Source organism: Falco rusticolus, chromosome 5, assembly GCF_015220075.1.
Source record: "Falco rusticolus isolate bFalRus1 chromosome 5, bFalRus1.pri, whole genome shotgun sequence".
NCBI lineage: Eukaryota > Metazoa > Chordata > Aves > Falconiformes > Falconidae > Falco > Falco rusticolus.
The window spans coordinates 57736199-57878770 of record NC_051191.1 but is presented as its reverse complement, the minus strand read 5'-3'; the positions used below and the strand labels follow the sequence as shown (position 1 = coordinate 57878770).

Here is a 142572-nt window from a genome sequence, read left to right as displayed (position 1 = left end):
TTCATCTGCTACCTGATAGCTGCCCCAGATAACAGTCTGGCCAGCTCCTAGCTGGGAAATGAATTAACCTACTCCATGCCAAACATGGATTTTCCTCCCCTCCCTCCCCTGCATCTACTCATCCTACAGCACGAGAAGAGGCCCTGTCCACCCCACCTCTCCCACCCCTAGCACTACTGACTGCTTCGGTTACTGATGGCTTAGATCATGCTAATTCCAGGGATCACAGGACATGGGCAGTGATGTCATCATGCTGTGAAGGCAAGGTTGTGTTACCTCCCACTTGCAAAGTGGCACATGCTTGTGCCTGTCCCAGTGAAAAGTGCTCCTCCTCCTTGTGCCCACAGAAACACTTTGCCAAACAGTCTCCCCCTCACCTTGATACAGAGATAACGTGCCGAAAAAAGCTGAATGCAGAGATACTGGCAGATGTCTCATCAGGACCATAGTGCCATGCCCTCTCCCAGTCAGTCCCAGTGAGCAGATGGCTTTCAAGGAGCCATTCACCTGCAGGACAACACTTAAACCTCTCAGGTTTTAAATCTGACTCCTGCCTACAGGTTGAATCTGGCAGCAACGCCACCGCCTCCCCTGTGTGGGACAGACCTGCTCCACTTTCCATGCTCCTTCTGCAGATGCCCTTCAACATGCCCTCTTCCACACCCTCTCCAGAGGAAGGTCCCTTGCCCTGGGGAGTGAAGACCAAGTGGGAGAGGGAATGCAGTCTGCAGGAGGTCATAAGCAAAGCTAGGGAAGTGTCACCAAGCAGCCACCTTCTTTCTTGCCCCTTGTCACCACCCCTCCTTCCCTGCATTCACAGCAAATCAGCAGAGTACCTACCCGTCTCCCACCACGACACACTTGATGGCTTGCATGTCTCTGGACCCGTGGCAAAGGACAGCACCTGGGGCAAAGGAAAGTCAAGCTGAGGCAAACAGTGGGGAGACACGGGCAAATCTGGGTGTCAGTCCTTGTGCTGCAGTGAGCGGCAGGTTGCAGGGAGGAGGAAGTGGAAGAGGGAACTTTACTTGACAGTCACCCTCCGGTCTCTCCTCCCCTCCTACCACAGCAGCAGTTCTGCGGCCAAAGCCGTTAGCTGAAGGCGGGGCGTGTATGACTTCATGGTTGGGATGATGACTGCTGTATTTTATTTTTTTCTCCCTGCATGTCTCACCCACTCCCTTCCCACTCCATCCTAGTGGATGGCTGGGGGAACCAAAAACTGCTTTTACAGGGGAACTGGACAAGGGTTAGAAGCAAGGTGAGAAATGGAGGGGCAGATTTCTTCCTTCTTTATCATCCGAACTTTGGAGGAGATGTAAGCAGGGAAGGCAATCTGAAGTGGGAGTAGTAGGGTGATGTGGGGCAATGAAGATTTTTCAGGTCTTCCCAGTGCCCGAGTGTCAATGGTGAAACATCACAAGCAACTATGCTTTCTGTGAAGGCTGCACAAGGAAGTTAAGCAGCCTCTAGGAAGCAGCAGCTTCCAAGGCTGCTCTACGCCCCCTCTCCTGTGGTGCTGCACTTGCCCACCTTCCCAGATTACTAGTGCAAAGAAATACTGTGTGAACCTGTGTGTTCACTATGAAGTGGAGCAAATGTATCAAGGGATGCAATTTCTCTCGCCTGCCAGTACTGTGAAAGCCAAGACTGGTGGACGAGAGGAGCTCCAGCACACCAGCTTCTCCCTATCTATCCTCTTCCCTACTTCTGTGCAAAAGCAGCCAGTGGGAGCTGCTGCCAGATCTCTTCCATCTTGTCATAGAACCATAAAATCACAGAATGGTTTGAGTTGGAATTGACCTTTAAAGGTCACCTAGTCCAAACCCTGTGCAATGAGCAGGGATGTCTTCAACTAGATGGTTGCTCAGAGCCCCATCCAACCTGACCTTGAATGTTTCCAGGGATGAGGCATCTACCACCTCTCTGGGTAATCTCTTCCAGTGTTTCACCACCCTCATTGTAAAAAATTTCTTCCTCATATCTAGTCTGAATCTACCTTTTTAGTTTAAAACCATAACCCATTGTCCTGTTGCTACAGGCCCTATTAAAAAAATCTCTCCTCATCTTTCTTGTAAGCCCCCTTTATGTATTGAAAGGCCACAATAAGGCATCCCCAGATCCTTCTCTTCTCTAGGCTGAACAACCCCAGCTCTCTCAGCCTGTACTCATTGTGCTCAGAAGATAAAAGAATTATAGAGCTAAGCAGCAAGGACAAGAAGAAAGCAATCACCCTAAGAAAGAAGAGACAAGGATCAGAAAGATCTCAGGAGATTCTGCTCCTTCCTTTTTCTTCTTGAAATGAGGGTCTGCCTCCTCTTCCTTCCTTCTCCTCCCATGCAACACTAAGCCTGAAAAAGTGCATTATGTGTGCACAACTGTGTGCTCCAGCCTGAACTGATGAGTGGATGAGCAGGAGATGCATTTTATAGAAGGAGGGATGTGGTGATGCAGAATTAATTAGAATTTCCAGGCTTTGTCAGAAGGCCAGTTAGACCAAGAACAGTGGGGTTTCAGCTGGGTTGTTCCTGAAGGAGGGAAGTCTGAGGGAAAGCATTTCTCCAAAGGTTGGTGACTGTTGTGCTGCTGCAGCCATGGGAGGCTGCTGCAACTGACCTGCTTGGGAGAAGAGCTCTCCCATCCACCACTCAGTGCTGGCCGTGACCCAGAAACCCTCAACTGTGGAACGTTTCCAAGTCCTGAGGCTATGTCAGAAGCACTAAGCGACCAGCTGTACTAGGTGTTCCCTCTGTGGGTGGTAGGGAAGCGGGAGAAAGGAAACCCACTGACTCCTCTGCAGGCAAGAGCAGGAACAGGCCATAGGAGTACAGGTCAGAGGAGGACAGAAGAGAGAGTCACAAAGGCTGTTACAGGGAGGAGCTGGAAAGGGCAGGCAGGTGCAGAATATGGTGTGCCAGGAGACAGGGATTCAGTCAGAAGAGAAGGCAGGTATATCTGGCTCTAGAGAGTGCTACTGGTGGATGGAGAAAAAACACTGCAGCTTCCTGGGCAATCAGACACATTGAGAGGACTCTGTGGGAGACATCTGGGTGAAAGTGAGGGCCCAGGGAGCTGGTGCTGGTGGAGTCCTTAGGGATTCAGGGAGCTCTAGGTTGGGCAGGCAGACTGGGACAATGAAGCAGGAAATTAACCGCTTTCTGGTCACTGTTGAAATGGCATTTGGAATCAACTTCTCCAAAGGAACATTTCCATTTTTACCAGGTCTTTCCAATAACCCTTATGTGCCTGGGGAGAAGCAGGGTGAGAAAAACAGAGTGGACACCCTGGGGTAGAAAACATGGGGACTGAAAGGAAAAGAGCTGTGGAGAGCTGGAGAATACATTGAGTCTCACCTGGGACAGTAACAGTCATGTGAGGATAATGAGGCTAGGGATGGGATTCAGTCTAAGGGAGACTAGATGGAAAACTGGTTGGTGCCACAGCAGGACCTGGTGGCAGGGACAAACAAGGACCTGCTGAATGCCAGTGTGCACTTTTGTCCTTGTAGTATGGCTTATGGGCTTGGGGGACCGGCAGCATGGAAGGGACTGGGGAAGAAAACAGGTTAAAATTGATCAGGGAGGAGGGACTGTTGTGAAGACCTCATGTCCCAGTGAGCCCCATGTCAAAGACACTGTAGTTCTGTACAGCCAACAATGAGCTGTGGAAGCCCTGGCAAGAAGATATATCTCCAACCCACTTCTGGGCAAATTGCTTTTGGAAGATAATTGCCTGCTGCTGCTATGGATGGTCAGTTCCCATCTGAGTCAGAGATCTGTGCTGTGAATCTATAAACACCCCTCCTCCACCCGCGCCTCTGTAAAGTGATGATAAGGATCTACACAAACGCTTTAGGGTGGTTTTTTCCATCATATTTAAATTATTAAAAATGGGATATTGCGTTCACATAACACATATATTGTAATCACTCTGAGAACAGCTGGCGCCTGCTACATTAAAACCTCTCGGTTGTTACATACTGCAGTAACGGGAAAGCAACTACAGGAAACTGACCCATAACCCTTAACTGAGCACATAAAGATCTGTTGCTGCTTTGATGTCCTCTCACACCACCAAGAGGTGCTCTTGGCATGAATTTCCTCCTGCATGTGCAGCAAGGCTGAGGGAAGGCAAGCACCCATCTGGGGTCTCTTGTTCCCTTTGCTGAGTTTGAGGAAGATGCTGATGGAAAAGAATTGCTCAGCGAGACAGTTTTGCTGTGAGAGACTTCCAGGGCCCTGGGCTGGGTCATCTCTGAGTGACCCATCTGTGCTGGTTTTGCATGGCACCCATGAGAGATGGCAGGCAAGGGAGGAAATGCATGATACCATTTTTCCCCCCACAAGGATCCAAAGCAGCGAGAACCACTCCATCTCCCCCTCTCTTTCTGTGGGTTTCTGATCCCTTAGGGAGGGTGGGAAAAAGGTGAGGGGGCTCTTGCAGAAATGATGTTTGCACTTCACAGCCCTGCACAGGAGGGCAGGAGCTGAGCATGAGGCTTGTCCTTCAGCATAGAGTAGCAGGAACAATCCTTCATTTCCTGGGGGAACACAAGGCTCATTTTTTTGCACACACACGGCACAGCCAAGTGGGTATTCTTATTACCCTGGGCCCTAATAGGATTTATTTTCTGTAAGCTATCATTCACGCAATCCCGAGTGGCTGTGAGACCTCTTCTGTGTGTGCTGGGCAGGAAAAAGAATAATTTACTTCAGCCTGGCTGGGCTGCAAACTGTCCCTACTTGCTATATTCCTCTTTTGCGTCTTCCCACTTCCCCATTCACGCATACCACCTGCCTCCCGCTTTTAGTTCTTGCTTTGCTGTTTCTCCAAAACTCCCACCCCCTGATGGTTGCTGCCCCCCTCTCCCCTCACTGCTGTGGTTTCTCACTGACTGCCAGGCTGGTTTGGAAAGCCTGCCCTGAATTCAAAGCTCAGGTTGTAACTGAAGTGGGGCAATGCAGCTCAGGCCATGATGTTTTGCAGTCCCTGTTAGAGATGTTGTGGAGATGCTTCATACAGGGTCTGTTTTCCAACACAGCCATACCAAGGGCTTCTCTAGCCTAAGTTTACCCTGTCAACCAAAAGTTTAGGAAAAAAGGTTTCTAATCCAGCCTCACTGAACACAAGCTACCGACATGTACAATGTAACTCATAAGCAACTAACTTGCAAATGGGGTTTACCGAGTCTTGGACCTGTCTTACTCGGGGCCTTTACTGGAGACCAGTCCTGCTGCAGTCAGGGACAGGTGGTCCGTTCCTGGTGCATTATGTTATGGAAACTCCTCTATTTGCAAAGTGTGACTGTTCTCAGCCTTCCCAGTTTAGGGCAAAATAGCAGGGCCACTGCCATCCTCCGACCTGGAGCACTGAGAGAGGTTCACCTCCACCTCTTCTTCATCTGTACCTGGGTAAGCAAAATACCATGGAACAGACCTTTGGGCATCAGGTTCTTTGTGATGGCTGTTTCGCACTTGCACTTCCCTCAGTGAGAAGTTGTTCACAGACTCTAAATCATACTGGGTTTTTATGGCTTGGTCTTATCTGGTTCTCTGAACTTTTGCAAGTTCCCAGTGATTCTGATATGGGTTTCCATTCTTACAGACATTTTATTCTCAGCCAGTGACAACCCCCATCTTGCTGATTCCACTCTGTTACTTAACGGTGATAAGTACAGATCAATATCTGACTGTGCATCCTTTCCCACGAGGTGCCCAGATAGTTCAACAATATTTTTCACCTGCCTGTTGTAGAGGGGAGGTAACAGGGGCTAGAGATTACGTGTAAATTCTTGAGTGTCAACTACTTGACTTGACTCCCCGGCCTGCTAGCACTCTTCATACATTATCAGATGTTAGATATACTATGTTTTATAAAACCAGATCTAATATATATCTTTACTGGTAAGCTATGATATCTTCTGGGAAGGCTGCATCAAGGAAGTGAAAGGAGCTGTTTAGAGTACTAAGGAAAACTATAGCTACTCTGTTTTGCAAGACTAGTATTTCCTGAACTACCGAAGTAAAATCTTTTGCTTGACCTCTACCGTTTTGTTGTTGTTTTTTTTTAAAGGCATAAAGCTTCAGTCTTGCTGCCCTTCAGAGTCCAACAAAAAAATCCCTCTGGCTCTTCATTCAAGTTTATCAGACTCTAAGTGATCCTCCTGTAATCTTAGAAAAGGGTAGATTGTTTTTTTTCCTGTGGCCTTTTATAATCACCATCTTTCTACCTTTAAAATAGATCCAGTGCCTTGAATTAGTAAAAGCAGTTGAGGGCAAGCTATTCCAGGTACTCTGCACTAGTAGCTTTACTTAACTGTCCGCACATTTACATCCTGAGCTACTGCTCAGGCTGTCACTGTGTTGCTCCTTACACTGAACAAGGATTATTTTATTCCAGTTGTTCTATGAAAAATCCTGTTATTGTCTTTGCTCCAGTGCTGTTTTACTTTGCATCAAAATACTGCCTGTGCAGTTCATAATTCCCACAATACTGTGTAAAAAGTGCTACACTATCTCCTGACATACTGCAATCCCTAAGCCCAACCTGAATGGCAAGCTAAACTTCCTGAAGGGGCTATTGAATTTGTACAGATGTGTACTTTGTCTCTGTGTGGATAGTCGTGGGAATACAGTTGACATGTTCAGCACAGAAAGATATATAGTACATTGTCACGGTCTTTATTTGCTTGAAAATAGTAGGAAATATTTGTATTTCCTTTTTAATTGCACAATCATTTGAAGAGTATACGAGGTAGCAAGAAAGTGCACCCACACTGTTGGTTTGATATTTTCCTTTGTGACCACCAGAACAACAGGTATTTCCAACTGCATTTTAAGTCTCTGTGTACAGTCAGGGAGCATCCTGGGAGAAAAAATGGCTCGTGGCATAGGAGGCACAAGGAACAGCCTGGAGTACTGATCTGCAGCAGTCTGCCTAACCTGCCCGTGCCTGATGAGGTGAGAAGTGCTGGACTAGCCTGGAGGCCCCCATTACACATGCTGCCACCTCTTGCCTGCACAGCCCCAGCCTGGGAGAACCGCAGCTGGGAAGGATGTGCACTGGCAGAAGCAATCACTGGATCTAACCCCAGTCCTGTATCAGAAGCGCTGATTTCCAGGGATCTGGCTCTTCCTGTCCCTGCTCCTAACAGCCAGCTCTGGAGGCACAGGAGAAGCACTGTATTACCTGTGGGGTGGTGGATGTGAACGTGAGTGATAGGAGGGGACCAAAAGAGCCAAATCCCACCTTAATCCAACCCAAGACATATCTGACCTGGCCCAGTCCCCTTCACTTACCCTGATATTATGCAGGCTCCTCAACACCCCCTCTCATGCCCTTGACATCTCTTCTTGCACAGTTAAGAGAACTTCATTTGCACCTCTGAGCCAGGTATGTCTTGGAGCAAGGAGCGTCCATTTCCAGCTCCACTCCTTGCCTTGTTGAATCTCTGTCACCTGAAAAATGTTGTTTGGTTCTTTCTCCAATATCCTGCTTTTCCAAGGAGTGCATTCCTTGATCTCATCCACATTGATCTTTTCCCAGATGTTGCTGCAGTCATCATAGTTGGGTTTTTTTTAATGTATAGGTTACAGCTTTCTCTGGAAGAAGGAAGATGCCAGAATCAGTGCCCAGTGTAAGAGTGAATCCCTTGGATGTGGGTATCTTTCAGCTTAAGTAAATTTTTGCTGCATGTCAAATTCTGTTTTCTTAGTCTGTATTTGAGCTAGGCTGTATCTACATTGGCCTTGTTGATAGCACCAGTGGGAGAATCCATGTACTCTGAGCTGCTGGCTATGGACTAGCTCTGACCACACTGTAGAGCATTTAAATCTCACCTGCCCTAGGATCCATTGGATGTTTCTATGCCCCTGAGGCATAATTAATATTTATGTGTTCTTGCTGGTGTGCTTTCATGCTTGTTAGGTTTCCTGCTTTCTTCCTCTCCTTCCTTCCTTACTCTCATTCTCCCTTGTTCTTCCTCATTCTCTCTGTCTTTGCTTTTCCCTTTGGTTCTCTGCTGCCTTTTTCTCTTGAAATCATGGGAGGGTTGTGTTGTAGCCCTTTCACGCCATGACCGCAGAACACACATTACTTACCTTAAGGGCATTTTTGGACACATTGCTCGCTGGGGTAGTGTAGGTATCCACATGAGTTCACTACAGATCCATATTATGTGTCTGGGATGATCAAGAAAACTCAGCTTCCACCTGGTTCTAGGTTTCCTCAAGAGAGGAACTGGTTGTTTTTCCCCAGGGCAAGCCTGGGACCAAACTAGTTTGTGCACCATGTGAATGAATGGGGGACTATGTACCTGGAGAGGGACACATACTTACCCCGCACTTGGGAAAGAATGGGAGATGCTCTGGGCTTAGTTTAGTTGCATGATCCTGTTTCACTTCTTGTGTACCCTCATAAGAAAACATTTTCACATGAAACAGGTGCTTCATTTTTACATGAAATAGACTTACGCAGTTTTTTAGTGGTACATTTCCCATTCAGACACCTCTGGCTGAAAGAAATGAAAGCATTTAAAGTGCATCAAGGCCAACCACTGTTAAAAGCAAGGCTACCAGAACCAGGAGAATAAAAGTAGTGGAAGTGATCATTGAACTGAATTAGTAAGTAAGGTCTCAAAACAGGGCAGTCAGGGTTTCCAACAGACAGGCAGGAAAAGCTGTGAGAAGAAGGAAGCATCAAGGAGTTGAGAAATGAAGCAAGTATGGATTAGAGACACAGGTACAGATTTTCCATTGCTCTCTGTTTTGGAGTGACTAAGAGTGCTTCTGCAGTGCACAGAGGCATCCATTTTGGTGTTTGCAGGGTGTTTGTGGTTTGACCTGGCCACAGACACATAAACAAGAACAAGAACAGCCCTGATGAAGCTGTCTATATATATGTCACCTACCTTTGAGGCAGGCAAGATCAGGTCTTTCAAGGAAGTGTTTTAGGCTGGCCTGTCTGCTTGATGTCATCTGCAATATTGCTGAAACAATTTTTTTTGTAGAAAACAATGATGGAAGGACTGGAGGTGATACACTGGACCCAGTCCCAGTACAGGAACTGGGGACACTGGGCCAGACTGTGGTGCAGTGAATTCTCCTCTGATGTGGCCCAGAACCTCAAGACAGAAATTGAGTTTACAAGGGGTGGGCTTTTGGCAATTTGTGACCCAAAGGCAGATTCTGATAAATTTTAAGCATGGACATTGGATATAATGAGGGTCAGGGCAGACATGGGTGTAACGGTTTGAAAGCAGGTTGCATTAATAAAGTTTGCTCCCTTCTTCCTTTTACCCCTCCCAAATAAGCTCCTAGCTGGTTCTTTGAAAATATTGACACTAACAATGGAAAGCAGGTGCTAAATGTTTACCACTGACTCTTCCTAAAGATTGTAGGTTATTTTTAACCCTGCCTACACTGCCTGTGTGCATTCATTCTGGATTTCTGCTACCCCTTGACATCTTTAAGGTTGGGATATCTCCCACTCTTCACTGGGGGTTCATTAGAGTGCTTGTCATCTTCAGTAACAGCACTGAACCTATAGCATAACCACAGGTTAGAGCAAATGGAAGAGGCTGATAGGAAAGGAGGGCAATCTGTGTCTTTCATTGTGAGGGTGAATGGCCCTAGATCAATGGACTTTAGCCAGACTGTTCAGGCAGATCCTACCTTTTGCATCAAACCTTTTAAAAGGCCAGTTACTCCCTCCAGAGGATCTCAGTCCAGACTCAGCTAATGGGAATGTGGGAAGGTAATAGCTCTTCCTTTCCTACTGAGTCAAGGATGTTCAACCTGTTCTAAATGGTGGCAAGTGTACATAGATGCTAGCTCCCACTGCATACCAAGTCTGAGGGTCTTTTTTTTTTTTTTCTACACATGCAATGCTCTTGCAAACTCTACCTTGTGCTGTCATGGAAAGATGTCATTGAAAGATGGTAGGCAGAAGCCTGGACCTGTTTTGCTGTCCTGCTCAAGGCCTTCTGTGTAAGGACAGCAACAGGTCAGGAGGTAAGGATATAGAGTGCTTCAGAGGTAAGTGTTTGTGCATGGAGACGAGCCATTTGTCTACAGTTTCAGTCCTGCTAGAGGAGGCACAAGCCCTGTTTGGGCATCACACCTGGTTTGAATTTTAGCTTGACCTATTTATTCAATCTGACATGGTGCTCTCCTGCATGCTTCTTTTTTCCCATATTGCCTACATCAGAGATCTACCACATAAATCACATGGCAACTCAATACAAGTCAAGGGGAAGTGTACAGCCTTCTGGGGCTGTGTGCAGGGGATGGAGGAAGAGCATTCCTCTGCCTTGCAAGTGGACAGAGCAGCAGAAGTCCCTTCAAAACTGTCCTGCTAATGCCAGCTCCCCCACCAGCTGAGAAATGACTCCATTCCTCCTCAGTTTACTCCATCCTTACAAGGCTTTTCAAGAAAAAGAGTTTGTTACTGGAAAAAAAAGGAACAAGACTGAAAGTACAAGCCACTTAGTGGGCAGTGTGGGAGGGAAGAAAAGAAAAAGACCCTCTTCTCCCCTCCAATAACAATCCTTCAATTTTGGAGCATTCATCCCTCCACCACCTGCTGCAGAATTAACACAGGAAGAATCTTTCCTTTAAAATGAAACCACTTCCCGAAACAGATGGGGTTTCTGAATAAAGAAGTTCCTCTCCCCCTCCACCACCGAGTACCTCAAACAAAAACCCAGAGTACTACCAGCCTCTCACTGCTCATTTCAAACTGCTCCCTCAAACAGAGGTATGTGCTCAGAGATTCCCCCAAAAGCTGCAGGGACGGAAATGCACTTGTGGATTTGCATTTCAGAAGTAGCCAAGAAGCCCCTGTTAGCTCACAGCGGTATGCATATACAGTTTCCTTCACTGATGCAAGCTCAAGAGATGTGGTCGAGGGACGAGGTGAGGAAGGGCGGAGTCACGGGGCAACCCGCCCCCCCTAATGCTGCTACAGTCTTGGTCACTGGCTCCAAGTTGTTTCAGTTCTGTGAAGGATCTGAATGAGCAGAAGAAGGCAAGGAGGAACAACACTTTTGTTGAAAAGTATTGCACTCTTCAGGATGGACTTTTGTCCTGCTGGTAAGCCTTGACCATCTTTTGCCTTGTTTTCTGTGAGGGCTGTGCGCTCAGTTTGACAGGGCAGAGCACACCATGAGATCCCAGCAGCTAGTGTGGATGCTGCGGCTGGTGGCTGCAGGAATGAGATGGTGAAAGATCCCTGGTGGTGCAGTTAATTGCTTGTCAGCCTTCAGCATTAGGCATGGGTTTCTTTTTGCTTGCTCTCCCGTAAGCCACTCCTTTCACATTGGGAGACATTTTCCCACTGATCTGAAAGGTCTTTGTGCTGAGAATGTCTGCTGCTGTGATCCCTTGTGCTGGTGATCCTAAGCTGAGCTGGGGACTGCCTCGGGAGTATCAGGAGTATATGTGACACGTGGGATGAGCACCTATAGGCTTTGGCTTCTCTTCATGCAACTCTGGCATGGCTTGCAAGCTCCTTAGTGGTGTTTCCATACAGCCCCCAGGAGCCGGCTTGACTTTGCAGCGCCTCTCATGCAGCTGGGTAACCCAGTGCAATATGCTTGCAAGGTTTTTGGTACTGGGGCCTCTCTTTTTTATGTCCATGTTAAAGGTAAATTACTGTATTAGGGTCCTGCAAACTCCAAGTGACATGCAGGTAGGCCTGCCTGATCCTGAAATAATTGCAAAAGGCAGATGTGGGTGGGGGCAGATAAGCCACATCTGAGGAGCTGAGAGAAATCTCAGGTTTTATTTACTACTTTGGCAGGTGATGGAAAAAGTAGTTGGGATTCAGCAGGGAAAGGCACACTGCCAGACTGAATGTTTCTAGCCTCTGGCTGAGGAAGTGTGTGTCTGTGCAAAGGCAGCAGATAGGGAGAGCTGAACGGGAATAGGCTGAACAAGGGCCAGGAAGAAAAGGGATCATCATGCAATGGCCCTGCTGTGTCTGACTGTCTTCACAAGCTTCTGCGTATAGGAAATGAAGCACAGAGTGAAGGGAAAGAACAATGCCAAGTTTCAACTGTTCTGCACCTTTTAGCTCCTAGGTGGGTAGCCAAGGAAAGGGCATGCTCAAACCACATACCAGCCTTGCTTGTCAGGGAAATTGGTGGCATGTATGTCAGCTGAGCTCTTGTCAGCCTCTGGCTATGAATGTTGGTGAAGATAGGTCTTTTCAGATCACCCAGACCTTAAAGCAGCTGTGGGCAAAGCTTCTGCAGGACAAGCTGCATGGGATGAGGCAGGTAGCCTTGTAGTGTGCCTTCCACAGAAACTGAGGCTCTTAGAACTGATGGTCTGACACAGTCATTCACTCAAGTTATGTGTTACGGAGTTAATTATGTTTTAAAAGTTATGCACTGCAACAGCACAAAGAGGTCCTGCTCAGGAACAATGCAAGTTTGCTCAGCTTTGGCTAGAGGCAGAGCTTGGAGGCAAGCAATGCCTGAAGAGATGTTCTGGTTCTAACTGATGTCTGCTCAGCCCCAACCTGTTACTACACAGCTATGTGGGAAAGTGGTCTTGTTTGACGCTGGTCTACCTTGGGAGCAAAGGTTGCCGCCAGATGCAGTTTCCCCGTGAGCTTTAGAGCACCGGATGAGTTCAAAGTTGCTTGGTTGTGACATGATTTTCTTGAAGGTCAGAGGTGCACATACAGATTTTCTGGGAGCCACTCCTACCTGGAGATGCAATGGTCCTGGCAGGCACCTCTCTGCCACAGCTGCATGCAGATGAGACCTGTGTCAGGGCTGTGCGTGTGTGTGTGTAACATGTGTGTGTGTGTAACATGCAAACCTGATTACTTTAAGTTGTCATATGGGATAAGGGGACCAGAAGGTGACATATATACTTCTTCACACCTTTCCCCTCGTAGCTGGAATGTGCAAATTAAACCTGTGTGAGGTCCATGTTGAACTTCTTCTGACACGAGCTGGAAGAGAACTGTGGAGTGGCTACATGACAGAGACAGATTGGGCTGAAAAGAATTGAGGAACTAGTACCAGCCTGGTACCTGGCTAGGGAGGTGGTGCTCTGTGCTGGAGATGGCACAGCAGCCATATAAAAAAAGAAAAGGATTTCAGGTGAAATTCTTCCACCAGACAGCCTCATCCAGGCAGAAGTTGCCCATCAGGCTTCTCTGCTTGTGTGTTGCCATGGGTGGAGGTGCCCAGACCTTTTAGCAGGCACACTCACAACCCTACATTGCCTTGCAAATGGGCCAGATGAACCTCTGCTGTTATACTGTGGGTGGGTAACACGTGGATGATCTGTCACAGTGCCACAGATGCAGTCCTTCTTCATAACCTTGCCCTACTGTTTTTGCAGTCCATCCTTCCAGCTTTCCTGGGCAGTCACTTCCCACTTACCTCTGTGCTCCAAAGTATCTTCTTATTTGTATACTTCTGCTTGGCGTTGAAAGCTTCACTTAGCACCTGTGCAGCTCTGCACAGCCCGTTGTGATGGGAAATGGGAAAAGCAAACACAGTACTCTGCTGGCCACTGCACCCAGACTTTTGGGTAACTTTGACCTGGCCTCCAGGTGGAGAGGCTGAGGGCATAAGTCACCACAACTGAAATTGAAGTCTGTGTTCTGTTTTGGGTGACAGCACTGAAAATACAAGCCTGGGCAATTCATGAAGAACTGGCAGGTCTTTCTATCTGTGTCTGCCCTGAGAGTGGGAAAAGAACTTCAAGAGCAAGTGTAAGCCCTACAAATGTGATGCTGATGTGCTTCCCTTTCAACATTTTCTCTCTGAAAATAAACATCAAGCAGGAACTTCATGTCCTCTCTGGAGAGGACGCCAGCCAGTTTTTTATGCCTTGTGTCTGAACTGGAAGACTTCAGCGTTGGTTTGGCTGACAGGCATCCCCCTGAAACCTGTGGGTGTTTTCATGGCATGTTCTTCATCGGGGTGAAATTTCCCCCTATGCAGAGAACCCTGACTAGGGCTATGCTTCATCTGTGTCTGACCTAGCCCTAGAGGGAAGTGGAACTTGATTATACTGAGGACTTTGAAGAAGCTGAAGCCATTCCTCAGTCCCTGGTGCAGGGATGAAGTCCCTCTGCCATTCCAAGTGTCTGGAGCGAGCCAGGCAGCTCTTCACTTGGAGTGTCCTTCTCCTGCTGGTTCAGCTTGTTCTCAACATGGAGAGGGAAGGAAAGGCAAAGCAGCCTACTCTAATTATCTCATCTGCTGCTTGCCCAGCTGCCTCTGCTGTCTGTGCTGCCTTTCTGTGGACAGTTCCCCAAACAAGACTTTTGGGTTCACTTCCCCTAACTGTAGACCCCAGTGTGTGCTGTAACATTGATGAAAGGCCTCAAAACAGCCTTTAGCAGACCATTAGGCCTTCTGTTTGGGAAGTGGAGTAATGTGCAGGCACTGACCTTGGAATTATTTGCCAAGGCAATCAGGGACTTAAGCTGTTTAGGAAAACTTAGGAGACCTTCCAAGGACCCTCCCTGCAGCTCAGTCTAAATTGCTCTAAAAGTTTGATCCCTTAATTTTTCTCCTTACTATGTCACTCTTACCTGTTCTTTTATCCCTTGATTCCCTCCCCTTCTCCATGATTCATATGCTTTTTCTCCCCTGCCCTCCCCACACACGCAGTCCTCCCCACACATGCAGTCCTCCCCACACACGCAGTCCTTCCCACACTTTTCTTGTTCTGACAAACTGGACAGGTAAATCACTTGGGAGCTGGGGTTTTCAGATGTTCAGAAGGAAGGGAGACTAAGTTATTTACAGTCTTGGTTGGGGTCGTGTGGGTGGGATGGTGTCCTCTGGGAGCTTCATGTCTCTTTGAGATGCTTTAGACTGCTTCAGCAGACACAAAACAACTGAAGCAAAGCAATCAGCCACACTACAGACTTTGCTGGGGGGTGGGGGAAGAGGAGGTTCATCATGTATGTCCTACAGAGCTTTTGTAGAAAGAGAGGACAAAGGGTCTTAGTAGTAATTTGTGCAGGAATCACCCCAGTGATTCCACAATTACCAGCCCCTGTAGAGGTGAAAGAGATAAAGCTGGGGAGGCTGAGAGGCTGGCCTCATCTCCTGCAGACATCAGAATGGTGGGAGACATAAAGTAAACTGAAAGACACAGGCACCACTCACAGGCACAGAGCTGACATTCAAGGGGAAGTCAGCCACCCACCTAACAAGCAGCAAAGCCACTGCATGGGTTTTTTTGTTGTTGTTGTTGTTTCTTTTTGTTTGTTTTCTTGCTTGCTTACTTGTTTGTTTGTTTTCCCCTCATACAGATTTGACTGCTGCAAGCTGCTGGATGCCACAGGTTTTCCTCTCAACCAGCTCCAGCAGCCAGCTTCTTTCAGCTCTTAGTGAGGGCTGCTTGCAGAGTGTGGAGGGGATGCGGGTCCTTCCCAGTCCTGGCTTCGTGCTGGTTCCTTGCCCAGTGCTTTCCTCCCAGAGGCTCAGCAGCCTCTCCTCAGGGAATGCAATGCTTGAAAAGAGGGGGAGAAGTGATGGGAGAGAGGCTGCAGCCTCAGAAAATTAATAGGACAGACTTAGCACATGGAAACACAACCAGCCAGGAAGATGAGGGAAAGATTAGGATCAGGGAAGGAAGGTTTCTCTGAGCTGTTATGGCCGTGACAAGAAAGAAGTATGAGATGAATGCCCTTGTCCCCGTTGTCCCCTTTTCCTTCTGTCTGTCTTGGCTGGTTCCTTCCCCTTTTATCCCCAGTCATATTTATAGCAGTTGTTTTGCATGTGAGATCCACACTAAGAGAATTTCCAAGGCAGCTGGTGCCACTTCCCCTTTTTCCAGGAAGACAGAAGGCCCAGGGGATTTTGGCTTATGAAACAAAGGAGCAGGGCATCCAGTTACCTGACCTGGCTTCCTGGAGAAGCTTTGTCTTGCAGTGTTTAGATGCAGCAAGGTCCCTGTCTGCAAGTTCTGCAGTGACCTTATAGGAGCTCCAGTGCTCTCAGCCTTGTGTGAGTCCCATTTTTGTCCTGGGGCTCACCATCTGTTTTGCCTCTCTAGGCCTGCAGCCTTCTCTTTCTCCTTGCTGAAGAGGTTGTGCTTCACCTGGATTATATTTAGCAGCAGTGCTGTCACCCCAATTCTTCTAAGTCCTTTATGAATCATTTTGTGGTCGCTTTGGCTCTGCTGGTATCTGTTTAACTTCCTGTACATTACAAGGAAGCCTGCTTGTGTTTCTGTATTGTCTGTAGTCCACAGAACAATGCCACCCACAGATGCTTCTTCTTCAGCAAGGCTTTCATCCCCCTGGATCCTGCCCTCGGACCTGAAAAACCTTGATTCTGTCTCTTAAGCCATTTCTGACTCTAGCTGTGGTGGATCAGTCCATGAAGCCAGTGGCTCTTCATGGGAGGTTTGGATGTAGATGAAGTATTAGATCACCACTTTTCCATATATAAAGATGACAGACATAAAAACCGCCAAAGAGGTAAGACCTCTTCATTGTGCTTACAGTGAGCAAAACCATTGAGTAGGTGGGGTGGGTTGCTGCAGACTTAGATCAGAGAGCTACCAGTGCAGTGGCTGGCTGCTAGGAGGGTTATATGGGTCTGTGCTGCTTGCTGTGGACTGAGAAACATTTGCAGGGCAAAGCTGAGGTGCAGTGGCTGCAACAGCAGGTAACATAGATGCTGAAACACAGAAATCAGAGTTGCTGTGGCATGACCCTATGAGAGGATAGGGGCTGAGAGGCTAAGGCAGCTTTTCCTGTGATATGTTGGCCCCAGTAATATTCTCATGGGCAACTCTGTTCTTTCAGGGTCAACTGACTTGAGTGAGGCTGAAGAGGCTGAAATAGAGACAATCAGGCAGCACAGACAGGAGCTTTTGGAGGACATTAAGGTAAGGACCATCCTCTTCCTCTTGTCTCCCTAGCTTTCTCAAAACTGTCTTCATCAAAAAGTGTTTTCATGTAATAGTCCAGGTCATGCAGAAGTGCTTCTGCACAGGAGACATTTGCTCTGGCATGATCCAGCTTGAATTCTGAACTTCAGGTGGCCTTGGCGTATTTGCTACCAGGCTACATCCAACCTGTGGTACCCTCTGCTGCAGGAGTCATCAACTACCCTAATGGGATATTTGAGAAAGGTTGGTCAGCTCATTAGCAATGATGAGCTGGGATTGCATATTTAGGATTAAGGAAATAAGTATGACTTTACTAAGTCATACTGGCAGGGATCTGGTTCAGCATTTATGATGATTTTTAATTACTGATTACCTGCTAATAACATATCAGTCCTAGTTACCTGCTGCATCTCGCTGTGTTTATTGAACTTTTGTTTGGTTTGTGGACCTCTAACAAGTCCTCCATGATGGATCCTGTCTCTTTCAGAGGTGTGTGATGGCAGGACCATCCACACAAGTTTCTGTGGTTGAATTTGTTTTTCCTTTTCTTTTAGGAGACCCAAACATTTCTCCAGAGACTCCAAAAATGTCTGAAAGTGACAGATTCAAAATCAGTCAGTAATATCATGTTGTGGTCATGCATAGTGCTGTACACTTTCTATTCTGTTCTGCCTCCACCACCATGGAATGGGGTCTCCTACTTGAGAGAGCTTATTGCACTGAATCATTGGATTTGCACTGTTTTTCCCACAACATAAAGATATCCAGATGCCTGGGGAATAGGTGCAATATCTCCTTGTGTAGAGTAAAGGATTAAGTAAAACTACCTATTACTTCTTAGGCTTCCAGAGTCACCATCTCTGCTGCAAATCAGAGTAGTGTCTTGTCCCTTCTTGCAAAACAGGTTGTGAATGTATGTGCGTGTGGTTTGCCTGTGTGGTTCTTATCTCTTCAGTTTTCAGCATAGGCAACGTGCACTGTAGGAGGCAGGATATTTGAATAGGAATACCATGTTTTTTATCCACTGTGGACAGAGAAAAGCTACTAGACTGCACAGACCCCTACTCTAAATCCCAAAGCCATTAACCAATGGGGTATGCATTGTCCAATGGAGCAAGATGAGCTTAGGTGAGAGTGTTTGGAACTAGAGACATTTTCCCAGGTGGATTTCTACAGAGAGCATCTAGCAAACCCTTTAACACAATGAGTTGGGGGGATGTCTGGTGGGAGAGTAGGGAGGAGGGGAGAGCTTGGGTCAAGACTTCCCAGTTGCACTGCCAAAAGACAGCAGCGAATAAAATAACAAAATTGATAATAATTTGAAATTCAGGAGCTAAGGTCACAGCTTTGTTACATTTGCACAATAACTAAAGCTTAGTAAGGAACACTCCCAGCTCTGGAGACTGATGAGGCACAACAGAATGAAGGCCAGAGCAGAAATCCAGAAGCCCTTTTAAATTATGGGATACTGGAGAGCTTCAGTTTCTCTATCTGGGTGCATACTTTGGCCACATCCTTACTCCTTGTTGAGGCAAGATCTGTCATAAAATAATGCTTCCTCCCCTGCTTATTCTGGTTTGCATGAGGAAGAATTTGGGTGATTCCTGCAAGAGAGCTGTGATGCACTGTGGCTCTGAGGAGGGCCATAACTACAGGATGGAAGCAAGGAGATATAGACATCTTCATTTCCTTGGCAACACAGAATATCCAGCCAAGAAGGCCAAGGTCTGTCATGGACCTAAAGGGAACTGAATTCTACAATTGATGATTTAAAATTTGACAGTGATTACTCTTCTTTTGCTCCTCCTCCTTTCTTTCTCCACTTAAAGACAGGCATCTGCTTAATGGTATTTCAATGATAGCTACGTTAAAACCTCCGTGTTTCACAATGTGGCCACTTCAGGTTCATATTGACCTCACAGTTACTGGTTCCACTTCCTCTTTCGTGGACGTGTACCAAGGCTATGCAAAGTAAAAGCTAGAAGGAAATGGGCACAATGGAAGGAGCCTCACATCTGACATTGTTTGAGGAACTGAAATCAACACCATTCTGAGTTCTCTGATATTCTCCATGCTGGCTAAGCTTAGTTTTCCAGTCTTGATTGACAACAGATATAGGAACATCTTTCTGCCCCACTGTCCCATTGTTTTCATCTGGAATCCGTCAGGGTGACCCTAGAGCAGTGTCCATTTCATAGACATCCTTGGCTAGTTGTGACCATCTGACCTGTCCTTTTCCTATGACTGAGGGAAGAACTAAGACTTGCTCTGTATGCGTCTGCTGTTTTCCACTCCATCCCCTTCATCCTCATATTTCTTTTGCAGAAGCTGAAAGAAGAGATTGCTGAAGTGTTTGCGGAGATTGAGTGCTTCCAAAATGCAAAGGAGAGGCAAGAGGCAGACAGTAATCCTGGGGAGCAGACCAGGCAAGTGGGACAAGATGAGTATTCATTTGTTTACAAAGTCTCTCTCTTGATGTTGAGAAAACAAAAACATCTATGGAATTTGCATCACACCAAGGACAGGGAAATGAGAACAGGAATACCCTTCCCTCCTCTAAGATTTCTCTTTATTCCTGAATAGTCAGACAACTGTTCTTGAGACATGTAAGTTACCTTGTGAGTGAATTGAAACATGGACCTTTTTTCTAAGCTTGACTTTCCTCCTTCTTTGTGTTTGCAGCAAACTATCACAGAAGGATAAACTTCTGTCCCTGGGCCGGAAGAAATTCAACGTGGACCCTGCGAAGGTAGGATTTGCTCATTCCACTTACGAGGAGAAAGATCTCCTGTTGGCTACTGGTCCACTTGCAGTCACCAATGTCAAAGGGACTACATATGGCATGGTACTGTGGGGCTAGTTTTCTACCTCACTAAGGCTCCAATTAGTAGCACCCTCCACCCTGTCCCTGAATAAGGTCCCCTGATATGATCAAGCTGTGTTGCATCTCCCCATCACGTGCCTATAGGCCACCCCATCAGGTACAACCCAAAACTAAGGGAAATAAAGGGAGAACAGTTTAACACTGCCAATGTGTCAGAAGAGCCAAATCTCCTCCAGCCCAGATCTTCTTGCCTGTGAGAGGCTAAGAATTGGCCATAGTGTAAAGGAGGAGGATGAAGTAAGAAGGTGAGAAGTTTTGAATGTCAAATTGCTTAGCTAATTCAGAACAGAAGACAAAGTGCTTCTGTACTTTTGGAAGTAGTTTTTGTTTTGATAGTATTGGTTGGACTGTGGTGTGAATCCAAGTTTTCTACTTTCTGGGGCTCTGACCAGTGTGCTCCAAACTCCATAGCTTTCAGCCCTCTGCAGAAAGCTCTAAAATCATTATGATTAAGCAGAGAAGATGTGAGAAAGACAGCTTTGTCTTGCTTCCTCCTCACTGGTGCACCATTTTTTGAGCTCTGTAAGGAAAACCACAAGCTTCAATGATTGCTTGCCAGCTACCCACCACAGCTAGTATCGTGGGTGGCTGCTGGTCTGAGTGACAACATCTCATGTCTCCTCCTCTGCCCTCCTGAGACCCTCAGGATGCCTTCCCCAGTGCCCACACCACAGCTGGAGTGCTTGCCAGTCCCCTGGACATCCCTCTGCCAGTGGAAGCTGTCTCAGAACAGTAATATCAGTACTTACAGCCTGCGTGAGAGCAGGCTTCATTTTGTGGTTTTGTCTGACCTTTTTTTTGAGACCCCAGAGGCTTTTCTGTCTGTGGCACTGTGCCATGCTGTGTGGATATACATATTATGTATATCTACATATATAATATATATGTTCTGTGGAAATACCTGAGCTCGTTCTGACTCCAAACCAGTTTAGCTTTAGTAGTTCAATGCTGATCAACCTGGTTGAAATGTTATACTACGTGCATATATTATGCAGATCTCTGTTTATTGCTTCCCTTTTGCTACATGCCATAGGCTGAGTGGTGTTGCAATGCAAGGAACTTTCTTCGCACCTCATTGCTAAGGTTGCACTTCATCCATGCAATGCTGATACTTTAAATGAGTTCCTACCTCCAAGATCTCAGGGCAAGTTCCTGAGGCTAGAGGAGGTAAGCATTAGGAATCTGGCTGAATGAAACCTTTAGGGAGAAACGTTTTCTTCTGGAAAATGGAGCTACATCATCACTGCAATGCTTTGCAAAATTAAATTGATCTTCCAATTCCATCTGGGGATAAAGAAAAGAAAATAGTGGGGAAAAATCTCACAAACATTTCAATTTCTTCTTTTGAAACTGCTTTTTCTTTGGGGCATTTTAGAAATAGTTTCTTATATATTACAAGGCAAAGTGAATTGGTTCTGCTGAAGTAGAACATTTTGATGGATCTAAACCAATTTTCATTTCTTTATTGTATTTTGTGAGGAGACTTGCAATGTGGTCTGGAAACTTGCAGTGGTTTTAGATATTATTAAGAATCTTAAAAAACCCTTAACTTTCTGTGACTTTGAAAATCATGGAATTCCCTCTAAAATAGGATGTTGACTCTTTGTGCAGCCCAACTCAGACCCTTTATATTTCTTACAAAATGTATTCCATCCTTACTGGCAGAGCAGGATGGATCTGAGGAGATTGCAGACTTCTCTGTTCTGTGGCATAGAAGAAAACTTAGGAAAAAGTAATTTTATCTCAAGGCCATATTTCTGTCCAAGTACATTTTTTTTACTATGTCTCCTTTTAAACAAACATTTATTTTTTTTAAGTCAAGTTAATTCAGAAAAAAAATGACATTTAGGAGAACAGTAAGATATTTTGACTGAAAATGTTAACATGACCTATTTTGACTTTGCCTTTTTGGACTTTTAGCCTACATTGCCTTTTTTTGTTTGGTTGATTTTTCCATCCCAGTGAAACATTTATCCAAATCTAGGGCTAAAATGGAAGTGGGACTGACCCACCATGGTGAATGAAGAGGAATACAGGTGGGAACATGGCTGGGTTCTTCCATAAAAGATCTGGGGAGTAACAGAGAAGGCAACATCATCAAAGCCAAGGAAGGCTGATACCAGGGTGTTTGAGTCCTACTTTCTCATCAGCCCACAGAGCTGTCTTACTTCACTGTCTCACTTCTCCTCCCCCAGGGGATCCAGTACCTGATTGAGCACAAGGTATTGTCCTCAAACCTGCAGGAGATTGCCAAATTCCTCCACAATGGTGAAGGCCTGAACAAGACAGCCATTGGGGACTACCTGGGTGGGAGGTGAGCAACTCAGCCTGGATGAGGAGGCCCTTTGGAGGCCCTGTCCTGCCTGGGCCCTCTCAACTACCATTTTAGATGATCCCTGGCAGACTTCAGTCAGGTGCCAAGACTGAAGATACCTCAAACTGCAGTGGGCTAGGTGGTCAGTACACCTGGGGCGGGGGGCCTTTGGAGTGGCTAAGGCTGGCTGTATGGGCTACTTTTCCTCCTGCCCGTAATGGAGTCAGTATTCCCAGACTAGAATGTACATCTTGGCTTCTTCTTGGTCACATAGGAAGTGGAGGCTGGGATGGACTCAGGTTGCATGTTGTCACACGAAAGGGCATCCAAACTGAGTAGGGTAAAGGTTCTTTTCTGACTTTTTTTCCTTCTACCCTCTCCCAGGGACCCCACAAACATTCAGATCCTCCAAGCTTTTGTGGCGTGTCACCAGTTTGCCAACCTCAACCTGGTGCAGGCGCTGAGGTGAGTAAGCATGCAGGACACAGGTGATGGAGCAGAAGCCGGCTCAGTCTTTGGGTCTTACCACCCAGGAAGGTTGTGTAGCCCTGCTGGGCTGAGATGGGGCTTCCCAAGGCCCTGCTGCATGTGTTGGCTCCAAGACTGTTGCTCTGTGAGATGTTAACATCTCTTCCTGGGGGAACTCTTCCGTGGTCCCTTGACTGGACTGGCCACATGCAGAGAGAAAAGACGGGAAAAGCAAAGTGGGCTTCAATGACTGGGGAGTGGGGCAAGTTATTTTTGCACCAAAAAACATGTCTGTCCACAGTGCCTGTTATGTCAGAGACAAAGTGAGTCTTAGTCTTAGGGCACTCTGTTTTCTTATAGTCCAGCCTTCTGGCAGGGCTCTTTCTCTTGAGGTCTCTGCTGCTTTTCAGGGCACTCATTAGGGAAGAGGAGCCATGGTTTCCATGTCGCTCAGTTATGCTTTCTGGGTTTAGGGTGTTTGAGGTTTATGAACCCAGGCAATTTTTTGAGAGAGGAGCAGAGCTCCTGCTTCATGCGCTGAGTTGTCTCTCCAGTGTGATGGGATGACTTTTATTTTCATGGTGTCCCATGGTTTGAGGGAAAGGATAAATGTCCCTTGCACTCAATCTGACTAACTCTCTGGCATGCTGGTCCTGATAGGCAGTTCCTATGGAGCTTCCGCCTGCCTGGAGAAGCGCAGAAGATTGACCGGATGATGGAGGCCTTTGCCAGCTGGTACTGCAAGTGTAATCCAGGAGTGTTCCAGTCCACAGGTAGTTACAGGGAGAAGACAGGCTTTCAAGCTGAGCACTGCTGTTTGCTAGGGAGAGGAGCCTTCCTTTTCCATTCACAAAGCACAGAGGACATCACTTGGAAGTGCAGATGTTTCCCCTTAAGCTGAAGGAGGCAGCCGAGCTCCTGTGAAGCTTTTGTGAAGCTTTTGAATAGTCTGAGGGTCTTCAGCTCTCCTTTTGCTACTATGCTGCAGTCCATCCCCACAGGCAATGGACTTGAGAAGTGCTGCCAGCCCCTATACCTCATTGCAGCAAGGATGGCACTGGCAGACATAGGTCATAGAAACTTTCCTGCTGGCAGAGCCATTATCAGACCAGGTCTACCTAACTTGCCCCATTACCCTGAGAGGATGGCATCACCTCCATCACAGGAGATCAACCCTTGTCCCTCTTTCTCCTAGCAGAGAGAATATCTCCCTTTCCCTCCTACAGCTGAGAGGATGACACTGTTCTCTGCTGCCTGGAAACCAAGCCACCTGTAAGGATATGGATTGATCTGCCCTCTAACACGTCACTTACCCTGGTTTTCTTTCTCATTGCCAGATACCTGTTATATACTCTCCTTCTCTATCATCATGCTCAACACCAGTCTGCACAACCCCAATGTGAAAGACAAACCCCCCTTTGAAACATTTGTATCCATCAACAGAGGCATTGACAATGGGGGGGACCTGCCAGAAGAGCTCTTAAAGGTAAGAAGACCTGCCATTTTCTCATCAGTCCCTCTTTTTCTCTCTGGCTTGGGGTCCACCAAGAAGCAAAGGTCCACAGGTCTCAGTGTAATACAGGTCTGTTGACCTTCTGCCATACAAGGGGAAGGGCTACACGAGGAAAGAGGGCAGTATGTAGAAAAGCAAAGCTGGAAAATGTGGAAACTGCTTTGGAGAGGTGCTGCATATGTGCTTGTTGGTGAGGACATGGACCAAGAGAGACGGGGCTGGAGGCTTTTAGGGAATAGTAGTATTGGTTTAAGAAAGTTTGTGCTTTTAAGTGTGTCCGTGTGAGACAGGGACAGGTATTATAACTGTGTGAGAGAGGAAGACATGAGCTGTGGGTGTCTGTGTGTCACATAGGTTGTGTGAACGGGGCACCCACATCTGTGGGAGGTTGTTGGGTGCCTGACTCTTTTGGCCAGCTTTGAAAGTCCTAGCCCTCAGGAGGACTGTCTTGTTTCTTGTGTGTCTCTCTGTGTGTCAGGCAATGTCACCCTGGCCCAGATTATGAATTCCTTTCCGTTGTTCATACCTAAATGTCTCAGCTGACCCCAGTGTTCATTCACATCAGTCAGGACACCAGTGCCTGACCTCTCTTACACCAAGATATGCCTTTGAGTGAGTAGAACTAACAAGCACCAAACGAGTGTCAGGATCTCTTCCAGCATCCGTGAAGCTCTCAGCAGGTTCATGTGTCTCTGATCCCAGAGTATGAAGATTCAGAGCAGGGGAGACAGAGTCAGGGGATGCATCCATCAACAAAGCTGAAGCTATCGTTTTCCCAAAGGCTCAGCAGGCATCAGACCTGCCCTATGAAGCCAGGTAGAGGTGGGCAGCCTGCCTACATGTGTTTAATTTTACCCAACCAACCTGGGGAAAACAGCTTGTGTCTTGTGTCGAAGAGGCTGCCTACATCCCACACTTGGGTTTGCTGAGCAGCATCCCCTCAGGGTAAAGGCTTTAGATTTTTCTCCAGTGTGTCATTTCTTTCCCGCAATTTGAGGGAACTTTCAGGAGCCTGTAGGTTTGGTTTTTTTCTTGGCTTGGAATTTGTGTAATAAATGATGGCAAGTCCAATGATGTGAGCAACATTTTTGTATCCCTTGAAAGCTAGTAACCTGCCTCCCTGTCACTCTGCTGTTATGAATGTCAGCCACCCTTTGTGTGCCTCAGTGCAAAAGCCTTTGTTCTATGAAATGTGCCTCCTTGTGGACATGTAAGTGTGTGTGTTGGTCTCTACATACAAGTTCTCAACAGTGTTTGGCACCACCAGTCCAGAGCCTAAATGGGGCTGCAGTCTCTGTCATGTTGTGTCGTGTGTCCCCCAGTGCCACAGTACTACCCACAGTGGCACTTGTGTGACACGCTGGGTTTAGTCACTGAGACCTCTCTTGGTAAGGATGCACACTTTTGTGCCTGTGACTTCCCAAACTGGGTGCCTTTTTTTTTGACACAGGATGCAGAAAAGAGCTGGTGAGCCCCCTTGAGATGCTGTGAGATGTAGACTGAGGACTGTCGTAGCCCCAGTGCTCCCCTCCCCATTCACCTGCCCTCCCCTGTGGGGACAGAGTGATGAACCAGATGGACTTAGGAAAGTTGTGTACTAGCTTTGTCAGAAATCTTTCTTTCTCTTTCCCTCTCTCTTTCCGCTTCCAACGTTCTGGGGCAGAATCTGTTTGAGAGCATAAAGAATGAGCCATTCTCCATTCCAGAGGATGACGGGAATGACCTCACACATACTTTCTTCAACCCTAGCCGTGAGGGCTGGCTCCTGAAACTAGGTAAGGGTGAGGATTCCTCTAGCTCCTCCGAATTCCCCACCTGCCTGCCTCCCACCACACATCTCCCTCGGGAGCGCACCAGCATCTCTGCGGTCCTTCCCTCCCCTCTGCTGCGGTGGGGTGAGGCTGACACCTGCTGTTGAAAGCAGCTGCCTGCCCTCTCCTCCCAGCTCCTGGCAGGCTCTGTCTGCTCGAAACGGGTCGCGGAAAGATAGCCCTCACCCTCCCCATTCCCAGCCCCATCAGAGCAAAACTGGCTCCCTGTGTCTGCGTGTCCACCCTATGGCATCACATCAGCAGTGAGCACCACGGTTGCCTCCCTGGGGCTGATCTACAGGGAGAGCTGGGAGGGTATGGCTGTGTGTGCAGGACTGGAGCTTGGAGGGGTGCGGTGGGGAGGACGGCAAGATGTGTGACTAAGGGCCTTTGACTTACTGCCTTTAGGAGGACGTGTGAAAACCTGGAAACGCCGTTGGTTCATTCTGACTGATAATTGCCTGTACTACTTTGAGTATACCACGGTAAAGGCTTAACTCCCAGTGGGGAAATTGTGTGGTGGGTGGTTATGAGCCTCTGAGGGGCCAGGAAGAAGCAGAGGGTGGGGGGCAACTCTTCCCTTCTACCCTGTGCTGCCAGCCAGACCTCTCTTCTCTGCTATGCTGTTTCCTTACCTCTGGTCTTGAGGAGGAGAGAGGCTGGACACTGCAGCTGTTGCTGTGATCTCCTGTAAACTAAGCTTCTTATTGTGTAAATGGAGGGGGTTTCCCCAGGCACACACTGCACTTGTCACCCCCACTAAGGTACATGTCTGGGAAATCAGAGAGGCTCTAAATAGTGTAGCTGTGGGGAGCATGTTGGGTGTTAATTCATGTTTCCTTGCCTTCAGGACAAAGAGCCTCTGGGCATTATCCCCCTGGAGAATCTATCAGTCCGGAAGGTGGATGATCCTAAAAAGCCAGTAAGCATCCATTGCTTGATACTCTGTCAGTGCAGGTTCTCAGATGGTCAGAGGGAAGAAAGGGTGCCCATCTCCTACTTTTACCATGCTTTTCAGAGGGCAGCTGCCATTCCAAATTGCCTTGTGCCCCCATCTAAACATGACAGTCTCTAAACATGATTGTATTTTACCAGGGAAGATCTGGTGTGAACAGAGAGCTGTCCTTTGGCTGGCTGTATTGTATGTTTTCATGTGTGTGTGTGTGTGTGTGTGTGTGTTTAGGGGGGCACACAGCTGACTCCCTCCTCATTTTGCACCAGGAGATGTGGGTTCAGTTTCTCTCCCCGGGATTCTCCATAATGAGTTACAGAACATACAGACCAGACAGTGCTGTGGTGCTAGGAAACTATCCCAGGAAGTGACACTCTTTGTCTGTGCATCTTTTGTTCATACCCACTCTTTTATGTGTCATGTATGGCTCTGGGAAAAGTGCCTTCTGTCTGTGTGCTGGCAGGCAGAAGAGAGGACGCATCTACTTAAAAGGGGGAGAAATTTTCATTATGGAGCAGAGTGACAGATCCCAAAAAGTGTTTTCTGATAACTGTTGATGGTCTATCTATAAAGCCTGTTTTAGTGTCCAGCCCTCCACAGGAGGGGTGTATTTACCTAAGAGGGGTGGCCTGGAGATCTAACTTATAGGGGGGTTCTTGGGGTGGGGAAGGAAAGGCTCTTCTGCACTTCAGAGACAGAACGCTCTCCTCCCCTTTGGAAGGTCTCTGAGCCTGTCAACCATAGTTGAAGGCAGCATAGTCTCCTTGGTCCACCTGCCCTCCCCTACTGCTCCATTTCATTCCCTTTCTCACAGAACTGCTTTGAGCTCTTCAATCCTAACTGCAAAGGGCAGAAGATCAAAGCCTGCAAAACAGATGCGGATGGGAAAGTGGTTGAAGGCAAGCATCAGTCCTATAAGATCTCAGCAGTCACACCAGCAGAACGTGATGAATGGATTGAGGCAATAAGGTGAGAAAACCAGAACTGGAGGCCTGAGCTTGCCTTTGATCAGTCCCGGGGACAAATTGTTGTGCAGTTTATTCAGCCACCACAGCTTGAAAAAGGGGGTGGAAGAAAATGTTTGCAGTCTACCAACTGTAGTACCTCTTGATTTCAGAGTTTCAGGGTCTTTTCTGGAGAATCTCTAGCCACAGCTAAATTCTCTGCTGTGGGTATGCAGATCTCCAGTCCTATATTTTGGTGAGAGGTATCTCTGTGCAAGTTCAGTTAAGTTGCCTTTGCTGTTCTCCAGCATTAAATCTCTTACTTTTGTTCCCATTTCCTCAGTTAAGTTGCCTTTGCTGTTCTCCAGCATTAAATCTCTTACTTTTGTTCCCATTTCCTCTTATTTCCAGGACCAGTATCACACAGGATCCTTTCTATGATCTGGTCTCTGCCCGTAAGAAAAAGATTGCCAGCAAAAACTGAGCCCTGACCTGGGCACTGGCAGCAGGAAGATGTAGTTGTTGGACAGCTTCCCTCCCACACTGGGCTCTTCCAGTGAAGAAATTTGGGAGCATTGGTTCCCTCTGCCTCCCACTTGGCAGGAAGATGACTGACAGGACAACTTGCCAGATTTGCTTCTTCCCTTTCCAAACTGAAGGCAGAGGCACAGTGTGCAATCCACTGAGAACTGTCAGAACCATGGGCATGGCGTTTCTTATGTCCAAACTTAAAGGCTCAACAGCAACTGGCCTTTGGATTTTCCCATATAGCCCCAGGCATGTAAGACAGGATGTGAGAGGAGACAAGAATGTCTCCAGAATGCCTCTCCTGCCATCAAACCAGGCCTGGGTATTTTGCTGTGAGGAACCCTGTAGATGCTCTCAGAGCATGGTTCAGTCAGTTGCAGAGCAGAAAAAGCACCAATGGTTTCTCTTCCATGAACAGAGATGTGTAGTGGTTGTGGAGACGGGGCCACTGATACTAAGATCTCACTGTGAAACCAGAGGCCAAGGGAAGATAAGAAGCCCCCTGTCTGGAAGAGAGCCTTCCCTACCTCTTCCTATAGCTGAGAGGGCTGTAATCCTGGGAGGTCCCTGCTCTGTAACTGAGTCATAGGTTTTAAAACATTAAAGATGTTGGATAGAGAGATAAGGGGTAAATGAGTGTAGAGAGGCTGTGGGACCAGGGAAGTAGCTCTGAGTCTTTTGTCTCTCTGTTTTGAGACCCAGGGACCACCACAGGTCTCCCTAGGGAAGTAATACAAACACTAGCTCTCCTCCTGGCTGATGGCTCCCCAACAGAGGTTGCTTCCTTGTGCTGCCCCAGAGGCCTGGGCTGTGTATCTGAAAAGCCTGCAGCCAGAAGACATGAAAAACTGGAGGTGCATACACACCACACACACAAGTGCAAGTGCATACACACACACACACAGAGACATTCCCACCTTCAGACTGGTCATCTGGAGTCTGGGGTTTTTTTTGTCTCTTGTGTAAAGAAAGAAATAAAAGTGCCTGAAATAAACCAAAACTCAGCGTAACATGATGGTTTTAGTGATAAAAGCAGAGGAAGTGAGATAAGTGTCATGTTCCTGTGCCTAGCCAAGCAGCCTGGGCACCACCGCAGCTCTGCACTGCACCCGAAATGCAGGCGGGCTGAGTGCTGGCACAAGCTGGGCAGTGCGGGACAGAGGAGTAAAGGTGCAGGGAGCTGCAGCCCTGCAAACTGGGAACAGCACGGAGGCCAATGCCGGGGGCTCCAGAGGCAATTACACCTGCAGGGTTAAAGGACGTGGTAAGCTATTGCTATTTCCTCTGTCACCTTTTGGATCTCTTCTAGTAAGCACTGGTGCTGCCTCAGTCTCTTGCATTTTTCCTTCCTGCAGAGGGCTGTATCTACCCGGCAATCTGCAGCAGGGCCAGCACAGCCTAATTATTCATTCTAGTTATTTTTGCCCAAGCCACAGGAATGCTGAATTAATTTCAAGAGGCAGGGAGTGTATCTCAGAGTTGAAGCACGTGCTTACCCTGGAGAAGAAACATGAAGGTTTTCTTCTGCTTGTGTCTGCAAATGTCTCCTGTGTTGAATCTTTTTGTTGCTGGTGTGATACAGGGTGAGTTTGCTGCCTGCTGCTGTAGAGTACATATGCTCACACACACATTCACTCTTGCTTTGGGTTCAATGCAAGGAGGCAGGGTTGTGTCCAGAGGCAGGAGGAGAAGTCAGAATATGGTCCCTTGTCTTGTCAGTATCTCCAATATATGTAAGAGAAATATAAATATGCACTTGGTTGGTGAAAGGCGTCCCAGAAAGAGCCTAGGATTTGGGTGAGAAATATCTGTTCTAGTGCCTCTCAGGCTCATGCTCTGTGTGACACAAGCTAACAAAATGTAGCCTGGAGTCTCTCTTCTACACACAGTCTGATCTTGGGTGAGAAAATCCAGGCTAAGCCCTCCCTTGAGTTTACCTGGATCATTCCTATGACAGCAGGGTTTGTCCAACTCTTCTCAGTCCTTGCTCATCCCAAATCCTTGCAATTCTTTTCAGGCTGCCTATGTCCTTTCCCCTCCCTCTTTCCCTCAGATACCCATGCACTGCAGAGTAGATCTATTCCTAGCAGGGACATGGTAGGAAGGACAACTTCTGAGAGGCAAAACAATGCACAGAGACAGGCAATTTTGTAATTTCCATCCATCAAACTAACTACAAGAGTCAGGAGGAGATGGACCCTTTCCCTGACTCCAGTACAGAAAATTCACTTCCAAACTCCTTGCTATACCATGCCCCGATATCCTCAATGCCACAAACATAATGGTACCTGATGTTCCCCACCAGCAATGCAACATGTGCGCTCTCCAAGCAGTAGCCTTGACCTCATGCCTGCTGAATACCAATGTGTTTGGCATTGGCCAGGGTGTCTCAGGACAGGTCTATAAAACTTGACCGTCCAGCCATATTCATGTGCTTTAATAGCTGTGCTTGGAGCCCTTGCAAATTTATGATGGGAACAACTTCTGCAACTAGAATGGCACCACCAGGGAATGTGTTTCTGGCCACCGTCACACATTGCGTTTGCTGAGGGCAACTGCAGCACCACACACATGAATGCATACACACATGAATGCATACACACAGACAACCCTTCAGGTAATAAATCTGACGGATTGCTATCTATCTGGTAGATGTGTCCCTCTTTCTCATCATAGGCAGTGTATGTGGCTCACACAGACATACATGTAGAAGACTGACACTTATTCCCTGCCTGCCTAAGGACTCCTGCACACACCCAGTAATTCGTTTTCATAATAAATGTCTGTCTATTTTCATAAAAGGGCTGGGAGGAGAATACCACAGATGTGTGGAACAGACCACATCACTGCATCCTGCCTCCTCCACGCTTCTTCCCTTCCTTCTGTCCCCTGTTTATCAGCTCCTTTTTGGAAGGCTAATACATTTTAAAAAGGCATTCTAGAAATTGTTTGCAGTGACAGAGATGGAGCAGCTGTGAGGAGAGCCAGCAGCCTCATTTAGTACAGCTTAGATATCTAGCAAAAGGTAGAGAAAATCTCTGGGAGGTGGAGGGGAAACACAGTGTATGAATGGAGACAGACTGGGCTGAATTATGGATTCAAAGCCGATCAGGTGGTATGAATTGAACTTGTCTTTTTCCAGGGGGTGAATGCCCTTGGTGATAGGAGCTCATGAACAAATGGAAGCCTGTAGGAAGGCAAGACTCTGCAAGCAAGTTGGCTGGGAGTGATGTTCGGTGGCAGGGTGGGAGCACCCATCTGATATACTGTCCATTCCTGGCAAGCCTGAAACTGTTCAGCTGGTTATCACACACCTTTCAGCGCAAAGGGAAAATCAAGCAGCTCTTTTCTGCTAGCTAAACGGGGTTATCTGGAGTGGGACTGCTAGCCTTTAACTCTCTCTGTGGTACACACCTCAGCCCTCCACAGCAGTGCAGGGATTGCCACCAAGCGGGGTTGACAAGTTTGCCAGTTTGTACCATACATAAATCTGGAAGACTAGAAGGCTATCACAAGGGCCACAGAGGGATGGGAGCCAGCCTTCATACCCTCTGAGACTGGTCATTTGCGTGGAAAGAAGCACAGTCCTGCTGTATTGGAGCTGGTTTGAATGGTGCAGTCAGATTTGTGGGTCCAACAGGAGCAGTTCCTCCTGTCTCCCATCCCTTATGTAAGTTTGGTGGCTGAAAAGCAGCTCATTTCCTGCGGGGGGTGGGGGTGGGGGTGGGGGTGGCGGGGTGGGGTAGGAGTGGGGGGAGCCACTGTGGTACTTGCTCCCTCTTAAAACTTTCTTTGAATATGCATTTCACGCAGAAAGTCCATTGCACAAAGCCAGAGGGCACAATGGCTCTCAAAGACACCATGGTCCCTCTGCTGAGCCTTTTCTGGCTCATTTCTGTCTCCAGCCTGACAGAAGGCCAGGCTGGGAGGCTGGGGGAAGCCCAGGCAGACTGGGTTTGAGATCTGACCAGGCTTTCTTGGAGTGTGTGTCACATCTGCAGAGGCTCTGCTCTAAGTGCCTGCGACAGAGGCATGCAGCAGTCTCATCTTGCCATGCCATTTCCAATCCTGCCGCCTCCCTGCAATGAAGATGAATGTGGCCTGTCCCAAGTTACCACATTCTTGTGTATGCGAGCCTGTATACAGACAGTTTGCTCCTGAAGGCTGATGTTGTTGGGCTAACTGCAAGGAGGTTGTGTATAGCTGGACAGAGAGGACTACAAGGGAAGAGTCACGGAGGGTGGAGGACTCTGGGTCTTGTGTGTGTTGTTGATGAAGAAGGATTTTTGGTGACAAGGACAGGGTTTTCACCTCAGCTCCAGAGCAGGAGCAGCACAAATGCTAGGAACAAGTGAGGTATCATCATGGTTTAACCCCAACTGGCAGCTAAGCACCACACAGCTGCTTGCTCACTCCCCCCCAGTGGGATGGGGGAGAGAATCAGAAGGGTAAAAGTGAGAAAACATGTGGGTTGAGATAAAGACAGTTTAATAGCTAAAGCAAAATCTGCGCATGCAAGCAAAGCAAAACAAGGAATTAATTCACCACGTTCCCATCAGCAGGCAGGTGTTCAGCCATCTCCAGGAAAGCAGGGCTTCAGCATGCGTAACAGTTACTTGGGAAGACAAACACAGTAAGTCCAAACGCCCCCCCCCCGCCCCCACCCCCACCCCTTCCTTCTTCTTCCCCCAGGTCTTTATGCTGAGCAAGAAGTCATATGGTATGGAATATCCCTTTGGTCACTTGGGGTCACCTGTCCCAACTCATGTTCCCTCCCAACTTCTTGTGCATCCCCAGCCTGCTGGCTGGTGGAGCAGGGTGAGGGGCAGAAAAGGGTTGACTCGGTGTGCGTAAATAAATAAAATTAACACTATCCTAGCCAAAACCAGCACAGGTGCAACATCCCTTGAACAGCCTGCAACCTTTACTGCAGTCACCGTGTCACACCACCAAGGGGCACTCCATGCCACCACAGCTCTCCTCTTTCTGTGGGGCTGAAGAGTATTTGTCACTAGACACACCAGCCCAACACTTTAGGGAGAGAGTGGAGATGGTGTAAGGTGGCCATTACATCTGGGCCTTCAAGGCCACAGCAAGTGCAGGAAGAGGACCCTATACCCTGCTAGCACAGCATGTCTTTGCTCCTCTGCCTTGCTGAATAAGTGGGGTTACATGCTCCTTTCTGCATGTCACACATACCTAAGCACATCTGCACATACACAGGTGCACACAGAGTCCACATGCTTCCCAGCCCACTGCCTCTCCTTGCCTTCTTGCAGATGGGCCCTGGCAAAATGGTCTGTAAGGGAAGAAAGGAGATTGCAGAAGACCAGAGAAGGGCAGTCCCTGTAGGGCTGGACAGCAATCAGTGTGCAGGGAGAAGGAGGCATGACAGACTGCAGTGAGGTCCACTCCTGCCCCATGGGGGCTACACTAGTGGAAACACAGCCCTTCACCTGGGACAGAATTTGAGGAAGGGCTGTGGTGGCTATGTTAAGGGACATTGCAAGGTGAGGCATTTAACAGTCCCCTCTTCCTTCCGAGGTACTAGGCTGACCTTAAGGGACCTACAGAAAAGACATTTTGTGCTGCCTCTTTAACTATGGTGGGTGACAGCAAGGTTCCTGGGGTTGGCTGAAGAGGTGGTGATTTGTGCAATTAATGTCTAATCAGTTCTATGAATATTTATTGCTAGTCAGCAAGCTCCTGAGTGACAGTGAAGCCCCATCTGATTTGAATCCCATTCACAGGTAAACCAGAGCCTCCTTTGGGGTTCACGGACTTTCCACTGGGGCAAAAGTATAACTGTCCTGGTGCACATGGGAGGCACATGTGTAATGTGCACGCAGAAAATTGTATTCAATCCTTCTTGGGGGGAGAAAAAACTGAGGTTTTAAAATTTATGTGTTCAGAAGAGACACCTTGAAATAGTCTGATACATTAACAAGCTTAACCCATGGCTGAGTTTGAGCTTGTTTCTTTGTTGGATTTTTTGTGTGTGTGTGTGCTCTTTCGTTTATCTTCTATTGCAAGATGGGAGAGAAAATAAAAGGGAGAGGAATATAAACTCCTGAAACTGTTTGAAAAGTTACATAACAGTCAGGAATTTCTTGAAGCTTGTAATTGACCCTTCCCCCAACGTGGCATAAAGTGTGCATAAAGCTAGTATCTCATTTCCTCAAGAAATAGTATTTTGGGGACTCTCTGTCATCATCAGAAATGTGACGCTTCTCAACTTTGCCCAAATTCATGCTCCTTTCCAAAATCCCCCATTCACACCCTTTACTTCACTCCTGCTCTAATCCTTTCACCTCACATCTGTCTCTGGCTTCTCTTTCCCATCCTTCTGCCCTCTGTGCTTTGCTCATTCCTCTCCACAAACTTGCCATTGTCATCTCACCTGCAACAAATCCCCCTTTTCTTTTTCCTGATGGGGGATGCTGCCTTTCCTGCCCTCCTGCTCCCTGGACAGACTCAGTCTGCTTTGGCAGAGCTCTGGGAAAACACCCTATTATTGGTGGAAAGTGAGTTGTTAAACCTCTCTTCAGCTCCTGCTGCTCACCTGCAGCTTAAGTTTGTGCTGGCAATGCTCCCAAAAGCCTGTTATTACCTAAATGAAAAAGATACACAGCCCTCCCTGAGAACGAAGAGACACAGATAACAGTGATTTGCCAGTTGCCTGCTGCCTTTTGACTGGTAAAAACACCCCAAATTCCAGCAGGGCTTCCAGGACCAGCCCTCAGTGGAGGGAGAGGGACAGAGACAGCTTTGCATGTTTTCATTTTCTGCACAGAAAGGATCCTGTGGCTTTTGGTGGCAGGGTGAGGTAAGATCTTCTGAATTTGCACCACATATATCCCTTTCCTCTCATGTGATTATGCTTGGCCTTGAGAAGATACAGGACTGGGAAAATACAAAATGGGGAGCCAATAATAGACCCAGAATAAACAGCAAGCTATCAGGGGAAGGAAGAGAAGGGAGGGTTGGCAAGCCTGAAATCATGATCATGGTGTACAAGGGCTCTGTTGTGCAGAGCTCTGTTTTCCATGCTGCAGCCCTTGACTTTCCTCACCAGCTGCGCTACCGTGCTCTGGAGCTGTGATTTCAATATCCAGGAGCTAATGGGCTGCTTGGCCTCCACGCCAGAGGGCATTCAGCAGGAGAAAGTGCTTCACACACAAAGAGGCTAGAGGGACTTTCAGGGAAGCAGTGGAAAGGGAGAGGGGGGAGCAAGCAGCTCAGAGCCATGTGCTATGGGGAAGAAGTGCACTGAGAGGTTCCTGGAAATGCCAGCTGGCCCTAAACCCCAGACATGCACAGCTTTACCTCTCATGGCTTTGTGTCCCTATAGCGATGCCTTTACTCTGATGCAGTTCATGTAATGGTAGACAACACATTGGTGTGTGTAGACAGCCAGAAGTTAACCAATGGTAGACAACCAGTAATGAGTGGTGTCCCTATCCTGGTACCAATATTCTTTAATATCTTCATTAATGTCATAGACAGTGGGATTGAGTACACCTGCAGCAAGTTGCTGGATGACAACAAGCTGAGTGGTGCAGCTGACATGCTAGTGGGAAGGGATGCCATCCAGCGGGACCTTGACAGGCTTGAGAAGTGGCCCCATGTAAGCATCATGAATTTCAGCAAGGCCAAGTGCAAGGTCTTGTACCTGGGTTGCAGCAAACCCAAATAACAATACAGACTGGGTAAATGGTTTAAGAACCACACTGCAGAGAAGGACTTGGTGATACTGGTGGATGAAAAGTTGAACATGAGCTGGCAATGTGACCTTGCAGCCCAGGAAGCCAATCGTATCCTGGGCTGCATAAAAAGAAGAGTGGCCAGCAGGCTGGGGGAGCTGATTCTGCCTCTCTGCTCTTGTGAGACCTCACCTGCAGTGTCCAGCTCTGTGGCCCTGAGCACAAGAAGGACACGGACCCATTCAAGTGGGTCCAGAGGAGGCCCACAAAAATGGTCAAAGGGCTGGAACACCTCTGCTATGAAGAAAGGTTGAGAGAGTTGTGGCTGCTCAGCCTGGAGAAGGCTCTGGGGAGACCTAATTGCAGCCTTTCAATACTTAAAGGGGGTTTATAAGAAAGACCGAGAAAGACTTTTTACCAAGGCCTGCAGTGACAGGACAAGGGGCAGTAGTTTTACACTGAAAGAGGGTAGATTCAGATTGGACATAAGGAAGAAGGTTTTTTACAATGAGGGTGGTGAGACATTGGCACAGGTTGCCCAAAGAAATTGTGAAGAGTCCATCACTAGAAGTGTTCAAGATCAGGTTGGACAGGGCTTTGAGCAACCTGAACTAGTGAAAGATGTCCCTGTGCATGGCAGGGAGGGTGGACCAGATGATCTTTAAAGGTCACTCCCAATCCAAACCATTCTATGATTCTCTGAATACATGCATATACATACACAGTCTTTCCACTACAGCACCTTCTTATATCCATTTACCATTCAACCACATCTCACCTTTCCCAAGCTAGACCAAAATATCACCAATTTCCCTAAACATAAGACTGGAATTCAAAAAAATCACAAGATTTTTTTTGAATGTCCAAGAGACACTTGCCTAGTTGTATTTTGAGGATATTTTGTCCCTCTGGAGAAAAGAAAGAAATTTGCTTCCCTCCTTCCTTTTTGTGTTTGATATGAGAATTGAAATTGTCTTTTGATTCCCCTGACTCTAGGTGCTGAGGCTTTCAGGAAATTACTAAGTATCATGATGCTTAGGACAAAATGGTGAGAATCTGCATAATTTCCATGCACTCCTTTCATCAGGCTGTAAGGTGTGCTCTTACACTCCATCTCCTCCTAAATGCTTGCCCTCCTGTGTTCCCCAGCACCTGAGCAAAACATCTATGTACCCCCTGCAACTCTGCTTAGTCCTTTTCAATCACACACAGAAAATACCTTTTTGTTTTATTTTTTTAAGGAAGGCAGATATTCATCTTGCCACAGGGAAAGATACAGAGCCTCTTCCCAGCTTTCCCACAGACACCTCCATGATTCCCAGCTTTGCTCCAGACTCCTCCATGATGCCTTCTCATGCCTGTTTCCCAAATTCATCAAGGAAGCAGATGTAGCATGTACCCTTAGGACAACCAAGAACTCAGAAAGTATTAAAAAGTGTTCACCATGCTGTTAAAAGACCCTGTGTCATTCAGTCTGATCAGGAGAAAGCAAGGCTACCATTTTCACAACAAATCCCTGCACTTCTGCAGCCCACAGCTCAACCTGCTTCTGAAAACCCTCCAGCCCTTCAGCTGTGGGATACTGTCCAGCTACGCTGTTATGCTCCGGGCAGCTCCCCTCCTTCCAGAGCCAGGCTTGTTGGCCTGAGCAGCCAACACCCAAAGCTGTAGGTGAAACCACAAGATTCCGGTAACCTTCAGCAAACCCATGGGGTCTTTGCTGTAGAGGAGGAAGGAGAGGAAGAAAACCTTTGTCTTCTAGGCAGGTTTGGGAGCTACTGCATATTTCCTCTCCCCTTCCCAGAGCAGGCAGACTGCCTCTGTGAGCTGGGAATTGCTAAGAGATTGAAAACCTGTTGCTGTGAATTTCAGAGATGCCTGGCAGGGGCAGCTGGAGCAACGAAGGGATCAGTGTATTAAACGCACCATAGAAAAGCCATAATGGGATTTTACATGCTGCTGCGACCAGAATACCCAAACCAGCTCAGCATCTTGCCTCATCGGGCATGTTTTCAATACCTCTTTCTTGCTCCAGTCCCTCTCCCTCTACCTGTAGTTCATGTCCCAGCCCTAAGGCTTCAAAAGAATGTCTATTTGTAGAGGAGGAAGGGAGGCTTTACCCCTCAGACCCACCCAAGTCTCATAGCCTTGTTGGCTTCTTCCTCTGTTCCTTTTAGGAATGTGATAAACATCATTTATAGGCGGGAATATGTCAGCAGCGAAGGGGAGAGAGCAGAATTGCTCCCTAGGAAGAAAGAGGAAGAAAGTGAGCTTCTGGGGAGGTGGGTCATGTATGTGGAAAGGAGGCTTGGGAAGAGACAGGTCAAATGACAAATGTGACATGAACGAAGAGCACAGAGGAAAACTGGGAGGATGGGTGCTCAGGGAAAAAGCTGGGAAGGGTTTGGGGGAGGAATGCCTTCCGAATAAGGAGAGTGTGGAAAGGGGTCCAGGAGGAAGTACGTAGGGGATGGAGCTGTGACAGGGCAGGCACTGGGTCTGAACAGAGGTTTGCAGTCTGTGGCCAGGGGAGTGCAGGGGTGTGTGTATGCATTTAGAGGGGGATATCTGCAAAACAGTCTGGGTAAATTTCTCTTACAAAAAGCCACTTTGTAATCAGGAAGCTGGGATTTGCTCTGCTGGTTCTGCCTCCCCTCTGCAAACCATTTAAGAGAGTTCATCTTGTTAAATCCTCTGCCCTGGAGGAGATGAGGAGGTCAGGTGCCTTCTGGGGGATAGACACTTAGCAAAACTGTTTCCCTACTGCACAGAGAGACCCTAATCCCCGTGCCTCCTTCCCCTGTTCAGTCTGTAATACCTAGAAGGAAGAAAACAAGATGAGAAATAAGGGCTGATGTAAGAGTGAACCCTCCTTCCATCTTGCATGACACTCCAAGGCTGTGTGCATTCACCCTAGACTGACTATGCCACCTGACCAGCTCTGCAGCTGCCCAGAAGAGATGAGGTCTAGGAAGACCTGGGGCTCCCTCCCAAAGCCTGTGGCCTGGTTAGCTCACAGGCACCCAAATCTGTTTGTGAGACCCAGACTTTGCAGCAGGGGGAACATAGAGGGCAAATGCCCAAGATCCCTATGCATCAGGGAGACAAGAAGTAGTGGCAGGGCTTGCACAACTGAGGACAAGCCTGATTAATACATCTCTTTCTGTCTTACTCTCTCAGTGTGTCTTGGTTCAGGAGACGTCAGGCACTGCAGGTGTATCTGTCCCACAGAGCTGACTTTGGGGTGCAGCTCAGGGGTTGGGGAGCATGCTTAGACCTGGAGTATGGGTCTGCTTAGAGCCCAGGATGGAAAAGAGGAATGCAGACAAGAGTAGAACCAAAAGAGATTAGCAAGGATAAACAAATGAAGGAAAAAGTGAAAAGAAAGCAGGTAGTTCCTCAGAGAGAGGCACCAGGGCAGCCTGTGTTCACATTTATCCAGTGGTGTTGCTGTGGACTCTCCCCTTGCCTGATCATTTTAGCCTGAACATGTAGTGGCCATTCATCAGAGCATAGAGTATGAGGCAGGAGGAAATCACTTCATTATCGAGAGGTTTTGACTGCCAGGAGGAACTAGGGCCCAACAGCCCCTTCAGAAACACTCTTAAAAGAGAAAAGGATTTTTCACTCCTTTACCTCTTGAGCACCTGAAGGCCAAGACTTCACCTTGAATTAGAGGCAATGAATTCACCTGTGAAGAGCTGAGCTTCAAACCTCCCGGTGTTGCTGGGGGTTAGCTATTTCAACTTTACCTTTTCCTTATGTTGCCTTTATAAAGTGGGACATTATACTGGAGTAACCCTTTCATTTCTCCCTGGGTTGCCTCATCTACTGAGCTGCAGGCTCTTTGGGGTAAGGCAGGTGCTACAGCCGCAGTGCCTGCGTGCAATGACCCTGCTATTCTTGTTGGGGCTACTGGGGATAACCCTAATACACATACCTGAGAGGGTGGACTGCAGACTCACATATATCTTCTTTATCATAATGACAGTCACAATTTGATTCATTTTCTGGAGAACCTGACTCCTACTCATAAGTACTTTCCTTCCTATTTCCCCCTTGTGTTTCCACTCTTCCGAGATTTTGCCCACTCCCTCTTTCTGTGATTACTCCTTACCTCTCTCCTAAGTGTGTGCTTGTGCTTGGCTGGCTCCTGGCCAGTGTGGCTCTCCTTCACTGCGATGAGAAGGTAGGCAGGGACAGTAGGAAGGAACTGTCAGGCTGCCTCTGGGGACCCTCTCTGCCACACTGATTTGGTTTATCTGACATCAAGATGTATGCCCCAAAGCCCATCTGACCCCAGGGCCTGGCCATTGTGACAGAGTTGGAACTAGCCTCCATCCCTCTCCAGCCCCCTCAACCCAACATACAAGCCTGAGTGGAAGTGAAAGAGATGTGAATAAGGGATGATTTGTTGGTGTCAACAACTTAGTAATTTGGAGTATTTAGGGTGGCCACCTCTGACACAGTGGGCATTAGCACAAGGCAGGTGTGAAACATTTCTGTGCACACTGTTCCTTTCTAGCCCAGCAGAAGCCAGGAAGGTACCTGAAGGTTTGCTCTTCAGCTGTGAGTAAGCTTGCAAGGAAAACCGCATTGCTTGGGTCACTGACAACTTGGCTGGCCAGAGCCCCAGGGCCAATGCTCCCCAGCTGGCTGGGTAACAAGATCATCCATCTCCAGTGCTGGCAGCGTGGAAGCCAGCCACTTGGCAAAAACATGGATCAAATCATAACACAGCCAAGGAAAACCTGGGAGGGAGGTAACTCTGTCAAGCCAGGCTGTGGTTGCTTAGCAGTAGAAGGACAAATCTCAGTTGGATCTCTTCTTTGGCACCCTGGAGGGTAACACCTGGGTATGAATAGATGAGGGTGAAACCTAGTGTCACTAAGAGCAGGAGAGCATTGGGGCATCATACTTACACCTTCATTAACCTTCCCTCCCAGCACCCAAATCAGACATCAGTTGTCCCCACCTCTATGCCAAAAAACCCTACCACATATACAAGGGGAGGGCAGAGCAGATTAAGGGGAGTGGATGGAACTAGTAAAGGGTACATTGCTCCACTTCTCCCTAAATGCTCTTTTCTTTCCCTTTTTCCTTTTGGTACCCCATGTGCAGTGGTCTCCCATCTGCTTAGTGAGGAAAGGCAGGTGAATCCCTTCCTTTCACCATCTCTTCCAGAAGGTCTCTAAGGGCTGGGGAAAGACAGTATCTCATTTGCCAGTACTCTGCCGCAGAGCAGAGAGGCAAGTCATACCTGGCTGAGGATGGTACTGCCACCAGAACAGGCTGGAAAGACCCAAACCCCAGGACTCCAGCCAGCAGTCAGCCACTCCTGCCATGTCTCCACCTCACTCCACTCCATGGGGAAGTGGGATATCCCTCTTTTCCTTTGAGGGATGAACATGTCCCCCTTTGTGCTTCTCGAGGAAAAGGCACCATTGGGCACAGAGGAGGAGAGCAGATCTGTATGGGTGTTAGAGAATGGCTTCTCACCTGGAAATATGCCTGCTGTTAGCAAGGAGCACTGCATAGGATTGTCATCATGAGATGTGGAGTCACAGGAGTAAGGTCCCTGACAAGAGAAAAGGGCAACCCCGTACTCAGCACGTACATTCTGTTGGCCCTAATTTCTCCTCTGCTCTGGGCTCTGTGTGCCAGGATGAGATGCATCAGGAGAGGTACCATTTTGCTAAATCTTGAAGCTGACACTTCTAATATCCATTAGTGTTGCTACTCTGCCAGAGAGCATTAGCTGAGATACACGGACTGTTCCCTTCCTGATCTCTAGCCTCAGCCCCTACCATCCCTCCTTTTGTCACCTCAGCTCAGCCTGACTGCTGTTCCCTGTACTGGCAACAGCACCTATCTCAGGGTCAACTTCCCTGTTCAACAAATCTGTCACGGCCATCTTTCACTCTGCCCCTTTTCAAGGATTTTTGTATCTTGAGGAATGGGTCTCTCCACACAGTGCACATGGACCCACACCCAGATACGTACCTAGCAAAGGACAGAAGGCAAGACTTTCTTCTGCCTCCAACAAGCACTAAATGGAGCAAAGGAATGAGGAAGTTTGAAATACAGACTCTGGCGTTCCCTCTTGGCTGCATTGCACGGGTCAGCAGAATCCTCTGCCAAGATTTGTTTTTGAGGCACTGTGCAAATGAGTTATCAAAGCCATCCCTGCCATCCTTCCACTAGCTTGGACTACTGAGCATCCGAAAGCAGGACGGCCGGTGCTCCTCTGCAGGGCATGAACAGAGGTGAAGAGAGGGAGTAGGATTTGCCCTGGACGTCTGTGAGCAGGTTAGAAGGTGGGGCTGGCCCTCTATGCATTGGTCAAGCTGCCGTAGACTCAACGTGTTAATTACCAAACCTAAGTGGCCTGAAGAAGCTTATACTCAAAAAGTTAAATTCTACTTTCATTTACCCTAACAGGGGGGGATATAATGACCCTTGGCATTGGCTCTCCCTCAAACCAGGCATGAACCTCATACAGCAGATTACTGATTTGCACAAGCCACAGCCACGCTCAGGAGTGGGCTAACAATTAAAGTGTGGACAGCCTGAGAACAGTGCTCAGACTGTCCTGGATGTGTTTGATATAGATGTAACCCCAAAGGGCTGTGTTTACGGGCCTTCAGTCTTCTAAGCATTGAAGAGTCTTTGGGGAAAAAGGAAGGGAAGAGAAGGACAAGCAAGAGATGTGCTTTCTGCAAAAGACTTTCTGGGGAGATGATTTTAAATGACTCAGGCAAAGAAAGAGAATTATTTTAGGAGCACTGCAGTTTGTTCTGCACTGTTTGACTGTGCAGCTGTCAAACATCAGAGACAGGAGGAAGATTATATCAGAATTCCCATTTTGGCTGGGTGACTATGAGCAGCAATGCATGTGTGTAACCAAGAAATGTCAAAAGCTACCACAGACCCATGTGCCTTCACCCACAATCATTTTGATCTACTTCCTAATCTTGATATCAGGATCCATCTTTTTCCCTCCCACCCACAGAGGTTTAGAGAAAAGGAAAAACAAGGCAATAGTTACCCAGTACACGTAGCAAGTCAAGATCAGCACAGTACACTACAATCGTTATGTTAACTCAGTGGGAAAGTATTGGGGAACACGTTTGTGAGCATGTGCTTAATGATGAAGAAAGGATTTGGTGGGAGTAAAATAAGGTGTACTTATGTTTGTTTGTGTTCATAAAGAATAAATAGCCACCTGTTTGCAGTAAACCAAGCATAAACATGTTTCTGGTCACCCTGTAACTGACAGTTTTTTCTCCTCTTATTTTCAGGTGATACTGTCTTCATCAAACAGGTAAGAGGGGCATATATGGGTTTGTTATGGCTGGAGAGAAAGATGAATACCAATTGTCAGGGAGCAACAAGAGCAGGACTGCTCCATGAAAAAAACAAGGGTAACATAAGCATGTACAAGGCACTAACCCCACAGGCTGGGGTGAGATACCACACTACCTGAGCAGGGTTAGTGATAGCAACAAGATCTTGGGTAAACCAAGATGATGAAACAGATCTCAGATCCATTCAGGAGCAACACAACTACAATACACCAACAGTAGGTGCCTTGGCCTGAGCTCCAAGAGACCTCCGAGGCTGTAGGCAGAAGATGTGGGGAAAGCCACAGGTGAGACTGATCAGGCAGTTAAGGGTCGTTAGTGCACTCAGGGCCCTGACACTAATTAATACCACTCAATGTCATACTGTGAACATGTTTGTTACTGTAGTTGTGACTAGGATGGGTGGGTGTATATATATATAGTTATATTCTAGGGTGTGTTTATGATTAAGTTTGTATATGTACAATCTACCAGCATACTGGTATTAAGTTGTATGGCTACTGAATCCAAAGGGGAAAAAAAAAAAAATGTAGCTGACAGAGCTGCTTCTGTCTATTCACCCACTAACCTGGTTTGGTCTCAAAAGTATGGGTGAGTTATTTTTACTTTTGCTATTGCTTCCAGTTCAGGTAAACTAATGATGGGAAAATCTTTTCAGAAAGACAAGTCTTAGCCTGAAGTTTGTTTAATTTCTTTGTCTCTGAACTGCTGTATTTGACTGAGTTTGAATCCAAGTGGCTGTCAATCATTTTACCTGGAGAAGTAGCAGAATGTGCATTTATGCTTGAGTTACCACTGTTTAGAAGGTCACTGGACAGCTTGTTAAAGAGTTTGTAGCTATACTAGAAAGTGGGAAAACCAGACTGGGTTTTCTTGCAGATAGTGAGATACTGTCTGTCTGGGAACCACTTTAATGGGATATACTAAGGAGCCCCTCACAGTGAGAAGGAGAGGAAATAAAAATTTCCTCTCTGTAGGTAAATGATACTGTTTTGTATCACATTGTCCCTGTGCAGATCAGAGGTAAAAGAAAGATGCAAAACCCAAAGAAAATAAATCAATAGGTGTTAAGGTACAGAGGCACGTGCAGAAGTCTGAAAGGACCATAGACACAGATGGAGAATTGATTGGAAGCTCAAATAAAGGAAATAAGTGTTGCTCAAAGCACCTAGACAGACAAAGTCTTTAAAAGGTGTTACTATGTAAAAATAATTCCATAGCAAAGCATGTGTGTGAAAACTCATTATTTCACACAGATCTCTTGGCATAACAATTGCTTTGGCAACTCCATCCCAGCCCCAATACAATGGCACCTCGAGGCTCTCTCTTGTGATGAGCCTTGCTTTCTGGCTCAGGCTGGGCCTAAGACCCCACGGCTGACTCGCACCACAAGCTTTCTTTCAGCATAGATCTCTTAGCAGCATACGTTTTGTTTTGGCTTCCCTGTTTTAGACCCACTCCAACCATATCCCTAGCTATTATCTTTATACCTTCTTTAATGGTTTTTATCCTCTTTATAGGATGTAACGGATTCTCACAGACAAGACTTTCAGCTGTGGTCTAAGTTAATCTTGAATCTTCTGATAGTTTGTTTTGGTTTTTGTTTTGAACATCTGAAACTGCAATTTGAGATCTCCATTTTCACCCTGTCTATTTTTTTTCAAGGCAGAAGCCAGCTATTGATCTTAGCAGAATGAGATAGTATTTGCAATGTCTCCTATCAACATAGTGTTCAGGCACCAGGCAGAAAAATCCCTGGGACTGCAAAAAAGCCTGGAACTGCTTCTGCTGCATATGGATATGCTAAAGTCCCCTGGGACAGGCCAGAAATTTTCCTCTCCCAAGCCACAGCCTGCTCAAGAACAGCATGTAAGTTCAGACCTGGAGTACAGAGGATGATGAGTAGAGTGAGAACTGTTGCTGTCTTGCCTCTTTGTCCTCTGGTTTTGTCCTTAGTACTGAGATTGTTGCAAGACCATCTCATTGTCTCTGTCCTCTTCCCTCACTCCACTCCTTACAACAGCACTCTTCTGACAGATTTTGATGGTGAGGTTGGAAGGAAAGACAGTTGGGTCTGGATTGCTTAAGGGTACTTGAGAGTGGCAGGACTTCATGCCCTATTGCCTACAAGCCAAGATCAGTGTTGGGGTACAAAGTGACACGTGAGAGATGTCTGGATACAGTGATGCAAAGAGAATGAGCAGATGACACAACAAGGAGGAGGCAGGAAGAGCTGTGGAGTCCTGCTAGCTCCCTGTGATGGTACTGGGTCAGGGTGTCACAACGGAGCCAGGCAGGAGCAAATGGGCAAAGCAGGATCTAGGCCTTTCTCTGAGAAAACCAAAGAAGAGCAAAATCACCAGACTGCAAGGCCTTTTCAGCAGATATGCCAGGCAAATCTCAGGACAAGGATGAGCTGCAGAACCAGGCATACCACTAAGAGCCTGATGCCTACTTAGGCACCTAAATTCCCATTGCATTGGAAGGGACTGTAACAGTGAATACTAGGGCCATTTGTCACTCCCTCACCCTGGTTTCTATGGGCTGGATTAGCACAGAGACAGACAGACAGAGCGAATGAAGCAGCTCTGAATTAATCTCCAGTTTAGCAACATGTTCTTTTTATCCTCGGGAAGGATTAGATAGTGCCTTGGTGCTGACCTCTAAGCTCTACCTGCTGCTCCTCCAGGCAGCCCAAGGTTGATTTGCCTTGGATTTGAGGCAACTGCTGTCAAGAATATAAAGCTCAAGAGGTGAGTAACAGGCCTTCTCCTGAGATATTTTTTTCTCCCAGCTACCCTGTCAGCTTCTGCAGCTTTAAACCCAATGAAGGAATGAGTAATTTTTTTCTAATGATTGAGAGAAGGTAGATAAGAGGTAGGTCTTCAAATTAAGAATCCAAGACTTGATTGCAGCTCTTATCATATTTTTCCATTTTTTCCCCCTTCTTCCGAATAGAAAATAAATTGCTTCAATAAATTACATCTTTAATCTGCATAGGGGACCAGCAGGCTGGGCTCTCCTTTTAATATGTTCTATTGCAAGATAATCAACCCCTTCCTCTCACTGCATGGAGCAAACTAATAGATTTTAAACAATTCCATTATTTGATGATTTCTCCCATTATTAATACAAATTGCCTCCACTCACTTTCAATTAGAGCATTTTCATTTTCTAATAAATCCCAATCAGGTTTTCTCAAACACCACCTAAACATGGGGAGATTACTGCACTTCCCATTTAAACCAAGAACCCATCAAACTCACATGCCTGCCTCCCTCTGTTCCTCATGACCTCCCTTCTTCCAAACTCTTCTTCCATTTTCCCCTCCTCTCTGTTCATTTTCTTATTTTCTTCCCATACTGCTTTCTCCTAAATCTAATTCTATGTCCCTGTCTCTGGTGGTGAAGTCAGTAAGGCCACCTACTAACACTATCGATTTGTGTTCTCCCCTGTTTCTCTGCCTGCATTCTCAAGAATAACACTGCTCACGACTGGTACAGATCCCCCCTCCACAAGGCCTCCTTTCTCTGTCCTAATGTATGAAAATGAGGAACTCTACTAACCTTCAGGTGAGGGTTGCCTCTGTCCCAATGGCAGCTCTGCCTGCAACATCGGCTGCAGTTCCATGCCTGAATGTTTGTGATGCAACCGTGCAAAGGCACCTGCTGTCTGAAAGCAGAACTTCTGTGGTCATTCAAAATGGAAGGAGTATCTAATCTGAGGCTAGTTGCAAAAAGGGCTGCAGGAGATTCTCTTGCCACTGTAACCATGACTCTGTTGATCGTGCCCAGCTGCCTGCTCTCCTGCATGGGCTTTTGGCCAGACACCTTGGCTCTGGAGGTTTTCACTCACCTTTTTGAGTTGCTAACCACAGAGGTTAGCCCAGCCTTGAACACTGATGTGCTGTTGCTAGACACCACGCTTATTTCTTTGTTGGCTGTCTCCAGCAGCACCAAGAGACCACCATTCAAAGGAGGCAGGGAGGAGCTCAGTGCATGCAATAGCACCCCATCCACAAGGCTGGGACCCTGGGGGTAGTGGAGGGAGAGGCAGCATCACCACCATGGTCTTAAAGCTGAAAAGCTAAAGGAGAAGCATGTGGTTTGCCCTACAGGTCTATGACAGAGCCAAGATCTCCCAAATCCCACAGGGCTGTGATGCTGCTTAATGGGAAGATCTTTTGTTGTTGGTGTTGTTGGAGGTGAGGATTGTGGTGTTTGAGGTTTTCAGGGTGCAGTGGGGGTGTGCTGTGTAAAGGCCCTGAGACAAACATAAAGGACACTAAGTGTCTGTGTGAAAGAGGCTTGAGAGGGTGCACCAAGACATAACGACACAGTAAAAATATAAGAATGGCTGTCTCAGGGTGGATCATGCTTAAAAATATATAAATATAAAATATTATCCCTAAAATGGAGCACCATCTTTTCAGAGGACACCAACTGTCGTAAAAAGCAACACCAGCTCTCTTATTGCTATCAGTCCAAGTACATTCACTAAATGCTTAGAGCAGACAGGAATGGCATTCATCTCATTTTTTAATGTACCTGCTTCTGGGGTGCAACCTGATGCTTTATTTGCTTCTGCAGTGCCACAGCATGTCTGTGTGATAGGGAGAGAGATGAAGGAGGATTCTTGAAAAGGTACGATTGATTCAGTGTGGAGGATGTTTGCGCTGCAAGCTAGGGGTGGTCTGGAGACCCCTTCTTTATTTAATGCTGTTGTAGCACAGTTACGCTTTCAGATGGGGCCACAACTGAATCCAACCCAGCAGCTGGACAAGACTGGGTGAGGAACAATGTGCACACCCAGTACGCTAGCAGTTCTCCCTCAGTATAACACCTGGATGCTCTTAGGTGATTACCGCCAGCTTCAGAAAGTTACCAAAGGAGTCCCAGCTGCTTACCCCAAGAGACAAGGACACAAACAGGCCATAGGTGTCTTCCTTTGACCCATCTTTTTTACTGCTGCTGCCTGTCCTCCTAAGAGTTAGGACAGTGGAAATTGTCAGCTGCTATGGCAACACTGCCTTGTCTGGCAAGGAGCAAGGAAGGATGAGAGTGAGGGCAGGGACGGGAAAGGGTGTGGGGATAGATGATCTTCACAGCCTGGTTCAAGGTAATAAATATGCAGAGGTCATTAACCTTCACCATCCTTCCTCACTGCAGGCCCTGCATGGAGGAGGAGGGACTGCTGTGGGGTGAACAGGTGTAAGGATGGGAAAGCTGGGTTCCTACACATCGTTGGGCTGGCCATAAAGTGACATGCATGGGCTTCATCTCCTTCTGCACTCTGGCCACATTGCTTGCAGTGTGTGCCACACAGCATCCCCCTCCCACTGGCTCACACCTCCATATTACCTCTCAGCCTGCTGGGCAACACACTGCTGTTGGCCACCTACAGACATTCTCCAGGAGTGTCATTTTCCCTGCTCCTCCTTGACATGCACAGACACATCTCTGCTCCCACTCGGAGGCAGGTTTGCAATGCACTGACCCATCCTGCAGCTGCAGAGCTGTGCTTCCTTATCCTGATGTAAACTCCACCTGTGCCTGTGATCCTAGACACGTGCACACACACCTTACGTGCACACAGAAAGCACAGCCATGCACACACACTCCCAGGCTTGGCCTCAGCCATGTAGGTTTGCATACACTGCCGCAGCAAACTTTCCTCCTCTACTCCCAAGCAAATTTGCTCAAAGCATCTGAGTTTCCCAGCATACACACATCCTCCTCTCCGCCCTGATACTCCCTCCTGCCACGCCAGCCAGCACCAGCCACCCACGCAAAAACACACGCATGCACATCGAGAGCAACGGCAGAGCCCTCAGTGAGCTGCTGGAGCAGAACAGATGGCTTAGCAACCAAAAAAACAGTCATTCGCTCCACAAGTTTCTTCCTCAATGTTCTGTTTGTTTTCAGAACACGTTCATCACCAGAATAAAATCCAGGCAAGATGGGCTGATATAAACACCCCAGCCTCGATTCCATGAGGTGTGAAGTCCCACCTGCTTTTTGCACCCTTTTTTTCACTGATCCCAACTAGCTCATCCTGCGGCATACTCCATATACACCCCTACACCCCCCTTTCCCCACCTGCAGATCCCCTCACCCCTTGTTGGCATACAGATTAACTTCATCTTCCCTGGGAGATAATACCCCCACAACTTGTCTCATCCTTGTCCTTAGCTGGCAGGCATCCTCCATACTTTCCAATACATGTTTTTCCATTTCATGTGTGCAGTTGACCCAGATGAGCACTTTGTCTCTCTCATCTTGTGCTGGAGTCGTCTCCCTGAAAAGTGTTTGCTAAAGGTTTGAGGAAGCTGCATGGTGGATGGGGAAACTGCCAGGTCTGAGGCACTGGACATAGGACCCGTCGGGTAGCACGTGCTGCTAAAAAGAAGGGTTGGGGGTATGTTGCAGCTCCTTCTCTTCTACAGTGAATTCCTGACTGGGATTTGGGATAGCAGATAAAGAAGGATTCATATGAGTGAGGGGAAACTGTCTGTCACAGGCAGGAAGGAAGCTGGCATAACCTTGTGATCCAGGGCATCACAGCCAAGTGGGAGCTATATCCATTCCTGTACACACAGGTCAATTATCAGAGCTGTCTTTATCCAGGACCTATGGCAAGGGAAGGGGGAGTCTTAAACCCTGCCCCGCCACAGGTCTCTGCCCTCTGTGGGAGTTGGAGGTTCCCTGTACTTGCCATTCATTAGCAACAGAGCAATCCTGTCCAGAGGGTTCTGGGTCAAGCTGAGCTGCAGCAGAAGGCAGGTCTTTGACTCCCTCTAGTGATACAACTGGAACAGGGCCTCACAGACCCACTTTCCCCCCCCCATATTTCACCAAAATCCAGGGTTGGGTGCTCTAGATGCAGCATCCAACCTCCCCTGCCAGCTGAAACCAGGCTATTTATACGAGCAAGCCAATTAATAGCTCTTATGTTTATTCCCACATTGACACTTAATGATGATGCCTCCTGGGAGAGCTCACCAGATGCATGGGGCGGGAGAGGAAAAGCCCCAGGAAGGCAAACAGCTGGCTCCAGCGCAGTAGGAAGAGAGGAGAGCTGGGTTTGGTTGGGGTCACTCTATGCCTTCTGGAGAACTTGTCTCAAACCTTGCTTCCCCCCTGACCTTAAATGGGACTGTCTGTCCTCACAATGTTCTCCACTGTGAAGGAACTGCACATCTCTGTTTCATCACTGAGGACAGGCCCACAGTCCCAGAGAGCTGCCAATTAAGAGCCATGCCATGCACAAGCTGCCTTTGTATTTCTAGCAGTGGCTGAGGTAGTGCCCTCCCTGCACGCTGTCTCTCCCTACTCCCCTCCCCAGGAAGAAAAGAAAACATGAAAAGCTTCTGCAAGATGAAAAAGAATTTTTTAAAAGAAAGGCTAGATGAAGAGGTAATTGACAAACACAGTCAGTGTGAGGAGAGGCAGGGAGAGGGGTGGGGAGCCCATGGCTATGGAAAGGCAAAGGGTTGTGTCAATAATTTATGAGGAGGAAGTGCTCCTGTGCTCTGGAGGCTGGTGTTCTCCGCCAGTGATAAACAGCTATCAGGCCAGGGCAGCAGGCAGGGGAGGGTCTCAGAGCATAGCTTGCTTCATATCAAAAACATGGTCCAGGCAGGCAGGGAGCATGATGAGATGTGGAACTGGGCAAAGACGGGATGGAAAAGTTGAAAAGAGAAACTGGTCCTTTCTGGCAGATGAACGGGGGCTAAGGAGTGCAAAAGACACAAGGTAGGGTCTCCTAACCCTAAAGAAAAGTTGTGCTCCCACATAATTATGCTAGGTCATGCTTAGCTCTAAGCCATCTTTGTTATACTTAGGGGATCATCTTACTGTCCCACTTGCACTAAATTAAGGTATCCATGCTGTGTCCCACTTATAGAACAGAAGTTTTAGTATGAAGGCAGGGGACAGGGCCCCTCCTGTCTGCAAACGTGCTCGATGTGTTTGTGCATTACCAGCCTCTGCTGAAGGCTCAAGCTTGTCTCTTCTATGAGACTCAGTTGTGCTCCTGCAAAGGCTCCATCTAGACTGGGCTGCAAAGACAGGCTGCAGCATACCTTGGTATTCTCAACCTGTTCTGATGAAACCCGGGAGACTGCAGCATGCCATGGCTCCCTGCCCACCTGCATCCCTGCACTGCCACATCAGGCAGGCAAGATAATGTGGTCTTACTGCACATGGGCTTAGCACAGGACAGGGGTACCTGGCAGAGCAGTGACCATAGGTAGCTGAGAAGTGTTCTGGAGTGCTGAAGCTCAAATGTAGCCTAAAGGAGCTTTTTCTTTGTCCCCAAGGGCTCTTCCAGGGGAGGAAGGCACAAGCGCCAGCCTTGTCACCACCATGAAATTGTGAGCAGTTGTGCTACGCAGCACAGCAACAACTGTGAATTCCCAAGGGGAGTCACAGATTCATTGTACTGTAATGTATCTGGGTCAAAACAGGGCAGGCAAGGAAAAGTGACAGGACAAGGAGAGCTAAATCCTTCCTCCCAGACTGCCTCCCCTGTGAGCAAGAACAAGCACCCACAATGTCAAGCAGGCTAATGTCATGACCTGATGCTGGACTCATCCGTGGCTTTTGCTAAAGATGAGATGTGTTGCCCTTGCCCCAGCACTTGCTGAGTAGACAGGGTCCCACTGGGCTGCTGCTGCACCAGCACTGCAGTAGCTCTGCCTGTCTCCTCCTTTGAGTTGCAGCAGCCCTTGTGGGTCTGCAGCTGAGACCAGGGCAGGGAGGGAAGGCCACAGCCCAGGGAGCCTCTTGTGGATCACTGCCAGCTCTGCCATGCCAGGGTAGGGCAGGGCAGCCAGAGACCATGGAATTGCACAGCAACAGATAGGCTTGGCCCAGGCGCCAAGAACAGGAGAAGAGAAAAAAGACAGCCTCATTTCATGTGCAGGGCATTGCTTCCTTCCCTCTGCCTCCCATGCTTTTAGCTGACATGCCTTGAGACCTCCTTCCTTCCTTCCTTCCTTCCTTCCTTCCTTCCTTCCTTCCCTCCCCTCCAGTTCCAGCATCCCTTCTCATACTTCCAGGAGATGACTGTCTCCTCTGGTTTTTTTTCTCAGCTTCTTGTTTCTCTCAAAGCACTGACAAGGGGCTGTTTCTCCACACTGGATAACCCTTTTCCAAAAAAATGGTACTGGCCATGTGTTATTGCCCCTACAGTCCCCAGACACTAACCACAATGTCACCATGTTGCTGAGTATCCTCACCAGCTGCCAGGCTGAAAGACCAGGGGAGAAGCAGGCGTTCCCTTGCAAAGTCAGTAGGTGCCCAAGATGCCAGAAAAGGCTCCTGATCCTTTCACGTCTGGTCCCTGCACAATCCACCATACATCCCTCTCATCTAGAAACAACCGAAATTTCCCCTTGCCTCCTGCTTACCCCCAGCATTCTCCCCCGGCCTCCCAACCCTGCTTGTTCCCACCAGTGCAGCATGGTCACCTCCCTCCTCCATCACTGTGGAAGATGCCAGCAGGCTGTGAGAGCAGGTCTGGGGAAAGAAGGTTTCATTTCCTGGTGAAGCCGGTCAAGGTTTGACACAGCAGATCAACCTTGGGCCTTCTGTGTGTTTCACCCACCCTTACTCTCATGCTTTTCCTCTTTACAGGCTTGACTACAGACATCACCTGCTGTGGTACACAGCTGGTATTTCTACTGCTACCAGGCCATCTTCATTTTTGTTACCTTTTCCTCCTCAATGTCCCCATAAGCAAAAATTTATTATCGCAGGAGGCCATTATGGATAAATGATGTCCTGGCAGCTCTGTTTACCGGGGGATGGGGAAGAAGCAGGAGCCTGTGTTTGTGGAGGTGGGGGAGGCTGGATCTATGCTCCAGCTGACAGCGACATTCATCCACGGAACTGTGCAGGGCCTAATTAACATGCAATGATGCTGGCCATGGCAGGTAGTGCCATGGCAGGACGTCAGCAGGGAGGCAAACAGACCAGGAATGGAAAGAGGAGAGAGCAGAGAGCTAAGTGGAAGAAGAGGGAGGGCAGGAGAGGAGGGAACAGGGAAGGAAGGCAGTGCGGTAAGGGCAGCCCACTGCTTCTCAATCACCCTGCGGGTGCTGCATCCCCCTGGATTAGCTAACAACTTCCTAATTGCAGCGACTTTTTGTTTTTCACCTGGCTGCTTGAAATGGCAGCCCTTTCAGCAATGTTAATAATGTCTTCAAAGCCCACAGCAGCAGCCAGACCCCATGAGGGGTGGTTAGAGATGCAGGGGCATGGGGTGGGGAGCGGAGTGGAGCACACAAGGATTTTTTATTCTTTCAGATGAATTCAGGACTCAGGTTTTTGGTTGACACAAAATAAACAACGCCGTTCCAGGTCTGGGGAGGCAGGCCTTGGCATCCATGGGCACATGCATGGCTGAAGGTGAAAGGATGGGGACGAGGAGTGTGGAAGGGGAATGGAGCCATGTACATGGGCTTACAGAGGTGGCAGGAGGTTTTGGTGTGAGAAGGCCAATCAGCCCATTTCATACAGTTGAGTGAGTAGGTGACAAAAAGCATGATGTAGCAGAGGGAGATGCAATGTCATACAACAGAAAACAAGCTTACTTCCAGTGACTGGATGGTGGGGTGGAAAAGACTTTGTGATGTGCCTATGCATGTTGGTTCCCTGTGTGCACCCTGTTTTGTGCTCACATGCCATGTGCCCCTACACATACAGATCTGTCATTGTCCACGTGCTCAGGCGAAGTGTGTGTGTGTGTGTGTGTGTGTGTGCATGTCCTCCCACCCTGTGTGCCCAGTTGCTCAGTGTGAACCTATGAAAGTCGAAGTGTCAGCTTGGATTTGTGCCTGCAAGGTGCTAGCCCAGGCTGCCATTGCACAGTTGTGCAGCTAAGTATGCGTGTGTGTGTGTGTGTGTGTGTGTGTGTATGCCGTTTCCCTTCTGTACCAGCTGAGTGCCCAAGGAGCTGCAGGGCATATGATGTCTGGACAGCAGCTTGGTGCTCATGGATGCTGTGAATGATACAGGCTAGCTGCGGCAGTTCTCAGCAGCTCAGGAGAAGGCTCTTAACACGCACAGACAGCTGGTGCTGGGGGCAGCTGGCAAGGGGCTGAAAGCCAATCCATTGTGACAGCTGCTCTGCCAGGGGTGGTTGGGGGCTTCTCTCTTCTTGTTTTTACCACAAACTGGTTACCTAGTGTGAGGCTAACAGGGCCACTGCTAAATCTGACAGAAACGGGATCTAAGGGGACAAGCACAGAGTGCATTAAGCAGAAGAGCATCAGGAAAGCAAAGCATTCAAGAGCTGCATGCTTCTTGGTTCATGTGCTACTGATACACACTCCTCTCATGCTTGCTGCTTTTTTCAGAGTGCCTCTTCCTTTCTGTTCCATTGCTCCTCCTCTTCCTCCCCACGTCTACCACATCCTTCTTGCCTTTTCCCAAGCATCTTCCCTCCATGGCACCATTGAGCACCCAGTCAGGATACTGTGAAAGTTGAAGCTTCTGGTGTGGCTGGGACTGGCCCTTTGGATATCTTTTGGCAAAGAAATCTGAGAGGTAATTACAGTCAACCCCTACTGTTGCCACACTTTGTTCAGCATCCTTGGCCTTAGCCACTCTGGGAGCCCCGGAGCCAGGCAGGTTGCCAGCTATCACAGAAAACTGCTGGGTTTCTGCTTCCCCACAGGCTCCTGACAGCACTGGTGAGCCTCATGCTATGAGTAAGGGAAAAAACAGTAACAGCTCTGAGCCTATTGAAGAAATCCAAAGGGGCTGTGATGCTTCAGTATAAAGTTTGCCCTTGTGGATAGGTACAGGTAATAGGGAGGAGGGGTTGAGAGCAAGCACAGAAAACCTAGTGCTCTGGATTACTCTTGAAAACCATTCTAAGTCTACTCTGAGTCTTTCCAGCCCCTTCATGCCCCATGCTGATCCCTTCTCTGCAGCTTCCCTCTTTTCTTTCAGTCCACTGCAGGAATGTTGGTCCTTTGTCCAGTCTCACAAACCAGCTGGAAAGCTAGTATGGATCAAATTTTCTAGTGCCATAAAGATTGGGAAGAAAAGAAAAAGAGCACAAAACCTGACTTGGCAGAGAAAGCAGCTTTGTTGCACATCACCCCATAAATCTCATGCCTGACAGAGTTTCTAATGCTGGAGTCACTTAAAACCATGGCATCGTATTGGGTTAAATTGATGAATGGCACAGAGAGAGGGGACAGCCTAAAGCACTGAACAAGGACCCTGTTGATGGCAGGTGTCCCACTCTTGCTCACATTCTGCTCCCTCTCTCCACTAATGCATCCTCATCTCTTTAAACAGAAAGTAAGTGTTCTCCAGGTTACTGCCTGAAATGTTCAGAGACACTCTTCAGGGAGACTTGGAAGCAGCAACACTTGGCTTGGAAACTCTTCAGTCAGAAGAAGACAAAAGAAGGGAAAGGACAATGAGGTTCAGAGCATTCACACATGAAGGGTTGTGCTTCCTCCATTGTCAGTGGCACTAACAACAGCCTATCAAGTTGTTGGAGAAGCTCAATGCCAAGCCAGACTTGGCCAGAAGAATAATGAGTATAGCAGTTCTCAGAAAAGGCCACCTTTAAAATGAATGAAGATAAGTCCAGGGCAAGAACCTTCTCTCCTCCAGGAGAGAGGAGGGGACTCCTGGGGCAGCACAGTGGAGACCAGGGGAGATCCTTCCAAGGTAGAGCTCTGACCTCACTGCAGCTAGTGCTGGAGGTCACATCACTGGGTTCAGGCTAACGCTTTCTTAGAGCCTTTCTTTGGCTCCATGGTTTCATCTTTTCTCATCCCTGTTTGCTGATGTAAAAGAGAAAGGGTTTCTGAAGTTATCTGCCTGGATTGGTCTTATTTCCTATTCTGTAGTGATCTAAGTACAAAGCAATGGCAGAACATCCCATAGTCTTGTGATAATACATTTTTTACTTCCATTCTGGAATCATATCCTTTGACATTCAGTGTCTATCCTGTTACCTGTGTCTGCACGATACTAAGCATGAGAAGTGTGAGTTGCCTCACCCCCACTGTTACTTTGACCCTATCTCTTCCACTCCTTCCCCCTGCCTCATCCTCCTTTCCTTGGAACCCCAGAACCCTGTCCCCTGCTCTACCACTGCTCCTCAATGGCTGTCTTCCCCCTTTATCTTCCATTCCCAACCTTCTCAGGTTCCCCTGCCAGACACTGTAGTTTTCCCAGTTTGTTCTCACTGTTGTTTTTTTTTTCCTCTTGATGTTCCCCGGGGAAATCTCCTTTTGTTCTTTGCACTGGTTTTCCTGCAGGTGCAGGACTTATTAAGTACCAAGTTTACTCGTTGTCAAGTTTTCTTCCTTACCTCTTCTGGGCATGTGTTGGCTGGGGACACAGGCTCCTTGGGGGCACCCAGCTGTGGGGTGAGTATATCCAGCCCCTGCAGATCTCAGCCCAAGCAGTCAGGAAGAACATAGGGATAGCAGCCAGGCCAAGCTTTAACTGAGGATTGAGTCAAAGTACATCTACCCAAGAACTGCTGGAAAAGCCGCATGCCTAGTTTAGATAGCTGTGACCTGCATAGGTGAACACACCTTTGGCATTCTGTACTTCTGCAGTAAGCAGGTGCAAGTTCTTTTGTGTAAGAGTAGCCTTGGAGCGTGGGAGCACAGGGAGTCTAGAGGTTTTGGAGCCCTGCTTGATAATTGCCATGCTTTTCAAGTTAATTGTGGTTCACCAGTTTTGGTGTGTGCAGATGGAATCCCTCATCACCCCTCAGCCTCCAGTGCCCCAGTATGTGTGATGCAGTCACCTGCTCTTCAGTTTGCATCATGATAACACTCTGCGTCTTTCATATTTTTCAGGTATAACCTTCTCTCGAGTATCAGGGAGTTGGGGTAAGGATGCAGGGTGACAGGTGAACTTCGTATGTGGAATTAAAAAAAAATTCATGTTGCTACCATGTAAAATCTTTGGAAATGAGGTGATCAAGGAGAAACCTGTAAATCAAATGCCCCCTTCAGAGTTACAGAGGGAAGCCCGCTGTGATTTAGGTATCCAGGTCCCAACATGGCCACCAGTCCTCTCTCCTTTAGTTTCCAGCCTCCTACTAAGCCTTGTCCTGTGCAACAGAAGCTCTGGGTGGCCAATCCTGCTTCCTCTTATGCTCTCTGGGGACAACACAAAGTCAGAGTTCAGCATCTTTACCATGTAGATCCCACAACTGCTGCTCTGCACAGCCACTGGGATGCAAACACGAGGGTGGTAGGGAGACCCCTAATGTGTTGGGGGGGGGGGAGCACTGGAATATAACTTGCACCGCAGGTGCCTCAAGGGAGGTCTGCTGAAATAAAGGCAACAGGGAACATCTAAGACTCCTAGAGAGCTCACAATAGGTAGGCTAAATAGAGCACAGAGGTGTGCTAGATACCAAAAGGCAGAGCGAGGAGAACTGGAGCAGTGAGGGAGGTAGAAGGGGTGTCTGGGGAGGGCACCTTCCCTGCTTGGCTGCTGGAAGATGCAGTGATGTCAGCCCTCCTACAAAGGGACCTGATGACAGGGTAATTTCATCTGTGTCATTTTCTAAATGCTGGTTGTGCTGATGAGCAGGGCTGCTGCAATGATCTTACCCTCTGGAGAGAGTGCACGTGGGGCCAGGCAGGGGAAAGGCAGGTAGGAGCATGGTTTGGGACAGGAGGAAGAGAAAGTGAGTTTGAAATGTTGCTAACTTCAATCTCCTCTGCTTGGGTGGCGGCTTTGAGGGGTGGAGGAACAGGCAGAGGCAGAGCCACGATGCCATGCATGGTCCCTGCAGGTAGTGAGATCAGCAGATCTGTTGTCAACCAAATGTCTCCCTCTCAGAGCTGGGACTGCTTCCTGAGGCAAAGGAAGCCTTCCCATACAGGGATAAACCATCTGTGACAAATGTCTGCCACTATGCCATGTTCCATCTTCTCTGAAAGCTTCCAAGCTCCCCAGCTTTCCTATGTTGTTGGTCCCCAGTGTCATCCCTTTTGCTCTGTTTTTGCTGGATATTCTCCCTCCCTCATGCATCAGCATGAGCCCCACCTGATCCTTAAGTAGAAAGGGACTCCTAGAGTCTCCTGATGCATCGTTTGCACTGCCCAAGGGCTCCTTAGATGGCTTTCCGCTTCCTGATGTGCAGAGAGCAGGGTGGGAACACTGCCTCAGTGTGTGCATCAGGGAGTTGCTGTAAGGGACAGGCCAGGAGCCCTAGCTTGCAGGGGTCATGTGGGAATGCTACCTGAGAGGGGTGGATGGGGAGAGACTGCAAGCGGTTGGCCCCATGCAGGGCCCCGCCCCAGCTCCCCACAGCTGCCACATTTGACCTACACGTACTGCAGTGTGTGGGACTCAGTCCTTCCAAGTCGGTGCCTCCCCACCCCCTTTGGCTGTGTGTAATCGGCGCTGTGTTCAGATGGCACAACCTTTTTCATTCCTCTTCGTCTCAAGGCTCTGCCTGCCTCTACCATTCACCATCCCAATTCTGACGAAGAGAGAGGCAGGGCAGGAAGACACCACCCCCCTTCCCAGAACCAAGATCATTTTCCCTGTCGACTGCAAGCACATTTGGCTTCCACCTCTCTTGCCCTCTCTCTCCTCCACTCCTTTTCTGTGTGCTACATTTTCCCTTCTAATGAGGGCAACACCTGCTTCCCAGCCTCATTTGAATCCCTGAGCATCTTCCTTAGCGAGTGCAGCAGGAGCTTGGTGAAGGGATGGAAGGGCAGGTAGCCACAGTGAAGGATGGGTTGCCCATCCAGATGTTGAGTACGAAGGGTGAACCACTGCAACAGCTCCTTTGGCTACGGGTGGGACTAGGGCTGCTTGTGCAGAAAACTTGCAGAATTCTGGCCCCAAATCCCTGGGTGTTTGGAATCTAATGCTCAGGTTGTCATATTAACCCTCCAGAGGTTATTTCATAGTCTGTGCACTTCAAAAGCCCACAGAAGCATAGGCCTGCCCAGCCTATTTAATGTGGGCAACACAGATTTAGTACACATGCCCCATCTGCACTTCTTAAGGCTTCTCTGGGGGATCCTTTGCTCCTCCAATTACCTAGACAGCCAGCCCAAGCAAGGGACACCCAATGTGTCAGCTTCTAGCTGTGTAGGGCAGGCTTTTTTGGGGGAGCTGTGAACAAGAATGTGGGGAGCCACTCCTGCCTGTTGGCGATCCCTGGGAGCCTAGCCTATGACTTCTTCACTGCAAGGCAAGGCAAAAGGCTGAGCATTTGTGAAAGTGGGCCCTTGTACCAGAAAGCCTGGACATAGACAGCTTTGCTCTGAAGCAGAAACCCCATCTTTTCACTGCGCAGACTTGGATGTTCCAGCAGCCTGGCTAAACCTGGTGACTTGCTAATTGGGAGCACAGGGAGAGGGGCTGAGATGTGTCAGGGAAAGATGGAGTGACTGAGAGAGCAGACATCAGCAGCAGCATGGGGGGACGGTCGTAGGGGGAGAGGAAGATTGCATGGGAAGGGTGAAGAATGGCAGAGGCTGAGGAGGAGGAGGGGCTGAGTGAAGCAGAGCATTTGGGAGAGCGGATGAGCACACGTCAGAGCTGCAGGGACTCAGGGATGGTGTCACAGGCAAGGCTGAAATATAAATGGAAATTCTCACTGAGCTGGATCGATGCCATATTGGTGAATGAAAAAAGGGAGGCTGAAGGAGTGAAGGAAAACAACACAGCCAGGGCAGCCCATCCAGCACCTTCCCAGGCACCCTCAGCCGTGTTGTCTCACCCCAGCAGCGGAGGCTGCCAAGCAGAGGGCTAGGCAGTCAACAAACTGGACTGGGAGAGGGGCACTAAGTCATTAGTTTGTCATTAGTAAACCAATAAGGAAAATGAGCAAAGACACACAGCCTTTTTTTTGTTTGTTTCTGTCTTGCCTCTTCCCCTATCCCACCTCCCCAGCTTCCTCCCTGGTCCCTGTGTGGACAGCTCTGGTACCCATGGCAATCAGCTAGTTCTCCTTTCCCCAGCTACCCCCCAGCCTCTGCCTCCTATAGGGTCTGCTTTGTGCACTGGCACTTCTCATTAGGACTCCAGGAATCCATCAGACTTGGGGTTCTTACAGCCCCAGGTGCTAATGCACAAATGTATTCCTTAACAACATAGCTCGTCACTCCTTCCATCTGGTCCTAGAGTGGCGGGAGAGACTTGCCCTGATTAAGTGTGCTGCTCTTGGAAAAGCTGAGCAGTACCTGTCTAGCAGCTACAGGCAGTCAGGCTAGGCTAAGGTGAGAGGGAGGTAGGGGAGCAAAGGGCATGATCTCTTAAATCAAGGGAACTATGGTCTCCCTTGCAGGACAGGCTGGTCTCTAACTCCCCTAGCTTTTGCCCCTGATGCTTCCTCATGGCTATGTTTCATTTAATTCTATTTTCTGCTTGGCCACAGCTCCACACACTGCACGCCAGCCCAAGTCCCAGTTACCTCTAGCTCAAATCAGATCTGCCTTCATCTACCTCCTTTAGCCATGCTGCTTTCTTCTCTCAAATTCTTCTTTCTCTTTACCTGACACCTTTCTTCTTCTCCCACCTCTCTGTACACTGAATTTCATGGCACTGGAGAGGAGCCTTAGAAAAGTCAAGGTGGAGCAGTGCAAATTAGCCCCAAGGTCTGCCCTTTCCTACCATCTGTCTTTACCCACTCCTTATTCCCCTGTGTACCAGGAAGAAAGCTTCCTCCAGAGTACAGGGGAATGTCTTCTCAGACAGAAATAAAAGTACTGAGATATAAGTGCTGCCATGCCATTGTGGCCTGCAGGTTGGAGACCCCAGGGACTGATCTACCAAGAACAATAAGACAGATGGGTGGATCAGTGGCCCCTTTCAATCTGGATCTGCTGTGGTCTCTTAATGCCACAGTCCTGACTCTTCTTGTTCACCAACAGCAAGATGGTGAATCTCTGGCTTTGAAAGCCCCAGAGCCTAAAAGCAAAAGGGATGCCCCTATGGGAGGAAGAAGAGCACTTTACTGCAGCAAATTTATTCACACTGAGAACTTTGTGCCTTTCTGGGCTACACGGATAGAGAAGCAAGCAGAAGTATTTCCATTTGATGATGTTGAGGCTTGCTGTGGTATACCACCAAACCTAGATCCCCTGTCTGACACTGATGCCTGACAGAAGTTCTCTCTAGGGAGGGAGGAGCATCAGAGAGTCCCTGTGTCACCAACTTGACTGCTTTTGTGAGCATCACTGTGCCATGAGACACAGAGGGTTCCCACTTTGTGTAAACAGCACTGACTCAGCTCCTGCAATGTAGAAGGAAGGATCATGCTACATAAAGCCTTTCCTTAGAGAGAGCGATCATGAGCTCTGTGGAAGGGTAACCCTGACAAAGTCTGTCCAACGAACACAAACCAGACTCACTTACTGTCCATATCAGAACTACTCAAGCAAGTACTAAAAGGTTGCTGGTGCTCTGTAGAAGGGATGTCACCTGCATGGTGACATCTTAGCAGGCCCATGGTCACACAGTCTGCATGGAGCAAGGCCTGTCCGAATGCTTGCTTCAACGTGGTGTACCAGCAACACCAAAGCGGGGCTCTGCCTAAGCACATTGTGGGTACGTTAAGTTAGAGCCAGCAATATGGACAGACATGGCCTGCTCTGCACCTTGCAGTGCAGTCAAACCTCTATGTGGCTCTACCAGTAAAACTTCTTTCCCCCTCAACTTGAAGGTCAAACCCGTTTTCCCCAGGAGGCCAGAGCTCAGGAAACACTTTGATCGTTTGGACCAAATCTGCCCCGAGGAAAAGATTTCTCATTTGCCACAAAACTGTTCAGCATCTTTGTCATCCCCCTTTCACCCTCCCATCCTGTGAAGTGAAAGAACATCTCCCTACCCTGCAAGGCACCCTCCCACCCCTCATCCTGCCTGCCATCGGTCCTCATGAACATCACAGCCAGTTTCTGTGCCACTGGAGCAGTTTGTTTCTCTCTTGATTTTTCACAAGTGATTATCAAAGTCAGAATGTGTCACCCACAGAATGAAAGGAAAATTAACCTTCAATCACAGATGCAGATCTACCTGCTGAGAAAGAAGAGGGTAGGAGGGAAGAGAGAGACAGGCAAGGGCAGGGAAAAGCAAGGAGAAAAAGGACATGTGAAACAATGAGAAGAAACCACGAACAAAGTGAGCAAGAATGAAGACAGGAAACATGGCAGGGCACAGAGAGTAAAGAGGCTGCGATAAGGAGACTAAGTGAGGCAGAGCAACTAAACCCCACAAGGTAAAAGATAAAAAATGAAGAAAAGAAAAGATAAAAAGATGAAAAATGAAGGGGCAGGGTAGGTGAGATCACTGCATCTGGAGATGGAGCAGTGAGATTTCCTCATTCTCCTTCCCATCCCATCTCCTACCTAATCCAAACCCACTACCCTAATCTTTTCTGACTCCCAGCAGGACTGGTCCCTCTTTGGTGCTGTGAGGTGATTCTGCCTGCCCTTGAGCATGTGCAGGGGCAAGGTAGCCACTGCTGTCTGGCTCTTCACAATGCCTTGTCCCCATCACTGCCTTAAAGCGTGCCCACACACACACACTTGCACACAGTTATTCATGTCTCTCAGATGGGAAGGTGGTTATCACACATCCTCTTAGTCATCACTTAGCAAAGCTAAACAAATTTAGTGCTTAATCTTCCCTCATCAGTCAGGCCTTCCTTTGCCCCTCTATCTGCTGCTCGGCCCTGAATCTTCTCCATTTTCTCTCCATTTCAGTTAATAAGCTGCCCAGCCAAGCCGAGCCCTCCAGAGAGGGGGTCAGCAGCTCCCTATTCCATGACTTGATGCTTCCTTAAGGACAACCCTTTCCCTCTCTATTCTCCCTACTCCACTCCACCTCCTCCAAATAACAGCTATGGATATTTTTTTTTGTAATCTTCTTTACCCTTCCCTTATCTACCACCCTTGCTAAGCCTAGCAATTTGCTTCCGGATCTCTCAATGGCTATTCTCCTTTAAAGAATATGTTATCGGTGTCAGATGAAGAGGGGACAATTTTGAGTTCTTGAGACATGTATAAAAGTATATATGCTTCTCTAAAATAAAAGGAAAATAGTGATTGAGAAAAGTTTGACAATAAGAAGCCCATATACAAACACAGCTCAAAGAAAAAAAACCATCAAGTATTCCAATTATCATTTAAAATTCATTGTGATAACCATATCTCAGTTGCATGAACCCGAAGACCTTCCATTATACCACATTATTTGTGGTGTCACATGCTTCCTAAGATGATTATCCATCTATGCCTTCCAGTAGCTTCCACAGATCTGGGTTATTTTTAGAGCAGTGCTACCAAACCCCTCCAAGTGGTCCAGGCTGCAGCCCTGAAGCACCAAACCCCAGCAGTGCCTTCCCTGTTGATTGACTGACCACGTACCCACAACATAGTCAGATCTGGCTTTCTTACAGCCTGTATGGCTTTCTTACAGCCTGTATGTGCCCAAAGTGAGCTGACAGACAGCGGCAGCAGGATGAGGCAGCTCCCTGTACACCTTGCCTCCAAAGCTGTAATGGGACCAGGGTTTGTCAGGTATCCCAGAGAAACAGTGAAAGATGTGGAAAGAATCTACTCACTCATTCTGCTGCATTAGCAATATAAGTCACTTCAGAGAGCTCCAGCACACAAGCACAGAGAGATGCTGGACTGTACAGTCATACACACATCCCCACTGAAAAGGCAGAGGGGAATCCAGGACAGGGCTGTACGTGTCTGACAGGGATGAATAAAAAAGATGCTGCAGGTTTAAGGATTGCTAGGGAGTCTGTATTTGCTTGTGGATAAGGATGGAGGATCTGACTGAATTTTGAAGAAGTTCTGCTACAAACTGATCGAATGTCCTTTAATCAGGTGGATTTAGCTGCCGCCTTTCTTTAAGAAGGTTCCAGGACAGAGTTAACCTCCTCTATGCAGCATTAGTGGTCATCACCTACACATAGGTATACACCACAGAGGTATGTGAGAGAAGAGCTGTATTTGAGAGAGGGCTAAAGAAAGCAGTGCAGTCTGATAAACGGATGAGATAACAGACAGGAAGTAAAAAAAAAAAAACAACAAAACTAACAGCCTAAAGAAAGGTTTTTGGGCAGCAAAGAAATTGCCTTCTAGTTTTTGTCTTATCAAAGTAGGGCTTTATACTTCCCTAGGAAACAGAGAGTATCCCCAGAGAACTTCCTAGATCAATCATTAATTTGTCTCCTTAAAAGAAAATGATATACAGTAGCTTGAACTTCAGCTAACAACTTGAATCAAAAACATGAAACACATTCTCTGGGCAAAAGTCTAGAGCAGGGATCCTGTAATGTATGCCTTCTCACCCCACGGTACATCTCCCATTAGGTTCACCTCTTCTCATTCTCAGCACTTAGCCCCAAGTGAATGGCGGGGGGGGGGGGGGGGGGGGGGGGGGGGGGGGGCTCTACTCTTTCTCCCCAGTAGCAGCATGTGTGTGCACAACAGGTCAGCAGTAGCCAGGGAGAAGACACAAGGCTGCCTATGTATCCATCCCTGTCTTTGGATGAGCAGAGGAAAGAAAAGAAGATTAATATTTGGACAGGATGGGAAGGAACTCACCTTGCCATTTGTCTGTACACTGACTTTCCCATCCTCTACCTCCTGCTTCACTGCAGCCAGAGGGATGTTTTCCCTGTTGACTTCAGAGGCAGCAGAAGCCAGCCACTAATTAGGATCCAGTATGACAAAGCACAGAGTAGCTTGACACTGCTAGACCACAGGTGCCTAGAGGCAAAGGAGGCAGCGCCTGCCCGAGGATCAGTTTCATTAAGATGAAGAACATCAAACAGCTTTCCCTGAACTGACATCCATCTGTCAAAGGAGCCTGCAAAGAAAGGCAGAGCTGACAGGGGCCCTAAGGAGAATCTCATTAGGATGGTTTTAGAAGGGTCTGTTGATGAGAGGGCTGTGGGGACTATCTTCTCCCTCCCATCAGGAATGGCTCGTGCCTGTCAGTTTGTTGTCTCCATTCTCAGAGGCTGATGGGGATGGACAGGTAATACTGGTGGAGGTCACGGGCATGGGAATGTGACCAAGGAGGAGGCACTGGACTGAGGAAGTAGTGGAGCAGGGAACCACAGAGCAAGTGCACAGAGGGAACATTTGAGGCACACATCGCTTTTTGACTCTGAAGAGAGAGAGCTGCTGAGAAGGGCAGACTACTGCAGCAAGCCCCCCAGGCAGTGCTGGGCTGCCCAAGGGGAATCTGGTGGGAGTGAGAATAGCATCTCACCTTGTGTAAACGTGCACACTATGCAGAATTGAATACAGACAGCTATCCTGCTTTTTGTTCATAAGATTTGGGCATAGCTTTCACTCCAGACACATTTGCACATCCCTAGAGGCTCATCAAGATCTCAACCCAGCTGAATTAACCCACAGCCCAGCCTTACAGGTAGGGATATGCTTCCTCTCTCGCGGGAGCAGTGATGAGGAAAGACTCCTTCACTCCACAGACAACAGCAATATGCACATTTGGATGCAAGAGGCATAACCCCAGGGACATATGGATCTCTGGGTCTGAGCTACAGCCACATGGCTCTAACACAGAACAGTGATTTCTGCAAGGCATAAAATCAGGCATTTATCTAGCACCATAACTCTCTCCTGAGGCACTCCTGCTGGTAAGTGTATTCAGATGCTTGCCCTACAGTACAATGAGAAGGCATGTGCTCAAATTCCCCAGCCAGCTCTGATTCAGTAATCACAACAAGTGTTCATTAGTGCCTGCAGGGACATCCTACTCATTAGGAGTGGTCAGCTGGGCATTACACTGTGCTCAAGTAGTTCACCAGTGTTTAGCCTCTAGAACTGACCTTGCAATTGATTGCTACACATGTTAGTGACATCATTCAGTGTCTCTAGAGGCTCACATGGGTGATATCATTGCCTTTTGTTAAAAGTTGTTACTCACAGTCTGTCGTTGTAGGATGAAAGCATAATGTTTTCATTTCCTTAGAAAGCTCATGCTGATGGTCTGTCTTCATGGTCATCCTCAGGGCTGCCACACATGACCTCTGCTTTGTCTAAAGCAAGAGTAAGAGATCTAAAGCCCATGGAATGGATATAGCCTGCAAGAGCTTGTGGGCCTGGGACGTATCACAGATGCTTGGTATGCCCAAAAGACCTGCACCTGGGCAACACAAGAGATATCCCTGGCACAGGCCAGTGTCTCTGCATATGTCATCACAATCTCAAATCAAAGATACAGCTCACAAACCATATTCCCAACCAGCACTGAAAGCCACATGATGTTCTCACTTTGTGTTATTGCTGTGCAGTGTTAAGGTATGTGTGAATTTGCAACTAGTTAAAAGGTGTTGGAAAGACCTGCTCTCTCCCCAGGAAAGAACAGGCTTATCAGTCCTGCACCAGGACTTTGCAGTGATGACATCACCCAGGCTTTGAAGTGCTCTGTCAGATGATGTCACATGGTACCTCTGAAAATCTGCAGTGCTGATACTGTCCCTGATTTTAAGGGTTAGCACAAATGATGTCAGTCAGAAGTGAGTCAGAGGCTCAAATACTGGTGTTCGGTGCAAGGTCACACACCTGTCTTCAGCTCCAGAACATCTCCTGCAGGTCCTGTGCGGTATTTGCCAGCACTGAGCAAATGTTTAGGGTAACCCAGGGCACCAAAAATTACTCTGAAAACCAGAATCTCACCCTTTAGGTCTCTGAGTGCCTGCAGCAACGGTGTCATCCCCCATCTCCAGAGCCTTACTGGGATGCCTTTCTTCCAGATTTTCCTCTCTTCTGAGGACAGCCACTCAAAGGTGAAGGGATGTTCCCAGCACCTGGTTCACGCTGCTGTCCCTTCAGCTGCCAGAGTAGAGCTGCATTTCATGGTGCATGAGCACTGCAGAAACCCTTGTTTTGCCACCACACTTACACTTTGCTCACCCTTGCAGGACTTGGAAAGGATCTGTCAGTGAGCCCTGACCAAAACTAAGGGGTCTCTGAGTACCAGATGACAGTCAATCCCCTCTGTAGAGGAAGCAGGAGCAGGATAGCTAATGCATTCAGGCCAAGCAGGTGCTGGGAAGGGGCACAATGTTCCCATCTCCCCAAGACTGAGAGTTTGTGGTGAGACAGGACTGGGTCCGGCCAGCTGCAGAATCTGGCTATGCTGCACTGGCCATTGGCTCTGCAGAGGGGCCTCCCACAAGCCAGAGGAAGGCCGTCTGCCTCCTGCTCCAGTTACAGGCAGCACAAACACAGCGGCAGCTGGATGGGCTGTGTGAGCAGGACAGCAGCTTCTGTCTGTCAGGTCTTTGGACTAGTCCTCTTCAGCTTCCCTGTGTACGTGGAAGGGAAGAGGCTTATTCGACCAGTCTCCCTTGCTTCCATCTTCACTGCCACAGACCAGCCAGGTGGTATTTCAGGCTTGGTGGGGATGGAGGACAAGCACCGTAACAGGGAAGGCATGTGTACAGACAGGAGGTTGGTGCAACTTCCCAGCTCCCCCTGGCATCATTGACTAGAGCCAGAAGGGTCGGTGCACAGTTCTTAGGACTCCCCATCCCTACCTGAATTGTGCTAACCCACCGCAACTCCAAGTCCCCAAAGTGGCCTCCCAGGCAGAAAGGAGGTTGGAGAGGCTCCACTTCAGCTCACCCCTCTCTTTCTGCAGGGCTCTTATGCTCCCGCTTGCATGCACACTGTAGCTGGCTTGGGCTCTCTCACACAGTCTGTCTCTCACACATACAAGCTCAAACACAAACACACAGGCTATAGAATATGTGTGTCTCACGCATTGTATAGGATCCCTCTTCCTCACACAGTGTCTGTTTCACACAGCCTGTCTCTCTCCCTCACACTCGTGCTTGCACACACTTCTTCTGTCTCTTTCTCCTTTTGGCATTGGTGGGAGTTTCAGGGAACAAGGCTCTGTCTTATTCACTCTGTTCACAGTATCTTGCTCCCTGCTAGTCTGTACGACTTGTTTTGCTGTATTACTACTATTTTATTTTCTCAGGGCTCAGTTCCTTCCCCTCAAGGAGGAGCTCAAACCCTTATGGCTTAGCAAGAAACATGTCCTGGTTCCTAGGATTCATCAGACATGCCTTCGTTGTCAAGTCCATGAGGGTTTTTCTTTAGACCCTGCTTTGTTTGGCTGTATTACCTCTCAGAAAGTGATGCTTCCAGCATGTGGCAGGTTCACATGAGTCAACCTGAACACCAGGTGAGCTTAATGTGAAAACAACCCATAGAGTAGCAAAGATCAGCTCCGAAAGACTAACTTTTGAACTGCAGTTCAACTACCTGGAAGAACAGCTGATCCTCTTCTTCCTTATTGCAAGCATGGATTATCACAGTGGGTATCCATATGCAAATGGATCATCAAACAATTCCTTAATCTTCTGCTTCCTTTTCTTCTCAGCTCACCGATCAGTATAGGGTATGTTGTTTTTATAGCTGGGTCTTTGTGAAAATAAGAATTCATATTTTAACAGCAGTGCTGTTCTAAGTGTGATATCTGAAGTCTGTAAGAGTGGCAAGTTTTGCAGAGAAGCAAAGAAGTGGACAGGGTGTCAGGCACACATATAGGTCTGGAGGAGATAAATGCAGCAGGCTTGAAGAAGAGCTTGTCCATTTTTATTTCTAATTTGGCTTGTCCAGAAAATGACATTGGTCTCCTTCTATAAAACTTGCCTCACCAACATTGTTCTGACTTGGCAGGAATCAGAAATATGTGGATTCCTTACGGCAGCATCACCCCTCTTAGAGATGCATGTCTCTAAGAAGACAGAGGAATTTCAGTGCCATCCTTCCTAGGCAGCATGAACCTTCCATTGACTTCATATAGACTTAGACCTTCCACAGTGACATTTACGTTCCTCCAGTCCTCAGACACTTGTCTCAGTCACCATGAGTGTTCAAAGATTATTTAGAGTGACCTTGAAATGACATCAGCCAGCTTCCTTAGGACTGCTGTGTGCACCCCATCAGGGCCCATGGACTTACATATGACCAGTTTGCTTAAGTATTCTCTGATCCTCTTCGACCAAGGTTAGGTTCTCTGTATTTTCCCCTGGTCTTTGGGGCCTGGCATTTCTGAAGACCAGTCTTGCTAGTAAAGACTAAGCTGAGGAAGGCATTCAATACCTCAGTCTTTTCCATGTCCTGTCTCACCAAGTCACCTGCCCCATTGAGTAGTGGGCCCACATTTTTCCAAGTCTTCCATTTGCCACTTACATACTTCTGTATTTTTGTCAGTTTAAAGGTTCTGGATGGTCATGGGGAACTCACTTGGAGGCTTACTTAGAGACACTCAGTACTGTGTCCCACAGGCAAGTAGTGCAGAGCGTACCTACCATCTGCTCAAGAGAGGATGTGAAGCTGACTGCAAACAAGGTCATTAGCACATCTAGCATAGACCTACATCTCCCAGGATCAATCCTGCAGGGACTTTCCTGTCTCAGGACCTATCCTGATTCAGAAGGGGCTTTACATTATGAAACCATATGTTTCAGCTTCTTCCTTGTTTATTTTCACCAATAAAATCCTGATTTCTTCTGTCTTACCCCTCCCCACATATACTCCTGTGTCAGGAATTGCTGACATCAGCATTCTTGTCATGAGGTAAATTTTGCTGCAAGGATTCCACTGCCCTGGTACCATGACTCTCCCTCTCCCATGTCATCTGATGCGCCTGGCCTTGGTCCCAACACCTGCCAAGGTGCTGACCAGAGTAATTGTAGAGACTCTGGTGCCCAAGGCAAGCATGTCTCCAGGGCTGTCCTGACTCATATGGTTTTATTTGATGAGAAGCCCGAGATAAATGTAGTTTTTTCTCCTGTTCATTTGTCTGATTGCTGCTGTGTACATTTAAGCTTTTTTGTACCTGCGCATCCCACTTGCCCTTTCAGCCCATGCCAAATAGTTACAAGGCCTGAATTTTATGCCAGCACTTGCTGCGTGCTGGGAGAACCATCAACAGCAGCTGCAGAAACTCTGTTCTGAAACTGTAAGTCTCAATGCTGCAATGCTGAGAAACTTCAGATGCAGCTATTTTCCCATCAGGTCTGTCAGATGATCTTAGCATCAGGCTGAGTTATCTGGCAGTTCAGACCACTGCAGCAGCCTTGCTGGGTAGACTTTGGTGCAAGGCTGACACAGGCTGAGCAAGACGTGCAAAAATGCAGAATGGATGTACTGGATCAGCATGAAGGTCCATCTGTCCCAGTGTTCTGCCTCTGATGATGTCCAGAGCTGGATGGCTGGGCAAGAACAAGGCATGAGTTTTCCCCATTTTCTCTTTCCTGATACTGGCCATCAGCCATTTAGAGACTTACAGAGATTTGATTTAAACACTTGGGCAAGGAGTTTCACAAGTTATTTCTGTACCATGATATGGATATGAATATGACTTGGATTTTCTTAAACCTGACACCTGATCACTTCAAGGATACTCATTGTTCTCACATTGCGAGAAATAGCTGATATTTTTGCCCTGCTTGCCTTCTTCAGAACATTTGTCATTTCAGGATCCCCAGTGGAGAAGATGGAGACAGCTTTGATTCATGCTGATATGGCAATTTTTCTGCTGCTGTTCCACCAAATATTTCCTTCATTTGGAAGGAAGGTCATGTTTCATGAGCAGATAAATTGGCCCCATCTGCCTGGTGGTCACCTGGTGATGATCATACAGAGACCAAAAAACATACGCCTTCTTCCACTGGGCCTTTTTCTTGCCTGTGACCCTAGCAACGGAGCAGTTAGCTATGAGGGTTGCCCCATCTGGAGCATGAGAAACCCTGACATCATGGCTTTCTGCAGGGAATGTTTCTGGCAAAAGCCTCCTCTGTGTGTGCTGTCCAAGGAACTTTGGTGCAGATCCAAGGAATCTCTTCTGTCCAGACTGTTTCAGGTGGTGTCAGCAGAAGCTGGGAGAAGGAGCTGACCCATAAGGGGAATCCCTTCCCACCCACTAACCCTCTTCTTTTATATGAGCAGGTGGGGAACACACACTCCCCATCACACACCAAAGGAACCCTGCTGCAGCTACAGAGCCTGGTCATAGTAGGATCTGACTCCAGAACATCACAAGCTGGCAGCACCATCACAGCCTCTATAGCTTCTACATTGCTTGGAGAGTATGTCCCAGACCATACCACTCAGCTTGGCCTGTGATATCCTGGTAAAGAAGAGCGATCTGTTGCACTGCAGAGCAAGACCACACACTCACAAGGTCTTGCTAGAAGGCACACTCCATTGCTACCACTCTGCCATTGTCCCTTCCCCAACTTCTCACCTGTGTGCAGCTTCACTCTGCGTCAAGGCCCAACACTGCCCCACCACCATTACACGATGTGCTGTCTCAAGCACTGACAAAGCAGATGCCTGCCTCTCTACCCTCTGTTCAGCTTGATGGATCCCAAGAGAGGCACACAGTGAATTAGCCTAAGACCCAGCTGTAGAACAGCTGGTTCAGCTAGATCTGAAGACATTTTTCTTTTAATCAGACACCTTATGTCTCTCACTGCTGCACTCAGAGACCCTGACTTTCACCCAAAATCTTCCTGTTTACTAGGAATCTTTGGAGTCTGGCTTCAGGGCTCCTGTAAGTGAAGCAAGAAAAAGTCCCAGTTACCCTATCCATGAACAAACTGCTAAAAATACCAGAATCACATGGGATTAAGCCTATGCTTGCTGTACATAAGGGTATGGTTTGTTTAACGGATTGCTGCCACACAGAGGTCTGAGGGGTTCATTGATACTTTCTTTCTCTGCCCACCAAAGCTGCTGATTGAGCTATTATGTGTTGGGTGAAATTCTTCTTTGCCCTGCTTAGAATCTATAACGATGCAGGGTCTGTCCCCTGCTTGCAAGAACAGCGTGTTACTTTCTCTGCTTCAGTCATTTCTGAGGTGATGCCCCTGCCCAAATCTATTGGACTTCCTCTGTAGTATGGTCTTTGTTAAGAAATTCCAGCTTGTGGGTGATGTCGAGACACTGCAGTAGGTCATCTCTGGGATCTCGGTGTGGAAGAAGTTGGTTACAGTTGAAAGCATTCAATATGGAATCACGAGGGACCTGAGGATCTGGCAGGACCATCTGTAGTCTGTAGGGGAAGGTGTCTGATCCCTCATGGAAGTAGTTCCCAGGGATGCTGTGAGTCTTCACCATGTTCTTATTTCTGATGGTATAGCACCATGTTAGAATGGGCCTACCCCTGCCCTTGCTACTCCACAATCAAGGCCATTTCTTGAAACATCACAGCTGGAGTAATTTGGGCAGGGGTATCACCTCTAAAACGACTGAAGTCGAGAATACCCAGCTGCTTGGTAGGCTGCATTTCCCTTTTCATTTCCTCCTTTCCTTTTGAAGGGCTGTACTTTCACTTTATTCCAGCTCCTGTTCAATATAAAACGAGTCCGTGTCCAGAGATACATCCAAAGTTTGTTTCACCCACTGGCAGTATCTCAGCTGCATCCCAGATTCCACTTTCTGTCAACCCCAGTGCAGGCTAGGTTGGGCCCACTGCAGTGCATGTCTAGTTAAGAACCTTAACAGGACTTTCAGCAGCACACTGATGCAGAAATGCTCAAAACCCAGTGGTGAATACTTGCTCAGACAAGTTTTGCCTTTCTTCATCCCTTTCTGAGCAATCAGCTAGCAATTTTTTGCCTAGTTTGTTAGGTTTTTTCCACCCCATATGGTCAATATTTGATTTTTGGTGAGCAAAGACATTTTCCCTGCGGGAAACCACTTCTTTGCAGGTTTAAATGACTCAAGATGTGAGGAATTACATTAGATATTATATGGGAGAGGAAAATATGTGGACATGGGAGGAGACAGAAGAGGTTGAATGGAAGGAAAGAAATGGAGAAATGGAAGAAGGACAACAGATGGAAGGTGGTGAGTGAAAGCATCAGGGAAGTGAAGGAGAGGTGGAGGAATTCATGATTCCCTAAAGAATAAGAGATGAAGGACAGTGAAGGAAGGTGAAAAACAGAGAAAACAGGAAAAAATAAAGTGTGAAGGGAGTGGGAATTGTGAGGAAAACACAGCATGCAGGAAAGGAAGAGAGGGGTGATGGCCTAGAAGATAAGGTAGAGGTGAGAGGAGAACCTGTGTCCTGTTCTGACAGTGCTTCAGGTGACTGAGTGCTTCTCACAGGTAAGCAGCCACGCAGAAGAGGCCCAGAGGACTGGTTGCCATCACATGTTGCAAGTTGTCACTCCCTACATCTGCCACATGGATTAGACTTGGGACTTGGTGATATGGAGAGAAAGTGAAGGAGACAAATGTCTTCCATTTCCCAAAGACACTTCATTAAGTCTATCTAGGGAATAAGGGATGTGACTTTCCAAGAGACTCAGAGAAGTCCATTACTCCCTGGGAGCCAGAATGAAGTTCTTCAGTTCGTTCAGACTGGAGGAGGCCTGTAACTGTAAATTCAGATGTAGCAACCTTGTACTTTATACTCTTCTGTAGAAAGATCCTGTAACGTCCTGGAGTGTTGTTCACTCCGAGGCCCTCCAGCAACAAGATGTTTCTTATTCCTTTAGGACGGTATGAGGGTGTAGAAAGTCTGTGCTGGCAAAGGCGACCTCTTCAGAGCGTCCCTACATAGCAACAATTGCAAGTAGGAAGGACAGCTGTCGTATAAACCTCCCTCACAGACTGGGTCACCTGCCTCAGGCAGTTTCACCTTCAGGCACACTGGCTGCACAACATGGCTGGAGAAATTAGTGCCCCCTTCTCCGTTAAAGATCTGGGTGGGGGTGAGGAAGCAGTGTCTCCTCATCACCCCCAGAGCCAAACAATTCAGCACTGGCAGAGTGGAGACAGGTGCAGACAGAGCAGCTGTGGGACAACGGGAACAACAAAACCTGGAGAATCATCTCTCTCCCTCTCACACTCCACCACCGGACTAGTGCTCTCTTCCACTGCACACTCAGTCACAGGCAGACCGACCTTCTTAAAGAAGCAGGAAGGGCCCATGATGTCTTCTTACAGAAGCAGCGTACATATGCCAGATCAGAGTTGTCATCTGGTGGTTGTGGGTGCCCAAGTGCCTTTCAGAGGTCACTTAAGCCTCAGGTTCTATGGATGTTGCCCTGGCAAGTTCTACCTTGCAACTCAGCTCCCTGCAGCAGTGGAGAGAGGAATGAGGACCAGTGAGGGACCTGCCACCCAGCTACCCCCCCAACATCAGACCACAGCTCCACAGAAGTTAAAAAACCCTCCACTTCCACCACGTCAGTCATTAAACTTCAGGAGCAGCTTAGTCTGACCTGCCTCCTCAGGGCCTCTTTTTACCTGCTGGGTTTTTGAGAGGCACTGCTTTTGCTGCAGAAAAAGCTGAACTTCCATCAGCTGGTGCTGAGAACTGGCTCTCTGCCCTCAGTTGCATTTTCTCCACCATCATGTCCCCCCACCGCAGTCTGTGTCCAACCTTGTTTCTCATTGTTCTGAGATGTTTGCTCCACCCCAGCACCATCAGTGCCACTGAGTAGCCAGAACACCCTTTTCCTGGGCACCACAACCACCATCAATGTCATCAGCAACTCCTTACTCCTCTCCCCTAAAGACACCATTCTCTACAATGGCCCTGAAAAGAGGGCACCGTCCTCATGGTGTATGGTAACAGCCCTGAAAAGACTCTAATTAACCCTAATTATTTAATATAGAGCTTAATCCTGGCAGCTTCTGCCACAAAGTGCTCAACAGATAGTGTCAAAAATACCAATTATCTCCCTGGCTGCCACTTGAGCAGCAGAGAGAAAGAGAAATGGGTGTCACAGGCAGGAAGCCTGGTAGATGATGGTGACACAAGACAGAGACAGAAAATGTATGGCAGAGAAACAGAGGCAACAGCTCTCTTCCCATCTTATCAGGAAGGGATGAGAAGCTGGGATCTCGTGTGTCTTCTGGCCCAATGTCTAATCTGAGCAAAGCCCAGAGTGAAACTCCTTTTCCTCCTCCAGGCGAGCAGATATCATGACACTAAGCAGCCACCCTACTTCAACTGAAGGCACTCATACACAATAGGTACAGCCACTTCAGCCTTTATAGATTTAACCTGCTAGGCCTAGCACCTTCTTGCCCTGATGAATCTGCCCTATGACATGGTTTGCCTTGGCTTGGCCATTTTGGTCAGCCATATCACTGTCCTGCAGCTCAGGAACTTGGTCCAACAGCACACAAGCCACTTTTGGCTGTTAGGAAACCCCAGTCTTCCCCACCCTGAAACTCACCCCTGGGTAAATGCCAGATGTTCAAGAAGGGAAAAAACAGAGTAGAAGGAAATCCCCAGGCCTGTGTGAGCATGTAACAGCAGGCAGCTGGTGCAGGCTTGTGCTTATTTGCTCACAAGTCTGCATGCAAGCCTGACTCTTCCTCATGCTCCCTCCCTGGCTGTGCTTCTCCCTCCTTCAGCCACTTCATGCCAGAGGTTCTCAGCACCCCCAGCCTTTCTTCAAGTTCCATCTTGTTATTCAGGTCCTGTTTGTCCCTCGATACTCATGGCAGAGCCTCCACTGTCTTTGGAGCTGGAGCAAGACAAGCGGGACAAGGCACTGGGCTGGAAAATTGGGTGCAGAAGTTGCAATGAATTCTTAATGATGTCCTTTCTGGCAATATATACAAAGAGATGGAGCTGAATGCTTTTCTTTTTTAAAATGTTTCTTATTTAAAAAGTGATGAAGCTTTTGATCCATTTTCCACAGTAGCATTGGCTGCCCCCCTGCTTACTTCTGCCTTGCTTAGCAGCAGTCACCAATACAGCTCCTCAGATTCACTTTCAATGCTGTTACCTCACCCTTCAAGGATGCATGTTAACTATCAGTCCCTGAGTAGACTGGCAATGCTGCTACCAGAAGTATCATATAACACTGTTTTGAGAGAGAGACCCTGTCCCAGGGAGCCTGATGAGGTAAGGGAAGACACAGATCCCTGTTGGATACTTGGGAAGCCAAGGAATGGAGCTGTTCTGCACCCTACCATAGTCCCACCAAGCCTTTGGCAGAACCTTGAATTTGGCTCTATATTGCAGCACCAGTGATACTAATCCATCCATCATCTTAACTATGTATGTGAACCTGTTCCTTGTGTTTTCAAGTCCTCATTCCATCTCCCTTATCCTTTCTCTCCTAAATATTTCACACTCGGGCTGTTCAGGTTTGCCTACTTTCATTTTGTGTTTCCTCCAAGGATGAGAAGGGAGATGTATGGGTTGTGTACATGTACACATGTGTACAATTGTGTACACATACAGATGTACAGTGACATCCTCTTACTCCCTGCTAATGATGGGCATGGTCTGTGCACTTACACTCCCAAATCCCCCTGGGCTCTGTGTAGATCTGAGCCTGCCCTCCAGCTCTGCATGACAGACACCTCTGCATTTTAATTGAGAGTGCATCCAAGACCTGGGGAAAGATGTTGGCCTGACCATTCCCTAGCGTGCACTGCTCTCCTCCCCTTGAAGGACAACCCTTGGGACAAATGTCAGCAGTGTGACCCTCACAACCCCATCCATTTGCTCATTGCCCTTCAGAGCTGTTGGTTACCAGTTCCATTGAAGCCAACATTATCTGCAGGAGAGAAATTCCTCACTCTGCTCTCTTGGGCTTGGCCTGACCCTGAGGAGTCATGATTGCTCAAGGTTCCCAGGCACTGGAGATGCAGAGAGCAGTAGCATCCGCTAATATGACGTGGGTATGGTAAAAGTCACCAGGATTTGGATAGGAAATCAAGGCTCAGAAAGGATGTTACCTTTGCAGTGAAAACAGGATTCATGTGCCAGGCTGCAGTTCCGCCAGAGATGCTTTTCCAGTCCTGACAGTCAGTCCAGAAGAGGGCAATGTTGCCCACTTGCCTGTCCCTTTCACAACACATACGCACATGCACACACACACACAAAGAGATCTCAACTGCCTGGTATGACTTCCAGCAAAAAGCTCTGCGGCTGTCAGTTCTTCCTGTGCTGCTGCAACAACTGATGGCTTGGATAAGTTACTGAACTTCATGGCGGTGAAAAAGAACCGTGTCAGCATCAAGCAAGCACAAGACAACACAAAGTGGTCTTCCTGAGTCTGCACCCAGCCTAAAACATGAGGTTATGCAAAGCTGCACTTTTCTTCTCCATGATGGGTTTGCTTAGCAGGCCAGCTCATGCCAACCACCCTGGTAACTGTCCCTCACACTATGCTGCAGCCACTTCACTCTTTGTAACACAGTGCTGGGCCTTTCTCCCACTACATGACCACCATCATGGTCTACCAAGCAGGTTCTGGAGGCAGAGGTCAGTGTGATTTGCTGCAGGGACTGCGTCCATTGGACAGTTATATCCAGAGGTGCTTGAGAGAACAACACAGATTTCCAGATGCAGCTCACACCTCATCCCTTCTCTGGACACACACTGGCTCACACAATCCTGTGCAGAACAGAGGATTCCCAAGGTCTCTGACCGGAATCAGCCAAAGGCTGCTTAAATACAAGCACAGCTTAACTCTTTCATCACAGATCATTTTGGCCCAGAGGGCTGACTACAGTGCCTCCATGTGCCCCCAGCCCAACAGTCCTCACCTTCAGGATATCTGTGATTACTTCAGCCCTGACAGTCTTCCCTGTCCAAAGCTTTCTGCTCCCCCTAGAGAGCATTTGCAAATACATCTTGTCCTTTCTTATCCCTGTGGAAGAGCAACCATATGAAATGCAGGGACTGTGGAGACAAAATCAAATTTTGCAACAAAATAAACAGCATGGGGGCACTCTACTGATTAGATTATGCCTCTTTATAATGTACGCATTAATTCCTCATAAGGTTTGAGATTCTCTGTTACAGAAGGCCCATATCCCTGCACTGCGGAGATGCAGACGCCAGGAACATCACCTTGACCCAAAGATCCAGCTTTACACCAAGCACACGAAGCTCTGATTTACCCAGCAGAGCTCCTCTTTATTACACACCATTGTCCATCCCCCAGAGATGCACAGCCCAGCACCATTCCTCCCCACACTCAATCATTCTTCCCAAGTCCAATGAAGAATGTGTCAGACTATGAACCATCTGCCTGTGGTAACATCTGCCCCCAAGGCTGCTCTAAAATCAATTCAAGCATTAATAAGAGTCATCAGCTACTGCAGCACATATATCCAGGAGCTGAAAGTCACTGTTGTGTCCACAATCACAACCCCCTAGGACCTTATTCCTTCCCCTCCCTACAGTAGGAGCAGAAGCTGTCTGCTCAGCACACCCAAGAACACAGCTCAAAAACCATGGTTAGACCTGTCTGATCAAAGCTGGATGTGCAAGGGCAAAAGAAGAAACCCTCTGAGCCAAGCAGCAGTACCACTCTTGGGAAAAACTAGAAATGAGAAAAAACCGGAGGTGGAAAAGAGGCAAGACATACAAGGGAATGGCTTCTATGTCACCTTACACAAATTGGCCTGATTATGTGCATAACGCACCAATAGCCATGGATTTTTGCTGGCTGCATTCTCGATTTTAAATATTGATGGTTAGGAAGAGCTGAGATCAGGATATCTGCTGGTGGATTAGGCTACAGATTGCTCAGTCATTACCCACAGCCGAATCACCTGGCTTGGACTGCCTTCCTCCAGAGAGCTCTGGAGCTTGGGCAGAGGATGCCTCTCACCGCCAGCCAAGGATTTGTTGTGTAGGTGATGGGCGAGGGAATGCTGCCCTACACCCAGGCAGTGCTGTGTGCCTGCCCAGAATGGAGCATGAACTGGAGGCTGGTCAGTGCAGGCAAGGACTTGTATCATGGCAGAACTGAGGACTTAGTGAAAATGAGGATGTGTCCAAACAAGGCAATATCCAAGGGCAGAGAAACAGTGTGTTTGGGGACAGTAGATGGCCACTGGGTGCCTGGGAGAATCCCAAATACTTCTCCCGTGCCCTGGCCTAGCTTTCTTAGTTTCTCCCATACCCTGTTCCCTCCCATCCCGCCTCCTCTACAAGACAAGGCTGCGACAAATGGACTCAGAAGCAGCTTTTCATACTTTTTGTTTGTTGTTTTTTAGGTTTTTTTGTTGTTTTTTTTTTTAAATAAGAAATTTATTGCAAATATAGAAATTGATTTTCTCCATACAGGAATCTCCGAGTTGAGGAAAAAACGATTTCGTGCCATTCAGTTTTAAAACAGGAAAAGAAAGAAAAAAATAAATAAAAGAAAGAGAAAGAAATAAAACTCTAGAAGAAGAAAGAAAGCAAGAAAGAAAGAAAAGAAAAAAAAGAAGAAAAGAACACAATTCCAACTCAAATTTGTCCATACACAACCAGGGGGGGTCACAGGGTTGTTACGGAAGGAGGAACACCAAAGAGGCCACAAGGAGCCAGTCCCAGCAGCTGCCTCCCAGGCCCTTCCTTACATTCAAGGGCTGATAACCCGGGCTCTGTGCCCGGCAGCTGCTCGCCCCTTCTCACCCCCTCGCCCCAGGCGCTGTGCTTGTGGATGGACCAGCCGTACCAGCCCTGGAGGGTCTGGCCTGACCCGGCCTGCCTCTTCCTCTTCCCCCCAGGGAAGGTGGAGAGCAGGTGGTGGGGGCAGGCCACCCAAGAGCAAGGCCTCACAGTGGCGATGGTAGTTATGGGGGAGGCAAAGGCCAAGCCAAACGTGCGAGGATGGGACAGACGGAGCGGGGACCATAAGGGGGAGAAAGAGAGGGTGATTTACCTCCTGGCAGGGCAAGAAGGAGAGGAGGTGCCCACCCAGTGGGAGAAGGAGAAGCTGGGCATATTGCCCTCTCTCCACCCGGGGACAGGGGGTGTGTGGGGGCGGCCCTGCAGAGAGCTGCCCTGGTGGGACTGCGCACGGAGTGGTATGGAGACGTCTCCCTACAGTGCGTGGCAGGGGAAGATGAGGGGAGGCAGACTGAGAACACCCCTCACAGTACAAGGCCAAAGCGGCTGGAGGGACAGGGTGTGGGAGTGCGTGCGTGTGTAGGGGGATGCAACAGATGCCCCCCTTTGCCCCTTCTTCAGGGAAAGACCCAAAATCACCTGCCAGGGTGAGCAGGGGGCAGCTGAGGTGGGACAGGCTCCGGCCAGCCCTACAAGAGACCCCCATAGCCCAGCGTCCATCCCACACCAAGCCACCCTGAAGATGCTCCCTCCTGCTCAGATGGTGGGACAGCAGCAGGCTGGTTCCAGCAAGAGGATGCGGCTCCATGAGGCGCTTCTTGTGGGCAAGCTTGTGCTGTAGGAGGTGGTGGCAGTGGAAGGGGCATTCTTCAGGCTCCCGGAGGCGGTGTCCTTCCAGATGCAGCTGAGCTTTCTGGTCAGCAGCAAGCATGACAAGTGTGCTTTCAGGGCCCTGGGTCCAACTCCTGCTCACGTGGCAGCTGCGCACTCTGTAGTGCTGAGCTTTGCCCTACAGAGAGGGGCCACAGCTCATGATGAAGTCTGCCCAGCTCTTTTTTTTCCAGCTGTTGCTAACTTACTATCCACCTCCTCTCAGAAAGCCTCCACCCCTGCACTCAACCCTTTCTCTGCCTGATCCCATTCTCCCTTGACCGTCCCATTCATTTCACTGTGGCCATCTCCTCTCCTGGTCTTTCCTGCCTGTCCCTCTTCTCCACCCTCTCTGTCTCCCTCTACCTGTCCCCTTCTTGCCTCCCCATTCCTTGTTCCCACAACACCTTCCTCACCCCTGCTGTGTGTGCCACTCTCTCTTCCGCAACTCCTTTTCCCCCTTCTCTACTGCATCTCCCCCTCCTTCCCGCAAGCCTGCCGGGTGGAGCCTCCTCCAGGAAGGCAGGCTGATTAGCATTGCAAACACACAAAGGCCTCCTCAGCCCAACATAAATCTTCATTTGTCAGTCATGAATATTTCACACCTGCCTCGAGAGGGATTTATTCAGCATGGAAGACTGGGGAAGGGGAGAGGGGAACGTAGCACTGCAGCATAAGCTGGGGCAGCACTGGCAGGGATGGGGAAGAGCTTTGCCCCACAGGATCAGCACAGCTAGGGTCTAACCTTCACTCTTCTGGCTGTAGGAACACAGCTCAGGTTCCCCCTACCTCGAGTCTGTTCCTGGGGAAACAGGGCAGGTTGGCACCCAACCTTATTCCTCACCCTCCACACTTTCCAGTGAGGTCAACTATACCAATTTTCCCTTCCAAGAGTCACCAACCCAGAAATAAAGTGTGAAAGGGGCTGGTCCTAGTTCCGCCCCATGGATCCACTTTGCCCTGAGAGAAGGCAGCGGTGGGGGACTCTTGCCAAAGCCAAGACATACAGGGCTTAGAAACTTCAGGCAGTCTCTCCACATTTGCTCCCACCACAGAGGCCTTAAATGTTTCATCATGCCCTGCCCTCTGCCAGGGCCACTCATGGGAGAGGAGGGGTAGATCAGACCTAATCCAGAGCTCTGTTCAGTCAATGAGAGGAAGGTGTTGGGAGCTCCTCTAAGTGATTGCAGCAAGCTCCACATCAAGCTTTCACTGTATCAAAGGTTTCCCTGCAGCTGAAGCACTCATTGTTCCTCCAAGAATAGCCTTGCTCGTAGATTTGGGAAAGAGCAACCAGGGCAAGGGGATGGTAGTGACCATTTCTCTTATCAGATCGATCTTGATGGGCCTCACTCTTGTTTCTAAATAATTAGGAGAAACAATGACCACTAGAAAGAACAGGCCTTTGGTATATAACACGTTCCCCTTCACACACACAACCCGGAAAAGCAGCTGAGAGACAGCATTTGGGGCAAGGGGCAGGGGACACTGGAAAGAGGAAGGAATATTATTTTATGAGGGTGATTGGGTTGGGTTCTCTTTGGGGTGTGTTCCCTCCCAAACTGGTAGAAGTCTCTCATAAATCACATCAGGGATGAATGAAAGGGCTAGGGAAAACAGGAACAAGGACAGGAGAGACTTTGAGGGAGGAGGTTAAATTCCAACAAACTGGCACATACACAACAGGTGTTTGCTCAGAAAAATACAGTAAAATCATCATGCAAATAGAACGTTAAATCTGCTTTCCTCCAACAGGGCTGGCGTCACTTTGTGAGCCCTCATCCCTGGGGAGGGAGCAGGACAAGGAAGAAGGGAGGAGGAAGGAAGGTGAGACACTTAGTTCCCCTTCCTTGCCCTCTTCCTCCCACAGAACAGTCCATCTTGTGCAAACTTCACCCAGTGTTTTGGAGTGGGGGGCTACAGTTGGGAGAGAAATGGCTTATCCCTCCTACCCAGCCTTACCCCTACCACAAGCAAAAGAAGGGCCTGATGATAACTATCCCTGACCTTTCTTTTCTGCCTTGTTGGGGTGAAGGGGGAAGGGAGCAGAAACCATTACAGGTTAATGCTCCCCCAGAAAGTATAGGCTGAGTGGAACCTATTACAAGACTATGCAGCAGAGAAGCACAGGGAGGGAAGAGGTGGGGAGAGGAACAGGACTCTATCCCCTGTGCCTGTCATCCCCCTTTTCCTGTCCAGTTCTGTGCCCCAGTCATTAGCCTTTCCTGCTTGGATGGTTGCCATGCTGGAAGATGGCTGGGTATGCTCCATGTGGTAGCTGGAGAGGTGTCTGCTACACTAAGCATTTCTCACAGCATTTACCTGTCTTGATTTGCTGCATTGCCCCAACATGGAGGGACACCTGGCAGCAGTGATGTGACTTCCCTTCATCCTCCTGCACATACACACACATGCGCAGACACACGTGTGCACACACACACACCTCTTCCTCTGGGTTAGACTGGCTCCTACCGTGTGGAGTCAGTCCCATGAATACCTCTGGACTCAAGGCAAAACAATACTTTGACTGTGGACAAGCAGGCTGACAGTGAAGGAGGCTGAGGCAGTAGGATCAGGACCTGGCTTAGGATTGTTACCATCAGCTTTCCTACAAGGAAGGAACCCCATGGATCTTCACAGGTTTAGACCCTGGGGATTTCTCTAGTTTTCACACACCAGGCTCTGCCTACTGCTGCTCCTCACTTACAGAGGGTGAAGTCATGTCACCTGTGGCGTAGAAAGGAGCTCTCACAGCTGGCAGCGCTACCTGACAGATAAGGTTGTCTGCAGGCAGCATGTAAATCCCTTCCAGAGAGGCTCCTACACCCTCATCCTTCTCCCAGGGCCCCCAGAAACACTGCGGCTTCTGAGGAGCACCTCAAAAGGAAACAGCCGCTTAGGAAAGGCCAACACAACACAGGCTCTCACCCTCATCCTGATAAAGTTGAATGATTGTCAAGAATAGGGGTGTGCAGCTCATGGAAAGGAGACCCACTGTGCTGCATAAAGATGCACTCAGCAGGCAGCACCCCTGTCTGACAGAAAACTTTGGGGGAGACAGTGCCAAGATTGTGCTTTGTTGGGCTGCTCAGAAATGGGATGAAGTGGAGAGGGTAGTAGGCTCATTCCCAACTCTGCACTAGATCTTCTGTCCAAGGGACAGAGGTTGGGACCTAGCGAGTGAAACCAGGTTTTTGCCAAGACATTAAAGGAACCCTAAGAAAAGTTTGTCACAACTAACTGCGAGGAGGTGGAGGATTTAGGAGGTGGTATGTTGCTCTGACTCTCATGAGGGCCTCTAAGTATTCAAAGGCACACTGCCATCCAGAGGCTGGTATCTTCTTCTATCCCAGCATACACAGTGTGACCGCACACTCAAAGGGACCTTCTTCTGGAGCCATCCCTTCTGGCCTACTCCCAGGATCCATGCTCACATCCCTTTTGTTTCCTGTGTTCCTGCCCTCCCCCTAGGCTGTCTCCTATCCATGCCAGAATGTCCATGGCCTATCCAAGAGGAAGCCACTTCTTGGCTTTTCTGTCAACTCAGTGAGACGAGCAACTGAAATCCTATTCTTCACATCCACTTTCAAGTGAGGAGGTTGAGTGATGCTCTTCTCACGCACACCCACCCACCACCACACCCAATGGTGCAAATCAATTGGGAAGAGCTGCAGAAGCTAGCTTGGTGTAGAACTCATTCTGCCGTGTTCCTCTCCAGGTCCCTTCCTCATAGTAAGGGAGACATGAACAGAGTATCAAACCCACTGCACAAGGGCAGCCTGAGCATAGGTGTGTGTGGTGGGGGGCATCTCTGACCTGTAGCACTCATGGAGAGATGGGAACCCTTTACACCTCTGACAGACCAGACCTTCCTGCCTTTTCCTCCACCACTCCTTGAGGACCTGGCTTGCCATGCCAAAGAGCACATTCATACCCCCTCTACCAACTGGCAGATGCCTGTCACTCCAGAATTGCTGGTGTTCATCAGCAACAACATGGCAGGAGAAGAGAAGGAGGAAGAGCAGCAAGGGCACAGAGCCTGTTGTACAGCAGGTCCTACCTCCCTTAGTCCTCTACACCTCCTCTCCTTCTGAGGACGGAGGTTCATGAAGTATCTAGACAAAAAGTGCAAGCCTAGGGAGCCTTAACATAGAAAGGTAGGGAAAGGCAAAGGAAAAGAAGCAAGAGAACTTCTTCCAACAAATCCCACCTATCTTTGAAGGGGATAGGAGAGAGGCAAAAGCCCCCACTGCCAAAGGAAATGAGAGGAAAATTAGTGATGGAAGATTTGGAAAAGCAGGCATATCAGGTGGGCAGAGAAGCTTTCTAAACCAAAGTCCTCCCTTCCCACCCAAAAGAAAATTCAGCCCTCAACAGGAACAGAAAGAGCAACAGTTCAGAGCTGAGTTTCATGCCCAGTGAGTGTCCATCCCTGCCCTTCCCCTGCCACCGCTGCCACCCCCTCCTGGGCCATTCCCACCCACCAACACTCCAGTGTTGTTACCACAGTGTCAGAGCGTGACGCTACTCCCAATCATCTGCAGGCAGAACAATGGTCCCCATAACACAGTAGAGACAATTCGGCATGTGTGTGTGCCTGTATGTGTCTGTGTGAGAGTTTTCTGTTGTTGTAAACTTTAAGAAACAATTTTGTCAGTTTTGTATTTGTCGAGAGTATTTTGATGTTGGTTTATTTTTCACAGTCAAGTGGCATATTTTTTTTCTGGTTGTTGGGGAGAGGGGGGGGTCTTGTTTTGTATTGTTTCCTTGGAAAGAGTGAGGGAGAGTCACAGCTTCTGCTGAGCAGAGACTCCTTTCCAGTAATCCAGGATGTCATGCAGATCCTCATCCTTGGCAAACTGAACTTTCTTCCGCAGGGCATGCCCAGCTGCCATGTACACCTCCTCCCTGTGGTGCTTCTTGTAAGGCCGGAATCGTTCCCAGATCTTGTGGGTGCTCTCTGATGAGTACTCAGGGCTGGAGGAGTAGCCCGAGAAGTAGTGTCTGGGGGAGAGCTGGGAGTACGTGGAGTCTCGCTTGGACCGGGAAAGTGGCTTAAGAAATGACACCCGCTGGCTCAAGGTGTCAGCACTTTCCTCATAGTACAGGGCCGGGAAGGAGTGACGGTGCTCACTGCAATGGTAAGAAGGCTTGACCTCCAAGTGGTGGATGGCGCCCGGGGACACCAAGGGAAGACGATCCAAAGGGCTGTTGAGTGGGCTGCCCTTTTCAATGTATTTGGAGTCAGACTTGCTGAGTGGTGGGTGGTCAGGCACATCCAAGCTGAAGACCTTGGCGCTCTTGATGGAGCCACTAGAGGAGACACTGCAGGTCTTTCTGGCCACAGCAGCATCAGCACTGAGTTGGCGCTGCAAAGGGTGGTGGGAGCTTTCCTTGTAGGGTGGGGAAAGAAAGCTGGGCCGCTCTAGTCCACCCGAGGAACTGGCTGGGATGGACTGGCACTCAAAGGCCATGTCTGAGTCAACACCACTCCCACCACCCAGGAAGGAAGCTGTGTCCAGCTTGAGGGCATCAATGCAGTTGTTGATGATCTGGTTGACCTTGTCTACCTCCTTGGCTATGGTAGAGATCTCAGCAGCTGAGCCTTGCCCATTGTCAAGCTCCCTCAGGTCCTCATCCCGCTGGGTTCGCTCCAGCCCATCCCCAGCACCAGTTCGCACCTCAATGTAGTTACCTTTAGTGGTAACTTTAGGAGTCTCCATCCCAGCCTCCATTGACTTTGATGGGGGCAACTTCTCCCCAATCATGGAAGGGATGGAGGACATCCGTGAGACAGGGATGACTGGTGGCTCACCCAGCTTCTGGGAAGGATGGACCATGGTGCTGGTATCAATATCTGATCCATAACGCATTTCCAGAATGGTTTTTTTGACATTGAGGGACTTCTGTTTCTCTTCCTGCATCCTCCGCTTCCGTAGGCAGTAGTACACCACCCCTAGGACAATGACCATGCCAAAAAGGCAACCCAAGGTGGTCATGATATAGTGAGTGGTGGTGGAAGTACTGGAAATAGGGTCCTCCCTGCCTTTGCTCCGGGTTGCAAAGGTCAGGCAAGTGTGGTTGTAGCGCCTGTTGTTGCGGATGGAGGCCACACAGAAAGTATAATCAGTGTGGGCCTTCAGCTTGTTGACAGTGACATACTCCTTCTTGCTCTTCAGTGTTGCTATGTCAGAAACATAGCTGTTGTTGTACTGGACCAGCACATACATCTTACTGTAGGGCATGGGGATGGTTACCATCAGGATGGCTGAGGTGATGGTGACATCATGGAGCTTGATGCTGGGACTGAACGAGGAGTCAGTAGTGGAAGAGGCTGGAGGCTTTACCGAGAGGAAGTCCCCAGGGCTGATGGCTGAGCCTTCATCCAGGTCTCGCTGGGAGTCAGGCGTATAAGGGGTAGGGTTGACCCTGGAGAGGGAGGGGATGGTGCCACCTCTGCACATGGACTGGAAGATGGTGATGGCATTGCGGTTGTGGTGAGGCCGAGGTACCAGGAGCGGGTACCCAGCAAACTCCCGTGGAGTCTCACACTGGAGCCGGTCGTAGTTCTTGGTGACATTGTTGAAGAGTGCCAGCCAGTTAAGAAAGCTGTAGAGGCTACAGTCGCAGTTGAAGGGGTTGCCAGCCAGCTCACACACCATCAGATTGCTCAAGCTGGTGAAAGTGTTCCCCTCCAGACGGCTGAGACGGTTAGATGACAGGTCAATGCTAATCAAGCTGGGGCACTCAGAGAAGGCAGTAGGGGTGACCAGCTCAATTAGGTTGTGCTGCACAAAAAGGAACTGGAGACGGGCCATGCCCCGCAACATGCCCTCGGTCAGGTTGGTGAGTTTGTTGTAGCCCAGCTGTAAGACCTGGAGGTTTGACTGGCCCATGAAAGCCCCATCCTCGATATAGGAGATCTCATTCTTGGTCAGGTTCAAATCAGTCAGGTTGCCAAAGCGGTTGAGGGAGGAGTACAGCACCACTTTGAGCTTATTCTCATTCAGACGCAAGTCGTGCACTGTGCTGTTGATGTGCTGGGGGATGGTCTCATACGGGGGCTGGTTCTGGCTGCAGATAGCCAGCCACACATAACCTTTGTCCCCCTCAATCAGCCAGCAGTCACCTCGCACGGTGCCAGGGGAAAACAAGCAGAGCAGGGCAGCTGCCCACAACCCCAGGCACATCATGGTCTGCAGTGGTGCCCTCATCAGGACAGAAAAAAAAAAAAACCAACAAAGAATACCCTCAAATCTCAGGACCACAGCAAAAGGAAACTAAGGGGCAGAGGGAAGAGAAAGGGCCAGTACCTGGGGTTTAGCAATGGAAGGGCATGAGCACCCCAGTCCTACTGGGTGTCATCACCATTGTTTCTTCTTGCCCTCTGGGTCAAGCCAGGAGCATGGAGCAGGGGGAACACATGCAATCTGCTTGCAGTACACCCAAAAGCTATGACCATGGATGGTTGGTCTGGGAGCTACCTTGTGCTTCTTTTCTAAACAAAAAATCAGACTGAGGATAGCAAATCTTGTTTGATGTTCATGAGTGACTCACCCACTTTTTCCACTTTTCTCCCTCCCCCCCACCCCCCACCCCCACTTAACCCACCCCAAAACAAACCCAAGTCCTCCCCGCCTCTAGTCTTCCCCTGCCCTTCCACGGTGTGATTTGGAAGAACAAGGCAGGGCTGCCTCCTCTGTCGCTCACGCTCCCTTGGTTCCTCCTCCTTCTCTTCCTTCTCTCCTGGGTTCTCTCTGAGAAGCTTCAGAGCTTCAAATCAAACATGTCGAAAACAAAACTACAGAGAGGGAAAGAGCAAGTGTGCACAAGAGATCCATCTGTCACTGGAACCTGAAAAACAAAGCACACAGGAGACAAGAAGAGGCATCAGTTGGAGAAGTCTTTGAGATAACAGTATAGAAAGCAAGGTTTCATGAGAAGTTTCATGAGAAGAGAGAGATGGGGAAGAGATGGCATTATGGGGAGGTGCGAGCATGAGAGGAGTGGTACTGCCTACCATGCTGATAAGCCTTTGAGAAGGGAAGTCTTACGACATATGATCTCATATAAGGTGTATGCAGAAGGGTACCCAAACTCCCTTAAGTAAAGTGATCAAAGCCAGGGACCTGGTGGAAGGCATCACCTGGGGGTAGAAGGGGAATGGGAGGGATGGTGGGAAACATAAGGCTGTTATTGCAGGCAGCTCAAACCTCCTAGTGTAAACAAAGGCAAGCCCCAAACACCGCCAAAGCCATGGATTTTCAGCTGCCTGAAAATGATGTACACAGAATGCATGAAGCAGGGAAAATGCAGACAAGCCTCCCCCCCCCCCAAAAAAAAAAGCAACACTTTTTTGTTTGTTTCCTTTCTTCCTTGATGCAAGAGGGATAAATAATTCAAGCCACATGTAACTACTTGTGCTCTAAAAATTGTTACTGCCTCTTAGTGCAGGGATAAGGCTGTTGAGGTGAGCCAGCCTGGCTTGATCCTGCTGGGTTGGGCAGGCTGTAGGCAGTGTGTCAAATACCAGCCTCCAGTCTCTCACCCAGCAATGCCAGCAGTCCTAAGCTGGAGCCCACCACCCACCTACCTCCCCATCAAAGAGAGATGTACAGCTTCCATCTTCCTACTTTGCCACCTCTCCTTGGAGGCCGTGAACACCGCCCCTTTGTGGGAAAGGACACCTCAGGAAAGGACAGGCTTCCTGGTCCTGATTGGGAAAGGCAGCCCGGAGCACCCTTCCCTCCAGCCACAGCTTCAACCCTTCTCCCACTGTGCTGAGGCAGAAGCCTGGCAGGGGTGTCCTCAGGCAGTGCAGAGGAAATATTTTCATATAGCAGATAAAACATGTGGGCACTGCACCCTCTTTTTTTTTTTTAATTTTGAGAAGAAATAAAACAATAAAAAACAGAGAAAAGGATTCTTAGTTAATGAAAAATAAAGATTCCCTTTTGCCCCTGGTATTTTGGTGGGAGGCTTCTCACTAAAGATATCTCCGAAGCTTTTGCTGCAAAAGCTGAACCAATTTCTAGCAGAGAGACACAAAGGGCAGAAATAAAATGAAGGAAGATAAATGGAGGAGGAGTGAACCCTTGAGGAACAAGGTTTACGTCTGTGGAAAAATCTGAGCTGATTTGGGTCTGTGGAATTACCAGGCCAGCTGGATTAAAGGATCAGAGATAGTGTCACAGAGAAACACTTAAATATTCAATAATCCAAACAGTAAAGCCAAGATGGAGAAGGGGAGGGGGAGAAGAGCTAGACCAATGGAAAAAACAGAGAGAAAGCTCTGTCCTCAGAGCTCATCATCTGAGGCCAACAAACTCATGTCATAAATGTCATTTATGGTTGTCATGATGGCCTCCAGCTGCTGCCCCAGCTTTGCATCAGCCAGCGCTGAAGCAGAAGGCACAGGTTTTTACATTCTGTTGCTTTGTTTCTCAGCCTTATAATCCAATAAGAAATAATTTCCTGACACTGTCTCCCCAGATGCATCAGATAAGAAGCACATTTGGCTCTCCACAGGCTGGGACCCACAAGCCTCTGATATTCCTGATCACCGGTCCCCTGCCCTGTCCCACCTTTTCCAGAGGTGACTCCATGCAGAGATACAGCCAATCCCTCACACCATCTCTGTCCCTCTACCTTCCTCTTTAATGCCCCTTCACTTTGCCCAGTCTCTTGCACTAAATAAAAGAGTGACAGATACTACCAGGCTTTTTGCACATTGGTGTCCAAAGTATGTCAACCCCAGGAGAGGCCAGGGGCAGCCCCTGAGCAAGCAATGAAAAGCTTAACCCATATTTTAGCCAGCATCCTTCGCTGAGCATTATGCTTTGGCCTGTCTGTCTCACCTCACCAAATACTCTGCACAATATCCAACTCCATACAGAAACATCCCATCCCCCTTGCTTTGACCCCTTCTGGTAGGGGAGGCTGCTCCAAATGCTGTGCTGAAGTCATCACTGCCTGCTGTAGCTTGTTCATGGTGCACAGGGAGAAACTCTGAGGTCAGGACCACGTTCTTCTGCAGCAGCCCCAGCAATCACTAAAAGCCACCCCATCCCACCCAGGGAGATGCATTCAGGCAGCACAGAGAGGGCTTGGAAGGGGAGATGTCCTAGCAGCCTGAAAAAGAAAGAGGTTAGGGGGTGGATGGAAATGAAGGTGGTGTTTATGCTTGGTATGTGTCAAAAAGAAGGGGGCCGTGCAGAGAAGACTTGCTTCCTGTCGATCACCCACCTTGGCTGTGCAACCTTGCCTCAGCCAAAGGAAGGGCCAAGCCAATCCTCAAGCCAAACTTGTTGGTTCCCTCAGGTCCCCAAGGTGACTACATACAAGAAATATGCAGACCTTGCCATTCTTCCCCCAACAGCTCCTGTCTCCCCACTATCGCACTGGTTTTAAGGGTCCTGAGGCTAGCCTAGCCTGTGGCCTCCTCCACTCTTGTACATGGCCCAGGACTCCGTTTCAGCTCAGGAGTGCTGGTGTCCAGCTCCACCACAGCCATGCCCTGCCCTTTAGGGAGCAGCTGCTCCCTGACACTGGCAATTCACAGGCAAGGGGAGGTCAGGGATGGGGGTCAGCAGCATACCCTCCCTAAACTGTCTAAAACCAAATGAACACAAATCAGATAGCATTGGAATCCAGCATCACAAGGAAGCAACACTCCTTTCTGCTGGCCTGAAAGCTGCTGACAGTGAAATTGGCTGATTCTCTTCCTTGCTTCTCAGGCAAGAGAGCAAGAAGACACAGAGTGGAAGGGTGGGCAGGGAGAGCAAGAGCAAGCAACTCCAGCCCAAAGGAGAGCCAGTGAAGGGGGACACACAAGTTGTGGAGAGCCTGGTTTCAAGACAGGCTGTGGTTATAGGCAAGAGGAAGATTTGAGACGTGGGATCTGTTTTACATGGCAGATGCAGGGTCACCACCTGCATCTGCTGGACCTACACAGCTGTAGGATCCCAACACTCTTCAGGGTAACTCAAGATGGCTCTTACAATGTGCCCCTGGCTCTTGGCCATCCTGGCTTCTGGCCATCCTCATGTGTGCAAGAGCATCAAGGAACACGAATGGCATTGTGCATGAATGGCTGTACCCTCCTCGGCTGGCACAAAGTCAACCCATCAGCTCCCAGCTCCTGATAATTTCCCTCTGGTTTATTCCCTACTAGTGGATTCCTGGATGTTATTGGCATATCTTTGCACCAGAGTGTTTGGAGAAAAGCAGGAGGTCACAGGGATGGTTCCCCTCTTCAGAGGAGAGAGCGGGAAGGGTGAAATGGAGGGAGGAGAGCCCCAAATCTGAGTCAGGAGCTTGCTGTACTGATAGCCATAGACAACTCTTGATTAAGCATTAAGGTGGTGCAGGGGGTGACACAGGAGCACAGTCACTAGTTAGATGGACAGGCATGAGGGCAAGTTAAAATACAACCACTGAAAGTATGGAGAGACATATAGACATATACAAGCTGTGGCTGAGGGGGTAGAAGGACCACAAGTGAGAAAGGATACAAGCTCTAGGGGCTACAGTGTAAAAAGGCAACCAGAAAAGCCACATACAGCAGCAATTTGGGCCTGAAATTCTGACCTTGTTAACCTTGTCCTCCTGGGGCCCAGTGCACTGGAAAAGCCAGCACTTAATTCTACCATTGCTTAAACGGTGCTAAGAGCCTCCCATTAGAAATGCATGCATTAAAAACCTGCCAAACATTCATGGCTCCTCTGGGGACACCCCGAAACCAGGCCAAAGCTCCTGCTGTTTTCTTATACTTTGTGCTGCAGCTGGGCAACAGCCCTCTTCCCAGCTCAATGTGCTGCTTGCTCCTGGCTAGCCTCAGGGCACAGGCACCATCTCCAACTGGTTCTGCCTCCCCCATCTTGGCTTCAGGGTCCTTCCAGGATTTCTGTAACCACTTTCCAAAAAAGGCCTTTCCCAGGGATGTTTGGTACTGTCAGTTAGTGCCTTACTTGAAGGGACTCTCCACACCTGCTGGATAGTTTCTGTAGTACACACTGGTCTCGGCATCACTGCAGCTGCTTATATCACCACACAGAGATGTTCCTTGCTTCTGCTCCTGGTTATATTGGAAGGACAGTGCTGTGGGAGAAGCTTGCAGCACAGATGTGGCACTTACACAACAACAGCCCCTCCCCTCAACGCCACTGCTTCCAGGGATGCTCCGATTTATTGCAGGAATTACCATCAAGACATGCAGCAAAGAACCTGTTGCTGTGCCCAGAGGTGCTCCAGAAGCCCTGAGAAGTTTGGGACCAAGAGAAGAGGGAGCAGGAAGCATGATGACCTGTGGATTTGTGACGTGGAAGACATCTGAGAGAGAGAGTTAAAGTCTTCTGCTGCAGCTTCTCTGTTGTCCACCAAGGGTTGAGCTCAAACGGCACTCTTGGCTTTAATAGGGTTCTGTGAAGGTTTCTCTTGTTTTCTCTCTTCTCTAATTTATCCCTTTATTTTCATGAAGCATGTAAGATCTCAGCATCTCTGAGATCCATCCCAATGTTACAATTATTTGAAATTGGCCCTGTAGTTTCAAAAATCTAGAGGAAAGAGGAGCTGGCTTAGGCAGAAACAAAAAGAAAAAAGAAAAGGTTGTAAAGCCAGCCTAGAAAGTCATGCAACAAAAGGTGTTTTCATGTTACTAATGAGACATGCTTTCATATCTTACAGGGGTTGAACTGGTATCAATGTGTCCTGCTGAAGGGTGGCCACTCAATGCTAGAAACTCTGTGAGTTTTGGCAGAGTGCTGCCCCAAAAGAAATCTTATGGTTCAACTCTGGGCAGGTTCATTTTACCATCTACAAATGCACAGTGCCTGCTGGGGAAAAATCATTCCTCTGAATAGCCCTGCCATGAGTAGGGAGAAAGCTTGCAGCTCCCAAACTCCAGCTGTCCCTGACACAAGGAATCCCAAAGTACTAGGATCCCAGAAGGACACTGCGGTGAGGAAGCCCACGAAACCACACAGGATCTCAGCTGCTTCTCACAGGACACTGCTGCAAGGATGCTTGGATACTGCTGCAAGGATGCTTGCAGCACTCAAATTCCAGCCAGCAACAATGGGGCTTTGCACAGAGGTAGGGCAGGGGTCTGAAATAAAGGCTGTAGGACTTCCCCCAGGACATGCTGCTCTGCAGTCCTGCCCTTTAGCCAGTCTGGGGCACAGGACAAGTTCAGGTGTTAACCTGAACTGAGCATCTGCTATACACATGCACCCAGGCTCAAGCAAACTTACAGCCATTGGCTCTAAACCTTTGCTGGGCCAAACAGCTTAAAGACCAACCATGAAAAAAACCAGCACGATGCTGTATATAAAACCCCTGCTCTCCCATCACGCCTCCCCAACAGCAATTAGATGCCTAATTTGTTACACAGCAAGAAAGAGAGAATGGGAAAGCTCAGGGGAGAAAAATGAAGCAGCCTAGAATCATGAAAGAAAAGAGAGAGCTTTAGAAGCATAAATCTTATTTTAGAGTAATAAATACCGCCAGAAAGGTCCTTCATATGCCAGTGGTTCCCTGGCAGACCAGAGGGCCACCTTTGTTTTCCAAAGTGAAATGGTTACCTTTTATATTAATATGATTACTGAAGATTAAGTGGGATTTGCATCAAGCCAGCTCCACCCAGACAGCCCACGGCAGCAGCCCACAGGAGTGTGTGCATGGGGGTAGGCTGGGGGAACAACCTTCTTCAGGTAAAAGAGGATGTCAAGAGATTACAGGTTCCCTAAAAAAAACCTAGCAGCAATAAAGCTGCCTTCACTGCTCTCTTTCCAGGGGAGACGGGGGTCTGGGAAACATCACTCCCCTTGGTGTCATCCCATGAGCCCAGACATAAGACAGTGGAAAGGCTTAGAAATAATTCCTGTTGGTGATGGGGAGGGAGCGTGGGCTCTGTGTGACTGTCTGTAGGGACCTGCCACAGGGAGTGCAACGGCAAGACTGGCACTGCCTGTGCACGTGTATGAGTGTGCATGTGTGTGAGTCACTGTAGAGAAAGGGGTGGCAGTGTCGGCTCCAGGAGTGTGAGGCGGTGGGGGAGTATGTGTGGAGGAGTTGCTATAGGTGTTGGGGTGGAGGTGCAGGCTGGGTATCTATGTGGGTTAATCACTCTGCAAAGCAGGGAATGAGTGCTGACTCCTGGAGGGGGAGGAATTGCCATGGGGAACTAGGCAAAGCACTGGTTGTGAGTGTGTGTGTGTGCGCGTGTGCGTGCGTGCGTGCGCGTGCGTGTGTGTGTGTGTGTGTGTGCGCGCACGTATGTTTGCATGAAGAAGTCATTGTGGAAAAAGTGGTGGGAGTTGTTAGCTCTGTGTGAGGCACCATAGGGGATGGGGTAAGGTTGTGGGCTGTGTGTGGGTGTGTGTGGATCATGGGAGACGACCACAGTTATGTGAATGTGTGTATGGGAGAAGGGCTGTAGGAAAAGGGGTGGGAGCACTCCATCTGTATGTGTCCCCTGACATGAATCACTGTAGGGAGCGGGATGCGAGGAGTTGCTGTAGGGGACAGGGAATGACCTCTGCTCTCTGCGAGCTGTTGGGGAGTAAAGGGACAGGAGTGGCAGCTCTGCATGAGTATGCATGTGAGCTGCTGCAGGTAACAGCCCAGGAGTGGGGGCTCTGCGTAGGTGGAAGGGAGCTGCTGTAGGGAAGCAGGGTGGGAGTGTTGGCTCTGTTTGTGTGCAGGGCTTTGCTGCAAGGGAGGACAGCATGTCTGGCATGAAGCCAGGAGCAATTCTTCGGCTGTATGTGATGTCACTGTGAAGACCCCCATCCCCTCAGGGTCACCGTGATGCCTCCACTGTCCTGCGCTGGCCTTGCTGCCCAATTTCCTACAACAGCAGCTCCTGGCTTTCACCAGGCTGGCTGTGAAAGGCAGGTCCACAAGCTATTTGAAAGATGCCCTCACTCAAACCAAGCATACCTCTAGTATTTCTGGATGCTAAATACATTCCCAGCAATGCACTGGCACCAGTTTGGAGTGCCACCAAACATGCTACCCTGCACGGAGGGGGTTAGTCCTTGCATTACAACTCACTACTGTCTCTTGCTGGAGGGACTCAGAGACTGAGCAATCGCATAGCTCCTGGGCTCGCTAAGGGTAGCAATCACTTCACAAGGTGCACTGGCAGCCAGCCATCCTGTGGAGGATACCTTCAGGCCTACAAACTCCTGTGGGGCACAAGCACTGGCATTCCAACATTCCTCAACATACTCTCACCTTCCAGCCAACCTTCTCCTGAGTGGCCATCTGAAAGAGGTTCCCTCACTAGCAGTGAGACCTCTCTCCAAGTAAGACAAGCAGCCACCCCGGTACAACTTCAGCATGAAAACTCCAGAGGTCAAGCCACCATTCCAATGAGAAGAAGAGGCTGCCCTTGCATAGCCTTCCCAGCCAGAGTGTCTCTGACAGTTGTTACCCCAAGTTGTTAGTCTGCAAGATGTCAGAAGATGGACAGCCCCTGTGCTCAGGTTTCCTGCAAATGGAGAGTCAACCAGAAGCAGAAGCTGTTACAGATGGTGGTTCAAATATAGCAGATGCAGTTCTGACCTGACGTGGGGCAGAAGCAAGGAAAGGTGTGGGAGGACATGAAGAAGCTGTTTCAGGTGACTCAAGAGTGAAATGCTGTGGCAGCATGGGCTAATGGGGACACTTCAGTCCCTTAAAACTCTTACTCTGGTCAATGTGTGCCTGGATTCAGCAAGAGAGTAGCCCCATGCTGGACAGGACATTATGTTTCCACTTGGTTACTTCCAACTTCCCTCCATTTTCCAACCCCAGGCAATGGCACAGCTCAGCCCCCTGGGGAGGGACCCTCCTCCCGGCCAGCTCACCCACCTATTTTTCAAGCTAACATCTGACATGCATTTTGACACAGCCGTGCCCCTCCCCCCCCCACCACTTTTCCCCACTACCTTACCTTGTTTAGTGCCTGTTTTTTTCTTCCATTGCCAAAACACAATGACTGTTATAATTAACAGATTATCTCAGTGCGACAGCTGCAGTCCTTTGAAAATTAGGTTGAATAACAGGATCCTGCCGTATGGTAATTTCTTTTCATCTCTCAAATATTTTCTCTCTCTTGCTCTCATTTCTACCTCATTTCTTTTTTTCCTTCTTTCTTCCCTCTCTCCCCCCTCCTGCCTTTGACCAGCTCCCTGACTGTATGAGTGATATCTTTGGGGTCAGACAGACAGAAGGGCTCTCTCTACCTTCAGCCTCAGCCTTCATTCCTCTTCTTTTACTACCACACATCACAGAGAGGCAGTGTTTGCAAGTAGGATCATAAACATGTCAGGAAAAACGGTGCCCACCAAAGGTGATGGTCAGGGGTCCTCTCACAAGCCCCACTGGCTCAGAAAGGCAGCCTCAGAATTCCGTGAGAAGGGGAGAAACTAGGATGCAGTAGCCCGAACCACTGCCTGCAACTTTCCCACGGGGAGCCAAGCGCAATGGTGTGGCTGAGTGGTTTGTACTGAGCTAGCCAGGGTGCTCTACCCACCCACCTACCCACCCGTCCGCCTTCTTGCTGACTCAGTATCTGCCCCTGACTCACCACTTGCTCACTGAATGGGGACTGGCAGTACTTATACGGCACCTTTCCCTCTCTCTAAGGCAATAGCTCTGCCACTTACCACCCCCTCTCCCCATTATCCACCTACATCTGTCTCTCTACCGACTCAATCAACCCAAGCCAGCCAAAAAAGCATCTTGCTTGGAATTCGGGGTTTCAAAACCAAAATAAGAACTGATGCTGCTCCCAGCTGGACTCAGACTAAAGGCTCTGGAAATTTGCTCCTCTGGGACTGGAGATCTCCTTGCCTCTGCTGTGAACTGGACTGATCCATTCACCAAAGTGTCTGGACTCCTCAGCCTCTGCTTAGGCAAACATGCCCGCACACAGTGTTTCAGGCTGCAAGGATGACCAGCCAGACACGTGGGATGAGTCTGTTGGGATGGTGCTCTGGATTTAGCAACTGAAAGGTTTCAAATTCAACATGCTCTGGACTCAAGAAATCTGCAACTTTGTCAGTTGTACCAGGAGCATCAGCTAACTATTCTTAATGCCTGGTTTGAACTCATGCAAAATGCCTTGATCCTGCACTGCTCATTTCAGCCATCTCTGTGATCTATATCACATCGCCTGTTACAATTAAACACTGCTGCTTCCTCTTGAAAAATAGGGCAGCATTCCTCCATACCACTCATCCATCACAGCCTAACCCACCTCTGCAGCGGCTAGCTCCAGCTGAGTCCTAGGCCTCTTCCTGCCTCCTCAGCACAGCCATTTCCTTTCCACCCATGGAGTTCCACCTCATTTATTTCCTTAATCCAGACTCAGTAGAACAGAAACACTTTGTCACCATTATTCTGCCAAAAGCCTAGTAGAGTCTTCTAACAAACCCTCATCTGTTCCATTGTATTTCAGCAGTCTCCGGTAATGCTCCTCCTCGGTGTCCACGATATCTCTCTTTTCATCCTTTGCCACCCTCAGCCTTCATTCTCCCTCTGCTTTCACTCCAGGCCCTGTGTTGGCTCGTGGCACTTACAGCACATCTCCTCATTCATTCACTGTCACTTATCCAAATGCTACCTTCACTTATTAATTCTCCTTTTTTCTAGTAGCATCCCTCCTCTGAATGCTTTGTACAGTCCCACTTACGTATCCAATAATAGTATTTTCCCAATGAGTGAGTCATATACCCCTTTGCTGACATTTAGAATTCTCCTTGTTCTTTGAAACACGTTTATTCATTCCCCCTCTCTGCAATTATATATATCTACTCATGGTGTTGCATTTCCTACAGCAGCCGTGCAGCAAACAGATGATCCATGCAAATAACTCAACAAAATAATTGTCTCTGCTGGTACCTTGTCATCCTCCATTTTAATTATGTAGGCCAAAGCTAATTCAATCTATGAAGCAATCAAAAATAGGGGATAACTTAATTTTAAACACACCCCACCCTTTCCTTTGTTCTTGCTTAGTCCAGATTTCAGTCTTCGTTTTCCCACCTGTTTGCTGCTCTGCCTCTTTCGATGCTGTTGGGAGCAGAGTACATGAAGGCTGCAATTGATATCGGGCTTCTGGTTTCCTAGGTGCTGTTAAATATGTTCAGTGAGAAACAAACTTTGCTCCAGACTGGTTCTGAGCTGAAAGGACATCTAAAAAAGGAGCCCTACTCAGCTAATAGGAGCACATAAATGTCTTACCCACCAACCCAGGTAATATATACTCCATGACCAGGGACTGATGCCACATCCCTCTAAATCTCTCTCTAGAGGCTTCATCAGGTAGCTCTAGCAAGTAATTCATCTGGCAGTCCCTCCTCAATTCCTCACAGTAGCCCTTATTCCTTCCCCCACACTGTTCTTTGCTTCCTTTCCAGTCCTTAGTCACCCTTGCATATGCCATATTTTATTTATTCCTTATTACTCCTCTTAATCTGCATAGGCCAAACCCTAAGCTCTGTAGTCACCCTGACTCATTTACTATCCAGGAAAAGCAACAAATTAAATCAGTGGGAAAGCCTGTGATGTCAATCTGGACAGAGAATGATATTGCACGGGGACTCCCCCATGATTATTTCTTGTTCTCTTCTCACTCATTCAGGTCTCCATTTAGCAACATACTTAACCATGCACCCAACTGTAAACCTATGCAAGCCCCATTCAGTTTCTCAATTGCTTTCTTCTGCAACATCTGTGTTGATGGTTCCCACATCTTCCAAACACAACAGATTCTCCTTCTGTGCTTCCTCTCCTAGCCTCTTTGTTACCCACCCACCAACATCCTTTCTCTCGCTTTGAGAAATTCAGACTTCTCCTTTTTTTTCCTTTTGCTTGTTTGGATTTTCTTATTTTCACTGCTGCCTGGGGACTCCAGCTTGTAATTTCACCTCCCTTTTCCCAAGACTGCTATGTTGAATAAAACACTGACTTCCCCCTCTGCTCTCCAGTATTCTGAAACACCAAACTGGGCCATTGAGGAGAAAAGCTATTGGCCAGGACTACTGTCTCTGATACCGAAACAGAGCTGGCAGTAATATTTACAGGCTACTTTGAAAGCTCCAGGGATGGCTTGTGGCCAAAAATGATGATATCCACCCCCTCTTTTTTTTTTAACGATGTCTTCCTATGACTCAGTCTGGTCCATAAGTCAAAATGAGATATTTTTTTTTAACCATCCTCTCTTTAAGCAATGAGAACAAGAGTCTAAGAACAGAACGCTGTAGCATCACGGATAGGACGGGTTACGTCACGAGTAATACAACTTGGGGTGTCCTTGGTGGCTTTAAAAAAAGCAGAACAAAAGGCATATGTCCTCATTCCAGAGAAATTAGTTTTGGTGGAGCTAAACCAGCAACTGCCTGAGTTTTCTAAACTTAGTTTTACCTGCAAGCAAAGCCAGAAACATGTGGGAAGCAGAGACACCACGACCTCAGGGGGCTCATGACTTCCTGGGCTCAGTGAGGAGCTATCCTGCCCTTTGTTATCCACCATTGTGCAGAGGCAGTCTGGAATAAAGGGGACGGTGCAGGGGGAACTGTGACATCTGTTCCAAAGGGGGGCTGTGGCATACCAACTCAACCTGCCCACACACCCTTACCTCTGCCTCTCGCTATACAGTCTGCAACCGCAAACAGCCATTCAGCTGGTTGATAATCGAGCAGTTCAGCCAGAGACCACTTAATTTGTTCCTTGCCTTCTTTGTCTGCCGGTGGCAGGGAAAAGCGCATGTTTGGAAATTGGCAGTGTTGTGTATAGCATTACTGGGCTGGAGTTACACTGACTGCTACAGGGGCTGAAAAAAAAAAGCGAACAAAAAAACCCCCAAAAAGTAACAACATAGGAGAGGAGGGGAGAAGGCTGAGAGCTGGGGAGAAAAAGGGTGGAGTGGGATCAGGGGAGAGCCAGGCAAGGAAAAAGGGAGAGAAATGAGATGGTAAGAGATACAGGACTAGATACTATGATGATAGGGACATTAAGAATATGATAGATTGTCAGAAAAGGAAGGCAAACAGAGGCAGGCACAGAGAAAGAGACAGAGACGAAGGAGGGGCGGGGGGGGGAGAAGAAAGAGAGAGCCAGAATTAATTTAGGAGGGATATACTGAAAACATAATCTTCTCAACAGAGAAAAAGAGAGAGAGAGAGAGAATTAAACAAACAGTGACAGGAAACTGGGAAAGAATAACTTTTTTTTTTTATGAGCTTGTTAACATTTGTGAAGTTAAGTAACCCTAAATTTATGCCATTAATTTGCATGTATTACGGGTTTTTTCTCTGCTGCCAGTTTATAGTCTCTGTGAAACCTTTAAAAAGTGGCTTTTTTTCCTCCTTTTCCCTTCGCTTGTGTTAATTAAGGCTTGTGATATATGTATATTTTTACACCGCTGCTGTGCTCTAGCATTTAATCATCAAATGGCCCTTTTTGCCTTTTCTTTGGGCCGCGCCTCTCTCTTCCCCTCCTCTCCACAGAAGGATCAGGAGGCCTGTTGGTGCACCCATCCACACGGACCTGTAAGCGTGCCTAGAGCCAGGCTGGGCTCCCACTGACCCCTCTCCCTGTGAAATAAGGTGGCTCTCACAATACATGGATGGGGGGAGGATCTTCAGCTCCTGAAGAGTTAACAGCTCAAATCCACTCGGGCAATCACATTGCCACACTGAAGCACGCTGTATTTACACATTAGCAATCACTGGGGAGCCTTAAAATTGGATTCTCGGGGGAAATCCAGCCAAAGAGCACAGTGATATTCCTAATGAAGGTAGTCACAGCCAGAGCTGAGGGAGGCACACAATAATCTCCTCTTGGAAGAAAAGGGGGTGCAGGTCATGCACCAGTGCTTTAGTAGCACCTAGACATCTCAGAACTTGGACGTACATAGGAAGAGCTGCTGTAGAAAATGCAAGTCCGGCATCTCCCCTCCTTCCAGGGAACTGCCCCACACCTGTTCCAAGGACAGCCATCCCTCCTCTCCTCCCAAGGACTCTTCTTTCTGGGCAGACATCTCTCCCCTAAGCACATCACCGACTTTGGAAGTGCCCAAGGCCAACACAAAGCGTAGCTGGTGGAGCCCTTTTGGCAGCTCTCCCAGCGAGCATATTTCTGAGCTCAGCTGGACAGGAGTCTTGGTCCTAAATGTGCTTTGATTGCTTTGCTCCTCTCTAAAGGCTCTGTATCTCCCAGCTGTAAGCAGAGTTTGCTGAAGCAAGAAGCATGTTGCTAAGCCTGGTTTGGATGCTGTTTGGTCTCTAGTGGAGCTGACGGGATTTGTCTTGTTAAAAGCCAGCTGAGCTGAGACCACGAACACTGAACATTGATTCAGACCTAAACACCCACCATGGGAAACCCAGCAATTGGAGCCGAGAATAAAGGTAATTGCTGGTCACAGTAAAGATGGTGTTCCCTCACTCCCTGTGGAGGAGGCTTGTGATCTTTCTGGGGCTCTGACAGGCATATGACAGGTCTCTGGAGGGTCTCTGCTGAACTGGAGTTGGGATGGAGAGGCAGGGGAGACAGACCAGGCTTTCCACACTGTCACTATTATTTTGCCGTATGGGGGTGTTGAGCACCAGAGAGGATATTCTGATTTACTCCCTGGCTTATGGTTGCTGTGGCAACAGGAGAAATACAGGCCAAACCAGGCTGCATCTGCAATGTGGTGGTAATAGGGAGTTTGGGCTCCCATGTGTGTGTTTGTTTGTTTGGCTGTTTGCAGGAGCCACATGGTAAAAAAGCACTGTCGCAATGGAAAGGGAATGGGGTCCGAATTGTACCCAGACAAATACACCCTCCTCTCATGCAACAGAGGAACAGTCATGCATACAGTCATATTCACAGCACACAGCCTGAGGAACATCAGCAAATACACATCTATCTTCCCACTACATACACACCTCTGTAGCTGGGGATTCCCTAGCTGCTCTCCCACTATCCCAAGAAAAGGCACACTTCTTGTTTCACAAGTACAAAGCCCCTGTGCAACAGCAACTTTCTAGTAGTGCTCTGAAGCATGACTAAGAGTCTGGCCTATCAGCTTGTGTCAGCAAGAAAATCTCCTCTGCCATCAGGTCCACACATCCCAGTTAGCCATGATGCTAAGGGATTACAACCCCCTCCATTGGCTGCTGAGCAAATACTCCTCCTTGCAAATACTCCTCCAGCACATCCTAGTGACTAGTTCTTACCCTCCCGACACAATTAACAAAACAAACAACCCAGTCTCAGTACTCATATCCCCAGCTAGGAAAGAGAGCCTCCATTTTTAACATCAGAGTGAGCCCTCAGGTCACATATATTGGCCTGTTGCAGACACCAGCCTCCAGCTGTGACACCACCATTTTATGAGTCTGCCAGCATAATTCCCATCCCAGAAATCAAGTTGTAAACCAAAGTAAAGCTTCTTTCCCTCCCTCTCCTCCAGCCTGCTGGGACCTGGTATTCTCAACCTAAACTGTGGCCTTTGGAGAAAGGCTCAGTGTCCAGCACATCCAAAGTACTGGCCCCAGAGAACTCCTTTGGGTCAAGTGGAAGGAAGGAGATGATTTTTCAACTGCCCTTCACAGCCTCAGAGCTGATCCCTGGAGAACTGGAAGCACAGCTGGAAGCTGGAAGCTTTATACCAATGCAAAGTTGCTATTCAGTCACATGATCTGTTCTTCCTTAACCCACAGTCCATGACAGGCTGAGGCTAGCAAGGTGCAGGGGAGAACTGGTCTGATGCCAGGGCAGTAACAGGATTTACTCAGGCATAGAAGTCTTGATGTTTCTGGAAATCAGGCTCCCGATCAGCTTTGGGATTATCGCATTGGAATTTTCGTAATGGAGAGGCAAAGTCCATCACAGCGACAACCTGCATTTCCTCAGTCTGGCATGACAAGGCCCTGTGAGGTGGGATGTCTCTATGGGGACAGTGCACATGGGGCTGAGACACTGCCAAGACAAGGAGTGGCACTGAAAATCCAGTGGTGTCTGTAACCTGTTGGTTGCTACTCGTAGTGACCTGAAGGACATTGAGGTAAAAAAAGGGGGGGAAACAAGGGGGTTAAGGTTAAGCCGAAAAAGACAAAGTGATGAAGATGAGAAGCTCTGCAGGCATGAAAAGCTTCTGCAGAACATTGTGCAGAGAGAAGTCCAGCTCAGTCCCAACACGGACAAGACAACCACAGGATGTGTGGTGGCTGGATGTGTGCTACAAGAATGCTATGAGTTTGCAAAGTGCCCAGCCACCCAGGTCCCTGTGCATGCAGGAGAGGTGAGGTGGGGCACAGATTCTCCTCCTTTGACTCCTGGCTGCCTTTTCTCCCATCATTCCTGAGACTCCATCTGGCTCCACTATTTTTACACACATACACAAAATAGAAGAGAAAATAAACACTTAATTTCTAACCTAATCAGCCCTTCTCTCACTAATTAGCACCCTCTGAGCACATCCACAGGCTGTGAGAGATACTCTGGGGCTGATAATGACCCCCAACCTGCAGCTGCATATGCTGAAGGGTCAGCAGAGCCAAGAGCAAGCCAGGGGGGAGGCAGGGAGCAGAGCGACTTTTGCCATTTGTTTTTTTTTCTCGCAAATCTGGGATACAGGAAAGGGGATGTCTCTTTCCTAGCAGGATCCCTTGTGTGTAAGTGTTTTTCGGTGAGAGAGAGTGTGTGTGTGCATGCATGTGTGCCGAGGAGGGGGGAAGCTGGAGAGGTTTGGAGGGAGGGGACTGGAACAAAATTCTGGCACTGAGCCCAAACCTGAAACACATGCCAATTTGTGCCTCTTGCTGGTGGTAATGAAGGGCTCCGTTCAGGACACACGGGACACTAATTAAGGGGCTTCAAAGGCGGCTTTCTGCAGAGTGCTCTCTAAAGGGGGGCTGAGGGGAGGAAGGAGCACAAGAGGGGGGTGTTCTCCACTCAATGGAAGACTTCTGGCTCCTTGTGCTGCTGGGGAAGGCACTTTTTCTTTCTCCCTGTCTCCCATAGCAACTCCTACCCGTGAGAGCTAAGAAGGTGCAAGCATCTGGCAGCTCCAGGCAAGCCCTCAACAGCTAGCAGGCAAGCCAGGTTCCTGTACGGAGTGTGTGCTGCTATGGGGAGGGGAAAGCTCCCAGTGAAAGTAGAGGGACACCATGCTGAAAAGAAGAAAAGGTGGACAAGCAGCATGGCCAAAAGAGAGAAGAGAAAGCTGGAAGGGAAGAGGCAGGATCTCAGTGTGATTGGTTTGCAAATGTAGCACCTATAGGAACAGGAGTTGCCCTTAGTCTCCAGGGGTTTCCAGGGAATAAAGCTCTGGATCACCACAGGTCAAAACTCCATGTCTGAGTCTTGTCAACTACATCCCATGGGCTTATTTCTCATGAAAGACTGGATGGGGTAAACTTTGTGAGTAGGGCAATGGGCAAGGCTGAGAATGTGCTTCCAATGTGTCAGTCTGGGCACAAGGCTCTAGGCTTAGCTGGGCACCAAAGACAAACAAGCACTGCATGGGCATCCACAGAGCTCTAGCCCACTTCTAGGAGCTTCACAGACCTTAACCCTACAATGCTGAAGCATTGCAGATTCACTCATAGCTGTAGTGTTCCCGTGTCAAAGGGAAGGAGCCAAGCTGCAGAATGGGTGATGTGACTCAGCCATGGCCACCAAAGAGTCTCAGCTCAGCCCTTCTGCTTCCTACCTGGTACCTTAACAGCACAACTGCCCACCCTCCCTCCATGGGAGTAAGCATGAAACAGCAGCTGTGGTGGAAAACAGGCCTGTGCTGAGATTGATTAAACGGGGACAGAATGTGGGAGGAAAGAGAAGAATAAATTGGCAGCGAGAGCAACAGAGCGTTAGTGAGAGACAGGAAGAAAGGATGAGTGAGAAAGATGGTGAGGAAGAGAAAAGAGAGAACAGAGGGTTATCTACGGATTACATTCACTGGGCCATGCACCAAGCACAGAGAGAAAGTGAGGGAAAGAAAAGAGAGGTGATACGAGCACATGAGAAGGAGAAGTGAGAAGAGATTCACAAAGAGCAAGAGAAGCAGACAGCTTGAGAGATAAGCAGTGCTTCACTGATCCTGCACAACAGCATGCTCCCTGCCATCACTCACCACCCCACAAGCTGCCGGAGTGCCCCAGAGCTCCTCTTAGCTTCAGAGGGAGCTGCTTTCTCTATACCAGGCTATCTCAGCACCACAAATGAGTCACCTGGACACAGTGTTTGCGAGTCAGGACCAGTCCTGCCACAGTGAGACATGTGTAGACAATATTTGAACAAGGTGAAGCAGAAGGTTAGCTGAACTCATCTTTCAGCGGTCCTGTAATGGCCCTCCACAACTGCCCAGATCTTTAGTTTTTCTGACCTTTCTACCCTCTCCTGTTCAGTATCCTCCTATGCACCAGTCCACGCTTAACTACTTATTCCAGATGACCTGCTCCATGTCTCCCGTGTTCAGTGTCACCCAGCCAAAAGCACGGCCACCTGCAGCCCACAGCAGTTCAGCAGAGCTGTGCCTATCACTGAAGACAAGGAGGAGGCTCACCCTACGAGAAGCGCCTGAGGCAAGACTGGCTGAGGCGTTACTTCAGGCCCATGACTGCCCAGGGCAAGAAAAGCAGTGCAAGGCAGTTCTTAACACCAACTCTTGGGCAAAAGTCTTCACACGAATATCCAGCAATTCCCTGTCTATGTTCTTACTACTGCCCAACCATCTCACTGCCCAGCCCAAGAGGTTTCTGAGAAGAGGTGGTCAAATTTGCTGGGCAGACAGAGTCAAAAGGGTTTGAATGCAGAAAAACATTACGTGCTGGAATCAGCCCTGCAGCAGGTCTTGCAGCTGCTTGGGCTGTGAAGAATATCTGGGGTCTGCTAGGATCTGCAGAGAAAAGAGATCAGCCTCAAGGAAGTGCAGACACAGGCTCAGATGCAATTGCAAGGCACAGCCTTGGAAGGTCTTAGTTCCAGTACTGACTGGTGTCTAATGCAAGCATAAAAAACCACACACAGCCCAGACAAGTCCAAGACCCTGCCTCCTTCCATCCCACAGACCACCAAACACTTCCCATCAGCTGCTAACATCTGCTGAAACTTTAATAAGAAAGCCACAAAAGATCTAAATCAAAGGGGAGAACAGAGCTGATCACCAGCCTCTTTGGACCATGGGGGAAACAGTCAAGACCTTTAGGTTCACAGAAAGATACCAGCCTTAGTTACCATGAAGGGAGGAAACAGGGACACTCTCCAGCCTCCACTTTCCCAGTTCTTCCTTCTCTCCCCCATCCTTCTGCCCTGTGCAATCCAAATTGGACGCTGTGCCAAGGATAAACAGAAAACTATTGAATCACTCTTATTAAGTTTGAACTGATTATTTAAAAAAAAAAAAATCGAAAGAGAGGGAGAGAAAATCAAAGCTGGGATTACAGGCTTAGCAAGCATGAGTGCATATTCAGCCTACACTGCTCTCTTTGTGACTCTGTCACACCAGTAGACTGCTAAGAGAGTTATACCATTACTAACATGACAGCATTGTCCTACCCAGCCTGGATTAGAAATCTCAGTGGCTCTGTGGAGGGGAAAAGTCCCTTGGCAGTGGCAGGCATTTGGCCTCATGATGCCTTCCACTCGCAGCATGCTGTCCAGGCAGGGAGAAGTATTCAATTATCAGACAGGCTCTGCCTTTTCCTAGGCCAGCTTTCTCTTATTGTCTGACTGCTTTCTCCCTGGTCAGTGATGCTTGAGAATTCTGTCATGCAAGAGAAACTCAAGATGGTCCAGGCAATTCCTGAATCAGGCAGACTTCTCACAGATGAACCCCTCCTCCTCCTCATGAACACATGGTCTTCTCCAAGTACGGATAGGCTGCTTAGTCCACAGGCAGTGAATATCTCCTTCACTGACATAGGACCTCCAAAAACTGCCTGGAAAACTGGATCTCCCCATTCCCTGCTGGGTTGGGGGCATCAGCCTGTTGTGATTCCATAGTGCTTCTCCGGCCTAAAATCATCCAATGGTCACCGAGCTGAAACTGATTGCCTCATTACTTCCACTTCTTAAGCAGGACCCCACCAATTTTTAAATACATTAGAGATACGTGTGTTGCTCTGATGCATTTCTCAAACATTTACTGTTTCAGGTAATCCCCATATAACCACCATCCAAAACATCATAGCAATCAAATCATCAACCACACTGCCATCCACTGCTTGTACTCCTTGTAATGTCCCTGGGGATTGTGTTTCCTCATTGGGACAGTGCTGTTACAGTGTGCCTGTGAGCTGGCACAGATTGACAAACAAAGGCAGTTCACAACAAGAAACGCATCACCCTGGCCAGGATGCAGAAAGAGGAATTGTCATGGAGTAACATGGTTTCTCATAGCCCTGACACCAGCCAGAATTTCTGCTGATGTGATTACCAATGCTGGGGGACCAGCTTTGGTACCACTGAGGGAAAATTAAATGGATGCTGTGTGAATTGGCTGTGTCAATCCCTGGATCTTTAGAGAGGGAAGGAGGAGCTGGACTTGGAGTGAGAAAGCAAGGAGCTGAGAGGAGGAGAGAATTGGGTATGCAGTGCCTGGAGGGTGAGGGTCAGGACCAAGAGCAACAGAAGGAGCTGCCTAGGACAGCTGCTCACCCAGATGGTCTCCAGTCTGTAGGCTTCAGATCTTGCCTTAGCTTCAGCCCCGTGGCTGGTTCTTGTGGCCTCATCTCCCCACATTGCTGTTCTGCAGCCAGGAAAGCCACTGGGGGGGCAGTCTTTGTACCACTGTGGGAACTGGGACAGGGACCATGCCTCATTCATGGTACCCCAGTACTACTTCATCTGTCCCAATACAAAGAGACAAGGAAATAAACATATTTTTTCTTTCCAGAGCTGCCCCAAGGCTAGGCTACAATATTTTATGGCCCAGTTCTTAGCCTATTTGCATTTTGTATTTTTACTTCAACTGCTGTTTGTTTCCAGGCATTTGGGATGCCTAATGATTTTCAAAGCACTGTTTATTTTAATCTGTCTAATTTATTAATACAGTGGTTGGCCTCAAAGTGCTTGGGAAAGAAGAGTAAGGAAGTTGTAACCAGTGAGCATCAAACTGTCATATGATCACATCAAAGCAACAACAAGCAGCTCACTTTGTTGGCTGCATCGAGATACAGCCTCACGGGTCCTCCAGCTTGGTGGCAGGTTTCCTCATACATGTCACTCTGCAACACTACCAGGCTCACCAACTCCAGGGATGCAGTAAAAATAGCAATGTCCAGGGGTAGCTGCCCAAGAAGAGTCTGCCCTTTCTCACCTTCCCATGTGTTGTGAGAACCTAACATGCCACCATGGTGCAGATAATATAAACCATGCTGATATCCATGTGGATTTGCAGGCAGTGTTGTAATCTTCTAATAAATCAAAGGTGCACTTGGCCTCCACTATACTCTCTTCAGCCCAGCGCTCTGTGGTAAGGATACAGTTCCACACACAGAACATTCCCTGAAAAAACAGTGAGCATAAACACTGCTAGTCATGCAAATGAGATGGCTTTGAATCTCTGGTCAGTCTCAATAGGAAAACATCAGATTTCCTCAGCACCAGAAAGCAACTGACAGGTCCTGAAAATCCTAGGGGCTGCCCTCAGATAACTTTTCCTGTCTCCAGGAAAGTGGTGAATGTGCCCCATGACACATTCATGAACCTGTCCTCATCTAAGTCAAGGCCTGCAGACCACAGTCTTTTGCAGCTGGCAACTTCATAGCATCCTTACAGCTGGAGAGCCTGTGTGCTCTCAGTGGTCCCACGGAGCTGAAGAATCCCTTTCACCCATCTCACACCTGCTAGGAAAGCTCACACCAGCACAAGTTGCCTTGCCCATTGCTATTGCTACAGCTCTGATAGCTGCCCTGTCAGTAACAAACATATTAGCCATGGACCAGAACTTGCAGAAAGCAGAAGCCTCTCTCTTCTGTAGTGGCAGGGCTTCCTACAAGTGTACATCTTGTGCTAAAGGGCTGAGGTGATTCCACAAACAGCTCTGTGAAAGATGCCTGAAGTTGCTACTGGTTGTCATGATGAGTTAGTTGTGCTAGATGTCCTCCAGAAGCACAGTTCTGCCTGGGAACAGACAATGACTACTGTTTACAGAGGTTGAACACATCCTGCCTGAATAAGCTTATTACAACAGCCAGCACGGCTGGCAAGGGGGGGCACCTGCACTGATGTTCCCTTTGCACTTGTGGAGAGACCGACAGAAACAGGGGTACCTCAAGAAAGATGACAGACAATGGTGGGGTGGAATCTCCCTCACCCAGGATGCAGGAAGGACAAAATAGTTTTTGCAGTGCCAGTTGAAAAGTCGTTTCTGGAGTGGCTCCCGTTCTGTCAGTGCTGATGTAACCTACGCAGGAGCACGCCCCAGTCTTGCTGTGTACCCATCCAAAGGCAGGCCCCTGCATGCCCCACAGCTCAGATGCAATACCTTTGCAGGACAAGTATATCCTCAGCAGTGCCGGGCCAGACACCTTCCCATGGTAGGTGATAGATCTACTCCCTTCTCCACCACAGATTAGGCCCACACCTCCAGGTGTGGCTCCAGTTCCTGCCCAGACATCGCTGCTGATGGTTCACCGTACATTGCCATGCCCCCAGTCACCATATTAGTATTTTTGCTTCCAAATCCCATGCCGTAAAAAGCCCCTCTTCTCTCCAAGCTGCATCTGCCCGCAGATGAATGGGAGCCTAGGGACAAGGGCTGTGTGCCACAATGCCCGCTTGCCCCCTGCCGGTACACGGGGTGCCAGCCTGCCAACAGAGCATGCCCCCTCCCCACCTTCCCTCCCTGACTCCCAGCACTCCCACCACCTCCTGCCAGCACATGAGAGGCCCCCTGGGGAGGCACTGAGACTGCTCACCCTGGTTCCCAGCTGTTTCCTCTCTCCCATCTCCTCCTCTCCCTGTGTGGACTCCCTGGTGGCATCTACCCACTCACTGGGAGGGCCATCAGAGACATCATGCCTGCCCTGCCCCTGGTACTCAATACACAATACCGTGTTTTGAGGGCACTGTCAACCTCTCCAGCAGCCTTTCCCTCCCACCCAGCCCCCCAGAGCCAACAGGCAGCGATCCATGGTGTGTAGGAAGAAAAGGGATGGCAGGAATCCCAGCTCATCACACTGTGTTGTGGACAGGGCACTATATTCACCCTACAAAGCAAGGGTAACTCTGCCCTTGGCTTGCTTGTGTGTGAGCACTTAGTTGATAAAGCCAGGTTATTACCTGCCTGCCTTGGCAAGGTACCTTGCTTTCCCTCCAGTCCATCTTCCCTGGGGCAGGGAGCTCCCTGCTTTAGCAAAGCCTGATCTCCCAGGCAGCTCTCCAAGGATGCAGAGGAGATAAAGATCTTTGAAGCAGGATTTGAATTGAGTCCTCAGCTTGATCACGTCCCACTTGAGGAGTAAGCCAGCGTGAATTAACCCTGATCTCTGCTCTCAACAGGATGCACCAACAAGTGATGAGGACTTTGGAGAGAAATAACAAGAGGGACAGCAGACAAATCAGCTCTCAGACCCTTCCTGAGAGGAGCATAACCAGCTCATGTACTTAAGGCTAAAATCCTTCTCACTCTCCCTGTAGGTCTCTTAGTGTCTTTTCTTCTGTTGCCTCTATGATCCCTCAGCAAAGAGCACAGCCTAGGCAACCCAGCCCCAGCAGGGAAGTCCAAGAAAGGCCAAACCCTCCAGAATCGTGCCTTTCTTATCTAAGAGCACAGGTAAGGGCCATCTGGCCCCAGGATGCTTTCTCCAGCTGTGACAACCACTAAGGCCTTGGAAAAAGGAGCAGAACCTGGCCAACATACAGTGATGCCTTCTTAGGTCACTCTCCCAGACAAGTTGAAGATGGTGGATTTTGTGAATTGGACAAAACTTACCACGAATTTACTAAACCTCACAAAATTCTTCTGTAAGGATCTTACCCATGTCCCCTTTAGCTGCACTTCATAGCTACACTTCACAGCTACATGCCGGGTACATTTCTGCTGGGAAGAAAGGGGACAGTAAAAGGCCCATCCATGAAGGAAGAGACTGTTTTGCAGTCCTTCCAATGCGGTGTGCCTCTGTAGGCAGGGAGGAGGGCAGGTGGTCCCTCTCCACTCTCCTAAGTAGGCGTGAAGAGTAATGAACATGCTGGGAAAGGCCAGCAGCACTTGGGTAAGGCGTATATATGGGTCTTTGTGTAAAAGCATGCCAGCCAAAATGGAGAGTACATTACTGCATTCACTTATGTTTGATGTGTCTGTAAAACTGGCTGGTACAAACATCCCATTGCGAATGTTCACATGTGACATGACTCACAGTGGGCCCTGGGTCATGTTCCCAGCCCGTGAGCGTGCGAGCCGACCCTGCAGGGTGTGCATGTGTGCTGCCTGGCTGTCAGGGCGCTGCCCACTGAGGAGCTTTCCATCTAAACCAGCTGACAGCTGCTCTCCTGAGTTTCCTGGACACCAGTAATGTTTTCCCTTTCCTAATCTCCCTGATGTAAATCCATTCACGACAAGTGCCTAGAGACTTTTAATTCCATCGGCATTAAACTCACTAAAACCTCTATTACCAAAAGCTTTTAGGATTTTCCCCAGAATCTACAAGTCAGGTTTGTAACATGACAGAACTCCACCTCTCTGGGGTGTCTAAGAAATTAATTTATGCTTTCTAAATGCCAGGATCACTGACCGGACACTCAAAGTATCCCCCTTGCCATCAGTAAGCTCCAGTTGCTGATATGACACAGCCATTCCCAGATACTCAGCTGTCTTCCGAAAGATTTGTAACAGTGTGAGAAGAGCCCCCACCCTGTAATAGGCAAGAGTAGATCATCTGCCACAGCAGAGCAGCACCAGAGGTTCACAGATGCTGTATTAAGGGTAGAAATGGTCTATTGCAGTGGTCCCTTGCTGCACTCATAGTGCAAAGTGCAGCAAATGCATCACAACACTGATGTTCCTCAGTACCGTAACAAGTGAAAAGGTAGTGTGGTCTCATCTCAGCGCTGCACACAGCCAGCTGTGTAAAAGCACAGGGATTATCCAGCTACACCTCAGTAGATAAGGTGGCTGGATGCCGAGACGACTTGAGGGTGGTGGTGGTGGAGGGGAGAAGAGAGCTGTGAGTCAGTGAGCGAGGTTTCTAAATGCTATAATACTCCAGAGATGGTGCATTTATCCTTTGGCCCTGGAGGTTCATTGGTTGCTGTAATAGAGCAGAGAGATGCAATCATCTTTCGATCCCAGAGGTCTTTTTAGGTGCTATAATAGACTAGTGGTGATCAAGCCATCTCCAAAGCCTTGGGGTTGCTGGCACGCAGCAGGGGTGACGTCAGCGTCTCTCAGCCCCCGCAGTCCCCAGCCTCTGGATTCCAGGAGAGGTGCTGGAGATGTTGCTTCCACCCCAGAGGTTTGCAGTGGCTGTGATGATGTCTGCTTTGAAACACTGCCAAAGATCCCTCCAGCCGTACAGGAGCTTTTAACCCTGTGGAAAGGTGTGATACTGACCCCAGGTCCGCTGGCACCGGCACATGAGCCTGAGCCTGGCTGCTCCCACTCTATCCACACCAGCTGTAGTGGGTGTAGCTCTGAGCTACCCACCAAAACAAATCACAGCTCTAAGAATACAAGATAGCTCAGAGATCCAGCAGAGTGGCATGTAGAGATGATCCTCAGTGTTTGTTTTCCTGGCTTAAAAACATTTCCCTGTGCAAAGAGTCACTCCACTCACACCTCGTGGGATGCCCAGGAAGGAGACATAATTACAAGGAGTCTGAGATTTGTGTGTACTACACACAGATAGCTAGAAATCAAACTCTGTGAACAGACTCAGTTAGCCAAGCTGTTAATGACTTCAGGACCATATATCATATACTCAATAAAAAAAAAAAAAACAAACAACTAACTGGACCATGCTCCTGGGTAGGGAACACTGTAGGGCAGGGGGTAGATGTTTATAGACTCAGCTCCTTACACTGAGGAGAGGAGGAAATAATCAAATAAGGTTTCAGAGTTTCTATAGGCTCAGGGATTTCTCTTCTCCCTTCAGCCCCAGCAGGTTTTAATTCTGGGCTCCAGCTTGGCCTGGCAAATGGAAAGGCTGCAATATTCTGTTATCCTGGCGCTGATTCCCACAGCTCAGGCGGGATGTGAAAGCACGGGCAATTTCCCAGGAATGTCTGGGAACTTTCCAGGTTAGGTTTCTGATCTCAGACAATTTCAAGGGTTTAGGTGGGTTTGCATTTTTTATATGTATGTGTGTGTGTATTGTTTGGTTTTCACTGGAACTGAGTTCAGACTCAGAGGCTGAAAACCCTGCTTCTTACTATTGACTTGAACGTGATTATGCCAGTTGATGTTACAAGAGAATCTAGCCCCATTCTTTCCTAAGCTTCAAGATCCTCCTGAACCCAGGTGATGCTGGGAAGAATTGGGACATGACCAGAATTTCACTGCTCATGTCCCAGCAGGTGTTATTAAGGTAAGCTTCATGCTGGGGAACAACCATTTCGGATCAGAGAGATGTCCACACTGACTCTTGTGAAAGATATTGGCAGATTTTGGGGGGAAAAGGTGGAAAAACCTCAAAGCAGACAGGTGAACAATAATGTGCTCCTATCTTCATTTTCTTATTTGCTGTTATGAGTTGCAGGTTAATATAGGCTCTGAAGACAGAATCTGAAGGTTCAGGCTACAATACTGGGCTCATTCCTAGGAATAGCTCATTTATGTATTCCTGCTCTCCGCAAAAATACACAAGCCTGCAATGAACCTTTCTAAATCCTTCATCCCGACAAAATCTCATGACTTAGAGCTCTACAGTCCAACCTCATGAACCTGAATCCCATGCATTTGAATTTTACTGTGCCTTCCCTCAATCCCTTGTGGTGAGGAAAGAAGGGACAGATGTACTCCTAAGTCTTGTAAGTCTATTTCCAACATCCACTCCCAGTCTGCTGTCTAACACTGGCAACACCTGTCTCCTCCATCTCTTCACTTGGGTATGTTCACAGGCTTTCTGTCTCATCTCAGAGCCCCTTTAATTCTCCATCATCCCTTTGGAAACAGGCTGACCCTGGTTCAGCATGCAATTCCAAATGAGGCAGCACCACAGGTGTAACAAGAGCCTCGCATCTCTTCCAGGGTACTCTATGCTCACTGCCTCCGCAGCACAACACAGGGCAGAGCTCTGCAAAGAGTCCCTGATATCTGCCCACACTTAAATTTGGCTGATACCCTTCGCTCAGTACCACTTGGAGTATCTAAGGGGTTGCAAACCTGCCCTGCAACACACATGAATTTGCACATATCAGTGCTGAGTTTCATTCATGAGAGTGCAGCACATTCATCTAGCTTAGCTCTCTTTCCTCAGCATTTCTCACAGCCCTTTCTGGCCACAGCCAACTTAATAACTTTGTCTCATCTGCAGATTTTCATATAGCATACTTCTCCCACCTTTCCAAGTCATTAAACAATACAATAAACCACATGGGATTTAGAAGAGAACCTGGAGGCCACGTTAACCTTTTGCCATGGTGAAACTTGACTGTTTAATCCCCTCATTCTTTCAGTCTCCTACTCAGTTTTTGATCTATGTCAATATTTTGTCTTTCCCTGACTACTTAGCTTCTTTAGTAGCTCTTGTGCAGGATCTTTCAAAAGCCTTTGGGAAGTCAAAATACATAGCATTAATTGGTTCTCCCTTATCCACTGCTTTATTGACACATTCAATGAGTTGTAGGAGACCAGCAAGATGCAGTTTTCTTTGTGCCAAACCCATGATGGTTAGGCCCTATCAGACCACAATCTTCCAGATGTCTTCAAGCACTGCCTTTTAATTATAATTCCCACCAGTTTACCAGATACAGATGCAAAGCTTACTGATCTTTAATTCCCTGGATCATCACTGGAGCCCATTTTTAAATATAGGTACAACATTTGGTCTTCTCCAATTCCCTGAATCAGTAGCTTTTTTTTTTTTTTTTCCACAAGAGATTGCATATTTTTGTTAGCAGCTCAATCACTTAAGCTCCTTCCAAACTCTGGGATTTAACCATCTGGACTTGATAACTTATTGTTCAGGGAAAGGGGGGCAGGGGGGTCGGTTTTGTGATTTTTTTTCAGTGGGTTTTGGTTGTTTTATGATTGGCTTTGTCCCAGCACCCATTATTCTACCAGCATGGTTTCCAACAGTTCCTCATCTAAGCAGATACAGGAAAAGAATCTCACAAACACCGTTGGTAAGGATGGCTGAAGAACAGAAATCATAAGAAAATTCAGCTCCCCAGCAACATCCTAAAAATGGAGATACTGAGTCACTTTAAACACAGGAGGTGACTGGAATTGATCAGTGCGAGTTTTCTTGGATAACTTCCACCCTGTTCTGACCAACCAGGCTAGTTTTGCTCATTTGTTTGGGTCTCTTGCTGAACAGTGATTTCCATCTTGACCCCAGAAGATCCAGGGCAGGAATGGAGCTAGCTTGATTATATCCAGCCTAAGGTGCAATAAAAAGAAAGTGACCTCAGTGCTAGGGGATGCATGAACCTGGGAGGAGATGAAACCCAGCGTGGATGAAAAGAAGTAAATCAGAAGGTGAGCAGAACAATGCTGGGCTGTTAGCTCCATTGATTGCCTTTCAACTGCATCAGCCTCAAGACATGAAACACAATGGGAAATGCTGCAGAACTCAAACAAGTAGCCCCATTATATGAGTGTTTCTCTCTTTGTGCAGGGCTGGTTCTGCACAGCTCTCACCATGCTGGCTGGCTTTAAAAGGCATGTGAGTTCAGATCAGGGCATGGCCTGATGGCCCTAATATGCCACTGACTCCAAGCCACATGGCCCATTGGTCCTGCAAGAGGGAGGATGCTCAAGATGGGCGAGACACATCCACAGATTTGTGTCACAGTGAACACATGACCGGTTGTGGGTATACGTTGACCTGCAAGCCAACGCTGGCATTCCAGCTTCTGAAAACTGCCACCCTCCTATCAAAAATGACACTCAAAACATCTGTATGACATCTACCTAACCTATGACAGACCTGGCATGCCTACCTTATATGATGGATACATACTCAAGTATATTTCGTAAAAGAGGAAGAGAAACTTCCATAAATCCCTTTTTTCTAATTGCTGCTATTCAGTTCTTCTGGGACGTGTCGACGGGGCAATTGTAGGGAAAATTCTGCCTCGTGTAGCATGTTGAATTCATTCCCTGTGGACGCGTCCTATGTGAGGCAATGTGGCTGTAAGTATTTCTGGGGAGCAGTCCTAAAGGCAAGCCTGTGGCTCCCTCTTAAGACCTCACCAACATCCCTCCAGTACATAGCAAAGCAATTCCCAGCAGTGCTGGGCAGTGCACTCACCTCCTCTGGCTTCGCAGGGCCAGGGCCAGGAAGACAGAGGACATGGGGAGGCATTTCTCAGCCATGATCCCTCCTCCATATCAGGAGCAGAGGAACATGCACAGGAGAAGACAGCTGAGAGCAGAAGGGAATATCTGACTGGTTATTCCCTGGGTTAAGGAGGTAGATGAGAGATGAGCAGCCCCCTGTGCAGAGCTGGTCCTCCTGTCACAGCTTCTCAGACAACATCTGTACCCAGTACAAACGTTGTGAGGTGGAACTCTAGCCTGTAATATCTATACAAGAGACTTCTACACCACATTCGCACTGCAGAGACATGCTTCTCTCTTCCTGCCTCCCGCTCCACTCCTCTCTTCCTTTGCTGCTTCTGTCCTTTTTCTCTTAGGTCTTCCCTCTTTCATAGTGTTTTCATCCCCTCCATACCCCTATGTGCCCTGCAGTCCCCTTTTCCTCTGCAACACCTCCCCTCCACTGCCTGCAGGTCTCCACTTCCAGGAAACGAAGCAGGACTCACACATGAAGATGCACAGCAGGGGTGAGGCAGGGGAGAAGCTCAAGGAAGGAAGAAGTCGTTATCCCTCAAGTTAGCCCAGCATGACTCCATAGCCTGTGACCTGGCCCCACACACCAGGCACAACCCTGCTGAAGGTGCCCACTTGGGCTGGGATGAAGGAGCATGGACACCCACACAGATGCTGTGCTACCACATGAGGGCTAAGCCAGGTAGGGAGGTAGCCCAGATGCTCTTCTAGCAAGGCTTTTACTCCTCTCCCTCTCCTCACACGCATGGGTCTGACGTATGTGCATCTCAGGGCTGTCCTTGGCCATTCAGCAGTGGCTGTGCAGAGGGTACAAGGGGGAGGTGAAATGACGGAGGACTGGGATTGCCGTTCACCAGTCATAGCCTGTACCAGGGTCCCCTTTGCTCCCCTGAAACACACACAGACACATGGTGTGGCTGCTTGGGGAGGCCCAGCCAAGAAGCCTGCCCTCCGCTGCTGAATCCCCACTCTGTTTCCCAAGTGACAAGCCACAAACTCCCTTTCTCTTCGCAAACAAACAGAGGCTTGAGTGAAACACTGCCTCAGCCCTGGCACACAGCACCCTGGTCATTACGGATTCCCCTCCAGCATCCAGCCCACTGCAAACGTCAGCACACAGCCATGACAGCAGAGTCCACAGGCTGCACCTCTCTTTCCCCACAGCATCCCTCTGTGCAGCCTGAAGCACCGTGCAAACGGTATGCATGCCTTCACATAGCTCCTTCCCTTCCACCTCCTCTCCCTCGGTGTTTGTGGCTACAGCCTGCCCCCTGTAAAGGTAGGGGAAACCGAGGCACAGCATGGGGGCCTTGCTGGGATTAAGATTCAGAAGATGTTAGAAACAAGGGTTTGTAGGCAGTGTCACTTGGCTTCAACACCCAAAAGTTCATCTTGCTGGGCTTTAAAGTAAAGTCTGCAAAACCCAGACAGCAAACACTCCTCCTTACCACCAGAGACTTGCACATGTCCACACCCAAGCATAAGGCAAGCCACCCTTAACCACCTTCCTGCTCTTTCCGCTCTCCATGCAAACAGAACTACCTCCCTCAGCAACACAAGCACCTGAGTGACAGATCTGGAAACAGTCCCTGCAGTCCAGCAAGTAAGGGTTTGCATTCTTGCTCTGTCCCAAATCAGCCCCCGCCTCCAATGGGGCTATCTTGGCTCCCACCCATGGTGCAACCCAGTTTTTTGCCAGCATGAGCCTATGAGGAATGGTAACTCTCCTGGGCCTTCTGCAACAGCCATGGGGCCGTGAAGTGATCAGGGCTGGAGAGCAACATTGTCCTGCTGAGACAACCCTTCCCTCCCTCTTCAGTGCAATGCCTGCCCTCCTCCCAGCTGGTGTCATCCTCTCATCCCCCCACACACACACTCCAGGGCAGCAAGCAGTGTGCAAGACACCACTCAAAAACCCTTGAGGAGAGCCAGACCGAGAGGTGGCCACCAGCCAGAGAACATACTTGTCTCTCTAGGATCTCCCCAGAGCTGGGAGGGCACTAGGAGAGATGGAGCTACAGAGAGCTGGGTTTCTGCCTTGCCATGCATCACTTCTTAAGGCACCTGAGAGACCACGGTCGTTATAACTCCTGAAAGAGGAGGGCAGCTGCCTGGTGTGGGACATGGCTTGCTCCCTGCTGAGACTGTAATTCAACCTTCTTTCAAACCAGCTTGCCTGACAGGAGGGACTGAAGCAGGCTGGCTGCAGCATACAGTTGCATCTGTCAAATTAGCCAGAGCACACATGATCCGGAGTGCGTGCCAGATGTGGAAGGACAAACAACACTTGAGCCAGCATCAAGCTAGAGTTGTGCAGACAGATAATACCCAACGCAACATAAACATTGCCAGTGCAGAGTTAAGCCAACATTGTTTTCTAAACAAATCTGAAGCAGCAGAGTGAGTTCATACTGGATCAGCATTTTCTACCATGTAGCCACAGCAGTTTTGACCCAGTACCAAGCTCCCTAGAGCTGAATTTATTGTCTTGTCCACCCTGAGCAAGTGCCAAGGCCATGTCCTGAGAGGGCTGAGGAATTTAAGCAATGCCAAATGGCTTCAGAAGCTCCATCCAGGAAGAGCTTTCTTTCTGCAAACTCCCTAGTAATGAAACTGAGTGCAACTGCATGGTCACACTCCCTGCCAGGCCCTGGCCAAGAGGAAGAGTGACACATCAACAATGCTACAGTCACTCCAACACCTGCAACACACATGCGGTCGCGCACACCAGAGGGTGCAAACCACAGGGGAAAAGATCACTTCGCAGTATTGTCAGCTGGCAGCAACATCCAGAAATAATTCCGCCGGGGAACGTCAGCCCTTCCCGAGGCTGCCCAAAGCGGTTCCTGCCCAGCATGGCATGCACTGGGGTGTCACAAGGGATGGGAAGCACTGCAAAGGGAGTGAGGAAGGGGTGCTGTTGAAAGGGGGAAAAGCAGGGCTCAGAGGTACCCCAAAAGAGGAAGAAAACCATCCGGCATCACCTGACAGAAGTTGAAGGCAGCAGTTCAGGTGGAAGGGTAAGTGCAGGGGTAGGCAGAGAAAGGGGACTGAGGAACTGCAGCCAGGGAATACTGATGGCAGGGTCCTGCTGTGGCAGCAGGGAGATGCACTGGAAGGCGTATCCTCCTTGCCAGCTTCACCAGGTGGGACCTGGGCAGGAGGGGAGCAACCCATCACCTCCTTCAGGGGATACCACACCAGCACCACTGCCAGGGCTGCAAAGAAGCACAGGCCCTGCCAGCCACTTCCCCTCACAGAAATGCAGCAGCCCCAAAACCTGACTCAGAGAACTTCAGTGTCTGCCAGAGTCTGTGCAGAGCCTGAAACCACAGTCTGACAGGTGCAAACCCCCAAACCTCCCCTCTAAAATCCACTCCTCTGAGGATGCCCTCTGACTGCTGCCCTGCCAGCAGCTTATTGCTTTAGAGTCTTGTTCTAGGAAAAAAACACCTCCAGGCACGTTCACGCTCCTCAAGGGCCAGCAGCACATCTGGGCCTGCCCAGGCAATGGGAGAAACAGCTGCTCCCCACTTCCCTCCTATCCCCATGCTACAGCAGCTTCAGCAGCACAGAGACATGGCATGGAAACAGCTCAGCTGATCTTCCTGCCTTCCCTGCAGAGGAGCTGGGGAAAGGGGCACGGAGGGCAGCCCCAGGCGGCGGGAGGCCCTTTCAGGTGCTCCCAGGAGCTTTGTGCCCCAAAATGGGTCAGGCTTAGCACCGGGCCCCTTCGCTGCCTGTGCAGGGCACACGGTGTTCCGAGCTTATGAAACACACTGTCTCCGGCAGGAAAACATCCCTTCCAGCCAGGCAGGAGCACCAGGGGACAGCAGATAAGCAGTGACAAAGAGCCTGCCCATCACCCCAAAAGCTGTGCCGGGCTGGGCTGGGCATTCAGAGGAGGTACCTGACTAGGAAATAGAGGCCAGCACCCTCCGTGGGGAATCGGGATACCCAAAATATCTGTGAGAGGAGGAAAGGGGGCGGGGTGTGGAAGCCCCCCACTGCATGCCCCACTCCCAGTAACATGATGTCCACTCTTGCCCTGCTGGAAGCTGCATCCCCGAGGGGACCCAGGCCAGGGCCGCAGAGCCCAGCCGTGCTGCTGGCCAAGCCAGACTGCTGCTCCGCTGCAGCAGCGTCAGCCTGCCTGCCCCTTCTCCGGAGAAACAGGGCGGGGGGGGGGGGGGGTGGAAATGCCACAGGGAGAAGAGCAGACAGGTGGGTGCCAAGGGAGGGATGGGAAAGGAGAGGAACGCACTAGGGATTGTGAGCAGGGGACCCGCAGCGCTTCCCCCTGCTGCTCTGCAAGCAACCCCTCCCTGCACACGTATGCAGAGCTGCAAGGAAAGGGGGTTGGAGGGGACGCAGCAGCTCTCCGTTATGGGGGGGGAGCTGATAAAAGCCTAGATTTTGCTCACAGCGTAGCAGAAACCCCTGCCTTTCCCCTCCCTCGCACCTCTGGGGAACAAGCAATGAGCGGGAGGGAGGGATGGAGAGAGGTGCATGGACATAGGTGCCGAGGTTGGCTTACCTCGCGGTGCCTGTGCTGGGGGTGCCCGCGGGTGCGGGAGGTATATCCAGGGCTTTGCTCTCCTTGCTGAGCGCTGGGAAAGGCCTCTCTTCAGTCACATCAAGGAGTGGCCTGTGAGTAGGTGCTCCAGCTCACCGTTCGATCGAAGCTGCCATGGATTCATTGTGAGCGACTTTGCCTTCTGTAAGGAGGAAAGGGGAGGGCAAAAAAAAAAAAAAAAAAAGGAAAAAAAACCACCAGCTTAAGACTTGGAGGGTAGATTCACTTCTTTCTTAGGTTTCCAATGGCAACTGAATATACCACAGATGAAGATCCAGGGTGTGTGTGTGAATGTGTGTGTGTGGGAGGGACGGAGAGATGCACAGCTGCTGAGTCCACAGGCAGTATGGGGTGTGAGCTAGTCAGGGCTTATCGGCGATTATGGGAACAGACAACTGGACACGGGCATCAGAGCAGACAGACGGACGGATGGAAAGAGACTTAAAGGATGGAAAGAGGATGGCCTGTATGCTAAGAGCCTAGCTGTACCACTGCACACAGAAAGGAGACAGCACCTGGCCCAGTGCAGGGCAAGGTGCTGACAGAGCCGCGCTGTGAGAAGGTGAAGTGCGCCTACACACACGGCCGCACGCACCAGACATGCTGCCTCCCAGCCCTGCTCACATCACCCAGGCACACCCCCCTGCAAGAATGCTGTACACACACACATGCACACACACACCCCTGGCCTTTTCATACCCTCATGTGCATGCCCTTGCATACATCCCCTAAAAATTCAGAGTCCTTCCAAAGGATGAAGTGCTTCCCTTCATCACATACATCCTGCACCCATGAGGCTGCACAGCTGTATTAACATGCATACAAGATATTTCAGACAACCATCACACAACCACATCAACTCCACCCAGCCTGTTCCACCACTCATGAGTACACAGCCAAAATGTCTATATACAGCACAGTGAATACTGACCACTGCACAAATGCATGCTGAATATCTGAACGTATCTACCACACACAAACACCTGACTAGTTATAAGAACTGTCACTGCACAAATGCACATAATTTACTAAGCCTACCTCCATATCAAAGACCAGAAAAAGTGCCACATACACACACACACACACGCCTGTATCAGTGCAAACAGCACACCAGCATATCACAAAGCAGAGATCTATAAGAAAACAAAAGCGTATAAAACATCCTCATGCACTTAGGAACATAAGTCAAGCAAGCACCACTGGCTGCATATCACAGATAAATATACTGTACTTACAAATTGCCTGCAGCATACAAACTGATCACATCAGATACTGTTACCTACCTAACTCAGCCCACACAGAGGCATACCATCCTTCTGGATCCTAAACGCTAGCCCCAGCATCATCAAATACCAGCCATATTCTGTCACATGGAAAACACAAAACTCATCAGCATCCAACACCGGCAGACAAACAAACTACACATGAAATGCAGGCAGCCAGCATCACTCACAGAAAAAAATGCCGCTCTGGAAAGTTATGAAGGTGGAACTCACTTTGGAGACAGCTGTATTATTCTGTGCAACTACACGGGGGCACACACACACACACACACCTACCACCGCCACACCAATGCTGCTTAAACTGCCTCCATCTCTGAGATCTTCCCTTTTTTTGCACTTTCTCTAGTTCTGCCCATTCTACCATCTTCCAGCAAAGCCCGTATATCTGTCTGCAGACACGTATTGCAGCTTCTGAGGGCAAAGTCTCCAGAGCAGAAAGCCTGTAAAAGCATCCACACTCGTCCCTTCCCCTTTCCTCCTTTCTTCTGGTATTAGATGTGCATAATTTGCATGCAACAAAGAGTGCAAGGTCCCACCAGCCCCAAGTGCTCTGGAATTGGCTGATAGGGGCATCAGGGGATGTGACTGCAAAACCTAAGCAAAGTGCATAAACCCTCAGGAAGCAGAGATTTGGGCAGGAAGGTACCAGCTTCCCCAGGCCCCAGGAGAGACAAGATGTAAGAGGTGGGTAAGAAGGGGTGAAAGAAAGAGAGGAAATCGGCCCGGCACCAGGGATGGCACAGTGAGCCCTGTGCCAGACTTGTTTAACAAGCTCTGTAGTGTCACAGCATGATACTGCTAGCAGATGACAGAGAGTGATCAGGGTTCGGCATCAGGGCAAGCACATGTACCTTCATGCCCCAGAGAAATGGGAGAGGCATGGATGGGAAAGCATGGGGTTTCCAGGGGGGAAGAGCAGCTGGGCTGTTGGTGCAACAGCAGGCACTTGGTGCAGGGGTCTGTACTGGAACCACTGGAGCAGTGGGTACTGGCACAGGTACAAAAAGAGCCCACAGACACAAAGGGGCTGGCATGGGGGTGACTTGGGCACAGGGAGCGCTGGAGTTGCGGTCAGGTCTAGCCCCAGCCACACGGAGGGAAAACAGAGGGAGTCCCGCAAGCTCTTGTCCTGTGCTTTTGGATGGCCACGGGCTTCAAGCACATACAGCCACACCTCAGTGTTAAGTCATGTGCAAGTGAAACATACATTGCAATAGCCTCATCCAGGAGCTCCCTGCCCTCCCAGACATTGCCTGCCCCAGCACCCGGCTTCCACAGCTCTTCACCAAACACCCCCCAACCCCCTTCCTAGTTCATGCAAGTACACCTTCCCCACCGTTACTCAGGCACACAGACTTTCCACTCCCCAAAGCCACCTACTCCACACCTTCCTCCCAAGTACTCCCACTCCCCACACATGGACCACACACGTTTGTGTGGCAGTACAAAAGGAGCCAGGAGAAACATGTGGGGAAGCTCCACCTGCCACCATCTCAACCCCTCCAAACTACCCCCTCTTCCTCTCTCCCTCCACCATCACCATCACCACCATTCACTTTTCAGAAGTACTTTAAAGGAGTAAAAATTTCCTCTCTCTCAGCTAAACTTCCCCATGCACCCAGGCAATTTCAGCTTGCTAGGAACGTCTGTTCCTTGGCACTATGCTCAATTGTACCTGCATGCCTCTTCCCACAAACATCCATTTTGCATTACAGGAGATGAATAATGCAGGCTGAGAGGGGACAAGTGAGAGAGTCTTTTGGACCTCGGCAGCATTTGTACAGAGCAGAGTGGAGGTGCAGTTGCCTCATTTGGTCAAAGCTAACAGATGCTGCTGAACCTGGAAAAGCCACCATGGCCTGAAGTGCTACGTGGGTTAAAATACGGTCATAAGGGCAATTTAAAGAGGCTTTTGGATTCAGGATTTCTAATAGGTGCTGAGAAGTAACACGGAGGTGTCTTGTGTGGATAGGCAAGGAGAATCTTCATCTCTGACACACTTAGCACTGAGCTAAGCAGCTGAAGAGAGCCACTAGTGGAAAAGGGACCCATCATCCTACACTGAACTCCAGACTATCTCCCCCTGTGCTTTAGGGGAATGGGACTGGCTAAACAAAGCAAAAGGGAGCGAGAAAGCAAGGCAAACAGGAGCCAAGGGGAATGTGTAAGCATGTTTACATGTGTATATTGGTGCAATGTTCACCTCGTTCATCACAAAGTGATGCATTTTGCCTCACCTTCACCTGCCAGTTTTGTGCTGGCAAGCAAGGACACCTGGAAGACACAAAAACACATGTGTCTCTCAGTGTTGCCACAAGTGAGTCCCTCTGCATAGGATAATGCTGAAAGGGGGCAACATGGACAACGTGTGTCATGTGTGCACATGAGCGTGCAGGAATGTGTGGCATCTGGTGAGCATCTGTGTGTTGCTGTTGTGTATGTCTGCTGTGGGTAGAGGACTCCCAGTATCAATGTAGGAAATGTGTATGTTACATCTGTGCATCCAAGTGCTGTACTATAGGGTGAACAGTGCATATGTGTACAAATCTGTTCTTTGCTGAAAACAACAGTGCATTTGTGAGGTGTCATAGGGAGCAATGTGTCCTCTGTGAGTTGTCTTGTTGCTTGTGTGGCAGCATTTACGCCTCTGTGTGACACCAGTGTGTTACTGCACACCTGCAGCGTGAGCATCCTTGTGAAAGCAATGCTATGAGTATAGCACAAAACTATGGTGCTGCGTGTGCCCCTGGGTGCATGCAGGTTTGCAGGGACAGGATCCCAACCTGAGTGGAACAGTCTGTCTGGCTCCTGCACTGCCTCTCCTCCTGGTCTCTGCTTTTCCTTTCTCACCTTCCCTCAGTTCCCCTCGCTACTGGCAGCAGCATACTCTGCCCTGGGAACCAACTCCCACACACCACCACACAGCAAGGGAACTCCTTTCCTTGCAGTTCCCTGGTATCTTCCCATACCAAGAGCCAGAAAGTGAAGAAAAACCTCACTGGACAACCTGAACTGGATCTATTACCATTCCATGTCCTTGTCACCCATTTCCAAACCCCAGGAACTGCATCACAAACCCACAAAATTTCACCCAAATCCACAAATCTCAACCCCAAACTACAAACCAGATTCATGGCTCACATCCATGCTGTGGACCATCTAAAGCTGACACAGCTCAGGTAAGGCAGCTCAAGGTAACAGAGTTAGGAGACAGGAGACGGCTGTCCCTATAGCCGGGGATATACAGAGGCTCCTGCAGCTACAGTGATACCTGTCTGACTTTCAGTTCCCCGGCCAGAATCACCTACAGCTGGGTTTGGTGTAAGAAACCTTTCGCACAGCTTGAAGTTAGCACAGCTAAAACTCACAGTTCTGGAGCCAAAGCAACACGACTTAGCTGCTCTGTCATTGCTCCCACATCAGAAGGCTAAACTTCAGGCCAGATCCCATACGTACTGAGTAACCTTCAGGCTCAGATCCAAAGCACAGAGCCTGCCCAGTTGGAGCATCTTCTGGGGCAGTGGGACTTGAGCAAGACAAAACCCCAAAACCATTTCTTTATTTCTTTAACCAATTCTGAAGATCACTACCTTCCTCCCAGACACCCTACCCTTTCTGGGGCTGATCTAAATTACTCAACTCCCCAGACTGAAATGCAAACAACTGCCCTCCATTTCAGGCTTTGCTTTTGCCCTGTATCCTACTCCGCACCTATTCCCTCTGGAGAGCAAAACTAGCACACAGGAACCTGATGTGAAAATATGCAGTCATTCCCTGGAAGGCTTCACAGGCTCCCAGCAAGACCCAGTTTCATACAGACCAGCATCATACAGTTTTGCCTTGAAAAAGCAGCCTAACACTTGAGCTTCATCTGTTTTGCCTCAACTGCAGTACTGAATCCCTGATACCCCCAAACTTTACCCAGCCCTATACACTGAAAGCCTACCTTCTAAGCTCAATTTTGTCCCCTTTAACTTATCCCTAGGTTTCTTCTGAACAGAAACCCAGCCTTTCACCTTGTTGCTCACCAGCAAGGCAGTGCACTCTTTACACATAGAGTGTGTAAAGTGCTAGATCCCTTCCCCGACATTTTCCCCACACCGTACAACAAAACAGGCTGGGCAAATCCAGTGCTCTGATCTGCAAGGCAGCAGCAGCCACAACCCACGGTGCAGGTCTCCAGGAGCCAGGCCAGGATCGTCCCAGGATTTTTTTCCCTAGAGAGGAGCCCTGCTCATGGCTAAAGCAGTTTGGGTGACCTTTTCACTGCTGGCAATCACAACCAGGGGAAATAGCCCTTTCTGTTAATATTTAAAGGCTCACCACAAAGAGTGTGGGGCCAGCCTCAGCACCTGTTAGGGGCTCTCCCCTGTGCAGCACCACCAGCATCACTACTTCACTCACCCCAGTTCTTCCCTCTCCTCGAGGTCTTTCCCTTCAGCCCTGCACTCTTCTCTTTCCTTCTCGGCTTCACCAGCAGCTCCTGCTGATGCCTCCCCCGTGTCCTGCCCTGCAGCCTCACCAGCTTTCCTGACTCCGCTGGACATGCGGAGAGCTGGACATGCAGAGAGCGAGCCCCTGATTAGCATTCAAGCTAGATTCTCATTAGGCAGAAATTCCCCTCCAGGAGATCCATTAACAGTCCATAAGGTTAACTTAATCCAGCCAGTCTTGTGTGGTCTCTGCCCAAATTCCCTGTTACATTAACAATCTTGAGCCTTAATTAGCATGTGAGGCAGAGGTAGCATTATTAATGGAGATAATATGGAACATTAAGAATAAACAGGCCAGGCTGTCTCCCCCACCATGCATGCAAATCCTCTTCTGTTAGGAACCGGCCTGAGCTTCCCCCATGGGCAGCACATGCTGAGGGGCTGGGGTGCCCCAGGCTGAAGATGAGCCCTGGGGTGTACATTCAGATTGGTTCAGGAGGATGGTGCCAGAGAGACCCTTCATCTGTTCAGAAGAAAGGCTGCTAATGAAAAGATGATGGTATGGCAAGTTCTGCGAGGGAAATCTTTGCACTGGGGGAGGAGTGTCATGTCCCTGGTTAATCCAGCCACACCATCTTTCTGGGAGGCTTGGGAAAGCAAGGTCATGGTTGTGTGACTTTCTGTTCCCTCAACAGCTCGATGCATGGTGCCATATGTGTGCACATACACATGATGGGTGTATGCCTGTGAACACCATGTGCAAGGAGGGGGTGTCTGCCTGATGTGGAAGAGGCTGTAGTAGCCTGATGCAGCTGAGGAAGATGCTCTTCATGAATGTCCTTTCTGACCACTGAGCACACCAGTACACTGAGAACACAGTACGGGACAGAGGGGGTTCAGGTGAGGGAGGGAAGCAGTCACTTGCAGAGAACAAATGGACTGGGGCTTCTGCTTGGTGCAGATTCACTGTGTGGTGGGGAAGGGATCGGTCCCTCTTGGAACAGGACAGTCTGGTGGCTGGGTGCACAGGTGGCTGGTCAAATCAGCTTGGTCAGCCTGGTGCAGACCCTCTCCCATCCCACACAGAGCCAACCATGCCCCAGGAGGAGACACCCCAGGTGAGAGGAGGGGAGAGAGAACTGATGCCGCCAGCAGCAGCGAGGTGCTGGGGCAGCAAAGGCTGCAGCCTGGTCGGGGCTACACAGTGTGCCAGCCAGGCTGTGCGAGGAGAGCTTGTGTGTGGCCAGCTGCCCCTCTGTCACCCCGCAAGCCTGACACTTTCTTCTAAAACATACACTTGCAAAAGCATAAGACAAAACAGGGAAGGAGGGAAGCAGAAGCCAAGCCAAGGAAGCAGAGTCTAACGACAGCACCTCTGGACTGCTAATTCACACCTCTGGCAGCACCCAGCAGGCTGGGGAGGGAGTGGGAAGCTTGCCACAGGGACCTGCGACGGCAGGGAATGGTGTCCTGGCTTGCTCCTGAGGCCTGACCCATGCTGTTCCAGCTGTACATAGCTCTGTTGTGGTCAGTATGTCCCTCTAGGCTTTGCAGAGCGGCTTGTGCTGAGGCAACGATCCCTGAAGCACAGAACGACATCCCCTGTGCCTTGGCCCTAACGCACCCAGCCAGTGCTAAGTAGCCTTGCTTAGCAAAGAACAGTGCTGCAGGCTGAGACTGCTCTCTCCCAGGGCAGTGTCAGGACTCTGCTCAGCATCAGCCCAGCTGCTTTCACGTGCCCAGAGGCACCGTGGGCAGCAGGCAACAACAGAGGCCCTGAGCAGAGCCCAGCTCTCCCACTTCCCAGCACAGCAAACTCCCACTCCCCCAGGCCCACCAGCCAGCCCCTGCCAAATCCATTTGTCCAATCTTGCACTTTCTACTAATCCTGTTGAGCCATCCTTTAAGTTGCTCTGAGGCAGAGATAGAAAATACAACTGATGCTTTAAGGAGCTTCTCCTGACCTTGCTCAATTCAAGATAAAGGGCTTTGATTTAAAATATTACAGTGGGGGTCTGTCACTGATCCATTGCATGGATTAAAGGAAAACAAATATACACAGGATGCAGCTGGTGTTAGGTAAGCAGACAGGGAAGGGAAGAAAGGTTACAACCAGCATGGGGGAGGAGACAGAAGAAAGGAAAGGACAGAAGGTGAGAAGGAAGGCAGAAAAAATACTTTCTCCTTGGCCATCTCCACACTTGACTACTGGAAGAAGAGCTTTATACACACATGGTGTGATACAACACATCCCACGACCTTCCTTGGTTTGTAAGGAAGAGCGAGGCAGCTGCACTGTCCCGTGGTGTGACCAGGCTGGGAACAGGCTGCTGGAACTGAAGAACAGCTCCTTGCCCCATGAGAGGTACCCAGTGGGGAGCACAGACTGAAATCTTGAGGCGTAAATGGCTGCTACAGAGATCTTGCCACCACTGTCTCTCCTTCTGATGCTGTTCAGGCCTTTCTGCCTTCACCCCTTGACCCTTCCTTCACACCTAACATCTCCCTTCATCTCCTCCCCTTGCTGACAGTACTGTCCCTCACTGCCACTGCTGCCTGTCCTGGTCCAGCTCACATTTGATAGCATCTAAAATTTTCCATCACTTACCTCAGTCCCCTACAGCCCTTAATTCAAAGGTTACTCAGAACAGTTTTTCCCTGTAGGAAATATAACAAGGGCTACTGAAGGCACCTTCTTCTTTCCCTGTGCCCTCCAATACCACAAGGTTGTTGCACCCCACCAGGGCCTTTTTCTTCCTGGCATGAGCCTGTTTCCTCCCTCTGAACCTATTCTGTTTGAAGACCACTCACAAGATGGCTGATGTTTCTTTTTCAATAATCTTTTCTCCATCACTTTGCTGAGGGTCTCAGCTGGCCACGAAATATGTGAAAACTTTATTTTCAGCAAGAATTTTGTTGATGAATCTCTCAGTCTGCCATAGAAAAACCTAGTTCTGATCTGGGAGCTGACTCTTGGGTATCTCTTTCAAGTGGGTCAAGACATCCCTGTGCTGTGCTTAGACCTGAGAGCCTCCTCATAGGCAGCCTGTGTTCTCTTACCTTCTCCTCTACTGCCCATCACAACGGTAGAATATCCAAGCCATATTTTCCCAAGACCTTCATGTCTACAGACTGACCCACCATCAATCTGCTTATCTGAGTCAGACCTCCAATCAGATCTCAATCACCTCTGGCCTTTCAATTCCCTCACTCCCTCTGTATTGACCAGTCCCAATTCCTGCCTATGCTGACCACCACTACCCACGCTCAGAGAAGCTATCCCCACATCCTGAGGTCTGCTTCAAAGTTCCCCTTCCTATCTTTTCAAGCCTCCTAGGATCCTGCTCAGTCCTGTCTTGATGGCCAAGGGCACCCTCAACTGGTTTCAGAGGTTTTGCCCAGCTTCTTCGCCTCCTTCTACACCATATCCCTGCAGTTGACACAAAAGTCTTCACCTGTGTGTGACCTGGCACAGCTCATCTCTGCGATGTCATTTCCCACTTAGCAATGCCCCATGTCCCTCTGTCACTACAAAGCTGCACTGCTGTAGCCAGGAAAGAGGCAACTGATGGATGCAGAAAAATGAAAGGTGAAGGCTATTGGAAAAGAGACAATAGAGACCATAAAATTAGACAGGTCTATAAAACCATGGATGACACAGGAAGGGTAGAGGGGACAGGTGTTAACTGTCTCTTCCGACCCAAGAATCAAGGGTCAGGAAATTAAACCAGAAAGTAACAGATTCAAGACAAATGACAGGAGGCCTTGCATTGCATGCTGCATGTTTAGGCTGCAGAACTTCCTACTCTGAGATTTTGTGGATGCCAAAACTTTACTGCAAAAATTGGCTAGACAAATTCAGGGAAGACACAAATCCATAGAGACCTATGTAAGTATACAACAGATCTTCTAGCTCAAGGTCACTCAGCCACACGTCACATCTACAATGGGACAAATAAGCTAAGAGCGTTGAGAAGCACCCCTATGCAGCTTTCCTGTCTTTATGCTCTTCCTTCTTTCAGCCATTGTTGGAAATACTGGACTGGAAGGATCTTGGACCTGGCTCAGTAGGGTCCATCTTATATTCCTATGGCTTTCCATAGCCAGGCTGACCTAGAAGTCATGAGCAAATAGTGACTGTGAGTAACAATATCACTTCGGTGCATTAGGTCATATTGAAGACGGATGGACAAGGAAGCAAACAGAGCCCATTCCAAGAACGATTTTTTTTCCCTCTGCCCTAAAGCTAGAAGGAGGTCTGAGGTTATTTCGATCAGTCATCTCAGTATAGATCCTTGCTGGGCACAACGTCTGTGCTTGAGTGCTAGCCCCCTCGATACCTTGTTCCACACTTTTTAAGACCAAATCCTCTTTTCCTGTTGATAAACACAGAGCCCTTTCAGCAGACCATCTGTAATAGGCCCAGCCCCCTTATTTCCCTTCCATTTCCCTGACCTGTCTATCACACTATTCATGGCAGCCTCTTCACACTAATCCTTTTATTATGATCTGACTCAATTTTCCTGGCCTGTGACTGCAATGGGGAAAAAAAGGAGGGGTATTAATCCTTCTGACCTTGTTGTCCCAATTCTGGACCATCTGTGACTAGGAAGTCAGAGGAGGGAAGTCAGATCCTCCTGACCCCACATTCCCCATGCCAAGCCATCTTTGTCTGGAAAGAGGGAACCACTCACTTTGGCAGGTTCAGCCTGTAGCCTCCCAGAAAGCTGTTGTGGCAAAGCCCCTTTTCACCTACAGGCACTTCCTACAGGATTGCTTCTCCAGCCAGAGAGGATGGGGAGATGGAAGCAATAATGTCCTGCACCTCCATCAGGCTGTTTGCTCATTCACCCTGTACCACCTCTCTGCTCCCTCAGCAACAGTGTCTGCAGGTTCTCCCCAGCCGTGAGACAGGGAATCAATAAAACATGAAAGACAATCAAACGTGTCTCCCAAATTTTCCTGGCAATGCTGCATATGCAGAAGAGGTCTTGCAAATCACTCCACCTCCACCAGTGGCTGAGTCTAGCTTGTGCTCTCCACCCCTTTTCACTACCATGTGTTTCCTTGCTGTAAGCGGTTGCATCTCCATAAACCTGCCAGACTATTTCATAGCTGGTCTGATCACTCACACCAGGAAGCTTGACTGCATCCTCAGAGCCAGTCAAATGTTATTGTCTTTGCTCAGCCTCATCCCATACCTCTGACTTTGCCCATCTTTCACCACCTTAAATAATCTCCTCCTTTCTTTGGTGTTTACAGTCCCCAAATACTGGTAAATTGTTATCGTATCATCATTTAGTCAAGCTCTACATATTTAGTTCTTTTAAGTTCCCCTCTCAAATGGGTCCCTCCAGCCCTTTCATAATTTTTGTTGCTCTTCTCTGAATTCCCTCCAATTTATCACCTTCCTTCAGCTAGCGTAGCACCCAGGTTTGAGTGCCAGGTTTTCCAGACTGGTCTCACTAAAGCCTTGGAAATAACATGAATCAGGCCTCCCTTGTGCTTCAGGATTTGATGTTTCTGAGTGTACTTGAGTACACAGATGTCAGGAAAGCTAACTCAATTCATACATGTGGCACCGATACAACCCAAGACACTCAACACACAGAACCTCTCCCCAGGGAGAAGCAGCAGCAGGTTCATGAGTGGTGGGCACTCCTGAGGTGACTGCAGATGGGAAGGAATGGCCCCAGCACATCAGCTGGGTCAGCAGAGGATGGATGAGCCTCACCATCAACAGCAGGACAGACTCTTCTACTGGGTTTTGATCCTGCACCTATCTCCATGGCAACTGGTGCTATGCTGTAAGGCACCATGTAGCCACTGTGTCTACCCAAACCAGGGTTGCATGGGAAAGACTCCCAGCAAGAGGCAACATCTAGGAACCCAGCCCTTCAAGTCATTCACACCAACCTGGCTCCTAGCAGCTTGTTTCCCACCCCTTAGAATACTGTGGGAAGCATGATAACTGCCCTTCTCTCCTTCTGTACCTCAGTTGGTCAGCTGGAACTGGGTTTCCTCTTGGCTTACAACTGTTGAGCAAATGAGGCCATTTCTCCTCGGTGACAGAAAATTATTTGGTCAGTCCTCTCCATGTGGAAAGCAGTTCATCTCAGGCAATGGCTAAGGTACCCCTGAGCTCCCAGGAGACCCAAAGAACTGCTATAAGCCTTTTAAAAGGAGGTCAGGGAACGGCAAAGCAAGCCACAAAACTAACACAGGCCAGGGAGCACAGGAAAGCCAGGACACAAATGCAGCTCTATTAAAGTGAAGCTGTACTGCTGCCAGACCATCTCGCCACTGAAGCACATGCAGCAGCAGTCCCACAGCCATTGTCACCTCCAAAGTGCCAAGCTTAATTCATCTGGGACCTTAAAGACAACCTTCGCCTGGTTCACAGCTGCAGGAAACTGAGAGAAAGGGCTGGAGGTGGGTCACAGAACTTTGGTCTGCTCCCTGAGCTTTGCAGTCTCCCCTTCCAGCTCAAAAAGAGGACTTCATCTCCTCTGGCACGGGAGGTGGCTCCCGTGCATTCAGCCTGCCTCCCTTCAGTGGCTCAACTCTATGTCCTCCCTCACCCCTTTTCCCACATGGAAACACATAAGACACAGCTCTGCCCCTGCAGAACCCCAAAGAGAGCTCAAACACCCACTGCCACTCAGCATCAGGTCCCACCTGGACAAACCCCACCAGCAGAACCCACAGTCCTATCTGGGAAGCTCCAGCTTTCCCCATACCTGCTGGCAGCCTGGGATCCCTCACTGTTCAGGGCAGCTCTGGGCCTCTGTGGAGGAGAAAAGCAAAAGCCCCTCTGTTCCCAGGAAAGGCAATTTTCCTGGAGCACATTTGCTTAGCACTGAAGCTGCTCCTGTCCTACTCTAGTGCCAGGGCATGGGTGAGGGCTGCAAGTGTGTTTGGGGGACGTTGCATCCCATTCCCAGAGCAGGGTGCCTCTCATCAGCTCACAAGAGCATGGGGACAGAGGTGTTCCTTCCGCGTCCTCTGCCCTTCCTTACACTAACAGAAGAAACAACTTAGCCGAGGCTGACACAGGGGACCAAGGGAAAAACCACAGTATTTGGGATGAGGGAGAGAGCAGCCGGACCTCTCTCTCTCTCAACGAATGTGCTGATATTTTCTGACACAGCTGCTGACAGCACTGGGAGGTTACAACAGGCCCTGATGTGACCACTAGCTTTTTTCCCAGGTGAGCAGTGCTCTCTACTGCTCTTTAACAGGGTCAGGTAAGCCAGCTGCACTCTGCCTGGAGCTGCATCTGACTTCTGACATGACCCAGGTAGGAACAAACATCACAGACACCATCACAGCTATGCTTCCCTCTCTCCTGCCTTCCCCCTCTGCCTGTGATTTTTACCTTTTCTATTTTAACCGCAAGCTGCCCCCCAGCAAAAACTACACCTCCATTCGCCCCCCTTTCCCAAACGCCCTCTCTACCCTCCAAGCGGCTTCTGCTCCACAGCTTAGCTTTGCACTGGCGCAGCGGATCAGACAGCATATTCCCAAATACCCACTTTGCCTGGAGCTGGGTGAAGAGAGGGAAAGGCCACGCATCCACAGTTCTTCCCTTGGTGTCGTAGTTTTTGCCGGGGGAAGAGCAATGAAGGCAGCTTGCTTCGTACCAGCAAATCCGCATGTTTGTGGGTTGGATGCCCTGAAAGCCAACCAGTTCCCAAAGGAAAATAATGGGGTGAGGAGGATGGCAGGTGGGGAAGGGGCTGGGTGCGAGGGAAAGGTTTTTAGGCTGGGAAATCGGTGGGATTGAAGTGGCTGTTTCTCACCCCCGGCACTGCATCGGCACCCCTCCACTCCCTGCAGCTTCCTCACTGCTGCTGGTACTGTCTGCACAGAGGGGGGAGGCAAGAGGGGGGCTGTATTTAAATATATTAATAATGCATGCTCCATGCAAATGAAGCTTCCTTTGAATATTACATTAGTGATGCTGTCAGGCTGCGCTTCCCGGGACCCAGAAGTGATGGTGTGTGTGGGAACTGGAGGGGGGGGAGGGGGGGGGGGAGGGGGGGGGCAGGGATGCAGGCCACCAGAAATTCCCCCATACCCTGGCACAGCCCCCTTTCTCCCCCTGCACCCCAGCTCCCCCACACCACACACACTCCCACTCCCTCCCACCTCCCAGTGCATGACAAATTCCTTGGCTCACAGCATGCAATGCAGCCAGGTTCCCCAGTCCCCTAGGCCCTCTCCAGGGACATGGACCCCCCATCTCCTCCCCACTCCCTACATAATATTTATCTCCCTCCCCCCAGTCTCAGCCATCATCTCCCAGCTCCATAGCTTGGTTTATAGCTCCCTACCTCCAGGGTGGGGAGAAAGGTTGTGCTCTCCAGCCTTTAGGGGAAAGAAGGGGGAACAGCTCCTAAGTCTGGCCTGCATATATGCACCCACTGTGTGTGCACACACTGGCCCCCAGCAGCGGATGCTTGCACGATCCCAGAGTGGGTGCCAATGGACCGTGGGCTGTGCACGGCTGCAAGAGGCACACACCCGCAGCGCACGAGCGATGCTCTCCTCCCCATCACCAGCACCTCCTTCCCTGGGTGCTTGCAAGGATGTTTGCAAGCATATTGTTTGTGCACAGCCACCCCCACCTCCGTACACATACACACATGCAATACACACACATGTGCTCACATGCATGCACACAGAGTTAGGGGGGAGCCACACCAGCAGACATATGAGACGGCATTGCAAACAGCAGCTCCCAAATGCGCTGCCTGCTGCAGCATTAGCAGATTCATGCTGCCTTTCCCCAGCCAAATCCAGGCTCTGGAATGGGAACAGCAGCAGCTGTGCACTCCTGCCTGTCCTGGGATGAGAATAGGATGCGTCTGTTCATGTCTTTCCCCCACCCCCATGCCTCCTCCTTCCCCCTCCTCTTGCTCCCATTCATTCATTCAGCTTCTCCTCCCCCCATCCTATGCCCCAAAGCAGGAGGATCCTTATGCATAAATATGTGGGCATGCTTTCTCTGGTGGAATAAATGGGCACGCAGACACCCTGCAAGCAATGCATATACACTTACGTATGCATTCAAGTAGCTGTCCTGGGCCCCTACATAAATATCCAGCCACCACCACCACATGCACACTCACACACCCGACAGACACCACGCAATGACTTTTCTGCATCCAGTCAGCCTCTCAGCACAGCAGTGTAAAAGCAGAGCAGAGATTTACTCACTCCCCTGCATCCAAACCAGGCGAATGTTCACACACCACACACACACCAGACACACACACACATCACTGTCTGCAAAGGCTCCCCGACAAAGTTTGCAAAGAGGCAGGAAGCAGGGGGCTGTGGGATGAGGCTGTCTCCTTCTCCCTCCCATAAGTACAGGCAATATACATATATGTCTGTGTATCTATAGCTCTATATACACATGCATGTATGGGGGGGGGCGGAATATACATATAGCTATACCTATACACACGTATGTATACACACACAAAGACACACACATATATATACATACACATACATGTATCCCCTCCTCTTGCAAGGTCTGGATAGAAGCAGACCAGTCAAACCCAGCTGCATGCAGCAAGCCCTGGACTTATTCAGCATCCCGATCCTAAGTGAGTGCACACGCGCGCGTGCACACACACACACACACACACACACACACACACTCTGAGTGGGGGACCTGTCTCCAAGCCTCTCTCCCTCCCATCACCCCATGTGGGCATTATCCCCCCCACCCCACCCCCCATCCCCCGGACACTTCCTCATCTCCCTTGCACTCACCCCTTGCCTTCATCCTCAGATCAGAGACATCCACCCCCCAGGGAGTGCATGCACGGGCTGGAAGAGAAAGGCAATCCATCCATCCTGTCCTTCCCCCGCCCCGGTCCTCCCCCTCCAATCTCAGCCGCTTCTCCGAGAGGCGACAGGGATGACAACAGGGAGCCGAGGACACACGAGGCAGCTGCACAAGGACTGCACACAAAATTGTGTCACACACGTGCACACACATGCACACATACCTGCTTCTGGAGGGGCGACTGCTCCCTGTTTCCATACGGGGCATGACAGAGGCGAAGTGGAGGCACAAAAGACCCCTGTCTTCAAGCAACTTGCAGCCCTGCGGATGTGTGTGTGGGGGGGGTATCCCCCACCTTGTGTCACCGCTTGGAGCTGTGCTGTCCCCTGCCCCACAGCTGTCTCATTCCCGGCTGCACCTAGGCAGCACTCCCAGCCACGCACACACGCGAGCACGGCAGGCGGGGATGGAGCAGCAGTCCAGGCAGAGCACGCACAGCCGGAGGATTTGCTGCCTTCGCCGCATCCGCATCACTGGGGGAAGAAGGCAGAGAGGGCTGTATTGGCATTTAAAACGCGAGTGATTAATTCGCCACAGGCTCGGCTGATAGGACTCTGGGACCAGAGCCGGCACTGCTTCTCCCAGCTGGGAAGGCTGTGACAGGCGAAGGTCCCTCTCCCATGCAGCCAGCTCTGAGCTCTCCTTGCCTGCACAGCCACAGCCACCGCTCGGGTGCAGGCGGAAAGGGGTGGGCCTCCACCAGCGACATGAGCACACATGCAACAGCTGCTGGGGAACCGCACACACACACAGACACAATTTCCTTGCAACAGCTGCTGAAGAGCTACACACAACATAGAACAGCTTCCCAGGAACACACACACAAGCGAGAGCTGCTGGGGAATCACACACACACACACACAGAGGCTACAGCTTCTCAGAATCAGGACACACACATGAAAATACAGCAGCTTCTAGGAACAATATCGGTACAAGCAACAAGCAAGCCGAGCAGCTACATACACACACATATTCATGCAACAGCTATACACCTACTGACACAGGTATGTGCAACAGCTGTGGGAAACTATACCTCGATATGTGCCCCTGCGGTATTTGCTGAGAAAATTGACACATAAAAATGCAACAGGAGGTGAGGAAAACCTTTCATCCACGTATAAACACATGCATGCAGCTGCTCGGGGGAGAGTGTCTTTCACACACCTCCCCAAATCACCACACACAGAAATACAACAGCTCCTCAGAAACCACCTGCAACCACATACCCTCACATGCATAAAACAGCTTACTGGAAGACCTTCCACCTCCCTACACACAAACCCACACATGCCATCACTGATGGAGAACCTGCTCACAGGCAGAAACAATCATCCATGTGCACCAGGTGCTGGGGACCCAGCCACAGCTCAGCCCCCAAATACTGCACACAGGCAATACCCGCTAGGAAACCACCTTACCAAACACAGGCTGACTCTTAAGAAATTACTCCCCAGCCCCTTCACAGAAAGCACAAACATACAAGACACCTAGACATAAATAATCCCTGCACAGACACGCAGACCACAACTGAAGGGACATGATGCATCCCTTGCACTCACCGCAGCTGTGGAGGGACTGCCTGTCTCACTTGGACACACGCAGACATGCAACAGCTGCATAGAAACTTAGGAACATAGGACGTTGGATGGGAGCTGGCTTCCTGGGATGTGCAATCCAGTCTCCTGCTATTCCAGGCAACCACATCATATAATCTTGCTCAGAAACGTCTCAGAGGTCCATCCTAGTGCTGTGAGACTATTTGCTCCCTGCTTGGAGGCTGTTCTGGCCCCTGGCTGCTCTGGTGTTGGAAACCTGCCCCAACACCTACATTTACTCATGACCAATTCACACCCACATTTCTTGTGCCAGCTGTATCCTTCACATGGCACACACAGACATCACAAGAACAAGTGGAAATGCTCTGAAACCTCCACTTGCAGCTGAACAGACACCATCTGCACCCCTGCCTCACACAAATATACACACATACAACAGCTGGGTGAAGACATTCCCTTCAGCATAAATATCAACATGTTTGCAACAGCTTCTAGGAAAATAGATGCCTAACCCTGGCACCCACAGCACTCACATGCACACAGGTACAGACATACAAACGCGTGTAACCTCTGATGGGAAACTAACAACTTTCTTCATGCAGTCCAAGAACTGCAGAGGAATTACTCTGCCACACACACACCACTGCAAGCAACATTATTGTTAAATGTGTTATACTGTGATGTCCAGTTGAATTTAAAGAAGCTCAACTGTGGGCCCAGCTCCCCATCCTGCTAATTACTGTAGAAGTACAGAACATGACATTACCCCATCTATCTCACACCTGCAGATCTATAGGGGGGTGGTGAGCTCCTTTGATTCCTCTGCACATTTTTCCCTCTGGTGAAAGAGGAATAACCTCATGCAAATCGAAACCCAGCAAGTACGGGACCACCCCTAGCCTTCTCAGGTACACACAACAGCCTCAAGGACAGGACACCAAACTCACACGCACAGAGGGTGGTGGTGGTGGTGGGGTGTGTGTCTGCAAACAATCAGTAGCCCTACGGGAATGAGTTGCCTCCCTCAAAGTACAGGCAACAAGTGCAAAGGGCCAATCTACCAAACTAGCCCCCAGCATCACACACATCACCTAGATGGCATGAAGAAACAAGTTGATCCACCAGGTGCAAACATACAAGGTCATCAGCCCTTTTGAAAATTTATATCCTCTTTTACTCTAAACCTGCAAACCCAAGTGGGAAAAAATACACAGACACACACACAAACTCCTCAGAGAGACAGGAGGTGAGCAGCTCAGAGGACACTTCTGGATGTTCCCTGGACCATCTGTAGATGTCTGTTTCCAGTGGATTAAATGTCAAAGCTACTCACTCCACCTGGGATGAGAAAGAAGATACAGGTTCTAGTTTCCTTGTCTTTATCACTTTGGGGGCTTATGACCATGGGGGTTTTCCTCCAAGCTCTTTTGAAGCTAAAAGCTAAAGGAACAGAGACTTGCTTCCATCTTTCTCTACCTCCTCCAAGAACAGACACTATCTAATCTTGGGTGTTGTTGAAGTAGGAGAAAAGGTTTCCAACTCCAAATTAATGCAGGATCTGCTCCTGCTTGAGTTCCTCCAGGATCATCTTGCAGTCTGTTCAGGAGGAATCTCCCAGAGGCTATCCGGCTGGCACAGATCATTCTGGACTCAAAAGTGCTGGGGCAGGATCCTTGTGCTGTCAGGGCCTGTGGGGATCAAACAGTGCTTGCTCATACTCCCACTGACCCAGGAACAATACTTCAATCCAGCAGAACAGAACTGCCCTGAGAGACAAACAGAAGCAAGCCCCGCATCCCCAGGGAGGTGGGACATTTGGGTCCTCAATCTGATCCAAAGCCAGGCCCCCAATGCTTATTCATCCCATTGTAGATAATAATCAGTCCAGAGGGTACAGAAGCTCACCTCCATGTTTATTTTTCAGAGGCTCTGACCTTGTCAATAGCCCTGGAAAGACTCTGTTTTTTGTTACTTCACAAGTTTAAAAAAAACCAAAACCACAACACTTCACCAAGGAAAAAAAACTCCTAAGGACGTCATAGATACTTTTAGTCAGCTGCAGAGGCACCTCATTCTCTATGTCCAGCACTACAGAAGAAGAATCACCTTCTAATTCATCTGTTCAGATGTCCCTGGGACCACCACCCTCCAGCCAGGCCTCACCTCTCTGCCCTTTTAACAGGGATGGAAACAGCCCTGAGAACCACCTTGGGTTATGTACACCTTCCTGCTCAGCTGCTGCCCTGTTGGGCTGCTGCATCCTCTAAGACTGGAGATGCTGTTAGGGGTGAACAAGGGAGCTGACCTTATTAGAGCAATTCCCTAGTATTATTCCAACATATGTCAGGGAGCTGTTAAGTCCCAGGTAGCCCAGGATCTGGAAGTCACTAAGGTGATGATAAAACTGATTTTTTAACTGTGCTCAGGGTGGGGAACACTGGAGGTAATGTTCAACGTGGACAGTACCTCTAGGGAGTAGGGACTGGGAGTGCATTACGCCCCTCTCCCCCATCACCTGGCCCTTGTGCCTTTTGCCCGCACAAGGAGGGAAGTCAGGCAGAGACGGCAGCCACACAGTCTGCCTGCGCTGCCTTCGGTGTGTGCTGCCAGGGAAGGGAGTCTCACTGGGAGCGTTTCCAGCTCGCAGAGACGGCAGATCAGCCCTTCTCCCTCTCTGCCTCTTCCCCTGCCCATCTGCCTGTCTCTCCCAGGGGTACAACCGGGTCCCACGGCTGGGGAAAACGGGCCCCAGGAGAAAGCTGGGCTCTGCCCTCGCTGCAGTCAGAATCTCTCCACTGATCTATACTGCGGTGAGCAGTGACAGATTGATTTTACAGCTCTGCTTGGAGCCGGCCGCTGGCCCTGGACTGTGGATGAATCAGCTTTCTCTGGGCCTTGGCTTTTATTTCATTATTTTACTGCAACCTCCCTCACAGGCAGCTAAAGAGAGAGCAAGAGGCAGAAAGATTAAGTTGGCAGATTTCCTTCCCTGCCCGTGTGCTCCCAGCCTCCCAGCTTGGCTTTGGGACTCCAGGAGGAGGGAGGGAAGGGATTGTTTTCCAGGGACTGACAGCTGTCAGGAATAAAGACATGAGGCTCTTTCTACACGGGTAGCTGCACATTGCAAAGGCTGTGGGAGACAGCGAGTACTGCGTAAGCACTACGTAGCATGAATGGTTCCCGCACTGCTGTGCTGATGCCTTGTTCTTTGCCGAATGGAGAGGGGCCAGTTTTTCATTACAAGGAGCAGCATGTTCAGAAATAGCATCCCATGAGCGCATTGGACATTAACCTGCTTACAATCTCCAGGGTGGAAGTGCTTCTAGGTTCTACCCTAACAGCTGTGGACCTAGAGGAGGGGGCAAGTACTCTGCTGTCTCCACCAGGCTGAGAGGTTTCTGAGCATGCCATAGCTAGGATGTTTTCTTGGATGTACCTCCAGTCATGGAATTTACCTTCTTCCCCCTCCTGGCTGTGGATATTATAGACATCGCCCAGGGAGAGCCAGGCCATGTCCTGACGCTGTTGGTTATTGTGCCATCAAGAACAGCAACAGTGAACTTAAGCAAGGAAGGAGCAGCAAAATCAAAGGGCAGAAAGGTGCTGGGTTTTCCAGCCCTGGTCTGGAACTACAATGGGACAGTTCAAGCCCCCAAAGGCCCCATTAGCAAAAGGCAGTCTAGAGCAACTGGTGTCCAGATTGTCTGAGCAGAGAATGGAGGGAACAACCCAAAGTGCAACAAATATGTTCCTCTTCACAACCCCAGCACCTCAGGAGGGAACGGGAGCAAATCTCTCCTCTGTCATACTGACTGCTGAAAAATCCC

General features: G+C 49.0%; 3 protein-coding genes across 10 annotated transcripts in view; 1 reads left to right on the top strand and 2 right to left on the bottom strand.

The window, feature by feature from the left end:
- RAC2 (Rac family small GTPase 2) overlaps positions 1 to 1053 on the bottom strand; it is a 10028-nt gene extending 8975 nt beyond the window's left edge. For 3 of the 4 annotated variants that reach the window (XM_037390130.1, XM_037390131.1, XM_037390132.1), the window contains exon 1: positions 841 to 1048. In XM_037390130.1, the coding sequence (XP_037246027.1) occupies positions 841 to 875 (35 nt within the window). In that variant the 5' untranslated portion in view covers positions 876 to 1048. Of the gene's footprint in view, positions 1 to 840 lie in introns of all 4 variants that reach the window. The other variant, XM_037390133.1, reaches the window with a different exon arrangement.
- Positions 1054 to 10956: 9903 nt separating this feature from the next.
- Positions 10957 to 29261, top strand: CYTH4 (cytohesin 4). Of its 2 annotated transcripts, XM_037390170.1 has the most exons (13): positions 10957 to 11090; positions 16795 to 16877; positions 19206 to 19306; positions 19563 to 19629; positions 21960 to 22078; positions 22463 to 22543; positions 23207 to 23319; positions 23884 to 24032; positions 25723 to 25834; positions 26279 to 26355; positions 26721 to 26792; positions 27637 to 27791; positions 28178 to 29261. In XM_037390170.1, exons 1-13 carry the CDS (start codon positions 11012 to 11014, stop codon positions 28248 to 28250), a joined length of 1281 nt encoding a protein of 426 aa, XP_037246067.1. In that variant the 5' UTR covers positions 10957 to 11011; the 3' UTR covers positions 28251 to 29261. The 2 variants fall into 2 exon arrangements, with proteins under 2 accessions (XP_037246067.1, XP_037246068.1); XM_037390171.1 differs by lacking the exon at positions 16795 to 16877 and having other exon boundaries at positions 10958 to 11090.
- A 55931-nt stretch (positions 29262 to 85192) lies between these two features.
- ELFN2 (extracellular leucine rich repeat and fibronectin type III domain containing 2) lies at positions 85193 to 138650 on the bottom strand. Of its 4 annotated transcripts, none has more exons than XM_037390396.1 (5): positions 137353 to 138650; positions 121570 to 121750; positions 88220 to 88450; positions 87910 to 88094; positions 85193 to 87805 (listed from the first exon to the last, which is right to left on the bottom strand). In XM_037390396.1, exon 5 carries the CDS (start codon positions 87787 to 87789, stop codon positions 85384 to 85386), a length of 2406 nt encoding a protein of 801 aa, XP_037246293.1. In that variant the 5' UTR covers positions 87790 to 87805; positions 87910 to 88094; positions 88220 to 88450; positions 121570 to 121750; positions 137353 to 138650; the 3' UTR covers positions 85193 to 85383. The 4 variants fall into 4 exon arrangements, with proteins under 4 accessions (XP_037246293.1, XP_037246291.1, XP_037246289.1 ...); XM_037390394.1 differs by adding an exon at positions 137114 to 137170 and having other exon boundaries at positions 85193 to 88094; positions 137353 to 138649; XM_037390392.1 differs by having other exon boundaries at positions 85193 to 88094; positions 137353 to 138649.
- Between the last annotated feature and the right edge of the window lie 3922 nt (positions 138651 to 142572).

Coding starts and splice junctions, on each gene's coding strand:
- CYTH4 (XM_037390170.1), top strand. CDS start 11,012: ATGAGCAGAAGAAGGCAAGGAGGAACAACACTTTTGTTGAAAAGTATT. Junction 19,307..19,562: donor AATCCTGGGGAGCAGACCAG/GCAAGTGGGACA, acceptor TTGTGTTTGCAG/CAAACTATCACAGAAGGATA. Junction 26,356..26,720: donor ACTACTTTGAGTATACCACG/GTAAAGGCTTAA, acceptor CCTTGCCTTCAG/GACAAAGAGCCTCTGGGCAT.
- ELFN2 (XM_037390394.1), bottom strand. CDS start 87,810: ATGAGGGCACCACTGCAGACCATGATGTGCCTGGGGTTGTGGGCAGCT.